At 43.1% G+C, this 120,158-nt stretch overlaps 1 protein-coding gene and 2 pseudogenes across 4 annotated transcripts; 2 read left to right on the top strand and 1 right to left on the bottom strand.

Annotated features, from left to right (window-relative positions):
- Positions 1-10,343: 10,343 nt before the first annotated feature.
- PTPN2 (protein tyrosine phosphatase non-receptor type 2) lies at positions 10,344-93,979 on the bottom strand. Of its 2 annotated transcripts, XM_081253236.1 has the most exons (10): positions 92,999-93,979; positions 62,990-63,080; positions 46,282-46,382; positions 40,018-40,116; positions 34,569-34,706; positions 27,405-27,614; positions 26,062-26,214; positions 20,911-21,092; positions 17,172-17,273; positions 10,344-10,711 (listed from the first exon to the last, which is right to left on the bottom strand). In XM_081253236.1, the coding sequence occupies exons 1-10, from the start codon at positions 93,158-93,160 to the stop codon at positions 10,690-10,692; spliced, it is 1,260 nt and encodes a 419-aa protein (XP_081109362.1). In that variant the 5' UTR covers positions 93,161-93,979; the 3' UTR covers positions 10,344-10,689. The 2 variants fall into 2 exon arrangements, with proteins under 2 accessions (XP_081109362.1, XP_081109361.1); XM_081253235.1 differs by lacking the exon at positions 10,344-10,711 and having other exon boundaries at positions 16,480-17,273.
- LOC308626919 (prefoldin subunit 4-like) lies at positions 17,360-18,487 on the top strand (annotated as a pseudogene). Its single transcript has one exon. The product of its transcript is annotated as a prefoldin subunit 4-like (transcript).
- LOC308627370 (protein SET-like) lies at positions 65,741-67,013 on the top strand (annotated as a pseudogene). Its single transcript has one exon. The product of its transcript is annotated as a protein SET-like (transcript).
- Positions 93,980-120,158: the final 26,179 nt, after the last annotated feature.

The following is a 120,158-nucleotide window of genomic DNA, read 5'->3' as shown; positions in this document are numbered from 1 at the left end:
CTGAAATCTTTTATGTTGATAACTTTTTTTTTTGGCTGCGTCGGGTCTTAGTTGTGGCACTTGGGGTCTTCGTTGAGGCATGTGGGCTCTTCATTGTGGCACATGAGCTTCTCTCTAGTTGTGGCGTGCAGGTTTCTTTTTTCTCTCTCTAGTTGTGGCGTGCGGGCTCCAGGGCTCGTGGGCTCAGTAGCTGTGGCGCACAGGCTTAGATGCTCCACAGCATGTGGGATCTTATTTCCCCGACCAGGGATAGAAACTGCGTCCCCTGCATTGGAAGGTGGATTCTCAACCACTGGACCACCAGGGAAGTCCTTATGTTGATAACTTTCAATGTCACTTTTACTGGATTTTATATCCTTGTCTCACATTTTCTTGACACGAGGATCTAAACATGTCTTCTGGCATGGAGTGCTGCTGGACGGCAAATAAAAAGAAAATATGTCCCTTGGGCAAGAAGAGCACGTGACTTACAAAGCAAAGAAAGTCAGGTTACCATCAAAGGCATTTCACTAGAACATGACAATTGTGGCAGCTTTGGGTTGATATTCTCAGGAGTACTCTCTCAATATGAAGTTTCAAGTATTTTTATTTCTGGAAACTTTTCTTGGTTACATGTTAGTGTTCTGTTCACTCTGCGTTTCTCAGGGACCTTGTTTGGCATTTTCAATATCGTCACTTTCTCTTGAATCATTTTTAAGTCTTCCTTTATTTCTTAATAATCTTTTCAGAATAGTTTTAAACGATTTACAAAAAAATTACAAAGAGTACAGAGAGTTCCCATATACCCCCCAGTTTCTCTTCCTAATAACATCTTACATTAGAATGGTAGATACAATTGTCACAATTAATGAACCAATATTAATACACTATTATTAGCTAAAGTTCATACTTTATTCATATTTCCTTAGTTTTCACCTAATGTCCTTTTTCTGCTGCAGGATCCTGTCCAGGACATATTACATTTAGTCACCCTCTCTCCTTGGGCTCCTCAGGGCTGTGACAGTTTCTCAGACTTTCCTTGTTTTTGATGACCTTGACAGTTTTGAGGAGGACTGGTTTGGTATCCCCTCAACTGGGATTTGTCTGATGTTTTTCTCCTGATTAGACTGGGGTTATGTGTTTTGGGGAGGAAGACCACAGAGGAAAAGTGCCCTTCTCATCATTTGGTGCTAAGAGTATACACAATCAACACGACTTATCTCTGCTGACGTTGACCTTGATCATCTGGCTGAAGGCCTAATGCATTTTTTTATCGCAATATAAGTAACACATTCTTTAGGTAACAGTAACGTTGATATTAGTGAATATTTAAGAGCTGGCAACTGCACTAAGCATTTTAAATGCCTTTACGCCTCTCAACAACCATGAAGTACAGATACTATTATTCCCATTTCACAGATGAATAATTAGGGAGAACATTCTCACAATACAAACACACATAATTGTGCTAAAAATACATAAAATTTACCATTTTCATCTGCACAATTGTGACATTAAGCACATTCACATTGTTATGCAGCCACTACTACCACCATCTCCAGAACTTTCCATCTTCCCAATATTATACATTTCTTACCCTTGTTGAGCATCACCAGTCTTTTGGTCTTTCAAAGGTTCAAATGGCTCCAGTTTATCAGGCCCACCTTGAACGTTCCTGTGGGTGGAGAGTAGCTCATGTTGGTGCTTCCAACTTGACTTCATCTTTACTTTTTTTTTGTAGCTTTACTGAGCTATAACTGACAAATAAAATTGTAAGATATTTAGGGCTTCCCTGGTGGCACAGTGGTTGAGAGTCCACCTGCCGATGCAGGGGACATGGGTTCGTGCCCCGGTCCGGGAAGATCCCACATGCCGTGGGGAGGCTGGGCCCGTGAGCCATGGCCCCTGGGCCTGCGCATCCGGAGCCTGTGCTCCGCAACGGGAGAGGCTACAACAGTGAGAGGCCTGCGTACCGCAAAAAAAAAAAAAAAGAAAAGAAAAAAGTAAGATATTTAAAGCGTATGTCGTGATTATCTGATGCGTGTCTATGTTGAGATCTTTACTTCTTTTTTTTTTTATTAGTTTCTGCTTTGTAACAAAGTGAATCAGTCATACATATACATCTGTTCCCACATCCCTTCCCTCATGAATCTCCCTCCCTCCCACCCTCCCCATCCCACCCCTCCAGGTGGTCACAAAGCACCGAGCTGATCTCCCTGTGCTCTGCGGCTGCTTCCCACTATCTATCTACCTTACATTTGGTAGTGTATATATGTCCATGCCTCTCTTTCGCTTTGTCACAGCTTACCCTTCCCCCTCCCCATATCCCCAAGTCCATTCTCAAGTAGGTCTGTGTCTTTATTCCCGTTTTACCCCTAGGTTCTTCATGACATTTAAAAAAAAATTCCATACGTATGTGTTAGCATACGGTATTTGTCTTTCTCTTTCTGACTTACTTCACTCTGTATGACAGACTCTAGGTCTATCCACGTCATTACAAATAGCTCAGTTTCGTTTCTTTTTATGGCTGAGTAATATTCCATTGTATATATGTGCCACATCTTCTTTATCCATTTATCTGATGATGGACACTTAGGTTGTTTCCAGCTCCGGGCTATTGTGAATAGAGCTGCAATGAACATTTTGGTACATGTCTCTTTTTTTTTTTTAATTAATTTATTTTTTTATTAGTTTCTGCTTTATAACAAAGTGAATCAGTCATACATATACATCTGTTCCCACATCCCTTCCCTCATGCATCTCCCTCCCTCCCACCCTCCCCATCCCACCCCTCCAGGCGGTCACAAAGCACCGAGCTGATCTCCCTGTGCTCTGCGGCTGCTTCCCACTAGCTATCTACCTTACGTTTGGTAGTGTATATATGTCCGTGCCTCTCTTTCGCTTTGTCACAGCTTACCCTTCCCCCTCCCCATATCCTCAAGTCCATTCTCAAGTAGGTCTGTGTCTTTATTCCCGTTTTGCCCCTAGGTTCTTCATGACATTTTTTTTTTAAATTCCGTATATATGTGTTAGCATAGAGTATTTGTCTTTCCCTTTCTGACTAACTTCACTCTGTATGACAGACTCTAGGTCTATCCACCTCATTACAAATAGCTCAGTTTCGTTTCTTTTTATGGCTGAGTAATATTCCATTGTATATATGTGCCACATCTTCTTTATCCATTCATCCGATGATGGACAATTAGGTTGTTTCCAGCTCCGGGCTATTGTGAATAGAGCTGCAATGAACGTTTTGGTACATGTCTCTTTTTGAATTATGGTTTTCTCAGGGTATATGCCTAGTAGTGGGATTGCTGGGTCATATGGTAGTTCTATTTTTAGTTTTTTAAGGAACCTCCATACTGTTCTCCATAGTGGCTGTACCAATTCACATTCCCACCAGCAGTGCAAGAGTGTTCCCTTTTCTCCACACCCTCTCCAGCATTTATTGTTTCTAGATTTCTGGATGATGGCCATTCTGACTGGTGTGAGATGATATCTCATTGTAGTTTTGATTTGCATTTCTCTAATGATTAATGATGTTGAGCATTCTTTCATGTGTTTGTTGGCAGTCTGTATATCTTCTTTGGAGAAATGCCTAGTTAAGTCTTCTGCCCATTTTTGGATTGGGTTGTTTGTTTTTTTGCTATTGAGCTGCATGAGCTGTTTATAAATTTTGGAGATTAATCCTTTGTCAGTTGCTTCATTTGCAAATATTTTCTCCCATTCTGAGGGTTGTCTTTTGGTCTTGTTTATGGTTTCCTTTGCTGTGCAAAAGCTTTGAAGTTTCATTAGGTCCCATTTGTTTATTTTTGTTTTTATTTCCATTTCTCTAGGAGGTGGGTCCAAAAGGATATTGCTGTGATTTATGTCATAGAGTGTTCTGCCTATGTTTTCCTCTAAGAGTTTGATAGTTTCTGGCCTTACATTTAGGTCTTTAATCCATTTTGAGCTTATTTTTGTGTATGGTGTTAGGGAATGATCTAATCTCATACTTTTACATGTCCCTGTCCAGTTTCCCCAGCACCACTTATTGAAGAGGCTGTCCTTTCTCCACTGTACATTCCTGCCTCCTTTATTAAAGATAAGTTGACCATATGTGCATGGGTTTATCTCTGGGCTTTCTATCCTGTTCCATTGATCTATATTTCTGTTTTTGTGCCAGTACCACACTGTCTTGATTACTGTAGCTTTGTAGTATAGTCTGAAGTCAGGGAGCCTGATTCCTCCAGCTCCATTTTTCTTTCTCAAGATTGCTTTGGCTATTTGGGGTCTTTTGTTTTTCCAAACAAATTTTGAAATTTTTTGTTCTAGTTCTGTGAAAAATGCCAGTGGTGGTTTGATAGGGATTGCATTGAATCTGTAGACTGCTTTGGGTAGTAGAGTCATTTTCACAATATTGATTCTTCCAATCCAGGAGCATGGTATATCTCTCCATCTATTTGTATCATCTTTAATTTCTTTCATCAGTGTCTTATAATTTTCTGCATACAGGTCTTTTGTCTCCTTAGGTAGGTTTATTCCTAGATATTTTATTCTTTTTGTTGCAATGGTAAATGGGAGTGTTTTCTTGATTTCATTTTCAGATTTTTCATCATTAGTGTACAGGAATGCCAGAGATTTCTGTGCATTAATTTTGTATCCTGCTACTTTACCAAATTCATTGATTAGCTCTAGTAGTTTTCTGGTAGCATCTTTAGGATTCTCTATGTATAGTATCATGTCATCTGCAAACAGTGACAGCTTTACTTCTTCTTTTCCAATTTGGATTCCTTTTATTTCCTTTTCTTCTCTGATTGCTGTGGCTAAAACTTCCAAAACTAGGTTGAATAAGAGTGGTGAGAGTGGGCAACCTTGTCTTGTTCCTGATCTTAGTGGAAATGGTTTCAGGTTTTCCACCATTGAGAATGATGTTTGCTGTGGGTTTGTCATATATGGCCTTTATTATGTTGAGGAAAGTTCCCTCTATGCCTACTTTCTGCAGGGTTTTTATCATAAATGGGTGTTGAATTTTGTCGAAAGCTTTCTCTGCATCTATTGAGATGATCATATGGTTTTTCTCCTTCAACTTGTTAATATGGTGTATCACATTGATTGATTTGTGTATTTTGAAGAATCCTTGCATTCCTGGAATAAACCCCACTTGGAGATCTTTACTTCTTTTGCTCTGAAACACGAGCATGCTGGACTTGGTGGCACCCTGGACGTCACCCATGCGTGCTGTGCTCGGCTGCCTGCTGTGATGTGGCACCACCACCGCTCCCCTCTGAAGCCGAGAACACATTTCCCAGGACCTTCTTCCTTGGGTAGTTCCGGTTTAGAGGCTGCAAAGGAGAGAAACACGCACCGAACTTTGTTGTTTCGGCTTCCTTCCTGTGCGCCAGACACTCAGAAGCACTGGGATGGAGGACGGAGGGGCCCCTCAACCACCCTGTGTCTCAGGCCACACACTGTCCTGGCTCTATCCGGGAGGAGTCAGCTCACTCCTTGGTTTCCCGATTCTCTGTCCCAAGTCTGATCCCAGTGGAGGGGTTTTCACATCCATCCTATTTGAGAGTAGCTGCAGCATTTCAGGTGGGCTAAGAATTGTCAGAAAGAGACCCATCCAAAGACTCACAGGTTACATTAAATTCCTGATTCAACTAAGATAAACTTTTATCAAAAGTAGGCGATCACACAGGACAGTGGCAGATATAGCTTATTTCAGAGGAGCTTCCCTTGGCCTCCAGAAACCTTGGAGTGACATGCCCCTGACTGTCAGAGACCACCGGGTAGGCTCTCACCAGATCTGGAAACTTGATCCTTGCTTTGATGCTGCCCTTTCCAAACGGGCTCACATCGGCATTCGGAAAGAACACAGGCTAGCAATCTACACACTGCGCTTTAACCCAACACCTTCAAACACTGGACTCTTCGTATCTTGAGCCAAACTTCTTGTAAGGCCACATCCTTATCCAAGTAGAGCAGCAGAGTGAGGACCCAGAGCTCCTGAACGATGTCTCTGCTTCTGCTTTCCCAAAGCCCGTTTCTTCACATCTAACGAGGTACCTTTTCACTTCCACCATAGTGCTTACCACTAGTTTTAACTGCATGTGTACTTGCTTATTTACATGTGTGCTGTTTGACTTTCCCACAAGACTGCAGCAGACCACAACCACGTTCCCCTCGTCACTGAATATGCAATGCCTAGTACAGCGCCTAGCACGTGTTCAATAAACATTCATCCAACAAATGAATGAACAAGGAATATTCCACTAATTCCAAATGTTTTGGCACAGTTGCAACTTTGGCACAGTTGCAATGGGTGCCCATTAAGGAAGACAGGGCGTCACACCTAAAGCACAAGCAACAAAATAAAAAATAAACAAGTGGGACATCAAACTAAAAAACTTCTGCACAGCAAAAAAAGCCATCAACAAAGTAAAAAGACAACCTACTGAATGGGAGGAAATATTTGCAAACCATATGTCTGTCTGATAAGGGGTTAATATCCAAAATAGAGAACTCATACAACAGCAAAAAACCAAATAACCCAGTTAAAAATATGGGCAAAGAACCTGTACAGATATTTTTCCAAAGAAGACATACAGATGGCCAAGAGGTACATGAAAAGATGCTCAATGTTGCTAGTCACTAGGGAAATGCAAATCAAAACCACGAGATATCACCTCACACCTGTCAGAATGGCTATTATCCAAAGGACAAGAAATAACATGTTGACAAGGAGGTGGAGAAAAGGGGACACTTGTGCACTGTTGGTGGGAATGTAAGTTGGTGTAGCTACTATGGGAAACAGCACAGAGATTCCTCAAAAAATTAAAAGTAGAACTACCATATGACCCAGCAATTCCACTTCTGGGTATTTATTTGAAGAAAATGAAAACTCTTAATTCAAAAAGATGTCTGCATCCCCATGTTTACAATAGCCAAGATACAGAAATAACCTAAGTGTCATCAATTGATAAATGGATAATGAAAATGTGGAATCCATACAATGGAATACTATTCACCCAAAAAAATGAACAAAATCTTGCCATTTGCAACAATATGGATGTATAGTGAGAGCATGATGCTGAGTGAAATAAATCAAAGAAAAAGAACATATACTGTGTGATTTCGCAAATATGTGGAATCTAAAATATCAAAACTCCAAATTCAGAGAAAAAGAGATTGGATTTGTAGATACCGGGGTGGGTGGGAGGGTGCAGTGGGTCGGGGGAGGGACCAGAGGAAGGTTGTCAAAAGGTGCAGACACCCAGTTCCAGTAAGTCCTAGGGATGTGATGTGATGTACAGCATGGTGATTGCAGCAAACACTGCCGTATGATACGCAGGAAAGTTAAGACAGCAGATCCTAAGAGTTCTCATCACAAGGGCAAATTTCCTCTTTTTATTGTATCTGTGTGAGACGATGGATGTTAACCATACTTACTGTGCTAGTCATTTCACAATATGGTTGACCCTTGAAAAACACAGGGCTTATTGGTGCCCACCCTCCAAGTAGCAGAAAATCCTTGTATAACTTAGTTGGCCCTCTGTATCCACAGTTTCACATCCAGGGATTCAACCAACCGTGAGTCATGTAGGACTGTAGTATTTACTACTGAAAAAATTCTGTGCCTAAGTGCACCTGCACAGTTCAAGGGTCAACCGTATAAGCAAATCAAACCATCGTGTTGTACAACTTAAATACAGTGATATATGTCAATTATTTCTCAATAAAACTGGGAAAAAATAGGTATATAAATGGACACACAGCAGCCAAAAAGATGAAATGGTGCAAACAGCATGCTGGGGGCTTTGGGGTTTAAAATGGAGGCAAATTTGTCTAAGGTGGCATCAGAGAATTTTAAGGAGCGTAAAACCAGATCTTTACTTTAAATCGCTTGTGAGGCAGAGTGGAATGGCAGGAAAGCCTGCTGCCATCACCCTCACATGCAATGAAGGTGTAAGCTAAAGCGAGGCAGTGGGAGAGATTTGGTGAGCTGACTGGATGTGGAGCCTAAGTGGAGGAACTGAGAATGAACTTCAGGTTTCTGGCACATGCTACCAAATAACCAGGTAAACACGGGAGGAAGATGAGATGGGGATGAGAGAGACCACACTCAGGTTTGGAGCTTAAGGAATTAATGCAATGACCATTCATGGATCTAGATGTATGGGTACAACTCAGCGGCGATGTCTGGCCAGAGTCGAAGAAGTTGTATGTAGTCAGCACAGAGGTATTAGATAAAGACTTGGGCAAAGATGAGATCCTCCAACGCTGAAATCAAAGGCCCAAAGATGAGACCTTGGGAATTCCAATATACGAGTCAGGCAAGAGAGAAACAGAGTGAAAAGGCAACCTACTGAATGGGAGAAAATATTTGTAAGCCATGTATCTGATAAAGGGTTAGTCTCCAAATATATAAGGAACTTCTACAACTCAACAGCAAAAAAACTAACCCAGTTAAAGAGTAAAGGACTTACTTAAATAGACATTTCTCCAAAGAGGACATATAGATGGCCAACAGGTATATGAAAAAATGTTCAACATCACTAATCATCAGGGAAATGCAAATGAAAACCACAATGAGATATCACCTTATAACTGTAAGGATGCTATTATCAAAAAAAAAAAAAAACAAGACAAGTGATGGGGAGGATAAGGTGAAACTGGAGCCCTCATGTACTGTTGGTGGCAGGCAAAATGGTACAGCTGCTGCGGAAAATAGTATGGAAGTTCCTCAAGAAATTAAAAATACAACCACCACATGATCCAGCAATCCAACTTCTGGGTATCTATCCAAAAGAACTGAAGTCAGGATCTTAAAGACATATTAGCACTCCCAAGTTCACTACAGCACTATTCACAATAGCCAACATGTGGAAACAACCTAAAGGTCCATTGACAGAGGAATGGATTAAAAAGTAGTATATACTTTGTCTATACTACTTTGTAGTATATACAGACAATGGAATACTGCTCAGCCTTAAAAAACACGCATGAGCCTTGAGAACATTATGCTAAGTGAAAACAAGCTTGTCAGTCACAGAAAGCCAAACACTGGATACTCCTCTTACATAAAAGTATCTAAAAGAGTCTAATTCGTAGAGTCAAAGAGTGGAATGGTGGTTGCCAGGGGCTGGTGGGAGGGGGAATGGGTAGATACTAATCAACAGGCATAAAGTTTCGGTTAAGCAAGATGAGAACAGTCTAATGTCTGCTGGACAGCACTGTAGCTACGGTCAACAGTACCATAAACGTGTCGTATACTTAAAAAGTTAAGAGGGTAGGTCTCGTGTGGTATTCTTACCACAATAAAAAAAAATTAAAATTAAAAAAAAAGAAAAGAGGAAGAGGAGGAGTCAGGCAGAAGGACTGAGAAAACCCAGAGAGAAGTCTTACTTGAGTCTACAGAGAAGCTTCAAAGGAGTTCATTCTGCTGTCGAGAAGTCATTCGAGGAGAGAATTGAAGAGTGTCAACTGCATTTGGTACAGCCTGAGCTAAGACAACCTTTAGGGGTCATTTTTGGAATGACGCAAGAGAAAGTCACAATCTTCGGGGACAGTATCGGGAAGTCAGGAAATAGAGGTAGCTGAGTGCAGAGAACGCTTTCAAGAAGCTTTTTTGACACACTGGAGGATTATCTCGCTGTACTTTGTGGTATAACAAACTTTCCATGCATTCTTTAGGAAAGATTTAATAGGGATTAATAACGTTTGCTTACTCCTAAAATAGACTAAAACCCCATGGACAAGGCAAAAAGGAAAAGGGGAGTCATTAAATTTGTGAAAGATGATATAGATTATTCAATGAACGGCGTTACAGAACATTCACAGTTGTCAAAACAAAAACAACAGTGAGTTGTCACACATTACGGTGATGCTCACATGACGCAGACGTGTCTCTGGATGAGTATCACCAGGACTGAGGACTGAGTGGGTTCAGAGCCCAAGCCCAGCACGTGGTCGGGAAATTAGACAGTCAAGAGGCCAAATGCCCCCTCAGGAAGGAACCTTTGGTCTCTTTACAACAGGAGGTGTTTGGGGAAAGCACAACCTCCAAGGAGAGAGTAACACTGTGATTTAAAAACTGCACTGAATTGCTGTACTTATCTAAAATTGATTTAATACCATTATCCATATTAATATTTTTCCAGGTAACAAAAGGGATATTATAACTTTTCTTTTGTTGCATTCACCTAACCTATATTGATAGGGTAACTAAATAAACATCTTAAAAAACCAAGGGGCCAATGTTTTGAACCAAGTTCAATTTAAATGTTAGTTGCTAGTTATAAAAACTTGAGAGCAAACCCTTAGGAAAACATTCATTATTTGAAGCAGAGCTGTCCTAAGATAATGCACACAGACCAACACAGTCTATTTAATAAAAATATTTAATGCTGCCAAAAAGTATAAAAATACAGTAGGAATGGCAGTACAATACAAAGTAGTCTTTCCTAATTTATTTCTTTTACATCTCTCTACATTTCACACACGCATTAAAAAACTTAACAATGCATCAAATGAAAGGGCTCTGCAAAGTCTTCTGCTGGTGGTGCTCTTCATTCCCTGGATGTAAGGTTTACTTTGTAAACAGACAAATGTGAGGCAATCTACAGGCTTATCAAGCCTCACTTAGTTTCCGGAGTGGGCTCCAGGTCTTGCTTTGCACAGCAATGGTTCAAAATTTATAGCTGCAGAATATTCTCAAGTCATGAATATTTAGGTGTCTGTCAATCTTGGCCTAAAACATAAAATAAGAAGTCATCTATTCAATTCATATTTACCAAACACACAGACATACACAGATACACACAAACATAAAAGGACTAACAATGAACTAAAAAGGCAACCAAAAAACATTCCAACACATCACACTCAATCACACTGAGTGCTTCGCTGTTACCTCGGTAAAACTGCTTACGTGCTTGATTTTCAAACAGAATTGGTGGTGTGAGGTAGACTCATGTTAAAGCACCATAACTCTCACTCTTTTACAAGAATTAATAACTATGAATTTTTTTAGGTCATCCTGTATTACTCAAGAAATGACCTCCATGTGAGCTATACTGACAGACAGACACTTAAAAAAAAAAATGTACCCATAACAGTTTAGCAAGATTATATGGTATGTGCTAGACTTACCAATACTTTGGAATTCAATGCAAAAGTCTAATCCAATTTGGACCTCCACTGTATCATACTGCTAAAATATTATGAATGTAATGTATGAACATAAAGTTGGCTTATATCTTTAACTCATGGACTGTTAGCAGCATGCTTTTTGTCCTGAAGGGTAATACTAATGATCACAGAAATACAGAACTGAAGTGACATGATTTAAGTATTAAAAGAAAACACAGACATAAAATAATTGATAGATTTATTGTACTTTAATACCAAAAAGTAAAGATAAATGAGAGTTTAAACAAGTGATAGAGAGATGAAATAACAACTAATTTAAGGGCAGGGGAGTTTTTAATGTTATTTCACAATATTTGCAAATGGCTGAACTTCTGAGGTGGTAACTGGTATTTCCCCTCAACTTCCCTTGCTCTGACAAAAAAAAAAAAAAACCAGATCTAAATACTTGTCATTATTGTGCCTCAACGTGTATAAATAGGAAATATAAACCACACCCACACATTTATCCAAAACATTTAGTCAAGATCCCCAATACTACGAGTTGGTTTCTTCCTGACTGCTGGCTCCTTGGTGTCTCATTTCCAGCACTGACAAAGAAATGTCCAGACACCAAGGAAGAATTCTTGTTAGGTGCCTGTGGTCACAGAAACTACCACAGGTGCTTCTTGCAGGGACCTGAGAAGCCTGAACCAAAGTGGCTGATGTGAGGAAAAGAGCTTCTGACTGACCCTGAGTGCTGCAAAATATGCATGTGTTTCCCACACCTTCAGAAGTCCCCTTGTTAAAACCAAGGAACTGATCCAGTCAGAGTGAATGAAATAATGGTTTGGTTTAGAGAGTGCTCTGATGTTCCAGTATTACTCTGGCTCAGTGGTAGTCCAAACTGTTCCACAAAATTTTTTGGAGGGGAAAACTTTGATTTGTTTCACTTAAAAAATAAAAAGAGGGTTATTTTGGATTTTAATGGGTAACAGTAGCTGTCTAATGCTTTTCCATTTAAATATTCCATAAAAACAGGTTGCGTGTGACATAATGGGAAAGCATGAGGCCTGGAGTTACTGGGATTCTACAGACTGGAGTTACTGGGATTCTACAGACTGGAGTTCAAATCTCAGCTCTCTCATGATCTAGATGTACAACCTTGGGCACGTTACTTATTCTTTGACTCAGTTTTCTCGTCTGAAAATCGGGAAACGGGATGCACCTCGGAGAGGTGTATCTACTGACTGGCAGAACCGGCAGGTGTTGCCTCCCCAGCAGTGTGTTAAAGACACACTCAGCAAGGATGAACTACCCCTTAGAACAACTAAAAGGTCTTGACAGGGGCTGGCTCCACACCGAAGTAGTTCCTGCCACCAGATACTCATCCTTGCTTTACTGAAAAGAGTCCCATACACTTCTCTGCGGTGAGCAAGGCACTCACTGCCTTACAGACAACATCAACTTACCCAGTGGGAAACTCCCGAATTCACCAAACTCAAAATAACTTCAGGTTTTTTATAGTAGTAATTTGAAATATCAACATCATCATATGTCTAAAAAATCTATGCCAAATTAGAGCAACAATAAAGAATTGATGCTTTTAAAAAATGGTCTCCATAAAGAAAAAAATTTCCATTCCATTCTCCTTATAGCTCCCCCAATATACCATGTGATGGAAAACCAGACAACAGTATTAAAGTAGACTCTGCAAGTAATATCCATCCTCCCTAAATCCTAAAATTCCCATATTCCACTCTAAATTATAAAACCCAAACAGAAAGAGTACCAATGATTGGATTTTTCATTCTCCCACTGGACTGCACAGAGACGGTCATAGCATTTGAGAATTCTCGTTGTCAGGTTGTTACTGATAAAGACAATCCCTCGACCCAACTAAAAGCCCCTCAGGCTGAGTCACTGCTTAGCCGGGGCAGTACTCTGCAACATGACATTACTCATCCACATTCAGCAGAACAAGAGGACACCTGGCATTTCTAACTTATCTGCTGTTGTAGGGGCTGTGGGTGCTGCTGTCCCAGAAACAGTGCTTTGAAGACAGATACAAGGAAAGATGGAATCAAATCTAAACCAATGAACTAGGGAAAAGATGAAAGACACAGGTCAACTCCAGAATAAATCATCCAGGGGACGACCAAGGCCTGTATTTTAAGTCAAAAAACCTTAATTTTATTATGTGAAAAAATACTGAATTTCTGTTTTTCAAAACTTTATTTATAAGATGACTATCATCTAGATAAGTCAACGCCAAATAAGGGTTTCCTGAAGTAAGAGAGACTTGAATAGCTGTGATGTAGAAATGGGAGCCCAGAACACGCCATCCCTGCCAGGCACTCAGCTCCAGCAGGGGATGGTCATTGGAGTCCTAACCTCAGCCACCCCGCCCTTGTCCACGCTTTCTACCCCACTAACAAACCCACAGGGACCTGCTGGAACCAGAAATAAGTCAGTGCTGACGGAAGGTGTGACTCTTAGACTCTTGCCTGGACATAGGGAGAATCGGATGATAGACATAATGGCATTAGGCTTACAATATACTGCATTTTAAAAGTCTCTGTAAGACTCGTGTCTGAAAGTAAAAATCAAGGCAGACTAGATTTTAAAATCTGTACAATAACCAGGCAGTCACTCTGGAAATGTACTCACTAAAAGAGAGTATACAACGGTCAATAAAATATTTCTAACATAATCAGGTTCTAGCCTGTGTCTGTTCACACAGAATCTAGTCAGAGATATTTTTCTAAGAGGAAACGACTTGCAGAAGTTGTCTTTCTTTGAGAATTTAATTCTAAAATACACTCTACATGAGAGTCTTCAATGATGGCAACAGGAGAGAAGGTAGAAAGGTCAAGTCTCAGGCTGACTCTGGCTCAGCAACACCACCACCTGCTGCACGGGCTTGTTGTGAGGTTACCAGGAGAACATGTGGGAAGCCCCAGCACCATGCCCGGCACCACGGAAATGACCTCTAAGTGGGAACAACCATCACTGTCAAGGACGTTGAAAGGAAAGACGGAACTGATACAGAAGCTGGAGGACTGCTCCATGCCAGAAACTACTTTTTAAACCAATATGTATTTTTTTTATTCAAACCATCAATTCTAGTTTATTTGAAACAAAGGGGACACGCACAAGTGTACATAAAATTAACTTAAGGTCACAATTCCTTCCTCTGATGCACCTATTAAAAAAAATCAACTTTTTAACTTCCTTTCTCTATTTTTGTTCATTTCTTGGCAGAAATACTAATACATAATAAAATGGACCAAACATATAGAAGAGGATAAGGACAGAGCAAATATATAAAACATCTAAACATGGAAGTGGTCTGTACATTACCAAAGTTCTCTATGCACTTTTACATCATTTCTATGCTACATATGGATAAACTAAATATGGAGAACTGTATTTGTATATATTCTACACATGCAAGCATAAATAAAAATCAGTAGTAGGGTGGCATAAAATGCTTGGTTGCACGTGGAAATGAGTACAGAGCCCATTGGTACAGCCAGAAAAGACGGTGCTGAATCAGGGGTGCTGTCAGTTTATCGGCAGGAGCAGATACAAACACAAATGAACTAGGTATTAATGCAGATAGTCTTTCTTAAAAATAATAAAGCTTCTGGCTTTTTTATTAAGAAAATACCAGCACCTCATCGAAGTCAAACCGTACAACTGATTTTCAGCATCTGTTCTAATTAGAAAACATCACGAAGACCTACAGACACAAGTTCTGGGAAGATGCACACCCACCGTGGTTGCCGACTCCTCTGCTGTTCCCTGAGGGCAGGACCCCGCCTGGCCTGCCCCTCTGACTAGACGCCTTCTTTAATAAAGGTCAGGCACTTGGCCATGCATTTTCAGTAACTAGTATAGGGCACCCACCAAAAACACAATCCCTGGTAAAAATTAACATGCTCTCCTCAGGGATGTGCTTGGAGGAGGAAAGATGACTAATGTTTGCAGCAGCAGAAGTTTATCAACAAGTGTCCGCTACACCAGATGTGATTTTAAAAATACATTATGGCAAACATCTCCAGAAGGACGGGAAGCAAAGAGCAAAGCTGAAGCACTGAGCCCCACGAAGCACATCCACCCTGCCCGGGGACAAGGGTATCATTATCAGCTTGTGTTTCCCATAAAGTCTTTGCCTTTTATTGAAAGCAAGGCGACCCACAGTTGGAACTGAATAGGTCTACCTGTATTTGACTTGCAGAGTAATAGACTGTATTTTAGCAAAGATAAACCACAGCAAATTGGAAAGAAAGGTTTTAAACCAATAATGACCTAAAATGTAAGGGTCATGGTGCCTGAACACAGGGGTGATGCAGGCAGACACAGCAACATCCTTCTTACCTCCTTCCATGTAAAGGTTACAGGACACAGTGGTGCTGAGCGGGGCATGGGCACATGTGACACAAACTGTCCTCCACACACAGCACCACCTGCGTCCTGCTCTCAAACTCTCAGCATAACTCAACCCACTTGAGAAGGCTATTCGAACCAACTCAAAAGTCTATCTATACCGATGGTTTTCAAACTGTTGTTTAAATGATCACTGCCCACTGAAAATAATTAAACCTCATGCAGCAATCGTACCTAGTATGTAAAGTGGATAAAGCAGAGACAGCCTACTTTATCTGCTGGAAGTGAAAGTTGGAGGTAAAGGTTGGCAGCTTGGGGTCCTTCCTACCACCTCCTGGTGACCCCTCAGAAATCCAACAAGCAAAGTTTGAAAACCACTGAAATAATGTGATTTCATTATTTCAGCCAATAAATTTATAACAACTATTTAAAGTTTAAGTAAAACAAGTTAAACACTGAAAGGAATGTTACGATCTGAAGAAAGCTAGCACTCCAATGAGCAATTAGATTCATTAAACAATATGCTCTAAAAATACCCATTAAGAAGTTAAAGGGACAGTGTAGGTTTGAACATCATTATACTATTTATTGAAGTAGAAAGAACTTAAAAAAGTTTTTACTGCAAAACTTCAGTCTAATAAACTGAAATCATGGATGATAAAATGCTGCTCGTTATTTTTATTTCCTAAATTATGGTTTACCCCAATTATAAATTAGGGTAATTACATTGAAATTTTCCTGAAAAAATAAACAGTATTAATAATGGGCTTTACAGAAACCAGTTTCTTTACAAAGTCTTGACCAACTGTTACCTGACTACGCCAGTAAGGAGAATTTTCCTTCAAAGATATTTTTAGAGAAAATTTTTGTTTCTTTTTCTTTTTAAAATTGGGAAAACTGTAAAACATAAAAGAAATGCAAATATATAGTAAAAATTGCTTATTCAGAGTTCTACCTGCTCATATCAAACTTTTCTTTAGGAAAATGTATCCAGTACAATTGAATCAACATACACTTTATTATTTTTTTTTGTGGTAACAGATTTTTTTTCAAATTGAGCTTTTAAAAAGTACATTTAACTACAAAAGTAAGATTAAATAGGTATTTATAAAATATATTTACCCTGCAATGGTTAAGAATATAAAATGTTGATGCCCATGTGAACAGTACATTATACATTACACGCATTACTTAAAGGTCATTTTCTTTCCAGTAATAATGTCCATAAAACCACAATATTTATTGCTTATATCAAGTGCAGGTTAAAATCCAGACAGCCTCCAAAAACGAATCCTCATGATAAAGGACTTCTCAGTCTGGTCAGGTGAAATATTACACTTAACATGTATGAATACAGTTGAAAATGTACCAGTTCTTAAGAAGCATTCAAGTCTTTATTTTAGGGAGCGGGTACAGTGTGGGCAGCGCCTTGGGGTGCTGAGGGGACTGCACACCCCAATTCTCTGTGGGTGTCTAGTCAACTGCACCGTCTGGTGTCTGAGGAGTTTGCTAACAGATGAACCCCTGTGATTCACGCAACACTGTCAGCTACCAGTGCTGAAGCTTGCGCGGCAAAATTAATTACTTATAGGGCATTTTGCTGAAAAAACAGTGTCCAGCCAACAAAGGCGCCAACCAAAATGACGGACACAAACCCCATCTTAGTGAGAATAGGTTGCCAATATAACCACCTTTTCCTTTTTCGTTCGGTCTCGTTCAGCCTCTGCTTCATCTGCTGCACCTTCTGAGCTGTGCTGGCTTTCCTGTCCTCCCGAAGGCGCTTGCGCAGAGCACTGTGAACACACAAGAGCACATCAGCAGGGCTGGGCTCAACCACCAGGCAGAGCACACACACCCTGCCCACTCCACCCCACTTCTCAACTCATTCAGATGCTGGAACAAAAAGGGGAAAAGCTTCAATACTCTAAATGGTTCAGAGGTGCACTCACGTAATTCAATGACAATTGCTGGTACAGTTTTATGTAAATGAATATTTTTAGTAGGACCTGAAAAGAAGCATGGTGTCAGTATTTTTTCTTTCTTTGCTAGCCAGCCAGCAGGAGTGGGAAGACAGAGGGTCCCCAGGCATCTGATCCCCTTCGGAGTTCATATTTGATTTTTCACAAAGGCCCCTATACTTAACATTTCCTTGAATATTCTGCTGTGTGAGTGCCTACTGCTGTCTGCCCATCCCTTTTCTAGCTCCCATTTTCCTATTCAATACAGAATTTTTGTTCCAAAGGAAGCTCTTTGACTCTGGGATCATGGTCCCAGAACAACACAAAGAATGACCGAAGGCAACATGAAAACTACTATTTTTTTCCCTTGAAAAAAGTCTCACAAGCCTAAGATGGCAGTCACCATGAAGAAGACAGCAGAAGATGTCAATGTTACTTTTGAAAATCAACAAAAGACATACAGATTTGCATGGAATACAAGCAGAATCAGAGCTGAAGGAAGAAACAGAAGTAAAAAAGAAACAACTCCCAAACTTAGAAGATGCTTGTTAGAACATCATGCTTGCAGACGAGGACTGCTTAATGACACCTCATCAGACTGGTGGTTTTCATTAGCCATTCTCAAGAAGAAACATGAGAAATGCTAGAAGAAGCAAAGAAAAACTTTCAAGAAGAAACTGACGCCTTACCATCCAGTGTGGAATCAATTCAGTGGGTGTTAGCAGATTTGAGAGTTCAGTTATATGAAAAATTTGGGAGCAACACAAACCCTGAAGCTGATGAAAGCTAAACATTTTATAACACCAAATGATATGGAAAGCAAAACTTAAAAAATTTTTTTCACTTATTTAATGGAAACTTGCCTATTTTCACATCCTGCTTATTTATGTTTTTAAAAGAAGACAGTATTCATCTATGTATTTTGCATAACAATTATATCAAGTGTAGGGGTTTTATGTCATGTTATTAAAATCAGTTAATAAAAAAAAAATCTCACAAAATCCATCTCCTCTTTTCACTTACTGCTTATATTACAGCAAAAGCCTAACCAGTTTCTATGCCTTCAGAGTAAATACTACACTCCAGTAATCATTCTGAAGCACAGCTCTGATGGTATGGCTTGACTAAAAATCTTGAATGCCTTTTCAGCGTCTACTACATTAAGAGGCAGCTTTTTTCCTGGCCCAAATGTTTAACCTGTATCTAATAGTGAAAAACAATCAGAAGAATCCAGATTGTGAGGCATCCTAAAAGGCAACTCATCTATAAGCTGCAATGTCCGCTGCAATGTCCAGCAACGGGGGAAAACTAAAGGTGGTGGATAGTCCCAGGTTAAAGGAGACTAAAGAACCACATCAACCAAATACAATGCATGATCCTGGATCAGATCTTGAATTACTTTTTAAAATAGCTATAGAGACTGGGATCATAAAAATGTTCCAAAATTACATTATGGCGATGGCCACAAAACTCTGTACATACACTCAATCCAGTAAACTGTACGCTCTAAATTTTGTGAATTCTATGGTATGTAAATTATATCTCAGTAATTTTCTGTAAAGCTTTAAGGTGGATTTTTTTTATAATTCGAGAACTCTGAATATGGACTACATATTAGATTATTTTATCAACGTTAAATTATGTGGGAATATTGGCACCTTCAGACATTGCTGGTAGGAAGGTGAAGTGATGCAACCACTTGGAAAACTGGCCAAAAAATGCTCAACACGGAGTGGCCACGTGTGGCCCAGCAACCCCACTCCTAGTTACACACCCAAGAGACAAGAGCACGTGTTCTCCTGCCATGTACAACCTCGTTCTTGCCCAAATGTTTTTTTTTTTTTGCTGTTCTCCAAGTTTGTTTCCTTCTAAACTAAGAAACCTCTTGTCTCTGGTTCTCTCACCCTCTAGAGCCCTTCTATTCTCATCCTACAGCATTTCATTTATAGTAAATAATTTATGTTGCTAGTCTGGGTTCTTGTTTTGTCCCTTAAGTGTATTAGCAACTTGGGGACTATATTTTGCTCATCTCCATATGCTTTGCAGTCTTCCTAATGTCTTTTTCACTTTAACTTATCACACACACAGGTATCTCTGGCTGTGTGAACTCTACATGAATATTTCCTACAATGACTTGCAAAAATTATTACTCAGAATTCACTCTCTAGACTGAAAATTCACTATAACAAGTATGTATGTACCTGCCAATAAAACAAATTACACTGCAGTCAAGATCAGGCAAAACATATATAAAATATATAAAAGGATACAGAGCTCCCAGTATTATTTCCTGACTTAAAACTAGTAAATCTAAGGTAGAAGAAGAAACAACTTTATGCTTTAACTTGTAGTCTAAACCACTGAAGCCACACATAAGGAGTAGCACTGCTAAGTCATAATAAACTCTTCAATATGATATATAGCAACTTACTATGTACTGTCATACACTACCTTTTATAAAATTTCAGGCAATTTTTATATTGGGGAAATACAGAACTGAAGCTATAATGTATAGGAGACCTTAACGATTTTCACAGCACATCCCAAGATCCCACTGTAACAAATATGACTACAGCATAAAATTTTCCACAAGAAAAAGCATATTTGACAAAAAGAAAAGAAAAAAAGTCTTCCAGAGATATTGAAGAGAGGGAGTAAAAGCGCTCATTCACTTTTCTGAGAGACTCACACCTCAGGACACCAGCTTCATAATGTGTGAGATATTTGGAGCCCAAGAAACGTAATTTTTCAAATTTAAAAACTTGAAGAGTTTACACATTCATATGGATTAAAAACTCAAAAAGTATAGGGCATTTTATGTGATTTTTTTTGGGTTTTTTTTGTGGTACACGGGCCTCTCACTGCTGTGGCCTCTCCCGTTGCGGAGCACAGGCTCGGGACGCACAGGCTCAGCGGCCATGGCTCACGGGCCCAGCCACTCTGCGGCATGTGGGATCCTCCCGGACCGGGGCACGAACCCGTGTCCCCTGCATCGGCAGGCGGACTCTCAACCACTGTGCTACCAGGGAAGCCCCTAGGTGAATTTTTTTGAAAAATATTTTTTTCTTCCAATAACAGAATTAAGTTGAAATATTCATTTAATTATTTCATTTCATAATGGTATTAAAAGCATATTACCAATTACATTGTAACAGCGTGAACACTATAACTGTACAAACGGCAGGTATTCATACTCTGTTTTCTGCATCATACTACACATTTTAGCATCTAATTATATCAACTCTTACACTCAGTAAGTATTGTGTTAAACCATTTTCCAACAGGTTTCCGTCTTTAAGTATCAGCTTCTTTGAGATCAATGATGTCATTATATACTACTTAAATGCCCTTAAGTAATAAATAAATGGTTACATTAACTCAATACACTAAAGGTCTATATTAGTTCCCATCCACAGAACTTATTAAAATAAAAGTCTCATCTTTTCAAGCATTGTTATTGCAGTAACCTTACCTCTCGCTGTTTTCCTCCAGAGTATCTTGCATTTTAGAGGACAGTCCTGTACACCTGTCACTTGTCAGTTTTTCTTCTTCTAGGCCTATTCTGTTCCCGTTGTATTTTTCAGTCATTATTTTGTTTGGTGAATGATCGAAAACAGGACATACATCTTCCTTAGAAAGTTCTTTCCACCGTTTCTAAGTAGGGAAATGAGAAACAAATGCAAACACTAAAGTTTTGACTTTCCTTAAATAAAATTTATGAAACTGAAATTCTATATTTAACTTAAGAAAACCCTGTGATGCTAACATATGAATGAAAAAGAAAAACGTGTTTTGTCATACCACTTCTAACTACGTCTATTTTAAGTTGAATATTTAATAATAATAAAGCATTTTTAATAAATCTATCTATCTTAGTTGCGTTGGGTCTTCATTGCTGCACGTGGGCTTTCTCTAGTTGCGGCGAGTGGGGGCTACTCTTCGTTGTGGTGCGTGGGCTTCTCATCACGGTCGTTTCTCTTGTTGTGGAGCACAGGCTCCAGGCACACGGGTTTCAGTAGTCGTGGCACGTGGGCTCAGTAGTTGTGACTCGTGGGCTCTAGAGCACAGGCTCAGTAGTTGTGGCACACAGGCTTAGCCGCTCTGCGGCATGTGGGATCCTCCCGGACCAGGGCTTGAACCTGTGTCCCCTGCATTGGCAGGAGGATTCTGAACCACTGCGCCACCAGGGAGGTCCCAATAATAAAGCATTTAATATTGATGCACATCAGTATGTAGTTGAATACAATAATCTTAATAAAATGTAGTGACTTTAACCTCACCAAAATACTGGTCCTAGTAAGAAGATCTTCGCCAAAGTCAGATTGTGCTGTCTCCTAATCCAGAGGCATGTGCCTCTGGAAGAGTGACCAAGATGGCCCTTGAAAGTGACCCAGTGTGCCCTGCTCATTGCCACTGTCCAGTTTAGCGGAGAACCAATGGTGAGACCTCCCAGCAGGTCCCTGCAGTGCCAGAGGCCTTCAAGTTGACTGTCCCCACCAGGTACACCAGCAGCCCAGGCAGCTGGCTGGACACTGGGTTGGGAAGACTCCTCAGCACGCCTGGACTTCAGATCAGGCAGGATTTAGACCAAGATGAAGAGACAGCCTATTTTCCTCCAATGAAACAGGACTGTCACCTGCCTTGGGACTTGTTGTGACTAATGAGATGACAGCTAACGAGTAGCAGAGTCAGAATTTGAACCCCTCACAAGGCTCTGCATCTTGGAAATAATCATCAGTGTCAGACACCAGATAGTTTAAGTATCCAACAAAAATGTTAACTGTCTCCAGAAAGCATGCTGGTCAATTCTTCACTGAGATCTAGTTACAGCAACTTGGCCTTATACTTGGACAAAACTCAACAATGTCAGTAAACGAGATGATGCCAAAAACCAAGTCTTACTGGACCACTTCCCAGAATATGCAACAAATCCAGAATCTGTCAACAAGAAGAGTCAGCAGGAGGGTGGGGGAGGAAGAGAGATTTAATGCTAGTGAATTTTAAGAAGAAAAAACAAAGGGCAATGTCATTTTGCCAGGTCTCTGGGCAGCAAACTCACTCAACTTTGCCTCCCCTGTGACACACCTGGCAAGCAGGCTCCAGGCTCACCTGCCTCAGTGGTGCTGCCAGTGCTGCCGACTGTGAGGCCAGGGACCCAGCACTACCCTCGGCTCCCATTTGGAGCAGACGGGGCTGCTCACCTCCCCCGACTGCACACTCAGCTGAACCGCACTCACGGAGCAATGCCCCCACACCATCTGCAACCCCACCCCCATTTCTCACTGAAGAAAGCCCCTCGAAGGAGTTGTAAAGTGATGTATTTAAACTCGAAACCCACTGTAATTTGTTCGAAGTATATATTTACTTATAACTTTATTAGTTGTGTATTTCATGTGATTATCATCACAAACACAGTTACTGGTTTCAGGTAACAGTCACTTTAGATGTGAATATTAACAGCTCTCCTTTGTCCTGGCAGGTTCTAAATCATTTTATATCCACATATGCCAGAAATCTTCACAGGAAAACTAACATGAAACTGTAGCCAATAATGAAAACACCACTCGTATCCCGTAAATCTACATTAAGACTGAGGTGAAGACAGAGGCTCCCTTTAGGAAAAAGAACCAGAGACGAAGCTTACACAGCATGGGTGCTTCTGGACAGATGGCGTCCCTCACCCCACTACCATCAACTCACACTCGAAAAGCTTCCTTCTTTCTTCTTACAAATATTAATTTTCCCCAAAAATCAGAGGCAAAGGGGAGGCGGCAGATGTATGGTGAGAAAGACAAGTCCATAAACTGCCTATCACATCCTTGTATGTCCTGTGAGACACTCTTTGGGACATGGGACAGAGTCATGCAGTTTGGGGTAGCCACATTAACAAAGTAACTCTAGATTTTTTTTTTTTTTTTTTTTTTTTTTTTTTTTTTTGCGGTATGCGGGCCTCTCACTGTTGTGGCCTCTCCCGCTGCGGAGCACAGGCTCCGGACGCACAGGCTCAGCGGCCATGGCTCACGGGTCCAGCCGCTCCGCGGCATGTGGGATCCTCCCAGACCGGGGCACGAACCCGTGTCCCCTGCATCAGCAGGCGGACTCTCAACCACTGCGCCACCAGGGAAGCCCTAGATTTTTGTAACAATAAAGTTTTATGATTTAAGATTTCAGGGAAATTTATTTCTCTGAGATTTCTGGTCTAAGCTAAGGTTCTAGTATAGCACTGTCCAATGAAATGTAATGCGAGCCACATATATAACTTTAAAAATGTCTAACAGCCACGTTTTAAAAAGAGATGAATTTTGACAAGATGTTTTATTTAATTCAACATTTAAAAAGTGTCATTTGAACATATAATCAATATTTTTCAAATTACTGAGATATTTTACACTTTTTCTCCCTATATTTGTACATCTTATACTTTAAGCAGAACTTGATTCAGACTGGCTACATCTCAACACTCAACAGAACATGTGGCTCCAGCATTAGACAGCAGGGTTCCAGAAGGAGAAAATATCTACATAAAATAAACAAGTCCATATGCATAAACACGCAGTCCTGGATGAATACACACAGGCCTCAATGGTTACATATTTGGGGGGTGAGTTAGCGAGGACTTCTACTTTGTAAATGATATACTTTCACATTCTCTGAATTCTTTTATACTCAAATGTACTAATCAATTATCTAAAATTTTAAAAATTTCACAGCACCATATAAATTTTTAAAGCCTTGCTAAGATCATTTCTGTGGAAACTGAGCCCTCTGGAAGGGTAACAGGCTTTCTGATCCTGAGCACTTGAAAAATAGAGACATTTCCAACATCCCATCTGGACGGAGGCAGAGGACGCCTGGGTCTGTCTGAATGAGGGATAAAGGTGCTGAGTCAGAGATCTGATGGCCACACCGCACCAGATAAACTGGGGTAGAAAAAGTTCTTCCGAGCCACAAACTGCACTGTCACGACAATAGGGACCACAAAAGCCCGTCCATAAAACTCATCTCTGTGGGGAAAACGAACTGCACAGGAAGCACATATATATTCTAAAACTAAAGGAACGAAACTTAGAAAAAAATTAAGGTGGAGCAAGGGATAGTATCCAAACGGCAGCACACGTTCCATAGAGTTACTCAGTCTGTAAGAAAAACCAGGAAATTAGCAAGGAAGCAACAGAAGTGTGTGGGGAAAACCTCTGCATGTAAACTGGCAGACACAGCCGAGATTAAAGAGAGACCTGTTCCTAATCCTGAACATCTGAGGTAACGTCGGAGGAGGGTCTCGTGCCTCATGGGCTTAATCTTCACATACCAAGCACTTTACAGACAGGCGTTTCTCTTCATTAAAAATTATTCTTTAGAGGGCTTCCCTGGTGGCGCAGTGGTTAAGAATCCACCTGCCAATGCAGGGGACACGGGTTCAAGCCCTGGTCAGGGAAGATCCCACATGCCACAGAGCAACTAAGCCCGTGAGCCACAACTACTGAGCCTGTGTGCCACAACTACTGAAGCCCGCGCACCTAGAGCCCGTGCTCCGCAACAGAGAAGCCACTGCAATGAAAAGCCCACGCACCGCATTGAAGAGTAGCCCCGGCTTGCCACAACTAGAGAAAGCCCACGCGCAGCAAAGAAGACTCAACGCAGTCAAAAATAAATAAATAAATAATCTAATTAATTTAAAAAAATTATTCTTTAATGTTAAAGATTTGGGGGGGAACCTTTTAAATAAAACTTAAAAGTTTTATTGATAAATACAATAGATTGTCTTGAATAGTTAAAATAACACCAATGATCGGAACAAAAAAGTTAGCTGACAAATAAAATTTCTTGAGAATATTTAAATGTCTGTGTAATCCATGCAACACTTAACTACTTATATCTCATTCCATTTTGACAGATGGTGTGATCTCAGTTACAAAGGAGGGCTTATTCAGAATATTCCTGCTTTGGCTAGTAATCACAGAAGCTGAAGAGGAAGCAAATGGTTCATGCAAGAGAAAAATAAAGAATTCCACCTGCTTATGTCCAATTCCATATGATCAGCTCAGACAAGAAACAGGTGTCTGTTGTTACTTCTGTTTCTATTTCACATGTTACATTAGTACATAAACAGATTTCTGATAATCAGTCTTTGAACTTAGCTTTTACAAATGTGGAATAAAAAGACCTTCATGAAAATACAGCCACCAACCAGAGAAAAATAACATTCTCCTGAAATTTCATTACCTTTGCTGCAAGTACTCAAGTTGCTTGCTCATTGTTATAAAAGATGAAATATCTATGATATAAACTAAGTGTTCTTGTATAACTCCACATCAGGTTTTTAATGGGGCAAAAGTAGCTAAATTTTCTGGTTATTTTAATGATGAAATGCTTAAACCCTCCTTTACAAGAAACCTTACTTTCTTTAATGAAATTGTGTCCCCACTCGGGCTTCTGAGTAACAGGAAGGATTTAACATGAGGCTGAGGTACACAGGAGGAGGGGGGCATACATTTTACAATCTTAGGGGCCAGCTGGATTCACCACATTAATGTAAACATGCTTTTTTGGAAGGGAGGGAGAAGACACGTGCTTAATCGGAGTGTAGCTATGTGATGCAAATCGTATTTGATACACAGTTTACCTGTATACTTGAATCTCCCTTTATAAACTTTGCTCCTTCTATTATAGTCATGTATGAAAATCTGAGTTGATCTGGTGTCTGAATCAGCCCCATTCGGTATTTTCTCATATTCAGTAACAGTTGTTTAATATTAATATTGTCTCCTTTTTCCATCTGCAAGCAAGGTAAACATTATTCAAGTCTTTTGTTGTTAAGAGTCCAGGAAAGAGAAGCAGTACAGGAAAACCGCTAAGAGCAAGTCAGCACAGGTTGCCCGTCTGCCCCGTCCAGGCAGCAGAGGGAGGACTCCTGGCCCTTCAGCTAACTCACAGCTGACTCCAACCAACAGGAATCTCATTCACTCTGGCTAGTTGTTGGTCGAAGGGAGGATTTATGGCCCATTCTGGCTTAATGTAAAGATAAATACATCGAGATTAGTGCCTTTCTTTTTTAAGAACGTCTTGGCAGGAGTAAATCTTCTCGTTCGGCGCCTTCACGTCTGTGTATGGCAGCCACCTGAGGGTGCTGGAGCAGAAAGGCGGAAACAGCCAGACCCACAAGGACACCGTGGGGCCGCTGCACCAGCTGGGGCTGGATCCATGCACCCCCACCCCAACCAGAAAAGAGAACAGCTGCTGAAGTTACATTTGGCAGGGAACAGGCAAACACACGATCCAGTTTTAGTATTTACCATTAGCAGAACAGATGCTTAGAGTTCTTAAACACGTCAAAGTTAACACAACAAGCCGCTTTTGACTGAAGTATAGGATATTAGACAGAGTGGTAAGTTAACACAGTAGACGTGCTAAGATACCCTCCCATCAACCTAAAGGGAGGAAATGCACAGGCCGGTACCCAGGCTGGGGCTGGGAAGGCTGGTGGAGAAAGAACACAGCCCTCAGGCACAACAGGAACCTCAGGGAATGATATTAAAACCCACACTCACCGAGGGCTTAGACAGTGTTCTAAATGCACTCATCCACTTAATTCTTATGACAGTCCTGGGAGGAGAATACTCTCACTCTCTGCAGTTTGTAAATAAGGAAACTAAGGCAAGAAGGAATTCAGTATTACCTACCAACTGATGTTTGAAAAATAAGAAGGGCGGGGGAGAGGACCTATCATTTAGGTAACAAAAGCTACCAGGAAAAGTCTCCTTCGAGAGCTCTAGAATTATCTTGGATGCAGCCCCACCAGTCACAGCAAGAGGCAGCTGAAATGATGTGAATGAGAGTTTTTGGTTTTTCTAAAAGAAGGCAGAAGTTCAAGTTTGAAAAACACAGTTCTGGGATCCTGACAGTCGAGCTTACTTCTGCCAGTGGAAACAATAAAAAGGCACAGAAGACTGAAATGAGGTCACTTACCAGAACAAGACAAGTGTCCACCAGAGAAAAGGTGCCTGACCGCCCGATGCCGGCACTACAGTGGATCACCGCAGGCCCGTGTTCAGGATTCAAGGAGCCAGACTCTCGCACTTTAAATAAGAAATTGAGAAATGAAGCTGGTGATTCAGGGACTCCGAAATCTGGCCAGGTAGTATAATGAAAGTGAGATATTGTTCTGGTTTCACCACTCTAAAAAGTGAAAATCAAGGGGGGAAATGTTAGTTCTGAGTTTTTTCTTTTAAAAGTCTACTGCAGAAAGATGTGTTTTGTGTAATGTACCATGATTTTTCATTTGGTTTTTGATAATCACATACACAAGTGTGGGAAGATTTTCTTGAGGAGAATTTGGAATATATTAATAATAACTAACACTTTTGTAACACTTATTATTTTGTAAGCATGTTCTAGGCTTTTTATGTATTAACTCAACCCATACAACAATCCTATTAAAACCCATTTTCCAGATGAGAAAACTGAGGTGAAGGGTTAAGTAATGCACCCAAGGTCACACATCAGAAAATGGCAGAGGCAGGATTAGAGCAGCACTTGGGTTCCCAACCACTGACCTGCACCATACATGCTGCCAGGATTTTCTTTAATTCATACATCATGATGAGTGGATTCTATTCTATTTTTAAAAATTTCTACCAGTTTAATTTTACATTCTTTAATGGTTTCTTAAGAATTTCAAAGTTTTAAAAAATATAATGTTCCCCATTATATGAGTTATCTTTTAGATTCTGCTATACAGGCACAGAGGAACAACTCAAGAATTAATTTAAAACAATCTTTACATTTTTAACTGAAATTGCTCTCCTAATTGCTGCTTTTCCCCATCGTAACAATTTCCAATCCTAGAACTGTTGACATGCCTTTGCTGATGTGCTAACATGGTTTACCAACATGCTAAGTGTTTCCTGTCTTGTAAAGCCTGCCTGGCACTCACCACCACTTCCTGGATATTCTCAACGACCTTTATTTCTGACTAACTCATTATGAAAACGTTCCTTGGCTTTTGCCAAAGGCCCTCTGCCCCCAGGAGCATTTCTCTGCCTTCTGCTCTTCATTCACAGAGGGAGCAGCGACCCGCTAACACATCTTTGCACAATTTTTCAGCTTTAATTACAGGATTATTTTGGAAGAAGGAGCCACGGAAGCAGCATAAAAAACCCTGATTTTTTTAATGGTTACTTTTACAGCATCTACCTTTCAATACAAATTTAGCTTTCTGTTTTTAAAAAATAATATTTCCCTTTTTTCAGTACAAATTAAGACTCCTAAGTCCCAGACTCAGTTACATGAGGTACAGCACTGATAAAATACAGTGCAGAAGTTAAAAAAATTTTTTTAATTATACGCATTTAGTGACTAATTTTTCTTGACATCCAGCTTTCATAATTCCAAGTACACTGTGATCCATAGGTTCTCAGTACACTGAAGGTACTAGAAGATTTCCTATTACTAATTAAAATGCTCATTGTGATTATTAAAATTCAAAACATTTCCTTTTAAATTCCAAATTAATTATGCTAAGTGAAAGCAACAGACTCTAAAGGCTGTATACTGTACGATTCCATTTACATGACAGGATGGAAAAGACAAAATTATAGAAATTGAAACCAGCCCAGTGGTAGCCAGGAGCTGGGAGTGGGGCCGGGCTGACTGTACACAGGCAGCATGAGAAACGTGCGCACGCGCGCGCGTGCATGTGTATCTAGGGTATGGTGACAGAACTGTTCTTTATCTTGACTGGGCAGGTGGTGACACGAATGCACTGTCAAAACTCAGACCTGTACATCAAAAAGATTGTATCTTACTGTATGTAAAAACAGTGTTTAAAACATTCCAAATTAAGGAGGCTAAACTGTAGCTTCCTTCTAGAAAACCGTAAATGGCAGCCATCTGATACCCACACAGGACTGGGGTCCGAAGTCCTTTCCTCCATCAGCCCAGGCACATGGTTAACTCAACCGCATCTTCCTTTAAATGGGGCCTCAGATTCCAGTGGGTGTCTTTAACCCTCTCCCCCCGACAGCTGCCCTGCTGCAGTCCTCAGCCACCATGCTGTGCTGACCATGCACAGAGGCCCAGCCCTGGTCCACATGGGCCTCAGCCAGGTCCAGGTGGACCTGCTGGAGGTCCCAGGCCTAGGAGAGGTGGTGCCAGGGCCCTGCTCCCAGGAGAGTGTTCCCTAAGGTGTGGCCTATACAGTGTAGGTTCAACTATGCATCACCTCGTGGCCCAAAACCTACAGTTACCCCACAATCCTGGGCAATGACTTGCTTTTTCTTTGCTTGTATGAGATTGGCTCAAGACTAGTGGCCTCTTTATTTCTTTCAAATTCAGGTCACGCTGTCTGGGATGCTCAAAGCCAGTTTCCAGAAATGCTCACCACTGTATAATACAGTCTTTCTCACTAATAGATTTTTGAAAATCCATCTTTTTCTTCCATGTAGGACCAGACTAAAGAACTTCTTAGAGGTTAATTTTGTGTTAATTCACTCCTACTGAAACAAGATTCAAAAAACTTAGCTCACAAAAATCACATAATTCCCAAAGGGGCACAGAAGTAATAGGATCCATATGTTTACTACTCTGGTATAAAAAAAAAATTTATATGGGGCTTCCCTGGTGGTGCAGTGGTTGAGAGTCTGCCTGCCGATGCAGGGGACACGGGTTCATGCCCCAGTCTGGGAAGATCCCACATGCCGTGGAGCGGCTGGGACCGTGAGCCATGGCCGCTGAGCCTGCACGTCCGGAGCCTGTGCTCCACAACGGGAGAGGCCACAACAGTGAGAGGCCCGCGTACCACACACACACACACACACAAAGTTTATATGAATGATTGGATACCTTTTCCCTCTTTTTCATGCTGGAAAAAAAGCGAGAATGGGGGGAAAGGGTTCCAAAGCATACAGAGCTAAAACAAAATTCACCTTTATTCTGAACAGTCTCTACATTTAGACTCTACAGTTTCTGACAAAATCCTAGTTTCAAACAGCGGACTCACCCTTCCCTCCTGCTCGGTCACCAAGCCCCTCAGTCCTGCTGTGACACCCAGTCAGCTCCGTCCCTTCTCACTGCCACCCCTCACACTCCACTCCAGCCGGTCTGCACACACCTGCCCAGTTTTCTCCATAAGGCACTACATCATGGACACCACCCTCTGCACAAAGATGTCAGCAGTTCACCGTTCTTCTTAGGGCAAAATCTCATTTACATTTTTTTAAAAGAATTTTAAATGTAACGTCTTTGAATCAGATGACAAGCTCATGGTCCATGGAGGCCAGGAAGCTGAACTATGAGCTGAGTAGGTACAAGAGCTGAGAGCCTGGGGGCAATTTAAGTGTGCGCTGTCTAGAGCCATTCAAATGCAAGTTAACTATAATTGTTATCAATATGAGTAAGACTATAAATGTTCTAATTATTACTTAAAAATCTATACAGTTCTACAGCCCCAGGCCCAATTTTCACACTTTAGGCACAGAAAGAAGGTAGCAAGATTGTTTCCAAGAATTTCACAAGCCCCAGTTCCATCACCTGTAAATGGGGTTTTAGAAAGTACTGATCTCACAAGGCTGCTGTGAAGGGTAAACAAGGCAACACCTGCACGTGGTGGCATGTGAAGAGACGCAGTGATCTCTGACACAATGACACACTCGCTGCTGCCTTTACCACGGCCCTTGATCCACTCCCATCAACTGTAACCTCTCCACATTTCCAACCTCCTCACCTGTGTTTCCGCTCCACCTGGAGAGAAGCAAGCTTGTCGACCCCGCCTCCCTCGAGGTCACTGCCCTAGTTCAGTCCCTCACCAGCTCCTGCAGGATCCCGCACTGGCTGTGTTAAATACGTGGTCACCATAACTCACTCTGGAAGATGACCGGAACCCCCAGTGGGGAGGGGAGGAGAGCACCAGGGCAGGGGGCAGGGCAACGCCTGAGGCATGGTCGGGAGAGGCAAGGCGGGGGCCGGCCAGGGACTCCTGTACCGGCCACAGAAGGGCTTCCCAGACCCTGGTGGAAGGACCAAGCCATGTTTCAAGACAAACACTCAGGTGTGGGGTGGTGAACAGGGTACTCGGTGCAACCGCAGAGGGGGTACACGGGCAACAGGTAAGGACCCTGCCCATGGGGAGCTGAAAACCTTGTTATGGTGTCAAAATGTACACATGCGCAAGTGCTGCACAAGCTGGGAAATGGTAAAATTTAAATTATGAAGAGAAGCGTAAGAAGATCCTAGCTGTTAGGAGTGAATGCATCATAGGTACATTAAGTGACAAAAGTGAGAAATGGGCACAAGCTGGACAGAAGAGCGCACAGGACATAAACAGGAGAGGAGGAGAGGAGGAGGCCCGGGTGGCATCTAACCCTGCTCTGGGCAAATCTACAGGGGCAGAGAAACAGAACTCAGCATGACAACAGCCTTCCTGGAACTTGATACACATAAAGCTGGCCAAGGACACTACTGAAAATGGTGAAGGCCAACTAAACAGAAAAGCCCGAAAGACAAGTTCTCCAGATGACCTGGGATTTTAAAAGCCCCTCAAAACTATCTTCATAGCTTAAGCCACAAGGCCCCTTTTAAAAGCAGACATGGAATCTCTTCACGTGGGGGCAAAAGTTCAAACTCTGAGCTCTCATCACGACGCTGGAAAGGGCTGCTGGTGCTTTACTGCCCACCAGACGTGAAGTCTCTATGGAGCAGGGCCTGACAGGAGGCAGCTCTGGCCCCAGATCTGTTAAGAGGCACAGCCAGACTCCTTTAGAAGCAACCTGGTCCTCTGAACCTCAGGAACCTCCACTCAGACCTGCAGGTGAGGCCGGCTGTCCCTCCCCTACTTCATCATCACCTTCTCTCCTGCAGCGCGTCCTCCGCTGCCCTGGCTCCTGCAGCCCTTCCCAACTCCAAGGGAGCCGCTGACAACAGGAGACCCCACACTCAGTCTGAGGCACTGTCAGAGCATTGATTCACTCGATCATTGTAACAACCCTACAAGGCAGGTGCATCATCATCCTCGTTTTGCAGATGAGAAAACGGAGGCACAGAGGTAAAATAATGGGACCAGTCACACAGCCAGGAGTGGTAGAGCTGGGATTTAAACTCAGGCCACATGGTTCCTGAGTCTAAATATTTAACCAAATGCAATTCTGTCTCTCCTACTGAAACGCTACTTTATTCTTCTAACACAACCAAATGCAATTCTGTCTTCCTACTGAAACGTTACTTTATTCTTCTAACACTCCTAGCTCTTACTAAAGATTGTAAAATAGAACATAAACTGTTGCTATTTAATTATGGTGTACTCTGAACCCAGGGCAGTAAGAAATCACACAATTGCCAGCAATTAAAGCGTAGTGGTTGGCCTGCTCCCAGGGTGGCCTCAACTTTAGAAACTTTAGAACCAAGGATTTTCCTTTACAACAAACAGCATCTTTTTCAAAAGACTTGGTCCCATCTCATTAGAAGTTAGGAGATCTGGATTTGAGTTCTGGTCTGTCACTTATTAACTGAGTAATCTATTTATGGAAAAAAATCCATTAACCCCATGGATTTTCAGGTTATTTTTTTTTAAGTATGAAAAACAGGGATATTAAGAATATTTACTCTGTCCACATTTTAGGAAGACTGTAGGACAAATGATACATATGTGAAAATACTTTGCAAAGTGATAAAGAAAATACAAAAGTTATTCTATCTTATTATTATTTGAGGTGTAATCAATGCTCAGGACAGAGAAAAACACCTATGCCCACCTCCTTCTAAATCAATTTTAATGCCAAAAGCAGACGAGGTACCTGGGATCAGTAAACACCATGAGAAGATGATTCCAAGACCCATGAGAACTTCATGGAAACGCAGCTCTGTTTCTGGAAATGAGCACTGGACAACCCAGGACCAAGTAGTAGCTGATGTATTTCAATGCAGCTTAAGATACATGCAAATGTATGTATGTTTGTATGTATGTTTGGAATCACTGGTGCAAAACAAATACAGTGAGGAGATTCATAAAGAAGCCTCCTACCTGGATGACCTAAGAGATCCCATAATAAGCTTAGCTATGAAAGTCATGGAACCTGGACCTGGCCCAAAGCACTCGGCACACATCTGTACTTATAGTATGTAATAAGAAACAGAGAGGTGTTTTAGGAGATCAACCATAAAAGGTACTTCTGCATATCTAAAAAGTGTATGTATCTCCCTTCGCTGCAAAGCTTATTTTTTTGGTTAATGATCACACGTTAATCACTCAATTCACTTAATAGTTAACTAAAACAGTATCTCGCTTTAGACTAGATACATTCCCGAAGCCATTTTTGGGCAAACAATCTCCTATTTTGTAGTTTTTCTAGTTTCTGAGAGCATCTCAGAATCACTCTTATTTCATATTTTCTAGTTATTCTAATTATGACCCAAAGATAGCAAAGAGGTAAGTGGGAAGAGGGGAGAAGTATCTCAATCTTCAGCCTGACAACAGCAGGCTCACAACCCACCCTGTACCTGTATCTCAACCAAGTACCAGGAACAAGTCTTATATTTCTGGAAAAAAATCCAAGTAAATGTTCTTGAGACCATATGGTAAATTTACTGCACCATTTTCACCAGTGCAATAAAGACAAATTTCTGTGTGACTAATCCCTTGAATTAACAACACTCTCAACAGTAGTAAGTATCAGAGCTGGCGTTTACAGGGTACCTGGTCTGTGTTAGTGCCTCTGCACACACACCCTCACCCGACCCCACAACGGCCCTGAGAGGGAGGCACCACCATCTCCATCCCACAGATGAGGACAGACTTCAGGAGGTCTGGGAGCAGGTACACTAAGTAGCAGAGCTGGATGTGAATCCAGGTTGGCCTGATTCTAAAGCCCTCTCTCTTAATCCCTGACTAATTTTAGTAAGTTATTCTGAATCCTCAAATATTTACCTGAACTTTAAAATTCTTAGTTTCTAGGGTTTCTTGAGAGTCCTCAGAGAGCTACCACATATAGGAACAAAATCTATAAGGAAAAGGTTATGGCTGTACACTATTATAGGTATTATTGAAATGAATGGGCTGCCCCAAACTTCATATCTAAGAACAAAGAATAATTCTTAAAATCATCATATAAAGTCCCATTGTTTGGGCCTGAAAAGTCTTACATTGATGTTTCCTAACTGCAGCAGATGGACTGTATAATAGGACTTCACGTCTTCCGACAGGAACTTCACACTGAAGCCTGTTTCCTTAAACAGCATCTCTCGGTCATCCTTTGTCGGCCAGTACTGTGCACATTTAACCTAAATTTAAGAATATGCATATGACTTTTTTTAGTTTATAGACATAATGAAACCATAAAAAGCTGGAAAGGAAAACAAACCACGCACATGCTATATATTTTTCAAGTACCCAATTCTAAGAACAGTCGTACTACGTTTGATGTTTAATGTATTTTAATAAGATCGACATCTTACAAAAGCAGGTTTGTAAAATGTTCCTCTAACTTATAAACTAAAAAAAACCCTATAAACAGATATCATGTTCATAAAATGAAAATCAATTTGTCATTTCTAAAGCAGGATAATGTATATTTTAACATCATACTGGCATTCACACTATTTTTCTATAAATATCAAACTCTTACAAGAATCTTATCTTCAAACAGTATTGAAAAGGCTTTATTTTACAAGTATTTTCCATAAATACCCGTTAATCTGCTACTAAATACTACTACATATCTAGAAATAACACTGCATACCTACTTACTAAAATTAAGTCGGGGAAAGAATTAAAAGATAAGCTCCCGGGCTTCCCTGGTGGCGCAGTGGTTGAGAGTCCGCCTGCCGATGCAGGGGACACGGGTTCGTGCCCCGGTTCGGGAAGATCCCACATGCTGTGGAGCGGCTGGGCCCGTGAGCCATGGCCGCTGAGCCTGGCGTCCGGAGCCTGTGCTCCACGAGGGGAGAGGCCACAACAGTGAGAGGCCCACATACAGCCAAAAAAAAAAAAAAAAAAAAAAAAAAGATAAGCTCCCTTTACCTAGAGTTGTTACATTTTGGAAGAACTATTGACATGGAATTTGTATTTGTGACAATAAAAACATCTTCCCAAAAGCCAAATTATGAGGCCAGCAGGCTGAGGTAAGGTGAGCTAGAGTCATTTCATTAGGAGAAAACACCAGAAAAACATCCTTGTAAAATATGGTCATTTCTCCTTTTCCAAATCACAAATAGCTACAAATAACAAACAATAAAAATGCTTCCAAAACAAATGAATACTATGAGCTGACACTTCTTCAAAAGGTCAGCTTAAAGACATTTAAAAAATGACACAAGAAGTGAAAGAGCATAAATTAGAATTCGAACAACTCAGAAATGCGGTGACAGAAAAGAAAAAAGATTCAGAAATAACAGAACACATTTCATCAACAAAGACTAATTAATTAAACTAGGGAAAAGAGATGTGACTAAACACAACAGATGATGCCTTAAGAGAAAAGGGAGGACATTTTTTTTTTTTTTTTTTTTTTTTTTGCGGTACACAGGCCTCTCACTGTTGTGGCCTCTCCCCTTGCGGAGCACAGGCTCCGGACGCGCAGGCTCAGCGGCCATGGCTCACGGGCCCAGCCGCTCCGCGGCATGTGGTATCCTCCCTGACCGGGGCACGAACCCGTGTCCCCTGCATCGGCAGGAGGACTCTTAACCACTGCGCCACCAGGGAAGCCCGGGAGGACATTTTTAAAACAAAAAGAAATGAAGAGAGAGACAAACAGGATTAGAGAAAATGTGACAAATATAAAAAATAAGCAAAGAAAATCTAACACATGTATAATAGAAGGACCCAAGAAAAGAACACCAAAGCAAGCAAGGGAACAGAATAAATGTCAACAAGTATAATTCAATAAATTTTTCTTTAAAGAAAGAAAAAATGTCTGAAATCACATACTGAAAGAGCACTCTATGCCCCTGGACAAACTGACCCAGAATGACCAACACAGAAATGTTTTGGTAAAATTATTGGGATATGAAGGAAAAAAATCCTTTGGGTAACCTAGGTAAAAAGAATAAGTGACTAATAAAGGAAATAGAGATGTCCATTTGACTTTGACAGTAATTTGTAATGCCAGAAGAAAATGGAGTAATACATTTAAGTTGTTCAAAGAAAAGCAGGGCTTCCCTGGTGGCGCAGTGGTTGGGAGTCCGCCTGCCGGTGCAGGGGACGCGGGTTCGTGCCCCGGTCCGGGGGGATCCCACGTGCCGCGGAGCGGCTGGTCCCGTGAGCTATGGCCTCTGGGCCTGCGCGTCTGGAGCCTGTGCTCCGCAACGGGAGAGGCCGCAGCAGTGAGGGGCCTGCGTACCGCAAAAAAAAAAAAAAAAAAAAAAAAAAAAAAAAAAAAAAAAAGAAAAGCAAATATGAGCCAAAGATTTTATATTCTGCCAAACTGACTGTTAAGCACTGAGTCAGCAGATGAACTGTCATTGGCACGTAAGACATCAGGGACTATGGTGCCCATGAGTCCTTCCTCAGGATCCTCTGGAGTATAAGCTACAGACAGAATGACTGGAGAGACACCTCAACATATACAGACTTACACAAAAAGAGCATAAGGGACAGAGTATAATGTGCTATAAACTCTGACAATGTACATAAAGTACAACTTAAAAAAAAACAGAGAATGGGAAAAACAAAACATTTAAAACTTTTTTTCAGTAGTTATTTTGGTGATGGAGTTGATTTTGTTATTATGAGTATTTTCTGTGTGCAATATCAGACAAAGTAAAAGAGTCACTATAAGATATTTGACATCACTAGTGTCTTTGAGAACCAGAATTCATGGTATGGAAAACACTGTAACAGATAAAGGATAGAAAGGGTTGAGCCAACCCCTATAGGCCTAAATTTGAATCAGAAATATCAGTATGAACACTAGCGCTATGTTATCTTAACACACAAACATATTTTTCCTTAGCTCTGTTCACTGAAAAGACCAACCCAGTGGCAACAAACATCCCTATTTTTGTTGTGACCCTGAAATACCACTGCCCACTGAAAGAAATTAAGGCCCCTTAAAGAAATGGCTGATTCTTAACACCAGAGTTTAAGATGAGCCCGCAATATGGAGTCATTCCAGACAGCAAGTAGCGATGAAGACTCTTGGGTCTGTGTAAAAGAACTCAGGGCCCAACCTGAAGAGCTTCCTGCTGGCCAGTGAAGGGACAATCTGACTACAAATAAGGATAATAACTGCCATGGAGTGAAATGAATCAAGGATGTTTGAATCCATGACTTCACAGTACCTGATGCCCTCCCGCCCTGCCCCCACACCAAGAAAACCTAAGTGGTCACATGTTGAGGACACTAGGGAATCAACTTCTTTTGAAAACTGCTTTTCCTATTTAAAAGTGGCCAAGGGGCTTCCCCAGTGGCACGGTGGCTGGGAGTCCGCCTGCCAACGCAGGGGACGCGGGTTCGAGCCCTGGTTCGAGAGGATCCCACATGCCATGGAGCAACTAGGCCTGTGCGCCACAGCTGCTGAGCCTGCGCTCTGGAGCCTGCAAGCTACAACTACTGAGCCCATGTGCCACAACTGCTGAAGCCCGCGTGCCTGGAGCCCGTGCTCTGCAGTGAGAAGCCTGCACACCGCAAAGAAGCATAGCCCCCACTCACTGCAACTAAAGCCTGCACACAGCAATGAAGACCCAACGCATCCATAAATAAATAAATAAACAAACAAATAAAATTTTTTTTAAAAATAAAAAAAAAATAAAAGTGGCCAAGTAACAAGAGTGGGAGGTTTGGGCCTCCCTGGTGGCGCAGTGGTTGAGAGTCCGCCTGCCGATGCAGGGGATACGGGTTCGTGCCCCGGTCTGGGAGGATCCCATATGCCGCGGAGCGGCTGGGCCCGTGAGCCATGGCCGCTGGGCCTGCGCATCCGGAGCCTGTGCTCCGCAACGGGAGAGGCCGCAGCAGTGAGAGGCCCGCATACCGCAAAAAAAAAAAAAAAAAAAAAAGAGTGGGAGGTTTTTTTTTTAATAGAAGTATTCCAACAAGAGCTCCTGGAATATCACTATTTTATATCCCCTAATTAATTAAGGAGCTAAACACCGACCAGCAACAGCTGCCACCATCATTACGCTGACAAACATTATGCCCCCACCTACAAGGTGACCTTCCCCTAGACAATTAAACCTGACTCTAGATGCAACCACCGTAAATATGATTTCTGATTTCTGGTGGCAGTCTTATCTTTTTTTTTTTTTTTTTTTTGCGGTACGTGCGCCTCTCACTGTTGTGGCCTCTCCCGTTGCGGAGCACAGGCTCCGGACGCGCAGGCTCAGCGGCCATGGCTCATGGGCCTAGCAGCTCCACGGCATGTGGGATCTTCCTGGACAGAGGCACAAACCCGTGTCCCCCTGCATCGGCAGGCGGACTCTCAACCACTGCCCACCAGGGAAGCCCTGTCTTATCTTTTTATTATACTAATTATACTGCAGAATGAGGGATGAAACTTATAATCCTCTAGTTGGCAACGCTGCTCAACATGTCCCAACTGATAGAGCCCCCATCACTTGAAGCATGAAAACCACTGTAAACAACTATGCTGACACTGCTGGACACTCTGGTATGTTAACACCACTTCAGATATAAAACAGACTAGAAAAACCTTCACCACCACTGAAAACTGGCAACTATTAATTTAGAAAAAAGGAAGAGGGACTTCCCTGGTGGTGCAGTGGATAGGAATCCACCCACCAATGCAGGGGACACGGGTTCGAACCCTGGTCCGGGAAGATCCCGCATGCTGCGGAGTAACTAGGCCCATGCGCCACAACTACTAAGCCTGCGTTCTAGAGCCCACGTGCCACAACTACTGAGCCCGCAGGGCTAGAGCCCATGCTCCACAACAAGAGAAGCCCCCACTCGACTAGAGAAAGCTCGTGCACAGCAACGAAGACTCAACGCAGCCAAAAATAAATTAAATCTTTTTTTTTTTTTTTTTTTTAAAAGGAAGAATCAGGAACCTGAAGAAGCAGAGCAGTCTAAGACCTCAGGGCTGAAAGAGACCTAACAGATAATACTTTCCAATTTGCATGTTTGACAGAAGAGGACCCTAAAGCCACAGAAGCTGAAAGACTTACCCAGCGTCACACCACTAATTAGCACTGGGTTTAGACTGCACTTCAAATGTCAATAAATTTATACATTTCTATACTTACTGCCTTGTGACCTAAGAGCCAACAGTAATTTATAAAGGTTTTAGAAACCTGTCACTTTAATCTTTTATAAAATTTTCAGGATTTTGATAATAATAAGTTGTAAAGATTGTGATAAAGCCTACGGATTCCAAAGATCTAAATACCACTACTAGCCAATACTGGCTCCATTATACTTATATTTTGGAGGGTAGTGGTCCGCAATTGTTATTTAAATATTTAAGGTAAAAAAGGAGAAGGATACATTAGCTCTTCTGGTCAGAATCACCCTGACCACTAGTCTTTAGCAATTAAAGGCCAAAACTAATGAATGAATATCCCAAAAGAAATAAGAAAATATTTATAAGTTAACAATCACAGGCAGTACACTAAGTTGTAAATATCAAGTATTACTCACCGATTCTTTCTCCACAATTCGGTTTAGCATGACAACTGCTTTGGTCTTTTGCTGCCAAATCATGAGCCAGAAATGACAACCTGTATTAGGAAGTGGACCCTGTAAGAACAGAGAAGGAAAAGTAGGTAAGAGAAAGGGGACAGAGTAAAGCTCCGAGGAAACTCCTTCAGGGAAGCTTCTCTTCTGAGAACAGTGTAACGGATCATAAAGAGTAAATCGAGACTTTAAATCCACTTGAACTAAAAACAGGTCTGTGCTAGTTAGGATTACTGATTATCAATGATCAAAAGTGACTTTTATTTACTTAGGCAGAAAAGGAAAATTTTTAGGCTCTCAGGTGACTTTCAGAGTTGAGAGCTGGAGAACCAGGCTTGGGTAGGAACAAACGTCAAGACAAGATTTTGTCCAAGAGGAGTGGGCTTGGGACAGTACTCCCAACTTGTCACTAACATCACCTGCTTTGCTGGTACTGCCATCCTAAGGTGGCTGTATTACTCACGCACAACCTGTAAGCAAACCAGGGTCAAAATCGCAGATGCCAAGATCTACAGGTTGTATTCTAGCTGCAAAGGAGGCAGGCAAAGGCGATTTCTGTCCCCCTCCGGTCTCTGCCGCAGAAAGAGAGGCCCTGCCTTCCATGATGAGGGCAGCCCTGCAAAGGAGGAAGTCTGTGCCAGCACTGGCTTGCAACCAACCCAAGTTAGCTACAAAGAGAATTCCAGAAAAAGCGGAAATTGCAAAGCACCTGAACCACTATGAAACTGTTAATCTACAAAACCAGAGAATGTGTAACCTCAAGAGCAGAGTTAAAAGGGGTAACAGTGCATATCACAATACTGCCATGGGGGAAAAAAAATCAAATAATATTATGAATTTCCAATTACCTTCACATTTTGATTAATGCGTACCACAGGGCAGAATAAAGGGCAAAGAAGAGATGAGAAGGCCATGCCCAAACTTTAACTACTTTAAGTGAGTAAAGATTAACATGAACGAGGTTTGACTGTACCTCCAGTAACTCAACAAGCATTCACCTCGCAGGACGCTGGGAGGCCAGGTCTGACTAAAGCTTCAGCTCCACATGGAAAACAAGGCAATTCAAGTGGTGCTACACTGAAAGCAGCTTTAGGGCAGTTGTATCCCTGGTGTATAGTGGGTGTTAGGTAAATATTATTTGAACTAATAAACTCTAAGCTCTAAGTTATACAAATGCTAGAAAGGGATTGGGAATCCTGAGGAGCTGCACCCTCGGGTTTGAGGGACTGTTCCCCTCCTTCGGTGCATGTTATCCAATGCTTGAGTTACTTCCAAAACCAAACAGTGTGAAGATAAAAACAGCAATGAGAAGAGCCCCAGTAAAATGAATGCCGTTTCTTTCGTCTAAAAAAATGGACAGATCAGTTCACCAATGAAGTCGCTCCTTAGCGTGTTCACACACACACACGCGCATGCGCACACAGAGAGAGAGACACACACACACACACACACACACACACACATACACATTCTGTTAGTAGTTCTGAAATGGGAGAGGGTTTCTCAGCCCTTCCACTTACCAGCAATACTACCTATTTTTCTTGTGCAAAATGGAGATCTATACCAAGGGACTGATATATACAGGACTGATTTTTAATTTTTATAAAACTCAGAGGGAAAAGATGACAAAAGTAATAAGCAACAAAGGACAATGAGAACAACTGCAGTTTTAATAAACACTTAGCATCTCTGGTTTTCTCTATCCTTTGAAATATTTTCTGTGCGTCTTCTCTGTTCCAATGTACTAGATACAAAGGAAAAAGCAGTCTCAGATGTCAAAGAGCTTACGACAGAGGCAAGGAACGGAAACACATCGAGCACCACAAGAGTAAGGGGTAAACCATCAGGTTTGCAGGAGTAGGAAGGATACTGGCGCAGAGCCTTAAAAATGAGGAGGGCACTGACATGGGGGAAGGAAAGGTAGGGAATCAGGATCCATTTCCAGCATAAGGCAAGGCATGTGCAAGTTTAGGGGACATCTGGGAAAAGACAGCTAGATTGCTGAGGGCAACATGGAGGTACACGGTAGGAAACTGCACCTGCAGAGTGGGAGGGTCTTGAATGCAAGAAATAGTCACCAAACTCTTCTTTAAGGAGTAAAGGGATATGACCAGATTCGTATGTCACAAAAAATAATTCTGGTGGAATTGTTAAAGATGGATTAGGGAGGACGGACTGGTGGTGGCAAGGAAAGAAGTCAAGAAGCTACCACTTTGGTGCAGATAAAATTCAAGAGAGCTCTGAAGAAGGGCAGGGCAGCAGAACAAAGGAAAGTATTAGACACATGAGGAGGATAGCTTTAATCCATATGAGAGAAATAGGAAGGGGGCTGGCATGGTTTAAAAAAAAAGAAAAAAAGAAATAGTTCGACATAGAAAATGCAGAATTTGTGACATCAATTGGTCACGTGGGTAAAAACACCCATATGGACGTTGAAAAATATAAGCCAGGGGGTGGAGGCAGGGGTGGGACTCAGGAAATAAGAAAAAGCTGAAGACGGGCTTCTGAGTCCCATTTAGAATGAGTGGGGAGGGACTCTGTCAGGACACAAAGACGCTGTCCAACATGGACAGGAGGTTTAAATGAGATCACTAGGGTATGAGTCAGGCATTTTCTTTTTCGTGATGAGATTTATAATGTTTTATAAAAGGGTTATTACTATCATTACTACTACTAATAAAAAGCAGTAACAAATGCCACAATAAATACTCCATGGAGTACTCACCATAGTACCAGGCACTATATAAGTTTTTATCAGCATTGTTCTATAGATAATAGAGATATATATCGATAACATAGGTACACACTTGACTCTTGAACAACACGGGTTTGAACTGCGGGGGTCCACATATAGGCAGATTTTTTTCAATAAATATACAGCTGGCCCTCTTATCCATGGGTTCCGCATCTGCAGAATCAACCAACCTCAGATGGCAAACCTAATACATGATCCATGATTGGTGGAATCTGTATATGTGGAATCTCAAGGACAGAGAAGGACAACTATGCACTTGAGCACCCATGGGTTCTGGCATCTGCAAAGGATCCTAGAAGCAAACCCCCACAGATACCAAGGGACAACAGTACAGGCTTGGGGAATAAATAATGTGTCCAAGGTCACACAGTAGTTTCAAGGCAGCAGATCTGAATAATTAAGAGCAGAACCACGCAATCTATGGAGACCGTGTAGCTTCACATCCTGGCCTTATCCCACTTGTTGTATGACCTTGGTAAAGTTATTTGAAGTTCCTTTGTCTTTTTAGGTGATTCCTCATGTTAACATAAGGATAACAATAGTATTTACCACAGAGGGTTATCCTGAGGCTTAAATTATACAAAACAAAAAATATAGAACAGTGTTAAAAACTGCTAGCTGTTACTATTTACAATAGCCAAGACATGGAAGACATCTAAGTGTCCATCTATAGATGAACGGATAAAGAAGATGTGGTACATATATACAATGGAATACTGCTCAGCCATAAAAAATAATGAAATAATGCTATTTGCAGCAACATGGATGGACCTACAGATTATCATTCTAAGTAATTCAGACAAAGACAAATACTATATGATATCACCTACATGTGGAATCTAAAATATGATACAAAAGAAATTAGTAACAAAACAGAAACAGACTCACAGAAAACATACTTACGGTTACCAAAGGGGAAAGGGGAGAAGGGATAAATTAGGAGTTTGGGATTCACAAATACACACTACCATCTATAAAATAACAGGATTTACTGTGTAGCTCAGGGAACTATATTCAGTAACTTGTAATAACCTACAACAGCAAAGAATCTGAAAAAGAACAGATATAGATGTATGTGTCTGTATATAACTGAATCACTTTTTGTACACCTGAAACTAACATACTACGGTAAATCAACTATAGTTCAATAAAATAATAAATAAAAGATTGCTAGCTCGGGGACTTCCCTGGTGGCACAGTAATTAAGAATCCGCCTGCCAATGCAGGGAACACGGGTTCGAGCCCTGGTCCGGGAAGATTCCACATGCTGTGAAGCAACTAAGCTCGTGCACCACAACTACTGAGCCTGCGCTCTAGAGCCCGTGAGCCACAACTACTGAGCCCATGTGCCAAAACTACTGAAGCCCGCGCGCCTAGAGCCCATGCTCAGCAACAAGAGAAGACACCACAATGAGAAGCCTGCTCACTGCAACAAAGAGTAGCCCCTGCTCCCTGCAACTAGAGAAAGCCCATGTGCAGCAACAAAGACCCAACACAGCCAAAAATAAATAAATAAATAAATATAAATTAATTAATTAAAAAAAGACTGCTAGCTGCTAGCTGTTAATTTTACTTCCCACTAGGATGTGAAGTTCATAATGGCAGTTTTATGAATGGCTGTTTTATTCAAACAATGCTGCCACAAAGTAGGTACTCAAAGCTTTGCTGGATGAATGAACATCCAATGAAGCAGCCAGACTGGGATTCAAATACAGATACCATGAGTCCAGAGTCTACCCTCTTTCTTAAGATACAAAGGTTCAAAATGTGGTCCCAGGGAGTTGAAGTGATGAGTGTAAACTGCACGGGGGAAAAAACCTAAGTCAGAATCTTGAGAAACAAGTGCATTTTTAGAGACTAAAGATGAGAAAGAGGAATGGATAAAAAAGACTTGGAAAAAAAGAGAGAAAGAAAGGGTGTGATAAGGAATCTAGGGTAATTATTCTTTTCTGTTTTTTATCATTATGGTTTTTTCAAATAGAAAGTAAATTTTTTTAACTCTAAAAATGAGTTCATTAAAAACATGAATGTGCATAATACTTCAAATATTACAGAAAATGGCAAATTAAAGTCTTTTTTCCTAATTCCCAGAAATAATCAGTAAGAACAGCAGGTGTATAATTTATTTAGCCAGCCCTTGCAGACTGTTTCAGTTCTACTATTTCTGGCCCTATGCTATTAAAATGAAGTTGTAACAAACACCCTCACATGTATCTTTATGTCTTTACGTATTAGACCCCTGAGTATTATAAACTTTTAAATCTCTGCTGATCTGACAGGAGAGAAGTGGTAACCGATTGCTGGTTTAAATTTATATTCCCTAATTACTAGAAAAGTTGAGCATCTCTTCATATGTATATTGTCTATCTTTATTTCTTTTCTTTGAACTGTGAATTTATGTTCTTTGCCAGTTTTTTTCATGGATTGTTTCTTTTTTTTCTTTTTGATTTACAGGAGCTGCTTTACTTCAAGTAAAAAAGAGTAATTAATTCTTGTTTCCTGTGAATTAGAGATAGTCTAACAGTTCATAGTTACATTAATTTGAATATCTTCTTACCATTTTGAAAGGTTTTCACTTTCAGTAACAGGTTATTCTGATCTGAAATGGGTTCTTTAAAAATCTCAAACATTATAAATATGCAGCTTATCTTTTTTAAAATTTAAGTACAGTTGATTTACAATACTGTGTTAGTTACAGGTGTACAGCAAAGTGATTCAGTTACATACATATATTTTTTCAGATTACGCTCCATTATAGGTGACTGCAAGATACTGAATAATACAGCTTATCTTTTGAATATTTAAAAATCATTAACTGAGGGAAATGAGAGCACTGTTAATTAAATCTATTATTTGATAAACAAAGGGTAGCTGGTGTGTATAAATCAAAATCATTTCTGCTATCTCAGAGTGGAAGAAAAGTGCTGCTGGAACATGGGTGTGGCCGGTGTGCTGAGAAGCGATCAGGCAGGAGGCCAAAGGGGCAGCAGGCTCTTGGGCCTCCCTGTTGGTTGTCTGGGCACCTGGCTCACACCCTCACCTGTCCTGACATCCAAGGCCTGTCCACACTCTGAAAATACACGCCAGGGCGGGGCAGAGAAGAGCTTTCAAAGGGCCTCTCGTTCTGATTCAAGTGATGTAAAGAGAAGCAGAAGGTAACAAAGCATCAGCAAACCAAGGCTTTGTACCAAATATTCAATATAAAGCAAGGAGGACAACTGGCCAGAAAAGAACCGGCCTAGCCAAATTTCATGAACAACTTTCTTTCAGAGAACGTGTAACACTGAAGATTACTTTTATCTGAAATATACACAGCTGCAAAACATTATAACACCATTCATTACATAACAACAGAAAAAACTGAAAGAGAATTTCATCTCCAAAAGAAGTCAGGACACACTTTTCGCTGTGTTTTAAAGAAGACCAATCACAAGAATGGCGGTCAGGCATCGGCTGCACATCACACCACTTGCCTGTGTTAAGATGTAACTCCTCTGCGCCTCTTCTATGTCAACTAAGCTGGCATTAATATAATCATTTTCAGCATTTTGCAGTTTAACACGACTGTGATCATCTGAAACAGAGCATGACAAATCATACCGTCATTTCAAGTTTGCATTTCTTTTTTATTTTAATATTAATTTTCTGGATATTTATAAAACGAGAGAAGAGACAAAGAAAAATAAATTGGCACCCCAGTAGAGTCAAATCCCAAATTACTCCCCTTTTTACTATTTTTTAAAAAGATTATTTATTATTTTTGGCTGCGTCAGGTCTTAGCTGCGGCACACGGGATCTTTGTCGAGGCAGGCAGGATCTTTCATTGCGGTGCACAGGCTTCTCTCTAGTTGTGGCATGCAGGCTCCAGGGCACATGGGCTCTGTAGTTTGCGGCACACAGGCTCTCTAGTTTTCGCACGTGAGCTCAGTAGTTGTGGTGCATGGGCTTAGTTGCCCTGCAGCATGTAGGATCTTAGTTCCTTGACCAGGGATCGAACCTGCGTGCCCTGCATTGTAAAGCGGATTCTTTACCACTGGACCCCCAGGGAAGTCCCCCAAGTTATTCCCTTTTTTAAAAGGAAGTACAAAGATGAAATCCTTTTGTTTGTTACTGTGTGTTAGAAGGAAGTGCTTCTGTTAGTGGTAGTTTAGCTGTTGTTTAACTAGAAAAATTGACCAAAGAGTAAAACATAGTAAAAGAAATAAAGCATCTATCTTCCTAAAAGTGAAAGGATGGTTAAGATTCTTTATGCCTAAGAACTAATAAGTCTACCTACAAAAAACAATGGCCTTGGGCTTCCCTGGTGGCACAGTGGTCGCGAGTCCACCTGCCGATGCAGGGGACATGGGTTCGTGCCCTGGTCCGGGAAGATCCCACATGCCGCGGAGCGGCTGGGCCCGTGAGCCATGGCCGCTGAGCCTGCGCGTCCGGAGCCCGTGCTCCGCAGCGGAAGAGGCCACAACAGTGAGAGGCCCACGTACTGCAAAAAAAAAAAAAAAAACAACAATGGCCTCAAATAAATAAGATCAGATCCCCACAGTAACTACATTTCATTTTCTTCATTCAACAGATGTGCATACAACTATATATAAATAATTTTTAGCACTTAATTATATAATTAGATCAAGTGCTAAACTATATTTAACACACTTGGAATATTCCAATTCTTTTTTACATTTTTTTTTCTTTTTTTTTTTTTGCGGTACGCGGGACTCTCACCGCTGTGGCCCCTCCCGCTGCGGAGCACGGGCTCCCGACGCGCAGGCTCAGCGGCCATGGCTCACGGGCCCAGTCGCTCCGCGGCATGTGGGATCTTCCCAGACCGGGGCACGAACCCGTGTCCCCTGCATCGGCAGGCGGACTCTCAACCACTGCGCCACCAGGGAAGCCCCAAATCTTTTTTTTTTTGGTGGTACTTGGGCCTCTCACTGTTGTGGCCTCTCCCGTCGCGGAGCACAGGCTCCGGACACGCAGGCTCAGCGGCCACGGCTCACGGGCCCAGCCGCTCCGCGGCATGTGGGATCTTCCTGGACCGGGGCACGAACCCGTGTCCCCTGCATCGGCAGGCGGACTCTCAACCACTGTGCCACCAGGGAAAGCCTCCAATTCTTTAAAAGACAACTAAAGACACTTCATTACTTAGATTGTGTTATAACAGTTTAGATACACTCGTTTTTAAAAGTGGAAATCTCACAGATTTAGAATTGATGCTAATTTAAATACGTGGAGCACAAAACTTTACCTATATCATTTTGGAGAGAAGGGAAGAGAAACAAGACACTGCGAGAGGAAGCACACGTATAATAACAGAACTAGTGTTAACTCAGAATTCTAAATATATGACAGGCAGAGGCATATGACTGAATTATAACCTACATGCATGTTTGATGTCTAACTAGAGAAAACGTTCTATTGTAAACTGCTCCCCTCAAGGCAATACCAAACAACCATTCTCTCTCCCACTTTTAAACTATAAAAACTGTTCACATTACCTCCATGTGAAAGAAAATGTTAAATGGCTTTAGTTCCACACATCAATTTATGTGAGATGTTTCTGCTGGACTGAACCCAAGACCTCTGTAAATATTACACGTCATGTGCAAACAGGAAAAGCGAAGGTCTTGTTATAGTAAATCACTTATACTAGTGTTCTCGGAAAGATGATGTCAACAGTCACTTTTTTTTTTTAACAGTCATTTTTTTTAACAGTTTGATCACTCTTTAACTGTTATGTGAGAGAGTAAAAAAGTCAGCTATATAATTAACAAAATAAAGACCATACACCTCCTACATAACACGTATCAGAAGAATAATGAATGCTTTTAAAATGCTACACAATCCCTAAAATTCAAGTTCTGCCAAAATATAATACCAAAGGAACATATTTCCTCATGCTGTAATCACAGAAAGAACAGAAACCCCGGAGACTAATCATATCTATTGCACAAGTGAAAAAAGCAATTTGGCAAAAGCAGCAAGAATCCATAGGCACTGGGAAGGTTCCCCTACAGGGCGCTGGGAATTCAGTTATCCGGCAAGTCATCCAGACCCTTCCATAAGCCTGGAAAGACCACAGGGGTGTTTTAAAGGTATCTGACACCCTGCCTTCAGGACTTTGAACTGGGTTCACTGTTATTTTCTCTCCAGTGTTAACATCTACACCTGGTGTCACTCCAGCTCATTAAAAACATGAATCACACACCCCCAGATCCGTTCCCTGGAGCCTGAGTACTGACCAGTAGGGGAGCAAGGCATTACCTGAAAGGCACCTCCCAAAAGGAAGGTAATCCTTGGGAAAAGTCTAGCTATTTAGAACTGGCTACAAATGTTGGCTGAACCTATGTTTTCTCCTCAGGACTGATTTTTTTAAACTTTCAGCTACATCTAACATCATTTTAATTGTTCTGTTCCATTAAGAAGATTAATAAAAAATGCAAAGCATGTAACTTTTTGATTCAGAAGAGAATCTGTGTACAGAAAAAAACGTAAGAGTTTCTTGTGTTAAATAAAATACATAACTTTAACACTATCTACCAAGTAAGTATAAACATTTCAGGAAGTGAAACTATCAAAGCCTTTTTATGAGGAATTGTGACTTGATGATTTATATTCTCTGGCAATGATAACAAAGAGAGACAAAGCCTCTTTTCCCACCAAGAACCACTTACTGTCTGGTCTGAAATATCTGTGAGGGTGACATGGGTCCCCTTAACACTTGAGGTCAAGTGTCTCCTCTCCCTGCCCGTCACGACTGGTCAGCCCCAAACCTGTGAACGGTTCACTCCAAATCAAACTTCTGACTTCTGAGTTAGAAGAAAACCCACGAAGTTACATGCTTTCTCCTCTCCCCAAAGTAGTTGATCCTGCCTAAGAATCTCTGAAATGAGACTACCAGATCAGAGTCCCACAGCCTCAGGGCCATCAGCACTTTATCATCATTCTAAGTGTATGGTTATCCCCCACTTCCTTATCTTTTAAAGGATCCAGCAAAGGGAGAAAATGAAGATGATTCAAACTGTATTGCAGGAGAGGCCACAAAAGCAACCAAACCACACCTCACAGGAAATCTGATTTCTCAACATCTAATAACACCACCAGCAGGACGATCAAGAATGCATACTTTTCTCCACAGCGGCATCATCGGGGAGAGGGAAGAAATGCACACCCCGTGGACTGCGGCAATGAGCTGGATTAGGCAAACTTCCAACCACGAGTCCCCGCACCTCCCACCCGCAAACAGCCTGTTTTCTGAGAAATGGCTTCATCTGTCAAGAAATGACTGGCTCTAGTTGTGGCCTGAGCTGACAACACAGATTAGCTTCCTCTTTCAATACTGTCACAATGAGCTTTTTTCCCCCACCCCACCCCCCGTTACATGTTTTTTCATTATCGTAAAGACATCTCCTTGTGGAAAGTCTTCCAGGTCAAACAAGAAGGGCTCACATTTATGCCGAGGCAGAGATTAAGAACAATGAACAGAAACTGGGCAGAAGACTGACTATCAGCACAGCTTTAACAGACTTCCCGCTTCAGGCTCCTTTCTCAATGGGGGACAGTAAGCGTTCGGCACTGATTTCCACACCATGTGGCACTTCCCAGTCAAGAATGTAAGCATCTGACAGATGTGTCAACTCTCTTCAATCCTACAAGTAGATACTGGAGGCACAAATAACATGAATTTTCTCTCATAAATCAAGCAATGAGCCAAAAGCAAAGCTAGAGCTAAACCCCCATCAGCATCGGTGTGGCCATGTTAGTGGAGAAGAAACAAGCCATCGTGCAGAGGGTCAGCATCTCAGCTGTCTCCTCAGCAAAGTAAAACCATACGAGCTGAACAGTTCCTTTTCTGACGACATAACCAACCACAATGGCTGTGCACGACTTTTCACTCCTGGGATGTGTCAGGTGCTCGCTGCTCTCCACCCTCACCCCTCACACCCTGAGTCGTGTTGTGCGCGTTTTGCTGACACTCGGGCCAGTCAAGTCATCAGCCTCGATCGCACCCTAGAGGAGCAGCAGCAGAGGCCCAGAGACGCCCCAGATCCTCCCCAGCATTGCCGCCCACCCTGCTCTTTGCCTCAGGGATGACTTCCGCCTCCATCTCTGCACACACACCTCACCTCTGAAGGCCTGGCCCAGGACTTCCCTTCTCTGATGGAAGCCCCCCTCCTGCACATCCCGCCCACCAGACGATGTGCTCTTTAAATTGACCACCTTCCACACCTGGTCAACACATACATGCCAGGAGCCAGGCAACCAGGACAGAGAGATAAGACATTATTTGTTTCAAGCTTTTTAAAAGAAAAAAAACCCTATCGGGAAATAAGTCCTAGTGCCATACTGTGCTGCACTGAGTATAGTGGGAGCAGGCCAGGGTAAGAGGAGGGGAGGGGGCTTCCAGCAGGAGGAGCAGCAGGAAGAGGAGCACAGGGGCCGCCGAGAAGGACTGGGAGGAGGAGAGGCCCTGGCAACTCCGCACGAGCACCTGAACTTCGAGGAAAGAACGAACAGCGGACAGAGGACGGGCTGGAACGAGGAGGACGGCCTGACACTCGGGCAGTCCCATCCATCGGGGCCTGTGGCACAGCCGCATGGACTGGCCACCAGTGACACTGTGTGGAGCACACAGAGGGCTCGGCCTCCTCCAAATAAGGGGCCAGCTGCCTGCACATGTCCACCTCTCTCAATCCATCATGATTCCAAGTTCCTAAACTTGACAGGACAGTGTTAACTGGTTAAATTCTGCCTCCGCACATCCCCAAACTGAAAAGGGCCCCTTGAATCCACCCCAGAGTCTCTGAGATGGAAAGAAGACTGAGAGGTGTCCTTACAAAACAGGTAAAAGTTACCAGTGTCGCTTGAACACGGACACCTTTCCTCTTCGACAGGATCTATAAAACAAGACATGGGACTTCCCTGGTGGCGCAGTGGTTAAGAATCTGCCTGCCAACGCAGGGGACAAGAGTTCAAGCCCTGGTCTGGAAAGATCCCACATGCCGCGGAGCAACTAAGCCAGTGCACCACAACTACTGAGCCTGTGCACTAGAGCCCGCAAGCCACAACTACTGAGCCCATGCTCTAGAGCCCGCGAGCCACAACTACTGAAGGCCGTGCACCTAGAGCCTGTGCTCTGCAATAAGAGAAGCCACCACAATGAGAAGCCCACGCACCACAACAAAGAGTAGCCCCTGATCGCCGCAACTAGAGAAAGCCCACTTGCAGCAACAAAGACCCAATGCAGCCAAAAATAAATAAATAAATTAATTAATTAAAAATAAGACACACCACGCTTTGGTCTCACACAATCAGTGAGCAGCTCACCACTTTCCTTGAAGCTCAGATCTCTCCTTCTAGGAGAAAGGAAGGGAGAGGGGGTTGGGCGACAAATGGTATTTCCCTTTCATCCACAAACCCAGGCCCCTGGAACCCATCCACACTCCTGGGGAGCTTACCTTCTCGCAAAGGGAGACAGCAATAAGCAAAATAATTAAGTATTTTTATTACATGTTATACAGTAATAAACCCTATGGGAAAAAAGAGCAGAGTAAAGGGCAGCTGTGCTGGGAAGGGAGGCAGGTTGCAATTCTAAACAGGTGGTCAGCCTGGGGCTCACTGTGACAGTGACAGTGAAGCAAAGACTTAGAGGAGGTCAGCCACATGAATATTTGGGTCAAGAGTGTGCCACGCACAGAGAAGAGTGAAGGCTTTGTGATAGGTACATGCCTCACGTCTGGGGATGGCAACTGCAGCACAAGCCCCGTGAACAAAGGGAAGAGAAGCGCCTGAAACTTAGGTTCAGAGTTGAGAGATCCTGTACTGATTCATTAGTCTCAACTCCTAAATCCAACTATCAGAGAATAGGGGCTTCTACTTCTGTTTTCTCGTAGCACCTACGAGCACGGTGTCATAACAATTTAGGCTAGCAAGTGGTCAAGCATTGCTTATACAATGAATTCCAGAAAATGTTCATATTCAAACTGTTAAGCTGTGGTAGAATTTTTTTAGAATGACATGTCACCATAAAAACACTCTAGGGCTCCCCTGGTGGCGCAGTGGTTGAGAGTCCGCCTGCCGATGCAGGGGACAGGGGTTCGTGCCCCAGTCCGGAAAGATCCCACATGCCGCGGAGCGGCTGGGCCCGTAAGCCATGGCCGCTGAGCCTGCGCGTCTGGAGCCTGTGCTCCACAACGGGAGAGGCCACAACAGTGAGAGGCCCGCGTACAGACAAAAAAAAAAAAAAAAAAAACACTCTAAACGTCAGCAGGAGATGAAACTACAACTGACCTGAGTAAAGTAATTCAGCAAAAAACAAGAGCTCAGAAAGCTTCAGGACATTTTAATAGAGGCAACTGGAATCATGTGGCCAGATGAGACAGAACAGTGAGGGAGGCGAAGGGGCATGGGTGTGGCCCCGGAGTCTGCTCTGGCTCCATTGGCCCCCATGGCCAAAGAAGCCCCTATGACCTGCACAGAGCAGGGCGGGCCCCGGAGGTGCGGGCCCAGGACCCAAAACCCAGCACTGGTCTCCTGGGCCTCTTTCTCATCCGTTAAGAGGAAACGGCCAGATTACACTTGTCCTTCTCCACTATTTCTACTGACTGACCCTCATTTATACCCTAAACGTGTCAAGTATAGAACTCCTCAAAAAGTCTTATTTTATCTTAAAAATTTACAGAAACTTAAAAATTCTACTTTGCTATTGTATCTGTATTTTAATATATCAACCACTCCTTCCCCCAATGCCCGTTCTGAGTATAATGGATGGTCCTGGAGGATGTGCCCGGCTTCCTCACTGACTTAAGGGCTCTCCCTGAAGCCCTGGCACAGCTCCAACACCAGAGCTGTCCACGTGACGTGGTGGCTACAGGTGGGGCCTGCCGTGACGAGGCTCCAGCCCGCTCAGCGCCCAGGCCTCAGCCATCGGCGTGGCCAGGGACCCTGACAAGTTCACCATATCCCACCCCCACCTCGCACAGTGCCCTACCCAGGACCCGATTCAGGAAGGTTGTGAAATCCAGAAACCTGGAAAGGCACTGGAATAACCCTCAGACCTGATCCCCGTCTCCTGTTTTGCAGGCATCACTCGTGTGGAGCGGTTTTATGGCGTGTGCAAACTCATGCACCCGCCGCCACAAGCTCCTCTGTGCCCCCTTCAGAGTCTCTCTTCCCCAACCCCGTCCTGACCCAGTGATCTACCCTCCCCCGTAACGGCGGCACCATTCCCAGAACGCTGTATAAATGGAATCATGCAGGAGGTAACCTTGAGACTGGACTCTGCTCAGTGGGAGTCCTCTGGGGCCCACCCAAGCTGCTGCAGGGCACGGGGAGCTTCCCACGGCAGGAACAAAAGAACCACGGTGTGTTGACCACTTACCCACTGATGGACACTTGGGTCGTTTCCAATTTGGACCTCTTACAAACAAAGCTGCTCTGAACACCCACTTTCACATTTCTGTGTGGACATAAGGTTGCAATTCTCGGAGATAAATGTCCAGTAGTATGGCGGCTGCGTCATATAAGGAAATCAAGAAGCTACTACACCACGTTCCAGAGCGGCCGCACCGTCCACCGTCCTTGGTCCTCCCAGCCGCGTAGGAGATCCAGCTTCTCCACGTCCTTGGAATCCGCGGCCCTGTCATTTCAGCTCCTCTAGTACGTGTCTCACAATCACTCACCACCATGGTTTTAATTTGCTTTTCCCTAATGGTTAGTGATGTTTTTCGTGTGCTTATGTGCCATCTACTTTCATCATCTTCTGCCCATTTCTGAACTGGACTGTTTGGGATTTTTACTGCTATATTTTCAAAGTTCTGTATCTACTCTAGATATGAGTTCTTTGTGGTTTATAAATATTTTCTCCCACTCTGTCCTCGTCTCTCTATCCTACTTCCATCCTACTAACGGGGTCTTTCACAAAGCAAAAGTCTTAAATTTTGGTTTAGTCCAAATTGTTGATTTTTTTTCTTTTATGGATTGTGCTTTTGATATCACGTTAAGAACTCTTCACCAAAAACCAAAAACGGAGATAGAACCAAAGGTCAAAATCCTAACAGTTAACGAGAAAACTTTTAAGTAAAAGAGCTGTCTACACAATGGATTTTGAGAATAAGTGCATTTAGTCTTTATTTTTATTTTTTAATGATCTTTTAAAATTTAATTAATTAATTAATTAGTTTATTTATTTATGGCTGCGTTGGGTCTTCATTGCTAAGCGAGGACCTTCTCTAGTTGCGGTAAGCCGGGGCTATTCTTCCTTGCAGTGCATGGGCTTCTCATTGCAGTGGCTTCTCTTGTTGTAGAGCACGGGCTCTAGGCACGCAGGCTCCAGGAGTTGTGGCACGTGGGCTCCAATAGTTGTGGCACGCGGGCTCAGTAGTTGTGGCGCACGAACTTAGCTGCTCTGTGGCATGTGGGATCTTCCCGAACCAGGGCTCGAACCCATGTCCCCTGCACTGGCAGGCACCAGGGAAGTCCCAGTCTTTATTTTTAAACTTTAGATGTGATGAGGAAGAATGTTAGCAAATATTTACAGAACAGTTAACATAACATTTAAGTTATATCTATACTTATTCTGATTACTATTATACAATAGTTTTTATCTAAGTGTGCTTAGCAAGAAAGATGACAAGCACATTCTTGTCATGTATAAAAATCTGTTTTCATAAATTGAAAGTCTATTGTCTCATAATTCTGAGACTATCAAAATGTTTATTAATTACCTGATTTGTCTGTGAATTTTCTGGATTATCTATGAAGAAAAAAACCATATAATTCGTAACTGTAGTGGTTTTGAAACATGCCCACAGTTCTTTGTGACAACTCTCTCCTCTTGAATCTGGATGACGTGGTACCTCGCCCTAATGAACAGAATGTGGTGCAGGTGATGTGTGACTTCAAAGGAGAGGTGACACAGGCAGTGCAGCTCCCGGCTAGACTCCAAGGATGCTCACTCCTGCAACTCAGGGGCTACTGATGAGGAAGTCCAGGTCACGTGGAGATGCCATGTGCAGGTGTTGCAGCTGACGGTTTACCACTGGGTGAGGTTCCAGGCGACCCAGCCCAGCCACCACCTGAGCTATGCTGCCAGGGAGATGGTGAGCAAGACCCGCCTGCATCCAGTCAACCTCCCGATTCCAGACGTGGCGAGTGACTGTTAGGGTCTGAGCGGGTTAGTTAGACAGCAGCAGTTCCCAATCCTTTTGCCTTCGTTTCTTATTCTTCTCTTACTGCAGTGTCTGAGACCCAAAGTACAATGTCAAGTGGAAGTGGTACTTGTGGGCACCCTTGTCTTCTCCTCAAGTTTTAAGAATGTAACACATTATCATTAAGAGTAATATAACTGTAGGTGTCCTCTCATGTTAGTTACAGAAGTTTCCTTCTGTTTCTAGTTTGATACGTTGTTTTTAATCAGGAGCAAGAACTGACTTTAAATAATCTTTTTGCATCTATTGAGATATCCATATGGCTTTTTCTCCTTTGCCTTGTTACTAAGGTTAATTACATTTATAAGACTGTCTAATTCTAAGCCATCCTTACATTGCTAAAATAAACTTAATACAGACACTGCTGTATTCAGTTTTCTAACCTTTCTTTAGGATTTTTACATCTACATTCATGAGGTAGACACGCCTGTAACTTTTATTCCTCTCACTAAACTTTTCTGATTTGGACATCCAAATTATCTAATAGCATCACAAAAGGAATTGAGGAGTATTCTCTTTTTCTGTTCTCAGGGAGAGTTTTTATTATTATTAAGACATGCCTGTTGGGACTTCCCTGATGGTGCAGTGGTTAAGAATCTGCCTGCCAGTGCTGGGGACACGGGTTCGAGCCCTAGTCCAGGAAGATCCCACATGCTGCGGAGCAACTAAGCCCGTGCACCACAACTACTGAAGCCTGCGCGCCTAAGAGCCTGTGCTCTGCAACAAGAGAAGCCACTGCAATGAGAAGCCCGTGCACCACAATGAAGAGCAGCCCCCGCTTGCCGCAATGCAACTTAGAGAAAGCCCCGCGCAGCAACGAAGACCCAATGCAGTCAAAATTAATAAAATAAATAAATAGATTTATGAAAAAGACACACCTGTTAAAGCATCTAGTCCCAGTGTTTTCTTAGTGGAAATGTTTTTTTAATTTATTTAATTTATTTAGCTGTCACAGGTCGACTTAGACTCTACTTCTCCTTTAATCTGTGTTGGTAAATTCTATTTTTCCAGGAGTCTGTTCCATTTCTTCTAACTGATCACATTTATTGCCATAATTGTTTGCAGTACTCTAGCTTTTTAATTCCTTTTACATCTGTATTGATGTTCCCCTTTTTTCTCCTAATACTGTTTATACGCACCTGTCTCTGTCTTTCTGGGGTTTCTGTTTCGTTTTTAAATATTTACTGTATGTATGTATGTATGTATGTATGTGTTTATTTATTTATTTATTTAGCTGCGCTGGGTCTTAGTTGTGGCATGCATGATCTTTGTTGCAGAATGTGGGATTTTTTAGTTGAGGCATGCGGAATCTTTTTAGTTGAGGCATGCGGGATCTAGTTCTCTGACCAGGGATTGAACCCGGGCCCCCTGCATTGGGAGCATGGAGTCTTAGTCACTGGACCACCAGGGAAGTCCCTGTCTCTCTGGTTTCTATGTTTGTTTTATTTTTCTTGTTCAATCTTGCCAGTTTATTAGTCTTATCAAGGAACTAATAATTTGGTTTTGTTTGGTCCTTTGATTTCTATTCTTCTTTTATTTTTGTATTATTTCCTTTCTGCTTTTGGGGGGGGTTATTCTGTTACTTTTACTCTAAATTAGATTAGACACTTAGCACTTTAATTTTCAGCCTTTTGTTTTAATACAAACATTTAAGACAGTGTATTTTTTTTGCAGTACTCTTTTTGCTGCTTTATGAAAGTTCTGATAAGTAGAATTTTACCTATTTGTTCACTTTTAAGTTTCCATTATGATTTCTTCTTAACCCATGAATCATTTAGAAATCTTTAAATCTCCAAATTTATAGGAATTTTTATCTTTTTATTAATAATCTATAATTTAATTGCATTACAGTCAAAGAACATGGCCTGTAAGACAGTAATTCTTAAACTGTTTTAAGAGTTACTTTCACAGCCTAGTCAATTACAAATATTCCATGTAAGTCCTAGAAGAATGTGAATTCTCTAATTGTTGGAGAATAGGTTCTATATATAACGTTTTATATATTTATCTTATTAAATAAAGCTTAACTGTGTGGTCCAAATCTTCTACTTCTTTACTAATATTTTGCCTTAAGAAGTCTGTGAACGGGCTTCCCTGGTGGCGCCGTGGTTAAGAAACCACCTGCCAACGTAGGGGACTCAGTTTCGAGCCCTGGTCCAGGAAGATCCCACATGCTGCGGAGAAACTAAGCCCGTGCACCCCAACTACTGAACCTGCCTTCTAGAGCCCGCGAGCCACAACTACTGAGCCCACGCACCACAACTACTGAAGCCCGCGCGCCTAGAGCCTGTGCTCCGCAACAAGAGAAGCCACCACAATGAGAAGCCTGCGCACTGCAACGAAGAGTAGCCCCTGCTCGCCGCATCTAGAGAAAGCCCACGCACAGCAACAAAGACACAACACAGCCAAAAATAAAAATAAATTAAATAAATGAAAAAAAGTCTGTGAATATAGAATTGTCAATTTCTTTCTGTAATTCTATTCATTTTTGCCTTAAATACCTTGAGACTATTTTATTAGGTGAATACAGATGTCACAGCTGATACTGCCATGTGCATTCAGAGTAGCTCTGCCATTTGCTGAGATCTTTTTTTAGGAGGTGGGGAGCACAGAAAGCCTGGATGTCTTCCTTACTTCCTCCCCACCTAGCAATTTATTTAAAAAGTGTGTTTATTGAGAATCTTCTTGTTTTGCAGCAGTAAGAAACTATGGACTATCTAACCTGCCACATTACTGAAATCAGAAGTCCACGTGTTACTTTAAACACTGATGGATGAACCTTGAGGACATTATGCTATGTGAAGTAAGCCAATCACAAAAGAAACACTATATGATTCCATTTCTATGAGGCACCCGAAGTGATCAGACTCTGAGAAAGAGGAAGTAGAATGGTGACTGCCAGGAGCTGGGGGAGGGGGTAGGGTTTCAGTCACACAAGATGACAAGAGCTGTCATACAACAATTGTGCATACAGCCAACAACACCGTGATGGACACCTAAAAACTGTTAAAAGGGTAAATTTATGGTATGTTTTTACCACAAAAAACAAAACAAAACAAAAAACTACTCTTTCACCTCCTTTTAGATCAAATAGTAAACTGGGATCTCTACGTGCAAAGCAAATATAGTAACGAATATTTCAAAATCTGGCAGCTGTCTCTAACAGTACAAATACAATTCTCAAAGTGATGACTACAACCTTTCTTTTCTCAACCAACCACCTTCTGGCCAATCTCTTCTACAATTACCTCATGGTTAAGTGAGACAAATAAGGCATCTTTTCAGTCATGGCAATTATACAAAGACTGTAGACTTCTTAAAATTCTTTCTATTTCAAAATAACCCTCTTTGGGACCTGCCTGGCTATCCAGAGGGTAAGACTCCGAGCTCCCAATGCAGGGGGCCCGGGTTCAATCCCTGGTCAGGGAACTAGATCCTGCATGCATGCCACAGCTAAGAAGCCCCCACACCACAACGAAGATCCCGTGAACGGCAACTAAGACCCGGCACAGCCAAAATAAATAAATAAATAAATATTAGAGGGAAAAAAAACAACCCACAAAATACCCCTCTTTGAATATGTACCTCATATTCATACCTCCAAATGTAGTTTCAAGCTGGGCATATAAGAATCATGTAAGGAGTCTGTTTAAAAATACATTTCCAGACTTGATGAATCAAAATCTAGAAAGATCTGTGATTCTGAATTAAAAACAAACAAAAAACAATTCCTTTTGATTGCTTGCAAACATGTCATTGTCTGCTTTGCGCTCAGTATTATCTATGTTTATTTCCTGTATGGATGTTTAGAAATTCTTTTTTTTTTTTTTTTTTTTTTGCGGTACGCGGGCCTCTCACTGTTGTGGCCTCTCCCGTTGTGGAGCACAGGCTCCGGACACGCAGGCCCAGCGGCCATGGCTCACGGGCCCAGCCGCTCCGCGGCATGTGGGATCTTCCCGGACCGGGGCACGAACCCGTGTCCCCTGCATCGGCAGGCGGACTCAACCACTGCGCCACCAGGGAAGCCCTAGAAATTCTTTATATGAAAAATAATTACTGGTTTAAAATAGACTATTTTAATAAAGTAAAAAAAAAAAAATTATCTTAAAAGCCGCCCCTAACTCCTTAAGCAGAGCTGAGTGCCTCTTCTCGGCTCCACCAGCACTGCGCCATCTCCTGACACACAAAGCACAGCAGGTACGTACACACACACCCTCCCCGCCCCCCACTGCATGTATGTTGTTGGCAGGCAGGGCGTGTGGACTCATGGTCCTCTCAGGCACAGCACAATGGCGGACATGCAGCTGGTTTTCAATACACGTTTTCTGAACCAAGCCAACAACTGTACGGGACTCTATGGAAATGATGTAACGACTCTCAATCAAGAAAGGTATACCAGCATCACCTCAGGAACTTTGAAAAAATACCTATTCCCAGGTCCACCTGGATTTAGTGGGAGTCATCAGCTCCATGACCTCCTCTCCTGTGTGAGGATAACACCCCTGGGAAGTGGTTGTTTAGATGGTATTTGGGGGAAGAGGACTTTGAGTGAAGTCGGTCAAAGAGAGAGGAAGCCTATTCCAAATGGGAATGACATTTGAAAACTGTTAAAAAACAGGGCATGTTGGTGCCAAGTGAGTCACCAAAACAAACAATTTGTAGGAAAATGGCTACAAAAGGCCTTGTATGGTAATGCTAAAGCACTTTAACTTTTCATAAAACTAAGGAGCACTACTGAAGACAGGAGTGGAGGACAGACTTGCATCACACAGAGATTGCTCTGGATACCGTGTGGGGGTTGGACTGAGGTGGGAAAAGAATAGAGACTAGTTAAGAGGCTGCTGTAATAACCCAGGCCTGAACCAGCCAGTATGAACAGAGAACAGATTTGAAATATACTGTGGAATTGGAAATGGAATTATAATTATTTAGTCACCAACCAGATGTGGGAGCTGAATGAGGGAAGAAAGGTCTGAGTTTCTAGCTGCAGCAAGTGTGCGGCTAGTGGTAGCCCTTATGAACATGGGGATAAAGCAGAAAGAACAGATTAGGGCTGGGACTGAGGGACTGTGGGGAAGGAATTCTGAGCCTGAGGTGGCTACAGCCACCTGTAGCCACCTTGATGGCTACATCAAGACAGAGAAGTGCGTAAGTGGGTCTGTAGCCGAGAATAGAGACGTAGGCTGCAGATGAGATCTGGGGTCAGAAGCAGAGAGATGGCAACTGAACTCACAGAAAATGAGGCCATTCACACAAGTGGAAGAGGGGGAGACAGAGGCAGAGACAGAGCCCTGAAGACAAAGACAACTGAGGAAGAGAAGTTCCGAAAAGGTGTGATCAGCCAGAGAAGGAACAGCAAAATCAAGAAAAATATGGACTTAGGGAAGGAAGGCACGGTTGACAACGTCGAAAGTCACAGAGGGATAAGAAAAGACACCGATGGAAAGTCCCTCATTGCATTAGAAAACTAGAAAGCGCACAGTACTTTAGAATAAAAGTTTCAGTGGGGAGGCTGGGGTAGAACCATGGCTGAAGAATGCATGGGTGATGAGAGTGGAGAGACAGACAGGGTGGTGCACGCTTCTAGGATCCTGTGTGTGTGTGTGTGTGTGCACATGCCTGTGTCTGTGTAGGTAACAAAGCGATAGCTGGAGTGCAATATGGGGGTTGAGGTTGGAAAAGACTGGAGCACATCTGAATAATAAGGGAAGAGAGTTACTAGAAAGAGGTTGAAGCTATGAAGAAGAGAGGTGATGGTGGAGCGTGAGGCCCATGAGGAGGCACCTGGCATCGAACACAAATGCAGCACACTAGCAGCCCTATAGAGGATGCCTACACTCACCCACTGAAACCAAACATGGGAATCCTCTGAGCAGTAAGGCAGCCTAATTCAATATCTGGAGGTGGGATCAATCAGAACAAAAATAAAATCACTTGATGAACACATTTTTTTTTTTTTTTTTTTGCGGTATGCGGGCCTCTCACTGCTGTGGCCTCTCCCGTTGCGGAGCACAGGCTCCGGATGCGCAGGCTTGGCGGCCATGGCTCACAGGCCCAGCCGCTGCGCGGCATGTGGGATCTTCCCGCACCGGGGCACGAACCCATGTCACCTGCATCGGCAGGCGGACTCTCAACCACTGCGCCACCAGGGAAGCCCGATGAACACATTTTTAAAGCCCTGGTGTTACAACTGTTCACAAAACCCTGTGTGTGTGTATGTGTGTGTGCATGTGTGCACACGCACCCGTGTGTGCACATACATGCACATGCACGGCAGAATCTAAGTCCAACCACAGCGAACTGTTACATAAAGATTGACCTGCCCAAAGCCACTGTGGAAGCCACTAAAAGACTGTGTTCAGGACAGGAAACGTCTACAACATGCGGCCACACGGGAGAAAAGCTGCAGGTCAGTGCATGCAGGATTCCAGCTGAATTTAAAAGAATGTACATACACATTTACACAGACAAATACCAAAAGAATATAAACCCAATAGTATTTGCTTGTTTTTAAATGATGAGAGTTTTTCCTTTACACATTTCTATGTTTTAAAACTTTTAAAACTTTTTAAGTAGTAGTGAATACACACTACTTTTGTAATTTGGGGGAAAAAACATATTACACCAATAAATATTTTAAGTAATACTTATAAAAGCTATGGAATAATATGAAAAGTAGATATATGTGACTACACATACACATATATGATTACAATTATGTTGAAAAGAGAAAAGTCATGTGTAAGAAAAAAGGTTGGTAAGAAACACATCAATTAATGGTGGCTGTGTTGGAGGAGGAAATAATTATGGGCAATTTTCCTTCCTTCTACTATTTTATGCCTTGAAAATTTTCTTTAAAGAACATATATTACGTTAGTATAAAAAGAAAATCACCATACTTACCAACCCCGACCCCAACCTTTTCCACCATGTCCTGCCTCCTATGACACACAAACCCACACCCCCCACAAGTACTTACATGGGCTTACATCTCTGTATCTGTTTCGATTTCTGTTTTCTGGAAACTTGGCCACTCTATGAGGATAGTCATGGGACTCACTGCGAATTTCCTTAAAATAACAAAAATATATTTTAACATTTCTCTTAAATTTTATATAGCAAAACAGATACTTTCCCAGCCAGTATAAAATAACTTTCGGGCTTCCCTGGTGGCGTAGTGGTTGAGAGTCCGCCTGCCGATGCAAGGGACACAGGTTCATGCCCTGGTCCGGGAGGATCCCGCATGCCATGGAGCAGCTGGGCCCGTGAGCCGTGGCCGCTGAGCCTGCGCGTCCGGAGCCTGTGCTCCACAGCGGGAGAGGCCACAGCAGTGAGAGGCCCGCATACCGCAAAATAAAAATAAATAAATAAATAAATAGATAGATAAATAAATAAATAAATAAATAAAACTTTCACTGAGCACTTAGTATAGATCAAGTACTATGCAAAGCACATCATCGACGTGATCTCATTCAATTCTCATAACACCAGTGGAAAAGATTATCTTCCCCATTTTGTATGTCAGGGGTGACAGGCTTTCAGGGGTTAAATGATCTACCAAAGGTCCCAGAGCTAGTGAGCGTGAGACCCCAGGACTGAACCAAGGTCCTTCAAGCAGAAGGCTCTGCTCTCATACACATTCACTGCCCTGCCATGTTCAACACCTACAGCAACGTTAACAGTTCATGTGACAACTGATGCAAAGGAGGAATCTAAGGTTACCACATCATACTCAAATTTCCAACTAAACTCTTTGAATATTATCTACCTATATTTCAGAGCTTCTATCTTAAAATTTTAATCTATTTCTTTATCTTCATGCTATATAACTGTTACTTTATTCTGAGCCCAGGTGTTCTCAAATTTTATTTCTAGAGCTACAAATGCTCATTTTAGGACCCTTATGGTTCTTGGTATTCCACTACAGAAGAAATTCTATGCCAGTATGCCTTCACTAGGCACTCAGCTACTTGGTATATCCATCATGACCAGCTTTTTCTCCCAAATGGAACATTATTCTAAGAATTCAGGTAAAACAGAAATATACCAAAAAAAAACCCAAAGAGTATGCATTAACAGCAAAAATTAATCTGGGCTTTTGCTCACACTACCATGTCTGGAGAAACAGTATTTTAAAAGTTAGGCATCAAGACTTCCCTGGTGGCGCAGTGGTTAAGAATCCATCTGCCAATGCAGGGGACACAGGTTCAAGCCCTGGTCCAGGAAGATCCCACATGCCGCGGAGCAATGAAACCTGTGTGCCACAACTACTGAGCCTGCGCTCTAGAGCCCACGAGCCACAATTACTGAGCCCACGTGCTACAACTACTGAAGCCTGTGTGCCTAGAGCCCATGCTCTGCAACAAGAGAAGCCACCGCAATGAGAAGTCTGTGCACCACAATGAAGAGTAGCCCCTGCTCACTGCAACTAGAGAAAGCCCGCACACGGCAACGAAGAGCCAACTCAGCCAAAAATAAAATAAAAAATAAATAAATAAATAAATAAATAAATAAATAAACAAATAAATAAATCCATTAAAAAAAAAAGTTAGGCACCAGGTAATTTTATAAATTAAGCATAAATAAGTTATTCAGGTAATTTTCCTACTGTCCTGCCTGCCACCACCCAACAGCCCTAGGACAGGTAACTTTCTAGCTCATATTTTTACCCAATGGGCCTTCCAATACCCAAGAGTAGGGAACAGAGACTACCTCTTGGCACAAGAAATCACAGCCTCTTTGTGCAAAGAGCATGGGGGTTCAACATATGTTAGTGCAGTCCTTTTGGAAAATGCAATCTGCCACACACACAGGAACAGAAACACACACATACACGTTACAGTTGTTGCTACTGACTTTTTTTTTTTTTTTTTTTTTGCAGTACACAGGCCTCACTGTTGTGGCTTCTCCTGCTGCAGAGCACAGGCTCTGGACACGCAGGCCCAGCGGCCATGGTTCACAGGCCCAGCCGCTCCGCAGCATATGGGATCCTCCTGGACCAGGGCACGAACCCGCGTCCCCTGCATCGGCAGGCGGACTCTCAACCACTGCGCCACCAGGGAAGCCCGCTACTGACTTTTTAATGCTACTCTCACACCCAGCAATCTTGCTAAGCTCTCTAACATTTGGTAGCTGGTTCTGAATCTCTCAATAGCAGGAAACAGTGATAATTCTGTCTCCCTTATACTTTATATTTCTCATTCATACCTCTTATTTATTTTTCTTATCTAATTGCATTGGCTAAGACCGCTTATTCAATGTCAAATAGAAATATTTTTTCCCTAATTTTGAAAGAACTGCTTCTAAGGTTTAACCACTAAATGTAATATTTGCTTTAGGTTTCTGGTGGATACCTTTTTCAGGTTAAGAAGGTTCCCCTCGGGAGGTGGAGGAGGAGGTGGCTTGGGGAGATTGAGCAGCGAGCTGGAGTACGGAGCGTGAGTGAGGGAGCAGAACCGCCTGCCCGCCCGCCGCTGCCTCCCCTCTGTAAGCAGGAGCCCGGGCTGGGGCCCGGCACACAGCCCCAGCCCCTCCCTCGTCGTCAGGCTGCAAGGGCAGCGTGCGCGAGCCAGGAGGAGGGAAAGCGAGCAAGCAAGCGCCAGAAGGAGGCGGCAGGACCGAGGGAGCGCCCACACGTGTGGCGTGAGGTGAAGCCGCTGCCCGCCCCCTTTGCCTTCCTTTCTCTCCCCCTCCCCGATTCCCCCCCCACCCCCGACCGTGGAGCAGCACCATGTCGGTGCCGGCAGCTAAAGTCAGTAAAAAGGAGCTCAACTCCAAACACAACAGGGCCGACGAGACCTCAGAAAAAGAACAGCAAGAAGCAACTGAACATATTGATGAAGTACAAAATGAAATAGACAAACTTAAGGAACAAGCCAGTGAGGAGATTTTGAAAGTAGAACAGAAATATAACAAACTCCGCCAACCATTTTTTCAGAGAGGTTGGAATTGATCGCCAAAATCCCAAATTTTTGGGTAACATTTGTTAACCATCCACAAGTGTCTGCACTGTTTGGGGAGGAGGATGAAGAGGCGCTGCATTATTTGACAAGAGTCGAAGTGACAGAATTTGAAGATATTAAATCAGGTTACAGAATAGATTTTTATTTTGATGAAAACCCTTACTTTGAAAATAAAGTTCTCTCCAAAGAATTTCATCTGAATGAGAGTGGTGATCCATCTTCAAAGTCCACTGAAATCAAATGGAAATCCGGAAAGGATTTGACAAAACGTTCAAGTCAAACTCAGAATAAAGCCAGCAGGAAGAGACAGCATGAGGAACCAGAAAGCTTCTTCACCTGGTTTACTGATCATTCTGATGCAGGTGCAGATGAGTTAGGAGAGGTCATCAAAGATGATATTTGGCCAAATCCATTACAGTACTACTTGGTTCCGGACATGGATGATGAGGAAGGGGAAGGAGAAGAAGATGATGATGAAGAGGAAGAAGAATTGGAAGATACTGATGAAGAAGGGGATGAGGATGAAGGTGAAGAAGATGAAGATGAAGATGAAGATGAGGGGGAGGAAGGAGAGGAAGGTGAAGCAGAAGATGACTAATGGAACACTGATGGATTCCAACCTTCCTTTTTTAATTTTCTCCAGTACCTGGGAACAAGTTGCAGTCTTTTTTTTTTTTTTTTTTTCCCTCCTCCTCCTGTGTTCAGTTGCCCTGTTTTTGAGGTCTCTTTTCTCCTTTATACCATGACTCACAACTTATTTTGGGGGGAAATACCTTGAGCAGAATTCAGTGGGAAAAGAATCTCTACCGCTTTCTGTTCCAAATTCATTTTTATCCCTTCCTGTCTCAACAAAAACTTTATGGAGTCAACACCACCATGCTCTGTGGGAAAAAAGAAAAACCTTCTGCTCCCTTAGCTCTGCTGGAAGCTGGAGGGTGCTAGGCCCCTGTGCAGTAGTGCATAGAATTCTAGCTTTTTTCCTCTTTTCTCTGTATATTGGGCTCAGAGATTACACTGTGTCTCTATGTGAACATGGACAGTTAACATTTACCAACATGTATCTGTCTACTTTCTCTTGTTTAAAAAAAGAAAAAAAAACTTAAAAAAAATGGGGTTATAGAAGGTCAGCAAAGGGTGGGTTTGAGATGTTTGGGTGGGTTAAGTGGGCATTTTGACAACATGCTTTCTCCTTTGGCATGTTTAATTGTGATTTTAACGGACATCCTTGCAGTTTAAGATGACACGTTTAAAATAAAATTCTCTCCTAATGATGACTTGAGCCCTGCCACTCGATGGGAGAATCAGCAGAACCTGTAGGATCTTATTTGCAATTGACATTCTCTATTATAATTTTGTTCCTGCTTGTTTTTACATTTTTCTTTTTGTTTCACTGGAAAGGAAAGAGGATGCTCAGTTTTAAACGTTGAAAGTGTACAAGTTGCTTTGTTACAATAAAACTAAATGTGTACACAAAGGATTTGATGCTTTTCTCTCAGAACAGATATACTTAATATGACTTTCCAAGTTTGACTTGTATAATGTTACTGTCAAACTTTGTCACCTTAACTTCGTATTTTTTGATATGCACTTTGCAAGATGACCTCAGGGCTATGTTGATTGAGTAAAGGGATTTGAATCAATGTATTAATGTCTCCATAGCTGGGAACCCATCATGGGTACAATTTGACATCAGTTTCTGAAATTCTTCATATCATTTAGGATACCAGATTGCTGAAATCTCAATTCTGAATATGCTGTACCCTTGATTTGTATCTCAAATTGGCATTTCAAAATATGGGCTTTTATTTACCTGGATATAATAGTGCCTGCCACGACCATCAGACAGACCTGGTGCTCTACTGCCAAGTTAATACACAGGACAATTGTTGGCGTGTCTTCGCTGGCACTGTAAAATGTGGCCGAAAAGACAGGCTTTCAGAGTAAGAAGTCCGTATTGGTGGTGAGAAACTCAGGTTAGGAGTACTTTTGTCTCAAAGTTCCAGCTCTTTTAGCATATAGCTCTCAAATGAGACCTGTCTGTGTGAATCTGGGGGAGATGATGCAGTCTGCTCTGTCTGCTAAATGCCATTGTGCATAAGTCACATTTTGAGAAGCTACCTAATGCATAAGCTTTTTAATGCTGTAAAATATAGTAGCTAAAATTAAATGCCACTTAGCTTTTTCAGAGATGAATTAATGGACCGCCTGGTCAAATTCAAAGCTTTTTGATGTATAAAAACTTTATAAATGGAACTATTCCATCAATAGGCAAAGTGTAACGAAAACATGTCTAGATTGATAGTATGTAATTTCTGCACAAGTCTCCGTAGCAAATACATCACTGTATACTGGTCAGGAATCTTGCTCCAATAAAGGAACATAAAGATTAAAAAAAAAAAAAAAAAAAAGAAGATTCCCCTCAGTAATTTCTAGTTTACTAAATGTTTCTTTCATCATGCATGGGTGTTGAATTTTACTCAATGTTTACCCTGCATTCATAGATATTTAACTTTTCTCCTTTAATCTGGTAATGTATTGAATTACAATAATAGATTTTCATTTAGATATGCATTTAAGGTTCCTCCATGTCTTTTCACGGCTTGATAGCTCATTTCTTTTTAGTGTTGAATGATATTCTATTGTTTGGGTGTACCACCATTATTTTAAGATGTATGCATCTACATTTTTAAGTTGAATTGACCTCTAATTTTCTCGTCCCATATAATTTATTCAGTTTTAGTATCAAAGCTCTACTAGCCTCATACAATAAGTTGGACAGAAATATTACCTTTTAGCTTCAAATACTTTTCCATGAAAGCATATCATAACAAATTACTGTGACTGGATGAAAAAAGAAATAAAGCTTCATTTCCACTGATTAATTATAGAAGTTTTTAAGTGTCAAATAATAAGTTTTATATGTAAAGTTAAACACATTCAGGTCTTGGCTTTTATCTGTATAATCTCAAACACGTCAGAGTTGAAACACTACAGAGTACAAGTAATTTTATATTCCAAGTTAATAACTGATATAAAAGAAAAACATTAATTTAAAACAATACTAAAACATGCATGTTGAGAGATCTTCTGCATCAAATGCAAAGAAAATAATTGACAAGAATAAGAAATTCTAAGAACATCAGGCAGGTGAGGAGAGTGAAGAAGTGCTCCAACACTTTGCTGCAGAGAGTATACTGCTGTAATGTTTCTGTGAGAACAATTTGATAAGGTTATAAGTTTGAGCCACCAATTTTGCCTCCAGGAATTTATATCGCATACAGCCATATACCTGTGTGTACCAGGATGTTCACTGTACGTAACAGTGGAAAACTGGCAGCAACCTCAGTGCCCTGCGGGAGTAAAGTAGAGGTGAGGGGAAGCGGGGGGACAGGAGGGAACCAGGAAAGGGACACAAGTGATGTAAACACTTGCGTGGTATGGTCTCAAGGACACACTGTGAAAAAGGTATGAAAGACGTTGAGTAGCTCCCACCTCCATCCACTCAAACATAACTATGCCTGAGAACACAATGAATAATTCTAGGAGTCAAAATACTAGTAACTTGTGGGGCAGAAGACTGGGGGACCAAACATCTAGGGGAGGGTAGAAATTTATATAACTAAAAATTTGCTTTAATTATAAAATATTTCAAACAAAAAATATAGATAATAGGACACCCCATGTTCCCACCAGTGAGATTAAACATCTGTTACCACTTATGCCATATTTGTTTCAAATCTCTTCTCTTAGAAAAGGTATAAAGTACATCAGACACAGCTTTTCTCTACCCTGCTCCTCTCTCCTTTCCAAAGTAACCTTCTGTCATTCTAACTGCTTTTTATTGGAAACCTTTTGTGTCATTTAAATTTTAAACCATACATTCACATATTCTTTAGTTTATATACTACTTAAAAATAAACTAGCTAAAATAGTAATAAATACTAGCGTAATATCAGTCTTAATGCTAATAAGTAGTTTTAAAATCACATCAAAAGGTTGTTGCAACACACAGATTGTGAGAAAACAGTTGCAAATCATATATCTGATAAGGGATTAATATCCAGAATATGTTTTTTAAAAAAACTCCTACAACTAAAATATAAAACAATTTTTAAAAGGGCATTACACAAGCTCTTCTTCAGTACTCCTGTTATGCTTATACACCCATTTCCCACAGTTAAGTCCATCTGTTGGTTGCTGTTTCCAGTTTTTAGCCTAAAAAACATTTTTTTATGTACAATATAACTAATCATTACTGATATTGCAAAAAAAAGAATAGGGCAGGGCCCCAAGTATTGGGGTAGGGAAAAGATCTTAATTTACAACACCATAAAACAGATACATTTTCTTGGTTACTTTTTTTTAAAAGAGAGAATTCTTACAGAGTTCATTTTCTCAAATTTCTAATGTTATCATTATTGTTTGTTCTCCTTTACCTTTCTTTAATTTCAGTGCATTTAGGAAGAACGCCAGTACTTTAGAAAGTGGCTCCAGAGGTACGTACTAGTTGCCTATTCCAACATCGATTCTTTCTTACTAAAGGTTTCTGAATGTATTTTCTGACTTACAAAGAGCCCAACTAAGAGCCTGTATTTCCCAGCCTCTCGTACAACTAAGAATAGTCATGGGACACAGTTTTGGCCAATCAATGGGAATAAGCAGAAATCACTAGTTTGGGATGCAGGAGAGCTTTGATCAAAAGGGCTGGCTCAGTTGAATACAGGCTCTGATGTGGGGGGCGAGGGGTGGGAAAAGGCAGGAGCTGTCTGGTGACCCCAAGGTAAAAGCACATCCTGAGGAAGGCCAAGCAGAAATAGAGTAGACTGGGTCATCTGTGACTTGATGGAGCCACAGTAACAGCTCTGGACTCCTATCTCCAGAATTCTCACCACACGAGAAATGGAAGTCCCTGTTTGTTGCTGCCTGATTTTCTTTCCAAGCAGCTAAATGCAGGTCTCTAATACACACAGTAGAGCCAAATCTCAACAATAACTAGACCTGACACTGATGAGGCGTTTTCAGGACCACCCAAGACACAAAAATAAACAATTTTATAAGCACTTTATGTAAGCAATAAAATACAAGCTGTTTCTCAAAATGGGGATGGGAAAGGCAAGCGTTGAACTATTCCCTAGGTCTATCATATTTGGCAAAATAAGCCTCTACTGATGTTCTGAGGCTGAAATGTTCCCCTCCTATAGCAGAGAGAACCCATAAAAATACACAAAGGATGTCTCTGTTAGCAGTAAAACCTGTCAACCTCAGCAGTGCTGACATTTGGGCTAGATAACTAACCCTGTTGCGGGCCCTCTTGTGCCTGGCAGGACGTTTTAACAGCAGCGCCCGGTCTCTACTTGTTAGATTGGCAGTAGCAGCTCCTCTCCCAGATGTGACCACCAAAATTCTCTTCTGACATGTCCCGGACAGCAAAATCTACCACCAATACACTCCACCAACACCCAGCTGAGAACCACTGTTCTAATCTAGTGCCCACTCCCACCTTTAATTAAAGCTAAATTTAAATGGGGAAGATCTTTGTTTTAAAAAATAATTTAACCAAAATAAAAATTTTAATCCTATTGATTTTTATATGATTTTTGCTCAAAAAAGCTAGGAATAATTGACTCACTACTTATTTCTTTCTTAGTGGCAATGATCCAAAATGTAGCTAACTCATGCACAAGTGTCTTTCATGGAGTTATTTATGACGTTGAAAGGCTAGAAATAACCTAAATGATCAATGTCAGGGAAAAGACTGGTTGTACAAATCATGGTGCATCCAAATGAATACTGTGCAGCCATTTAAAAGAAAGGCACTCATGCCAGTGGTCGCCTAAACTCATACAGTCTCCTGGAATGGTAATATATGACATAAACAAAGGCATTAACAAACCAATAAATGGAACTGAGTTGCTATTTGGGAGAACAATTCATTCAGCTCCTCAGCTGTATTTGAAATTTACATACATGTGTGAGCTGACTATATTAAGATTGCCCAACACCTCCTTTTCCTAAGGATCTGGAAAGGAACTCATGCAAATCTGACTTGTTCTTCCCTAAAGATAACTTCTCTTGCTTTTTCTTTACCCTGAATACTTAGAAAACTCATCAGAACGCATCCCGGTTTTTATGCTTTTCAAATATATTCCTGGTGGAGACTCTGACCTTGAGACTCAAGGTGTCCCTCAGCTCAGAGATGTTCTTCCACTATTACTTCAGTTATTGCTTCATCTGTCTCCTCTGCTCTCTCTTCCAGGAACTCCAATCACAGATTTGAGACCTTCCTGTGTTTTAAAAGCTCTCTTACTATTTCATTTAAAATACCTTTTTCCTAAATTCTGCAAGGTTTTTTTCCAATCTAACTTGGTATTGTGCACTATGTATTCTGCTAGTGAGTCCTGAATTTTTTAACAGTCACATTCTATAAGTTCAAGAACTCTTTCCTGTTCTCAGCTTATTTTATTTTTACAATCTGCACTTGTCATATTGGGAATCTGAATTCCACTTTTCTCTCTTTTTTTATACTATTTGGCATACTCTAAATGATACAGTCTCATTTTCTTCAAGTGCTGCGTTTTTCGTATGTCTAGCATTTGTTTGTTCATCTTTACAGAAAGGATCAGCCCTTACCCAAGGTTTTGTGGACGCTCATACTGTTTACTATCAAAATCCTCTGAGTCTCAAATATGTGGGTGGGACCCTTCTCTAATGTCAAATAATGATGTGAATTTTTTCTTATTACTCTGTTTTGGGCATTTCAGTGATCAATAAGAACAACAAAAAAGCTTCTACTGCATGGAATTAAAGACCTAGAAAATTATATCCTTTTCTCATTTTCTATTACTTTTCTTGCTGCCAATTTTTGCTACTATTTGCACAATTGTCTCTAACAACTTTCTCTTTAAAATCAGACCTCAGACTTTTCCGTGGAACTATCAAGGAGCCAGTCTAATAAGTGGCATAAGAAAAGCACGCTCACATTTAAAGTAAACACAGGAAGAGAATTTATTTTTGCCTGAGGCATAACAGTGCATGAACAGACCTGAAGGATGAGCAAGCAGATGTCAGGTCAACAAGCTGGGAAAGATGGGTCCAAGCAGAAAAAGAGCTGTGCAAAGTCAGAAAGATGTGAATGTATGTAACAAATGAATGAAAGAATGATTAACTGATGTCTTGCAAGAAGTATAAGCAACACAAGACTTGTGGAACATGAGAGACGGAAATGCAAGACATGAGGATGAACAGGCGGAGAGAAATCAGATTATGCAGGCATTTGTTCATGATTCACTCACCCAACACACATACAGGGATTCTGCAAATTATGAAAATGGTGTTGCAAATGGAGAGGCAGGGGGAAGGAAAGATGGATTATTCTACAAACAGTATGATAAAAGCAAGCAGTTACTTAGGAAAAAAAATTAATTGATCAGGAACAAGACAAGGATTCCCACTTTCACCACTTCTATTCAACATAGTACTGGAAGTTCTACCTGAGCAATTAGGCAAAAAAAAACAGTAGGCATCCAAGTTGGAAAGAAAGTTGTTAAACTATCTCTATTTACAAATGATGTGATCTCATGTGTAGAAAACCCTAAAGAATCCACAAAATGACTGTTACAGCTAATAAAGAAATTCAGCAAAGTTGCAAAACACAAAATCAACACACAAAAATCAGTTGTGTTTCTATACACTAGCAATGAACAATTAAAAAAAATGAAATTAAGAAAGCAATCCCGGGCTTCCCTGGTGGCGCAGTGGTTGAGAGTCCGCCTGCCGATGCAGGGGACACGGGTTCGTGCCCCGGTCTGGGAAGATCCCACATGCCGCAGAGCGGCTGGGCCCGTGAGCCATGGCTGCTGAGCCTGCGCATCCGGAGCCTGTGCTCTGCAAGGGGAGAGGCCACGACAGTGAGAGGCCCGCCTACCGCAAAAAAAAAAAAAAAAAAAGAAAGCAATCCCATTTACAATAGACTCAAGAATACTTAAAAATAAACTTAACAGGGACTTCCCTGGTGGCGCAGTGGTTAAGAATCTGCCTGCCAGTTTAGGGGACACAGGTTCCTGGGAAGATCCCACATGCCACAGAGCAACTAAGCCTGTGCGTCACAACTACTAAGCCTGTGCTCTACAGTCCACAAGCCACAGCTACTAAAGCCCACGTGCCTAGAGCCTGTGCTCCACAACAAGAGAAGCCACCACAGTCAGAAGCCTGTGCACAGCAATGAAGAGCAGCCCCCGCTCACTGCAACTAGAGAAAGCCCGCGCGCAGCAATGAAGACCTGATGCAGCAATCAATCAATCAATCAATCAATAAAAAATAAAAAAAAATAAACTGAACCAAAAAGGTGAAAGACTTGTACTCTAAAACCTATAAAACGTGGCTGAAAGAAATTAAAGACAACCTAAATAAATAGAAAGATAGGGCTTCCCTGGTGGCGCAGTGGTTGAGAGTCCGCCTGCCGATGCAGGGGACGCGGGTTTGTGCCCCGGTCTGGGAGGATCCCACATGCCGCGGAGCGGCTTGGCCCGTGAGCCATGGCCGTTGAGCCTGCGTGTCCAGAGCCTGTGCTCCGCAATGGGAGAGGCCACAACAGTGAGAGGCCCACATACCGCAAAAAAAAAAAAAAAAAAAAAAAAGAAAGATATCTCATGTTCGTGGATTGGAAGACTTAATATCAAGATGACAGAGCTACCCAAAGTGTTATACTGATTCAATGTAATCCCTATCAAAAATCCCAATGCCAATTTTACAGTAATGGAAAAACTCATCCCAAAATTCATATGAAAAGTCAAGGGACCCTGAAAAGCCAAACAATATTGAAAAAGAATAACAAAGTTGGAGGAATCACACTTCCCAATTACAAAACTTACAGAGCTAGAGTAATCAAACGCATGTGGTATGGCATAAAGATAGACAGAGATCGATGGAATACAACAGAGTTCAGAAATAAACCCTCAGAGGGACTTCCCTGGTGGCGCAGTGGCTGAGACTCCATGCTCCCAATACAGGGGGCCCAGGTTCGATCCCTGGTCAGGAAACCAGATCCCACAGGCATGTCGCAACCAAGAGTTTGCATGCCACAACAAAGGAACCAGCGAGCCGCAATTAAAGAGCCTGTGAGCCACAACTAAGGAACCCGCCTGCCACAACTAAGACTGGGTGCAACCAAATAAATAAATAAATATTTTTTTAAAAAAAGAAAGAAACCCTCAGATCTATGGTCAACTGATTTTCAACAAGGGGGCCAAGACCATCCATTGTGGAAAGGACAGTCTTTTCAACAAATGGTGCTAGGAAAATGAGACATCCACATGCAAAATAATCATGTTGCACTATTACCATATACCTTCCACAAAAATTAACTAAAAATGGATCAAAGACTTAAATGTAAGAGCTAAAACTATAAAAAAGTCTTAGAAGAAAACATAGGGATTGAAAATCTTCATGATCTTGAATTTGGCAATGGTTTCTTAAATTATGATACCAAAAGCACAGGCAACAAAAGAAAAATAGATGAATTGGACTTCATCCAAATTAAAGACTTATGTGCATAAAATGACACTATCTAAAGAGTGAAAAGAAAACTCACAGATTGGGAGAAAGTATTTATATACCATGTATCTGACGAGATATTAATAACCAGGATATCTAAAGAACTGCTACAATTCAACAACAAAAGGACAATTAAAAAATAGGCAAAGACACTTGGGACTTCCCTGGTGGTCCAGTGGTTAAGATTCCAGACTCCCAATGCAGGGGGCCTGGATTCAATCCCTGGTCAGAATCTGCATGCCACAACTAAGAGCCCGCATGCTGCAACTAAGACCTGGCACAGCCAAAGAAATAAATATTTTTTTTAAAAAGATAGGTAAAGACACTTATTAGAATGGCCAAAATCTAAAACACTGACAACACCAAATGATAACAAGGATGTAGAGCAACGGTTAACTCTCATTCTCTGCTGGTGGGAATACAAAATGGTTCAGCCATTCTGGAAGACAGTTTGGTGCTTTCTTACAAAACTGCACATACAATCCAGCAATCATGCTCCTTGGTGTTTACCCAAAGGAGCTGAAAACTTATGTCCACATAAAAATCTACACATGGATGTTTATATCAGCTTTATTCGTAATTGTCAAAACTTGGAAGCAACAAATGTGTCCTTCAAGGGTTGAATGGATAAATAAATTGTGACACATCCAGACAATGGAATATTAATCAGTGTGAAAAAGAAATGAGCTATCAAGCCATGAAAAAAACATGGAAGAACTTTAAATGCATATTACTAAGTAAAAGAAGCCAATCTGAAAAGGCTACATACTGTATGACTCCAACTATATAACATTCTGGAAAAAAAAAAAAGATGGAAACAGTAAAAGATCAGTGGTTGTCAGGGGTTGGAGGGATACAAGGTGGAGCACAGAGGATGTGTAAAAATACTCTGTATTATGCCATAGTGATGGATACATATCATATAATACATCAGTCCAAACCCACTGAATATACAACACCAAGAGCGAACCTTAATGTAAACTATGGATTTTGGTGATTATTATCTGTCAGTGTAGGTTCATGGGTTGAAACAAATGTGTCACTCTGGGTGTGGGGGGGGATGTTGATAATAGTGTGAGGTCAGGGGGTATATAAGAAATCTACCTCTCAATTCTGCTGTGAACCTGAAACCACTCAAGAAAAGTAATGTCTTAATTAAACGCAAACCAAAAAAAAGCAAAGGACTTGAATAGTCATTTCTCCAAAGATTCAGAACTGGTCAATAGCACATGAAAAAGATGCTCAACATTCTTAGTCATTAGGGAAATGCAAATCTAAACCACAGTGACATACCTACTACGCAGGACCATAATTTGTTTTTGTTTTTGTTTTTGTTTTTGCGGTACATGGGCCTCTCACTGTTGTGGCCTCTCCCGTTGCAGAGCACAGGCTCCGGACGCACAGGCTCAGTGGCCATGGCTCACGGGTCCAGCCGCTCCGCGGCATGTGGGATCTTCCCGGACCAGGGCACGAACCCGTGTCTCCTGCATCGGCAGGTGGACTTGCAACCACTGCGCCACCAGGGAAGCCCGACCATAATTTTTAAAATGGTAAATAACAAGTGTTAGGATGTGAGGAAAGCAGAAACTTTAAACATTGCTGGCGGTAATGTAAAATGTTGCAGCCCCTGTGGAAAACAGTTTAGCAGTTCCTCCAATGCTAAACACAGAACTACCATATTATCCAGCAATTCCACTTCTAGGTCCAAACCAAAAGAATTAAAACCAGGGACTCCAATGAACACTTGCACAGCAATGTTCATAACAGCATTATTCACAATAGCCAAAAGGTGGAAACAATCCAAACATTCATTACCAGAGAAACAAAATGTGGCATACCCATTCAAAAAAAGTATTAGTCACCCATAAAAAAGGAATAAGGTTGTTACAGACGACAACATGGTTCAACGTTAAAAACATTATGTTAGGTGAAATTATCCAGACACAAAGGAACAAATATTTTATGTTTCCACTTGTATGAAGTACCTAGAAGAGGCAAATTCATAGAGCTAGAAAGAAAAGCACAGGTTACCAGGAGCTGGGGGAGGAGGGACTAGGGAGTTATTGCTTAATGGGTACAGAGTTTCTGTTTGGGGTGCTGAAGGGGTTTGGGAAATGGTGGTGATGGTTGCATAACACTGTAAATGGAATAAATGACACTGCAGAGAGGGCAGACAGCAGAAGCAGGAAGAACTACAATTCTGCAGCCTGTGGAATGAAAACCACATTCACAGAAAGAAAGAAAGACAAAATGAAAAGGTAGAAAACTATGTACCAGATGAAGGAACAAGATAAAACCCCAGAAAAACAACTAAATGAAGTGGAGATGGGCAACCTTCCAGAAAAAGAATTCAGAATAATGATAATGAAGATGATACAGGACCTCAGAAAAACAATACAGGCAAAGATCAAGAAAATGCAAGAAATGTTTAACAAAAACCTAGAAGAATTAAAGAACAAACACCTAGAAGACTTAAATAACAAACGAAAAGAGATGAACAATACAATAACTGAAATGAAAAATAAACTAGAAGGAATCAATAGCAGAATAATTGAGGCAGAAGAACAGATAAGTGACCTGGAAGACAGAATGGTGGAATTCACTGCTGTGGGACAAAGAAAAAAGAATGAAAAGAAATGAAGACAGCCTAGGACAACATTAAACACACCAACATTTGCATTATAGGGCGTCCCAGAAGAAGAGAGATAGAAAGAACCCAAGGAAATATTTGAAGGGATTATAGTCAAAAACTTCCCTAACATGGGAAAGGAAATAGCCACCCAAGTCCAGGAAGTGCAGAGAGTCCCAGGCAGGATAAACCTAGTGAGAAACATACCGAGACACACAGTAATCAAATTGACAACAATTAAAGACAAAGAAAAAATTTTAAAAGCAACAAGGGATAAATGACAAATAACATACAAGGGAACTCCCATAAGGTTAACAGCTGATTTCTCAGCAGAAACTCTACGTGCCAGAAGGGAGTGGCATGATATACTGAAAGTGATGAAACGGAAGAACCTACAACCAAGATTACTCTACCTGGCAAGGACCTCATTCAGATTCGATTGAGAAATCAAAAGCTTTACAGACAAGCAGAAGCTAAGAGAATTCAGCACCATCAAACCAGCTCTACAACAAATGCTAAAGGAACTTCTCTAAGTGGAAAATACAAGACAAGAAAAGGACCTACAAAAACAAACCCAAAACAATTAAGAAAATGGTAACAGAAACATACGTATTGATAATAACCTTGAATGTGAATGGATTAAATGCTCCAACCCAAAGACACAGGCTCGCTGAATGGAAGCAAAAACAAGACCCACATACATGTTGTCTACAAGAGACCCACTTCAGACCCAGAGACACATACAGACTGAAAGTAAGGGGATGGAAAAAGATATTCCATGAAAATGGAAATCAAAAGAAAGCTGGAGTACCAATACCCATATGAGATAAAACAGACTTTACAGAATGTTACAAGAAATAAGAAAGGACACTACATAATGATCAAGGGATCAATCCAAGAAGAAGAGATAACAATTATAAATATATACGCACCCAACACAGAAGCACCTCTATACATAAAGCAAATGCTAAGAGCTACAAAAGAAAAAATTGACAGTAACATAATAATAGAGGGGGACTTTAACATCTCACTTACACCAATGGACAGATCATCCAGACAGAAAATTAAGGAAACAAAACCTTTAAATGACACTGTAGACCAGAGAGATTTAATTGATATTTATAGGACTTTCCATCTGAAAACAGCAGATTACACTTTCTTCTCAAGTGCACACAGAATCTATTCTCCTGGATCTATTCTCCAGGATAGATCACAACTTGGGTCACAAATCAAGCCTCAGTAAATTTAAGAAAATTGAAATCATATAGAGCATCTTTTCCAAACACAGCGCTATGAGATTACAAATCAATTACAGGTAAAAAAATGTAAAAAACACAAACACATGGAAGCTAAACAATACATTACTAAGTAACCAAGAGATCACTGAAGAAGTCAAAGAGGAAATCAAAGAATACCTAGAGACAAATGACAACGAAAACATGATGATCCAAAACCTATGGGATGCAGCAAAAGCAGTTCTAAGAGGGAAGTTTATAGCAATACAAGCCTACCTCAAGAGACAAGAAAAATCTCAAATAAACAATGTAAACTTACACCTAAAGAAACTAGAGAAAGAAGAACAAGCAAAACCCAAAGTTAGTAAAAGAAAGAAATCATAAAGATCAGAGCAGAAATAAATGAAATAGAAACAAAGAAAACAATAGCAAAGATCAATAAAACTAAAAGCTGGTTCTTCGAGAAGATAAACAAAATTGATAAACCATTAGCCAGACTCATCAAGAAAAAGAGGGCGAGGACTCAAATCAATAAAATTAGATATGAAAAAGGAGAAGTTACAACAGACACCGCAGAAATACAAAGCATCCTAAAAGACTACTACAAGCAACTCTATGCCAATAAAATGGACAACCTGGAAGAAATGGACAAATCCTTAGAAAGGTATAAACTTCCAAGACTGAACCAGGAAGAAATAGAAAATATGAACAGACAGATCACAAGTAATGAAATTGTAACTGTGATTAAAAATCTTCCAACAAACAAAAGTCCAGGACCAGGTGGCTTCACAGGTGAATTCTATCAAACATTTAGGGAACAGCTAACACCTGTTCTTCTCAATTCTTCCAAAAAATTGCAGAGGAAGGAACACTCCCAAACTCATTCTATGAGGCCACCATCACCCTGATACCAAAACCAGACAAAGATACTACAAAAAAAAAGAAAATTACAGACCAATATCACTGATGAACATAGGTGCAAAAATCCTCAACAAAATACTAGCCATCAGAATCCAACAACACATTAAAAGGATCATACACCATGATCAAGTGGGATTCATCCCAGGGATGCAAGGATTCTTCAATATGCAAATCAATCAATGTGATACACCATATTAACAAATTGAAGAATAAGAACCATATGATCATCTCAATAGATGCAGAAAAAGCTTTTGACAAAATTCAACACCCATCTGTGATAAAAACTCTCCAGAAAATGGGCATAGAGGGAACCTATCTCAACATAATAAAGGCCATATACGACAAACCCAAAGCAAACATCATTCTCAATGGTGAAAAACTGAAAGCATTTCCTCTAAGATCAGGAACAAGACAAGGATGTCCACTCTCGCCACTATTACTCAACATAGTTTTGGAAGTCCTAGCCACCGCAATCAGAGCAGAAAAAGAAATAAAAGGGATACAAATTGGAAAAAAAGTAAAACAGTCACTGTTTGCAGATGACATACTATACATAGATAACCCTAAAGATGCCAACAGAAAACTACTAGACCTAATCAATGAATTTGGTAAAGTTGCAAGATACAAAATTAATTCACAGAAATCTCTTGCATTCCTATACACTAAAAACAAAAGACGAGAAAGGGAAATTAAGGGAACAATCCCATTCACCATTGCAACAAAAAGAATAAAATACCTAGGAATAAACCTACCTAAGGAGGTAAAAGACCTGTACTCAGAAAGCTATAAGACACTGATGAAAGAAATCAAAGATGACACAAACAGATGGGAGAGATATACCATGCTCTTGGATTGTAAGAATCAATACTGTGAAAAGGACTATACTATCCAGAGCAGTCTACAGATTCAACACAATCCCTATCAAATTACCAATGTCATTTTCTACAGAACGAGAACAAAAAGTCTTAAAATTTGTATGGGGACACAAAAGACCCCGAATAGCCAAAGCAGTCTCCAAGGGAAAAAAAGGAGCTGGAGGAATCAGACTCCCTGACTTCAGACAATACTACAAAGCTACAGTAGTCAAGACAATATGGTACTGGGACAAAAACAGAAATATAGAACAATGGAACAGGATAGAAAGCCCAGAGATAAACCCACGCACCTATGGTCAACCAATCTATGACAAAGGATGCAAGGATATACAATGGAGAAAAGATAGTGTCTTCAATAAGTGGTGCTGGGAAAACTGGACAGCTACAGGTAAAAGAATGAAATTAGAACACTACCTAACTCTATACAGAAAAACAAACGCAAAACGGATTAAAGACCTAAGTGTAAGACTGGGCACTATAAAACTCTCAGAGGAAAACACAGGAAGAACACTCTTTGACATAAATCACAACAAGATGTTTTTTGACCCACCTCCTAGAGTAATGAAAATAAAAACAAAAATAAACAAATGAAACCTAAAGAAATTTAAAAGCTTTTGCACAGCAAAGGAAACTATCAACAAGACAAAAAGACAACCCTCAGAATGGGAGAAAATATTTGCAAACGAATCAATGGACAAAGGATTAATCTCCAAAATATATAAACAGCTCATGCAGCTCAATATGAAAAAAAAAACAACCCAATTAAAAAATGGACAGAAGACCTAAACAGACATCTCTCCAAAGAAGACATATAGATGGCCAAGAGGCACATGAAAAGCTGCTCAACATCTCTAATTATTAGAGAAATGCAAATCAAAACTACAATGGGGTATCACCTCACACCAGTCAGAATGGCCATCATCAAAAAATCTACAAACAACAAAGGCTGGAGAGGGTGTGGAGAAAAGGGAACCCTCTTGCACTATTGGTGTGAATGTAAATTGATACAGCTACTGTGGAGAACAGTATGGAAGTTCCTTAAAAAACTAAAAATAGAATTACCATATGACCCAGCAATCCCACTACTGGGCATATACCCAGAGAAAACCATAATTCAAAAAGATACATGCACTCCAATGTTCATTGCGGCACTATTTACAATACCCAGGTCATGGAAGCAACCTAAATGCCCATCGACAGATGAATGGATAAAGAAGATGTGGTACAGCAGAATATTACTCAGTCATAAAAAGGAACGAAATTGGGTCATTTGTAGAGACGTCATATAGAGTGAAGTAGGTCAGAAAGAGAAAAACAAATATCGTATATTAACGCAAATATGTGGAATTTAGAAAAATGGTACAGATGAACCAGTTTGAAAGGGAAAAACAGAGACACAGATGTAGAGAACAAACCTATGGACACCATGGGGGAAAGCAGGGTAGGGATGGTGGTGGTGGTGGTGGTGGTGGTGGTGGTGGTGGGATGAACTGGGAGATTGGGATTGATGCATATACACTAATATGTATAAAATAAATAATAACCTGCTGTATGAAATAAATAAATAAATAAAATTTTAAAAGTCATTACATTGTATAATTTAAAATGGTTGAAATGGCAAACTGTTACTCATTTTTTACCACAAAAGCAATTTAATTGGGTGTCTACCTCATTCCTCATATCAAAATCAAGCCCTGGTTGAGCAACGATTTAAGCAGAAATAAAACCATAAAACTGTTGAAAAACACTGGAGAAAATTTTTTGTAATCATAGAGAAGCTCTGAGCCATGGCGCAAAAACTTAGAAAAGGTTGATAAATCTGCTTTCATAAATATTTAAAATTTCTACATGAAAAACTATCATAAACAAGGTCAAAAGATAATCCATAAATTGAAAAAGTATTTATAATATATGACAAACGCTTAACTTCCTTAATATGTAAAGAGCTCTTACATATCAGAAGGAGAAAGGAAATACAAATGACTCTTAAAAATAAAAACTGTTAAACTTCATTCACAGTAAGAGAATTGCAAAATATAACAAGAGTAAGACCATTTTCCACCTATCAGACAAAGATTAAAAAACTAGGTAAAGGTGTAGGGAAACAGGCACATTCTTATACTATTTATTGATGGACAAGTACAACTTCTTTGGAAGGTTATTCACTGCAGCATTGCTTACCATAGCTAAAGACTAGAAATAACCCTTATGTCCATTATAGATGAGTGCTTAAATAATGAATACCGTTCAACTGTTAAAATGAACACATGAAATCTAAAGGGAAGGATTTTCAAAATATAAGTGAAAAAAGCAAGGTGCAAAACAGTATGCTGTTTGTTTCACAGGGGTTGGATAGAGAGAGAGGGAGTGAGAAGGGAGAGAGGAGAGTGATCACCTACAGGGAAGGAATGAGGGAGCATGGGGGCAGTGACTTACTTTTCCACTACACACCCTTCTGTACTGTTCTCATTTTTGCCATGTTCATGTAATCCTAACCAAATTATTTACTTATTTATGTATTAAACCACAAGTTCTGGGAGTTCTCTGGTGGTGCAGTGGTTAAGAATCCACCTGCCAATGCTGGGGACACGGGTTCGAGCCCTGGTCCAGGAAGATCCTACATGCTGCAGAGCGACTAAGCCCGTGCACCACAACTACTGAGCCTGCGCTCTAGAGCCCGTGAGCCACAACTACTGAGCCCACGTGCCACAACTACTGAAGCCTGCGCACCTAGAGCCCGTGCTCTGCAACAAGAGAAGCCACCGCAATGAGAAGCCCACTCACCGCAACGAAGAGTAGCCCCCGCTCGCTGCAACTAGAAAAAGCCTGAGCACAGCAAGACCCAATGCAGCCAAAAATTAATTAATTAATTAATTAATTAATTAAAACAAAACAAAACACACAAGCTCTAAAATTCAGTCCTGGATTCCTATCTGTATCTACTGCTTAACTGCACTATAAATTTGCAAAAGTTGAATCTCTGTTTTCTCATTTGTAGCCACCTACAAATGAGTTACATAGCATTTGCCTGATACAAAGTAGGAGTTTAGTCAAGATATGCTATTTTATTCTTTTTTTAAAAAAATAAATTTATTTATTTATTTTTGGCTGCGTTGGGTCTTCATTGCTGCACACGGGCCCCCTCTAGTTGTGGCGAGCGGGGGCCACTCTTTGTTGCGGTGAGCAGGCTTCTCATTGAGGTGGCCTCTCTTTGTTGCAGAGCACGGGCCCTAGAATGCGCGGGCTTCAGTAGCTGTGGCACGCGGGCTCAGTGGTTGTGGCTCGCAGGCTCTAGAGCACAGGCTCAGTAATTGTGGCGCACGGGCTTAGTCGCTCCGCGGCATGTGGGATCTTCCAGGTCCAGGGCTCGAACCCATGTCCCCTGCATTGGCAAGCGGATTCCCAACCACTGCACCACCAGGGAAGTTCCTATTTTATTCTTATTAAAGTCTTTTCCTCACAGAGGAGGGCCTCTCAAAAAGAAGTGTGATACATAGCAGAAATTATTCCACCAGGAATCTTATCTCCCCAACCAGCGACGGGCATAATACGAAGAACCATAACCAACTGAACAAACACCCTGACACATGCAACATATTTAGCTTCCTACTTCACTGTGTCCATCCACAGGATCTTTATACAGAGTATATGCACAAAGATTTGACTAATAAAACAAAGTGAACACTTAACCATCATATAATTCAGGATTCACTTAGGGACCTTAAGTATAAAGAAAGAAATTTCAGTATTTCTCCCATAAGTAGAAACTATCAATTTGGGATTACCTTTAAGTCCTACTTTTTTCTTATAAAATTAATATCTCTTTTCCAATTTCCTAAATTCTTATTTGCTGTTCCATCACAACAGCTCAAGGTAGAATATTCTAAAGTACAACAAGGATATAACGTTTTCTGTGTACTATATAGAACAAAGCTATGTACCAAACACTAAAGTATTATTTAATATTATATCATAATAAAGTGTTATAACTATCTCACCCTGACAATGTTACAGTAATAGAGATTTTAAAAAATAAAAACTTAAGATTTGTAATGTGAACCTATGTTTTCACTGGTTGAGGCGTAAATCAGTTCCTGCTGTCGTGGAGGACCACCTGGATGGTCTAAGGTCCCAGCCTTGACTAGGAAGAGTGGGCCACCCCTGGGAACCTTACCCTAGGCTGCCTCAAGAATTCCTGGAAGCACTACTAAGTAACCTGTCAGAGGAAATGATAGCTTTCAGAGTATAAGGTTGTTTGAATACAGTGAAAGAAGAAACAAAATAATTCAGTATGAGATTTTCTTTAGAGGAAGGAAGGCAGTTTAACACAAAGTTATCAGTGATCAGTGACATGACCCAAACGAACTAGGTGATAGAACAAAGAGCATATTAAATCAGAGTCCTGGGTTGTGAAAGGAATAGGAGCACATAAAAACAAACAAACCTCCCAAACTGAAAAAGATACCAGAAATCCACAGATACAAGTTTCCTGGAGGTCATCAACCTCAACAGTCCTTAGGGATCTATGATACCCTTGAAATCACATGCCAAATGTGGGGGAATTGTATGTATGTGGCCATGTCTCATTTTCACAGGTTTCATCCTAAAGGTGTCTACGATCTTTAAAAGCAAGGATTTCACTGTTAAGTCAAAACAGCTTCCTGAAACATTATTACTACTGTACCATAAATAGAACATTAAATTAGCACTACAGTAAATATATTTAAAATAGCACTACACTTACTTCAGACAACAGCCCAGCAAGGTACAACAGCATTCCAACTAAGAATGTAACAGAAGAGTTTACTATTCCACTCAGAACAGCAGAGTCAGAACTTATGCTTTAACACTTAGCCTGCTGAACTGTATCTGTTCCTTAGTTATCAACTGCTATGTTTTAAGTTTATATGCTAAATTGACTTAGTATACGGTTAGTCACTATTATCCAAAGTAACGAAGGGTATTATCCACAGTTCTAAATTACTAGTTGGTTTAAATATTCTCTGCCCCTAACAGTTTACCAATAAGAAATCATTTTAATGGCACCACCAACAGGGAACAGAGCACGGAGAATCTAGATAAGAATTTCCAGGGGAAACAAATCATATGAATGCTTATCTGAGAAAGTGAATTAACACTTAGGTTAATTTTAATTCTGCTCTCCTAGATCTTATCTGTCCATATCTCTGGTTTACTCTTTGGAAGAGTGAACAGAGTAAGAAAACAAAGCAATCAGACAGGGTGTCCGGAACCGCAGGAGACTGCAAGAGCTGTGATAGTTCTCCAGCTGGGAACAGGGAATTCTTGTGGATACTAATGATCTGGGAGAAGCCAAAAAGGGCTATTGGAGATTCTGGTTAAAATAAAAAAACTGAACAAGAGGCAAGCTAGAAAGAGTAGGGGACAACACAGCTATCTGAATTTCCATGATTATAGGTATCAGTAACCTACAGAACCTGTCAAAGGCAAAACAGTTTTATTTCTAGTTCTATATTCTTCACTGGAGAATCATTCCCCCAGTTGCTTTTCCTTAAAGCAGTGGTTCTTACCTTCTGAGGAATCACAGAGCTCCATTTAAGAATCTGACCAAAGTTGTACTTCCCTGGTGGCGCAGTGGTTAAGAATCCGCCTGCCAATGCAGGGGACACGGGTTCGAGCCCTGGTCCAGGAAGATCCCACATGCTGCGGAACAACTTAAGCCCATGCGCCCCAACTACTGAACCTGTACTCTAGGGCCTACGAGCCACAACTACTAAGCCAGCATGCCACAACTACTGAAGCCCACGCACCTAGAGCCCGTGCTCTGCATCAAGAGAAGCCATCGCAATGAGAAGCCCACGCACCGCAATGAAGAGTAGCCCCCACTCGCCACAACTAGAGAAAGCCCGTGTGCAGCAGTGAAGACCCAATGCAGCCAAAAATAAATTTTTTAAAAAAGAAAGAATCTGACCAAAGCTATGGAATCCCCCAGAAACTACATCCCCCAGGGCATTCAAACAAGTTAGCACAGTTTCAGGGGACTTGAAAATCCCTTTCCAATCTGTCTGATCCATGGATCCCAGATGCTGTTTTAAAGGCCTCCAGTCCCAAAATGACCCGCCCTATTATAATACATTCTACTCTCTTCTTGCCGTCAAAAATGTAAATGATTCTCTCAGTACCATTAATCTCAATTAGATCATAAGAAGAAAGCAACATAGGCTGTCATGCTGGTCAAGCAGGACAGTGCTGCAGTGAAAATCACAAGGACGGGATTTAGGCCCCCGCTGTATCACTAATGGATATGGTGACCTTACAGAAGTCACAACCTCGTGCTGGGCGGTGTCTCCTCAGCTGTGAGTGAGGGGCTGGAATAAACCAAGGTGCTGACATCTTACAAAGGGAGCAGTACTCTTGTTTAGAGAATACTAACTGAGCATCTAACACACTACAGGCCTACAGGCAGATGGTGGGGAAACAAAGGAAAATGAGGCAGCCCTCAAGGAGCCAGAAAGACAAGTAGACAGTTATGAAGCAATGTGACTGGACTTCCCTGGTGGCGCAGTGGTTAAGAACCTGCCTGCCAACAGGGAACATGGGTTTGAGCACTGGTCCGGAAAGACCCCACATGCCGCGGAGCAACTAAGCCCGCCCGCCACAGCTACTGAAGCCCGTGCCTAGAGACTGTGCTCCACAACAAGAGAAGCCACCGCAATGAGAAGCCCACACACCTCAATGAAGAGTAGCCCCCACTCACCACAACTAGAGAAAACCCGCAGGCAGCAACAAAGACCCAACGTAGCCAAAAATAAATAAATAAATAAATGTATTTAAAAAATAAAAATAAAACAATGTGACTCATACTCTAATAAAAGAATATAGAGGGTTCAGGAATCAGAGAAGGATCATACAACTAAAGTCTAGTCTTGGAGACACTTCCCAGAAAATAAGGTAGGCACAGAGTATGTCCAACACGTGCAAAGACTCCAAGGTGTGAGAAAGCAGGTGATTCTCAAGGAAATTCAAGGAGTTTAATATGGCAAGCACTGAGAACTTAAATTAAAGGCTGGCAGGAGAACATGCAACAGACACTGCAAGGGAAGTGTTTTACAATAAGATAGCTTTGATTTATCCTCCACACTGGCTGCTCACTGTGAGTACTAGAAGAATAGAGTTCATTTGATATTTAACTTCTAAAAATTAGTTGAATCACAAATGGTAAAAACTGCTCTTACTCTGACAATATTTGAACTACGAATTTCTAATAAAGAAAAATGACCAGTCAGTTAAGAGTTCCACGAAGTCTGATTAATCAACCAAATTCCTTCTGAGCTACCACTTACTAGAAACATTATTCCATGACTTAGCTTTTGCCATTTCCCTACAGTTTTACTCTCTTACCCGAAAGGCTCACAGTACTCCATTCCTTTCCTATGCCCTTCTAATGCCCCAGCCTGATTCAGACAGCAATCATCAGTGACAAAGGAAAAGCAAAAAGCAATCATGAACATTTCTCAAAAAGCCAGAATTAACCTCAGACTACATTAATGTATTAGTCTGTCGCTCAGACAAATTAGACTTTTCCAGCAATCTCACTTCTGCCAACCATGCCCGTTCAAGACAAGTCTTCTGCCATGTGCTCCTGATCCCATCAGCTCCTGCTTCCTGAGGTTTCTGGCTCCAATAATCTTCCCTTCTCTTTCTTCAACCTCCAATCTCTTTAGGCTTCCCCCCTCCCCAATTATGTGAACACATCAAGTCACCCATCTGTGGTAGGAAGTCATGTTCAGCAAACACATATCAAGTGCCCACTAGGTGCCTGAATCTGTACAAGGCACTGGCACAGCCTTCAGGAAGGCTAATGAGGCCAAGAAAAGATAAACTAAGAGTCAGCTCCAACCCAGTCATTCATTCCCAGAAACCTCCCATTTCAAAAGTTATGTTATAAAAGCAACTGTTAAAAGGGGGTAAAAAGAGTAAGGGGCCAGGGCTTCCTTGGTGGCGCAGTGGTTAAGAATCTGCCTGCCAATGCAAGGGACAGGGGTTTGAGCCCTGGCCTGGGAAGATCCCACATGCCACGGAGCAAGTAAGCCCGTGTGCTGCAACTGCTGAGCCTGCGCTCTAGAGCCCGTGAGCCACAACTACTGAGCGCGTGTGCCACAACTACTGAAGCCCACGTGTCTAGAGCCCATGCTCCGCAACAAGAGAAGCCACGACAATGAGAAGCCTGCACACTGCAACGAAGAGTAGCCCCCGGTCACCACAACTAGAGAAAGCCCGTGCACAACAACAAAGACCCAATGCGGCCAAAAATAAAAACAAATAAATAAGAAAAAAATTTTTAAAAGGGTAAGGGGCCAGAGTATCAGTCTCAAAATAATACATTCCCTTTTCCTACAAGACTTTGAATAATAAGGTATAAAGCAAAAGTCTTCACACCACTAAGCAAGTCTAGCTCTTAGTTATATTTAGCTTTTTTGCTCAGGAGCAAAACCTTTCTTTTCCTAGTCAAATTTGTATTGCCAAAAAAAGCATAACTCTTCTCAAACGTTATCATCAATATACCCACTGCTGTGATCTACAAAGAAGAAAGCCCACTATAACACTTTTTCCTACTCAAACGATAGTGGTTTGCTTAACAGAAACTGTGGTCTCAAAGTCCTGTGCTGCTGTATCATATCCAATGCCCTGCCTTGAAAGGGGAGGCCATGGGACACTAGGGGTACATACCAGGGGATCCCACCCTGCAAGGGAAGGCAGGGAAGCTCCTCCCACCGCCTCACCCTGAGGAAGTGAGACTCCAGGAATGAGGAGGAGGTAGTTAAGCAAAGGGGGAAAGAAAAAGGGAAAGAAAAGTTGTGCTCAGGCAAAGAGAACTATATCTACAAAGGCCTTAAGGGAAGGACAGACAGCACATTTCAAGGAACAGAAGAACCCAATGACAAAGAGGGAAGAAAGTCATATGGGGAGGCAGGACCTGTGGTCTTGTGAGCCGTGGCAGGGGTTTGAAGTCTACATGGTGAGCAATGGGAAACCACTGAAGGTTTAAAGTAGGGAAGTCACATACTCATGCTTCATTTCAGCCACAATTCCCCACTCCATCCCACATGTGACTTCTGTATTCCACTCAACTTGCTCTTTTCAAGGAATCTGTTGCTCTTTTAGCCATTAATTTAATGGGCACTTTCGGTTTTGACCTTGGTGCCCCTGCAGCACGTGCCTGCTGAGCATCAGCTCCCTCCACACCCACCACCAATTTTCCCCCCACTTCTATGGCTATTCCTCTCTAGCCTTTCTTTTTGCAAGCTCCTTTTTCTCTACCTATGCCCTTAAACATCGTTATCTGTCAAGACTCTGACCTTGGCTTTCAGCATTTCCAAACCCTCTCTGTTTTCCCTAAGTGATCTCACCTGCATCTAGGACCTCAAATACCACCTGCATGCTCATGATGTCCAAAATCATTTACAGCTCAGACCTCTCCTGAACTCCAAATTTATATATTAGACTATTCCCATTTTGATGTCTTACAGGAAGCAAATTGAACAGTTTCAAAACCAAACAAATCTATTCCCTTAGCATTTCAAATCTGTAACTCCCCTTCATTCTTCCTGCCACTGCCTGAGTTCAAGAGCTCAACATCTCTCCTCAGGTTGATTCCCAAAGACCCCCCTCCCTGTACCAGCTGCCCACAGTTAGCCACACCCAACCCACAGCTAGAATGGTCTTGCTAAAAAGTAAAGAGGATATGATTGTGGTACTTCCAAGCATCAAATTCCACAGTGGGTCCTATCAACTAGCTCACAGTCCTCAGACTGATCTACAAAGGCCCACGGGCTCCATCTGAATCTCTGGCCTTGTCCCCCTGGCACCTCAACATCACACCGCACTCTGCACCAGGCTCAGCTGTTGGCAATTCTCTTGGCCTTCTATGCTCTGTGTCTCTGCACACATTTCTTCCTCCTCTGAACACTAATTCTCTCCCTCCCTCATTCTCCTCCCCTGGCCGACGTGTCCTTCAAGACTCAGGCAAGGCCATACCTCCTCCAGGAAGCTGTGCCAGGACTCCCAGATGCATCCTGTGGGGGATGCACAGCACCCTGTGCTTAACACAAGCTTCTGCATTCTTACTCTCATGTTTTCATCTGCTTCCCTAGTTACCACTCCCCACTTGGCTGGATCCTGGAGAGCAGGGACTCCGTCTAACATTGGCACATGATAAGGTGTTACAAGTGAGTAAATGAAAATATGGAATTGTGATGAGGCCTTCAAGAGACCAAGTCCCAGAAGGTGAGTGCCTCAGGAGCAGGAACCTGGTCAGTGGCTCTCTGCTGAATCCCCAAGGCTCAGGGCAGGGTGCACAGCGCAGTCTGTAGAATGGCTGAGTGGATGTTTAGAGTCAAAGGAAAACACTCAGAGTCAAAACTCTTTCTGGACTTGCTTTCCATTGTTCCTGGTTTGTGACCAACTTTAAACAAAACACCAGTGTATACTGCTTGATTTGTACTGACCAAACAAATGCTCTTGTTCTTCCACGAGGAAAAAAAATAAATAATAAGAGCTTTGACGAACCCACTAAAGGATTCTTAGGCAGAAGCCCATGGAAGGATTTCCTGAACTCTATGAAACTGAATGCAACTTTCAGTGAATATAAATGTATTTTTCTGGTGAGATGGATTACACTTTTCACTGAATATTCATGGATATTAATGATAACAAAAAAAGTCAAACTACTTAATCAAAATGTCAAGCTGAATTAAGCTGTAGCATGCACCGTCTCGTCTCAAACCTGTATTTTGATAAACCACTCGCAACCTGGGGACAGCAGCCTCTCCTAAAACAAATGTAACTGGAGAAGACGCAGCTGGCAGGCTCTCACATAGAGCTTCCTACGAGAATTTGCATTTAAAACTTACTATAATTGGGAAAGTCCTTACCAGCATTCTCTGAAGTTAGTACCCTATTCTAACACACTCTGACCCACGTGAATCAGGGTATTTATTACACGTCCTGCTAATGTGCTCAAGAAGAAAACGTTACATTACGAACATAATGACAAGAGGAACTGTCATCTAATTAAACGGGAAGGGGAAAAGCCCGGGAGCATCTAGGTTTACAGGAAAGCCCTTTTTTTTTTGTCGTTTTACTGTACACAGAGCGACCTGACAGCGGGAGCAGCATTTAGCTCACAACCACTCACTGCAATCCTGGAAATAACATGCAATAATTAGCAGTAGGAAGCAGACAACTAAGTCACTTTAAAAGAGATAAAATGAAGTTCTGCTCGATCGAAAGGCTCCGTGGTTGACCCAGGAGACCGTCCCAGGGCGCGTCTCCACGAGGCGACCAAAAATCACGCCGGGCGCCCGCGTTCGGGGAGCTGCCTCACGACGCCCGGAGACCCGAGCCCCTCAGGCCGGGCGCGGACGACCCCTCGGCGCCTACCCTGACTCACCGAGCTCCTTCCAGAAAGCTCTGAGGGAGCGACGGCGTGCCGGGGACGCTCGGGCCGCGGCTGTCCGGCCGCCCCACCTCGGCTCGGCGACCCTACCCGGCCCCCCGACCCCCTGACCCTCCAGCCGCCCCCCGTACCGTCGCGTCCACGCCCACGCCCGCCCCCCCGGCACCGCCCCCGGAGCCCACTGCGCCTGCGCGCACGCGGCCGCCCCAACCCCGAGCGCCCGAGCGCCGAGGCCCGGGCGGCGCACGCGCGCCCTGAGGTGGCCCGCGCGCCGCCACTTCCGCCCCAGCGGGAGGCGGCGACTCCCGGTGGGCGCCGGCTTGCTCAAGCCAGGTCCTCGGAGGGAGCGGCGGCGGCTGCGCGAGCCCGCCACTCACCAGGTACAGCTGCTGCCAGCGATTCTGAGCGTCCAACTCATCAAACTCCCGCTCGATGGCGGCCGACATGGCGGCAGCCGCGAGCTGGCGCGAAGGAGCCTGCGCCGGCGGAGAGGTTCGGGCCCCACACGATCCGGGCAGCGCGCAGCCGCTGCCGCGCATGCGTGCTCCACTCCCGCCACGCCCCCACGCCGCCCCGGCCGCAGGGAAAGTACCTGGTTCGTGACGTCAGCGCGCCGGCTGCCCCGCGCGGGGCGGGGCGGCGGGGGAGGCGTGGTCCAGGCGGTGCCCAGGTGGAGGGGGCGGGGCTTGGCGGCGCCAGAGTCAGGGCTCCGGGGAGAGCAGCCGGTTTAGTGCCTTGGGGTTTGATTTTTATTTTGAACGTCCTCTAGGTCAGTTTAGCGGCCTGTGCCCCACTTTCTCCTCTCAGAAAATGTAAACCAGGTCTGATGCCCGCTCTTAGGCGCCCGCGGGTTTTGTGCCAAGTAAACCGCTGCAGCAAAAGGAGAAGCAACCTCTCCTGGAGGTTGGAGACAACAGCTTGTTAAGTAAACGTTACACAACTTAAAAGTTATTACCTGTAAAAAGAGCAAATCGTCTGTTACCAAACAAACGTGCTGGTTATGGAAATTATCTCGCTTCACATAGGGAAACTCATGTGCTTAGGACACCTTATCATCTTCAGTAAGAAATGTGAAGGGTTAGAAAAACGTTAGTGTGCTGTCCAACACTGAAATTTAAATTTTACTTAAAATTAAATGAAATGACAAAGATTCTCTCCTTGACCAAACTCTACTCAGGATCCTCTGAGCTCTTTTTCAGCTAAGTCTCAACTTTTGGGCTGCCCTGTTTCTCTCTGCATTGTCGAATTTTAGCAAGAATCCTGGTAAGTCAGTTAACCAGAATCCCTCATTCTCAGTATCCGGTTACTCTTAATTTTTTTTTTCTTTTTTTTTTGGCCACACCTCACAGCATGCAGAACTTCCCTGGACCAGGAATCGAACCTGCACGCCCTGCAGTGGAAGCACGGAGTCTTAACCCCTGGACCACCAGGGAAGTCCCTGATCACTCTTGATGTTTAACCAGGTTCCGCATCTTCTGCCGTCCCCCTGGGTGACATCTGATATCCGTGGCCTGCCTTCAGCTAGAATCCTATTAGGCTTACCCAGAACCCCCCTGTGCTTCTTCTATTAAAAACAAGACTACAGGCCCAAATTGAAGTCGCTTGGGAAGCCCCGTGTCACCAAACCTAAACTTGATGGTAGTTTCAGCTCTCCCAGAAATGGAACTTAAAGGAATAAATCAAGAATCACTAATTACCACTGGTTAGGTGATCTGCCTGATAGACCCCTGCCCTCGACCCTGCAGTAACCAGTTCACTTCTCTGCCTGGGATAACTCCCTTGTTCCAACTCCCTACTGCATGTAAGTCTTTCGTTTTGTGTAGCTTCTTGGGGCTCCTGTCCATCTGCCCAATAGATGAATCGTTTAATAAAGCCAATAAGATCTTTAAATTTTACACAGTTGAATTTCGTTTTTTAACACCTCTTAGTAATTTTCCATCCACTGACCCCCCCCCTTTCCCCCAGCTTGGCTATAAATTCCCACTTCCCATTCTGAATTTGAAGTTGAGCCCAATCTCTCCCCCACTACAAGACCTATTGCCATTGTCCCTATACCTGTCACAGTAGTCACCCCACACACCTTGAATAAAGTCTTCCTTACCTCATCATCTTCTACAAGTGTCAGGAATAATTTTTTTCTTCAACAGAAATTGAGAATTCAGTTCCTCAGTTTAATTAGCCACATTTCAAATGCTCAATAGCCACATGAGCTAGTGGCTAAAGTATTGCAGAGCATACAAATCCTCGAAGTTCTGTGAAACAGAGCTACATGAGAGGTTTAAAATACTTGGGGAAAAAAGGGTCCTTACACACATAAAATAATGAAAACACTGATCAGAAAAACCCAGTAAGCTGTGGAAGCAAGAAGAAACTGTAATAAAGAAAATTAAGCAGCCAATCAGCCTTTCTACTTACAGAGTGTAATTGAGGAATATATAAGATCTCCCTCCAGAAGTGCCCCACAATCTAATTGTCCTGGTTTCTGAAGTTCTGTCCTTGAAACTGATTATTTAGATTAAAGGCATGGTATCTCCTGGGATACCCCATGATTCTTAGCATCAATCACCTCATCAAATCTTGATCTCAAAGCAACAGTTCTTGTCACCAGATGCACACCATCCTTCAGGAACTCACTTGTCAACCCCCAGTTGGGGGAGCAGCGCTGGCCCTCTAACGGTTTGTCCTAGTTTGCTGCGAGCAGCTAGGATTCTAAGGCAGTGGTTCTCACCCCAGCAGCATCTGCATTGACTGCAAGCCATGAAATGAACAGAGATGAACTACATTCGCCACGTGGCACCATCTACCTCATTCCATGGGGGAGATGGGTTGCCCTGGACCCTCCAGTCTCCCTAGAGAGGCTCAGCATGGCCTCCAGCGGTTGGTGCTCCTGATGGTGTCTTTCAGTTGTGAGACACATGGGAGGGGCAGAGAGCAGAGGAGGAAATGAACGGAGAGAGAAGCACGGTGGTGGGAGAATTACTGCTTCGGAGACAATTAGGAGGTATTTTTATGACCACAGGAAATTTGAGAAGGAGCAATGTCTACAGAGGATTTCTGGGATGTTTCTGGGGTATATCCTGTGAAAACTCCTGGAACAAGACTTGAAGAAAACTGATAAGAAAGATCTAAAGTATTCTTCAAAGCTTGTGTAGTTGGATTTTTGTTTCTTTTGAATGAAAGTTCATGCAGACAGGAGTCCAGGAGCCTGGCTTGTATAGTCAAGTGGCATGAGGGTCCATAGACGTTAAATAATGTTGTAGCAACCGAGTAAAGCTTCTCAAACTCAACTTACTCAAATCTGGATTCAAGACCTTATTGTTGAGACCTGCTTCTTTTTCTGCATTCTCTCTCCCATCACCCATTTACCCAAGCCACGTACCTGGACGATATCCTCACCGTCTCCCCATCCTTTCTCTTCTGTGTCTAACAGGTCACTTGGTTCTGTTGATTCTTCCTTCCAAGGACTCTCTCTCTCTCTGCTCCACTCTGTCCCCCCTGCTGCTCCCTTAGTTGAGGTTTCATCATCTTCCTGCCTTGTCTCCTGTCCCATCTAACTGTATGATATTCCATTTGGGAATCCCAAGTCCAGCATAGTGCCTGGAGTACAGTAGATGAAAAACAAATGTGACTGAATGGATCTCTGTTGGACATTTAGATTGTTTCCAATTTTCGTGCCATATAAAAATGCTGCAATATCCTTTTTGGATATAACTCCTCCCTCCTTTTTAAGGATTATTTCCTTTGGATAAATACCAGAAGTGGAATTATTGGGCAAAAAGTTATCACTGTTATCTCCACTTAGATTTTCCCAGAAGCAAGCCCTGAGAAGGAGATTTGAGTGCAAGTATGTTATGTGGGAGGTGATGCCAGGAAACCCTGGTGAAAGAGTGTGGAAGGGAGGCAGGGACAGGAAGGAAGGAAGCTGTAAAGGGTTTGTTAACAACCCGTTACCGCTGTAGGCAACTGGACCTGGTTCCCCTGGAGAGCTCCAAGAGGAAGTCCAGAACTACTGCTGAGCTATCCAAACCGAAAGACAAGGAAGCTGGGGTGTTACCACCAACTCCCCACTTGTCATGGTTTGAAGAAAGCTTCTAGAGGCTCTTGGTGCTCTGGCACTCCAGCTTGCCCTGGTGTAAGCTGAGCGTGTTCCTGCTATGGATGTGTGTCTACTTCTCCCCCTGATTCACATGTTGAAATGGAGGTGGGACCTTTGGGAGGCAATTTCATCACAACGGTGGAGCCTCATTAAAAGAAACCTCAGCGAGTTCTGTTGCTCCTTTACTGCCACACAGGGGGACATGGCGAGAAGACAAAAGACAGCCATCTATGAGCCAGGAAGCTGGCTCTCATTAGACACTACATCTGCTGGCATTTGATCTTGGACTTCCCAGCCTCCAGAACTGTGAGAAATAAATGCTTGAGCCAGCACATCTATGGGATTTTGATTATAGCAACCCAAATGGACAGTTCCCATGGCCAGAACATCTTTAAGCAGAAAATAGCCTCTAAGAGTACAGGTGGCTGTTGAGGGGATATGGGCAGGGCACTTAGAGAATCTACTAAAGATATTTTTGTAGCTTTTGAAATGCAATACTAAATTGCTTTATGAAGGATGAAAACCAATGTATACTACAGGTAGACATCTAAAACTATACGAGTTTACCCACATCCCTAGTAACATTAGCAATTATCATTATTCTTAAGAAACAGCATATTTGAATGCACTGCATTTTTTTCCTTTTGCTTTTTGTTTACCTACAGCTGCTCCCCACTTCCTATTATTTTATGCTTGTGTGTAAATTGGGCTGCAATTTACACTTAAATTATAACTAAGTTAATAAAAAACACAAAGGAATTGTTGTTGCAAAAATCTTTTTCTGCCAGGTGGAACAGAGGCTCTACACAGTTTTAATTAATATTTTTTTATTAAAAATTGTTTATGAAGTATGTTTTTGCTATGGAAAACACATTCAAATCCCCAGATCTTAATCAGGTACACTCAACGTCATAGCAGTATGAATTCTGTCTTTGAGCACCTCTCCCTTCTTGACCTGGGGTTTCTCTGATGCTGACGCATGGCACACCCTAAAGAACCCACTATTCCCGCAAACATGCCTAACTCAGAAGCTCAGGGAAGTTAGCACGGGTGGAGTAACCCTTGACCAATGACGATTTCTTCTTTCACCCCCAGGCACACGGTCCTGAGATACATTTCTTAAAGTTTCTTGTGGGACCCCAGTGGGGATGAGCACCATTTTTCCCTAGTGGTGGCCAACATGATAAGGCATCCTCCCGTCAGTGTTGTCTCCTTACCTGTTCCACACCTCCATCCTATACCATTGCCCCCTAGAAGCACTTTCCCAGATTCCTGCACACGAACCTTTGTCTCAGACTCTGCTTTCAGGGATTCCAGCTAAGATAGTCTCAGAAGTGGTCCTAGAAACAGACTTTCTGGATGGGATTTTGGAGCCGTGGCACACAGCAATCAGGAACACATTGCTGGAGGTGAGTGGCTGGCGGTAACATCACAGTTGCTAAGCATCTCACCTGTGGTGCTTGGGATGAGGTGCAGGTGGGAGGAAGAAACATGGGGCTGCATGGTGGCTCTAGCACCTAAATGGATAAAGATACTGGAGGTGGCTGGACTTTGTCAAATGCTTTGGAAGACTTGAACAAAGTCAAAGACAGGTTTTGATCGCAATCTGTCAACTCGAGTCAAGTCGTGGAGGCAGCGGAGCCCCTATGGCCATGTTCAAGGAGACAGCTCCTTAATCCCAAGAGTGTGCTGGATGAAAATCAGGCACCAAACCTGTTGTAATGAAAACAGAGATGCAAAGGGGAATAAATGCATGGCCATAAAAGTTCTCATCATCAAAATCAGAGACACAAGAAATATTTGGGTGGATGACCCTGAGAATCTTGCAACTCCAGATCTTTTGGACCCTCCAGGCACACCCCCCATTCTGGCTAGATTCGCCTGAAGAGGTGTCCCAAAATGGTGCTTCTGCTTCTCCAGATTTACCCTGCACCATGTGTTGCCTCTTGACTGATAATCAGGATCCACTCTCAGTGCAGCTTGAGTTGGGAAAAACAGTTCATACTTCAGGAAGAAAGCTTATACAATCAAAAGAATTGAAAGGCCTGGCTCACATGCACCAATAGAAAGGAGAAGAAAATGGGCAATTGTAAATTTTAAGGTGTTGAATGGAGAAGGAGGGAAATATGAGGATGGGTAGAGGACAATTTATTGATACAGGAACATTTTGGTGATTTCGGAGTCCTTGTGATGACACCTGCATCCACTCCTAAATCACTGCTAGAATAGCTTCTCAAAGTGCAGACAGGATGATGATCCACAGTGAATGAGGTGAAGTTTGAACTTCCTTGGCAGAGTGCTAGAAAAGCTCAGGAAGCTTGGATGTTAGAATGGCTCCACTCTGTGGGAGCAGAGACCCCACCGCCTGGCTGTGTTCCTTGGGAGACTTGAGAGGAGTTCCCTTCCTAAGCACAAGGAGTGCACTGGTGAGGGAGGCACGGTTATCTCTGAGAGGCTGGCGGGACTCGTCCTTTGTGGGCCAGAGCTGACCAGTGGAATGTGCTGCCGACGGGGCTGACAGGGTCCTGGAATAGCAGTGGAGGGAGAGATGCACCAGATGAAATGGCCAGAGTAAAAGTTCCTGGACCTGTGAAGTTGTGCCCTGGTGACCTATAGATCCAGGGGGTGAGAGACAGCAGCTGGCCAACTAGGGTCCAAGTGTTGGAAAGCTGAAGTTTGAAATTAGGCACAGCAATAGAAAATCACAATCTCTCATTCACTGTCCAAAGCCAAATCAAATCACAGACCTGAAAGCACAATGATTGAAGGGAAGGCTGCCAAGGCTTCCCCTTGATGAAGGACACTGCAACACCACTACAATGGTAAAAATGATAAACATGACCCACCCCTTCCCCAAAGGAACCTACAGCCACATGTCAAGATAATGGTGCCCAAGCAAATGGGTAGAGAATCTGGGTTGAACTGAAATACTGTTATGTTCCTGCAGTTAGAGTTGGGCTTATGAAGGCAGGTGATGATTGGAGTTCCGGTCCAAGAACACCCTGCAGCGGGTCCACTGGGTCCACTGGGGACCTGCCTGGGGTTATTTCCCAGTTCCACATGTATAGTTGGGATGATACATAGTAGTTTGCAGAATCCTTACAAGGATTTCCTGACATGTAGAATAAGAGCCATGGGGAGAAGTCACTGAAACTGCCCCCAACCCATCAAGATAAAAGTTAGGAGCAATCCTAAGAGGAATTGCTGAGAGTAACAACAACGAAGGGACGTCGAGATAGAGGATGGTGGTCTTCATCAAAAGCCAGAAGGATCGTGGAAGGTAAGGGTGGATGAGTGTAAACTGAACTAAGTAGTAACCCAATCATAGGTGCCTGGCCCAACGTAGTGCTAACTGAGCAGTCAGTGGTTTCCAGCACTTATTACATGGCTGTTCTCCTTAATATCCATCAATAAAGGGGGTCAGAAGCGAGCTCTCACTATCTTTCCCAGGACTTTGACTTCCTGTCATAGTGTGGTCCTCTGGGATCGCAATCTTCTCGGCATCTGCGCTGGTTCACTATTTGAGCTGCTCATCCCAAGTGAATCTACTTTTGATCCTCTTTGTGGATCCTCCTCATTGGCATAGATGGCTGACTTCGGAAAATACATATATGTGTTTTCTTGAGGCCCCACTTGAAATTAAGACTTCTGTATCACTTTTTAAATTGGTAATATTTTATTTTTAAAACTTATATTAAGTAAAATATGACATGATGTTCATATTTGTTCATTCCAGGTGGTAGCTACATGGATATTTGTCTTATTATTGTGTTGTTTTTTTATTTTTGGTATCTTTTTTAATGTGGTAAAATACAACACAAAATTTACCTTTTTAATGTGTATAATTCAGTGATGTAAAGTACATTCACCATGTCTGTCACCACCACCATTTGTAGACTTTTTCATCACCCTGGATGAAATCCCCATACCTTAAATTATTTTTATAAATAAACAAATTATAAAGGTTAATAAATAATTTTTAAATTTTTATTTATTTTTATGTTTTTTTATTGAAGTATAGTTGGATTGCAATGCTGTGTCAATTACTGCTGTACAGCAAAGTGATTCAGTTATACATTCTTTTTCATTTCTTTTCTGTTATGGTTTATCACAGGATATTGAATATAGTTCCCTGTGCTATACAGTAGGACCTTGTTGTTAAATAATTTTTTAAAATATTTATTTATTTATTTAGGCTGCCTGGTCTTAGTTGCGGCACAGGGGATCTTTGTTTCGACATGTGGCATGCGGGATCTAGCTCCCCAACCAGGGATCAAACTGGCCCCCTGCATTGGGAGCGGGGAGTCTTAACCACTGGACCACCAGGGAAGTCCCCTTAAATAATTTTTAAGAACGGAAACCGGAGCAGAGTTTTTCTTGGAGGATGTCAACCGTAGGCTCAGCAGGGAGTGGGGTGGGGCATACAGGCCGCAGTGTGGTACTCAGAGGCCTTCACCATCTGAGTCATGCTGAGACCAGAGCCCCGTGAGCTCTGTCGTCCCATCACCTGCTGCTCCCTCACCTTCAGGTCTCCTCGTTTCTCTGGGAAGTCGGTCCTGTGCTTTCAGAGTGAGCGGTACGTCCCTCCTGTGCTGTGAGCGGCCCCAGCGATGCCTCCTGGCACCTGTTACAATTTCCTGCTTGTCTCGCCTCTCAGGTGGCAGCTCCTCGGGGACGCAGCTGCAGGACTCCATTCTCCCGCTGCCACCAGCACTGGCCCAGCTCTGAGAACGCTCCTCCTTCCCTCGTTCCCATGCAATCGCAGGGACGCAGCCCTGAGTGGGCATCTCTGCGGGCAGATGGCAGGGTGGATGCTTGCGGATGCCAGAAGGAAACTTTCACACGACTGCCTACTGGAAATCATGTTGCCTTATGCTGAGTCTCATGAAAAGAAAGTAAATTCCCTTAATTTAAATTTAGAAATACAACAGCTGACCTTCAGGCTTCAGTTTAATTTTCATAGTTCCGTTGAAATGTCTCACTACAGTTTGTTGAATCAATCCTCTACTGTTGGGCATTTAGGTTGTTTCCAACTCTTCACTATTATAAATAACAGTAAAATAATGTGTGTTGCCACAATTCCCTCTAGAGACGCCATCCTAATTCCCTTCCTCTGTGTGACCAAGTCCCGGGAGCCTGGAAATACGAATTGGCTGTGAAAATCCGGGATGTGCGGTGCCCTAGACAAATGGATACAACTTGTCTTAAAACAAATGTATGCACAGCTCATTTTAAGAATATATTACAGGGGTCTTCCCTGGTGGTCCAGTGGTAAAGAATCTGCCTTCCAATGCAGGGGATGCGGGTTCCATCCCTGGACAACGAACTAAGATCTCACATGCTGCAGGGCAACTTAGCCCACGGGCCACAACTACTGAGCTCTTCACCTCAACTAGAGCCCACATGCTGCAAACTACAGAGACCATGTGCCACAGCTAGAGAGAAGCCAGCCGGCGCATAACGAAAGATCCCGCTTGCGGCAACTAAGACCAATACAGCCATAAATAAATAAATAAATGATAAATAAATCTTTTCCAAAAAAAGAATATATTACAAAATTCATAGGTCTGTGTGACGTAAATGGATTTATTGATAAAGATTTAAAATAGCAGCCAGAGAAGAGACACATCCACACCTGTTTGCTGTCCATCAGGGCCTGTGAAGTTTCTCTGTGGTGTCCTGGCTTCCATTTGAGAGAAAGCAGCCACGTGGTGGCTGCTTGCAGTGCGTGGCCCTGGCACCTGTCAGTGTTGTCCAGTGGGGACCGTCCTGCCGCTGCGCACCATCGCCTCAGGGGCTGCAGCATGGGGTCCGTGCGCAGGGGTCTGTGCCCTGGCTTCTGTAGGGCCCCTGTGCTCCGCCGCCGTTCCCCCCGCCGCGGTTACCCAGAGTGAACAGGAGGATGCAGGCAAAAGTTCGTTTTCTGGGGGTGAAGTTACTGTTTGGAATCTTACGGCACAAAGTAGAACAACCGCCCAACCATGTCTTTTCTTGTCCTCTTTAAGCTATAATCACCACACCCTTAGAATGTGATCCCCTTCAGGGTCGACTCCACCCTGGCTTCCCCACCTATCACCAGCTGGGGGGGCTTGGTGTCGATAAGGAGAGGTTCATCCCGAAGGACTTGAGACTGACCAGGTAAAGCAAGACATCATCACAGTGATCGGAGGCAAGAGGCCATCAGTGGAGGTCCTGCCTGGGTTGGAGAGCAGAGGTCACGCAGGCCCCCAGAGGTAGGTGTGTTGTGGCCACTTTGGGTGTCAGCCCTCTGCCCTCAGGGGCTGTGGCCAAAGCAGCATCCAACCCAGATAGGCCACGTGGAGCCGCACACATGGACCCAAGTGATGGAGAGTCGCCCAAACCTGTGTGTTAGCACCGCTGTGGACCCCATCTCTCGAGCCTCTCTGGGAAAGAAGCATTGTACCAGCAAGGGGTTATGGCCCCCTTGCCGCACCCCCACCCCCGAATTACCCCACCGACAGAGTCCTGGGTCCCTCCCTCCTCCCCTCTACCACCGCCAGCTCATTGGGACTAGGACAGAGAGTCCATGTGTGCCCTGAAGGAGAGGGCTGGGCTGTGAGATTCTGAGCGACCTGGCCTGGGACTAGTGTGCCCACCGAGGTGGCCCCGCCTCAGGGAGAGGCAGAAGATGTTGAGAAATGCAGGACGCAGGGAGCTTCTGGCTTCAGATCCCCCATCTAAAGGCAGAGCCCAGACTACCACCCACAGCAGTAACTGAATGATGGCTTTTGCAGTATATTCACTGAGAGGGAGGATTATTTTTATTGCCACTGTCAGTGGTGAGTCTAATACCAGCCAAGCAAATGTGGAAAGTCTCATGCCCTCCAGTCAGGGGCACCCCCGTGCTCTGTTTAGCCAGATTGTTGGAAAATGTACAGGAATAGCTTATAAAGGAAGGGAGGCAAGTATGGGGACACATAGTTCTTATCAACTAAAGATAACTTCTCATGCTGATTTTTTAGTATTCCTCTTCCAGCTACAAGTCTGCTTCATAGGCTATTGGATCCCTTACTCTCTTTAGCTAGGCTTCCAGACTAACTTTTGTTAAAGTGTCATTGCAAGGAAGGCTAATGTTTTCACAGAGCCTGCCAAAATAGATAGGAACGACTTTAAAAAAAAAAAAAAAAAAAAAAAAACAGTTCCAGGAAACAAGTAATAACCTTTTTAAAACAAAGATTCGGAATCTGGATTTGTGAAAAATGCTGTTATCAACGCTCCTTTTAATATTCCGGGGATTATTTTAAAGCAAAAGTAAGGGTTTAATTAACAAAAATATGTGGCTTAAAAGACTGTGGGAGTTTTTGGAATTTTTTTAAACTAATTTTTAATCTTTTATGGGCTGGTAAGAATTTTCCTTGTATTGTGAGAGTGAATGATAATTGTTTCTTCATTGCATAGATTTTAAACTTGGTGAAACTTTTAGTCTTTAACCATCCTGCATTCTCTAGGATGTCATATTAGCTTTCAAATGAAAAATTTACAAAACTAGTTCTGCCTTTTTGATTCTCTTCCAGGGAAGAAAGAAAAGAAGAAAGGGAGGGAGGGAGACAGGAAGGAGAGGAAAGAAGTGGGGGGAAAGAGAGGGAGAGAGAGAGAGAGAAAAGGAAAGAAGGAAGGGAGGGAGGGAGAAAGAGAGAGAGAGAGAAGATAGAAACTTCTGGGTTCACAGTTAATGGGCCATCCATCTAATGACATCCATTTGTGTCTGTGTTTGAAGGTCATTACCAGCAGACAGTCCCTTCCCCCTGAATTCTCAGTAGTGCCCCCTTGCAAAGCCAGCCTGTTGTATTTATCTCTGGTCTACATGACTAGGTTGTTTGGGGGCAGGAGTTGATTAGAATCGTTTTGGAAAACTGACTTCTCTCATTCAGATATAGCTTTTCCGGAGCAGAGTATTTTCAGAACACTTACTGGCAGCATAACATAGATGATATCACAGAAGTAATTCCCGCACTGCTGAGCTGCTCAATTCCCCAGTTAAACACTGCTCTGATGTCACCAGCCTTCCGCCAGGAGGACTGCCAAAGTCATGTACACTTAAAAAGCCTTCTCACCACCCCAGGAAAGCTGCTATTCGCTAATATTAATTGCAAATAGCAAGTAATTCTTTTTTTAAAAAATAAATTAATTTTCTTATATTTGGCTGCATTGGGTCTTCGTTGCTGTGCATGGGCTTTCTCTAGTTGTGGTGAGCGGGGGGCTATTCTTTGTTGCGCTGTGAGGGCTTCTCATTGTGGTGGCTTCTCTTATTCCAGAGCAGGGGCTCTAGGCACACAGGCTTCAGTAATTGTGGCACGTGAGCTCAGTAGCTGTGGCTCCCAGGCTCAGTAGTTGGGGCGCACGGACTAAGTTGCTCCGCGGCATGTGGGATCTTCCCAGACCAGGGCTCGAACCCGTGTCCCCTGCATTGGCAGGCGGATTCTTAACCACTGTGCCACCAGGGAAGTCAATAATTCTTTTACCTAATCAATACTTTGTGTATTTTAAGCATACAGATTTAGACATACTTAATTTGTTGTAGAGATTTGCAAATTTTAACCAAAAATTAAAAATTTCAAGTGACAGAGTCTGATCCTCACAGTACACCAGCATCACAGAGTCAGGGATATGAAAAGATGTGAAGTTGCGGTTTCTGCATGTTTGCTACACCTTTGTCCCAGGCAATAGGTGGTGTAAAAATACAGAATAACCAAGAACATTGGCATGGTGCAGGAATGCATAGTCCCTGCTCACAGAAAGACGTCTACAAAAGATGTCTAATCCTCTTGTGTTCCTGGTCCCAAGTTTGGACACCTGCAGGATGTAAAATGGCGTTTGCATGATGACCTCTCTGCCCTTTGTAGCTCTGTTATTCTAGGAACCCATCGATGTACCAATGCGGAGAATTCCTGCTTCTGCGCAGGAGGGAGGTGAGCAGCCAGGGACAGCCTCACGCCCTCACAGTCCGGCTCCTGTCCTGCTGTCACCCCTCAGAGATGGGTGAGGCCGCAGGGGCTCTGTGGTCACCGGGTTGAAGAGGACTGGCTCCGGCTCAGTTAACTCAGTTAACCAACCCCAACAAGTGTCATAGTCACATCCCCACAAATCACAAAGCAGAGGGCACAATGGCTGGAATCCCAAAGAGGTCCCCCAGGGATGCTGAGGGCCCAGGACTCGTAATAGCAGGAAGCTAAGTTGCCCGAGCCTGTGTGTGTCAGGCTGGCCCCCGCCCTGGCCCCAGCCCTGGCCCCAGCTCAGATCACACTGCCCACCAGGGGAGCCAGGCCACCAGCTCACCTAAGCCAGCCATGGGACTTTGCAGCCAGAGACCAAGCCAGTCATACAGAGGGAGACCCTACAGCTCTAAGACCCTGGGGAGCTGCAACCAGTTGAAGGCAGAAGCCCAGCGCATCACGGAGGAATCTGGTCTGGAGAGAGGAGGGTCCATACAGAGCCGTGGCAAGTGAAGACCTCGTGGCCCCAGAAACACAGAGAGAGGCGGCCTCTCGGATGGCTTTGAATCCCCAGTGTGGCCCAGATGCATTCTTTCCAGTCCTTAGTCATCAGGGACTTAGGGCACTTACACGGTCTGGTTACACCCGCTTAGAGAGACCAAAAGTTTCCTGAGACACCACTAAACATTCAGCTAGTTTTTGAAGGCTGCAACATGTTTCATTTTATGAATTAAACCAAGCATGGTTTATTTTTAAATCCCCCATTGTTTCCAATATTTTGCATTAGAAGCATCCTTGTAGTTGAATCTCTGAATACATCCACATTTTTTTTCTAGAGCTGAATTCCAAGAAGTGTAATTGCTGGACTGTGTGGATATTTTAATGTGTATTGCGTATTGCCTTCAACCAACTTGTATTTGGACGAGCAGTGTATGGCAGCCCCGTTTAAATCTATCCCCCCAAAACTTACTGTTTTTTGTCATTCTTATTTTTTTTGTCCGTGCCAATATGTTAGGTTGAAAATGAGTCCTTCATTTAAAATTCTCATTTTATTGATTGAACTTTTTCTCAGATATTCATGGGCACTAATATTTGTGTGTGTGCCTGTGTACATGCATATGCACGTCCCTTGAGTTCATGACCTTTGCTTCTTTTCCGTTGCTGTGATCAACATTTTCTTATTGATCTGTAAGAGATTTTCAAGTTAACCCATTATCTGTCACCATGGCTTAAATTTTTTCTGGTTTATTGTTTGATTTTAAAATTTTGTTTGTGCTTTTTTTTTTTTTTTTTTTTTTTTTGCGGTACACGGGCCTCTCACTGTTGTGGCCTCTCCCATTGCGGAGCACAGGCTCCAGACGCGCAGGCTCAGCGGCCATGGCTCACGGGCCCAGCCGCTCCGCGGCATGTGGGATCTTCCCGGACCAGGGCACGAACCCGTGTCCCCTGCATCGGCAGGCGGACTCTCAACCACTGCGCCACCATGGAAGCCCTGGAAGAATACATTTTAAAAAACATAATTCTGGTTATTTCTGGAGAGAAGAAACAGAAGAAGGGAGAAAGGGCTAAAGGGACATTTATCTTTCCCTTTGTTTTTTGAATTTTAAAATCATGACCATTTAATACTTTTATATAATAAAAAGAGTAAACAATCTCATTTCCACATGACTTCCTTTGTGTTTATATAGCTTTTTGTCTGTGTTGCTATTTAGAGTAAATTATTTATACAAAGGTTAAACAAAATCAAAGGACAAACATGTCTGGTATTCAATTTTAAATGATATTTATATGATGTATATGTCCTCCATAACCCCAACCCTTCACTGAACTTTGTCAGTGACTTAGATACTTTGTGTGCATTTATTTTAGGGAACTTAATCAACACAGCAAAGGAACCCAGGTGTAACGGAGGTTGAGGATTCATGGTAGCCGAATTTGGAAACAAGGTGACTTGGAGGAATGTCAAGCCCCAAAGAACAGTGTAGGACTTTTGAGGGGGGGCCCAGGGTAGCTGTGTCAGCCGTCCTATAGGGATCTTGGTTTGAGCCATATTTCATTTACCTTTGAAAGAAAGGCTGACCCACTGAGACTTATGTTGCAAGTTAAAGACCACAGGCTGTGAACCACGGCTTCTGGGAGCACAGAGGAGAGAGTGGCTGTCACCTGTGTCCATGTAGCTGGGAAACTTCACAAAGGACAGGATACTTAGGCTGCACTGTGAAGTGAATAGGAAAATTTGCTAGGAGGAGGGGTGGCAGAGGAGCACTTTAGGAATAGGACAAACTATCCTCCTGGCAGCCTTGTAGTTAGCCAGTGACCAGTTCTGTCTGTCGAGGAAAAATTCATCAATAGTCAATCTAAGAAAGAAATGGAGAAATTTATTCAGCTAACCTGAGGATTATAACCTGGGAGACAGTCCTTCAGAAAGCTCTGAGGACTGTTCTGCCCGTTAGAAGTCAAAGCACAGTTATACACGTTTTTGAGGCAAAGGGTTATACAACAAATGACGTATTGACAATTTACCTAGTCCAGTTCTGCACATACGAAGTGAGTAGTGAGTCACTGTGATCCCTTAAAGCATTAGGAAGGAATGTTATCTCCTAAGGAGGTCTGGTTAATGCAGGTGCACAACACACACTAAAGAGGAGGAAGGAGGCACAAACAGGCAGAGAAAATTTTTATGTTTAAATTTTTCTTGTCTTGCCGTAAAATATGTATTTTACTTTATCACGTTCAATGGGTCATGAAAGAAAGTGATGCGTGTCAGTTGCAGATTGAGGCAATGAGGTGTCCTTCCAGCCCTCGAGCTCTCCCTGAGCCTCCCTGAGACAGCCTGGGAGCTGCAGGAGGTGAGTGGACTGGCGCCCCGAGTCCCTACGTGGACAGGAGCTGTCCCAGGGAGCACTGGCCTGAGGACCACTGAGGAAGCAAGAAGCGTATCCTGATCAATTGACACATGCCATCTTCTTGGTAACACGCAGCTGCCGTGTGTGCACCAAACTGTTCCTATGGCCTCAGCTTTGCTACAGTTTCTGTTGCCTCCAAAACTCCAGGTCCCGCCTATTTTCCAGGTTGGATCGTCTAGCCTCCTGTTGGTTCTGTGAGCCCCAATATCTCTCCATAAGTGTTGCTTATGTTTAAGGTGGCAACCAAGAAACCCGATGGATATACACTAAAAACCAAATTAACTTTATACCAAATGCCATTTACAGTAAACAGTACAGTATTTCAGTTCCAGCATAATTATAAAGGTACAGCTTTTGAATCAGTTTGCTCATTTTCTGATATACCAAATCCCACTTCAGCCCATAAGTGGTTTAATAAAATGAGATCCTACCACTTGACATGGAACGCAGCACAGGAATTTGGACGGCTTCTGGGAGATCATGAATTTCCCACATGAACAAGTCTGGGCGCAGCAAGTAGGTCAGCCGAGCAGGACACAAAGAAACTGCAGAAACACAGGGGTCGAGGCGAGTGAACAGGAGCTCTCTACTGCAGGGCTCAGGACAGCATGGGGAGGAGGGAGAGCCCCGACTGTACTGAGGGGAGAACAGGTACAGCAGGAACATGACGCATTACAAAATGTTGTTGTCTAAATAACCTGTACTGAATCTTCAAAGAACCCTCTGAGGAGGGGTATTACCCCATTTTGAAAATGCGGAAACCAAGCCTCAATCAAAGGAATCCATTTTTGCCTGGAAGGCCCAGAAGGCAGAGCCTGGGGCAAAGGGTCAAGTGCTCCATTTTTCAGGGGTGCAGCTGCAGGGAGCAGAGGTCAAGGCCAAGGAACCAAACTGGAAGGAAGAAGAGCTGGCTGGAGACAGCAGTTTGGAGACAGCGGCTTAGAGTCAGCACTGCTGAGTGCAGGCGACCATCCCTGGGACAGTCCTGCAAGTGGCTGAATAACTGGACCTCAGAACAGCCGCCAGCTCCAGCATCCTGGTCAGAAGATCACCTCACGGGGAGTTAACGCCCACATAGCCCATGGGCACTGAGGGTGAGTCCACTCATCCCATGCCTCTTTGTCAACTGAGAGCCTGGGCAGGAGGCCAGAGGGACAGACGGAAGCCAAGTGCCGTGAGACGGCACCTGCCTGAGGTCAGTGGGAAGCAGAGACAAGCACTTGGAGAAGACCAGAGGTGTGTCTGGCGGCTATTGGGCTGGGCTTGGAATTTGTTCCAGGCTTTCTGTTACAGCGAGTGAGTGAGCAGAGGTAAGTGAAGGTGGGACTTAAGTTACATCTCAGGTTGTAGACAGTCCAAGACCCTAGGGGCTTATTTGGTTTATGAGAAGTATATGGAGCTAATTTCCATTTGTTTACGATTTGAAAAAATACATTTGCTCCTGCCAATGTATTAATCATTCATTCCAGGTGGACAAACCATGATCTAGGTATAGTGAGTAATGAAATACCTTGGCAGTCAGTGCTTCTTGTTTCCCAGAGATGGGAAAATTGTTTCTAGGTGAGAGTTCGTTATTCCAAATCTCTCATCTGGAAGTAAACTTCTGTGGATATAAAATTTCCCATCTCACCCCTGTCTTCCAGCCATAGTATAAATAAGGCTCCCGCATTTAAAAACACTGTGCATGTGATGTGAGAAACGGAATCAATATGATGATGGATGAATCACAAACATTTATGTAGACTGAGGTTTGTTTTTGAATTGGATTTCATTGTTACTGCAGATTATTCAACGGATACTGAGTTATTACTAGCAAGTTCTATTAGTTGCCTGGAAAGTATTTGTCACCAGGTGGTGCAGCCCTGACCAACGGGAATAGATGCAGAAGAACCATGACGTCGTCCTCCAGCATCTGCAGAGGAAATGTCCATCTGCTAATTCACTGAGAAGGTCTGCGCTCAACAAGGACTTTATAAATAGCAATGTCAGCATATCCATTCATCACATACAGTGGCTAATATGTGTTTTTCATGCAGCTTTCTAAGAATTAGCATTTACTCAGATAGAAAACCGTCATTTACTCTTGTTGAAGCTCTCATCTATAATCATAAAAATCAATAATTTCATTTGAATTTGCTTGCTTTTCTTACCATCATATAAATCATTATTAAATGAAACCAAATGATAAGCTTTTCCTCTCTAAGTGGAAGTGCACATGCAGTTTATTTTAAAACATTTTGCAAAGCAACATCACTTTCCGAAGACAATAATTGCCTGGCAAGTTATTCTCTGATGGCCCAGTGTTATTCTTGTCACATTCAGAAGCTTCTTGATGCAGGAAAGCCTCAGGGGACAGAATAAGCAACATCCTTGCTGCTCTAAAGATGGGGCAAAGGGAAAGAGGCCCAGACTCCTTACTCTCTCCAAACTGAGGGGTTCAATGAGCTCAGGTCCTGGCTCTCTGAGCACATGTGTGGCACAGACACAGAAACAAGAGGCTGATGGCAGCAGAAGCCCAGGTACAGGTACGGCTCTGCCTGCAAAGCCTGCGCTGAGCTTGACCCTCCCTGGTCCCCCTTGGGAGCTGCTTGTACTTCTGCATCCCCAGGCCCAGAGGAGGCATGAGAAATGTGGAAGGGCCAGGACAGACGCCCATCCGCAGGCTTAATGGGGGCTTCCCAGCTAACCGTCTGCCCTGCTCGAACTCCCGCCCTCCTCTGGCCCCTTGATGTTTCCAGGTACAAAGGAGTAGGCAGAACATTCCAGGAGATGTGGCCTTGGGAAGGAGATGTGGGAGCTGTGTTCTGATCTGGACCAAACCAGAGTAGGAGTGTTATCGAACCCGAGTCCATGTGCCTGATGCACTGAACATTGGAGCTTGGAACAGAGAAAGGTTTATTGCAGGGCCAAGCAGGGAGAATGGGCAGCTTGTGCGCAAAAGGCCTGAACTCCCTGATGGTTTCTGGGGAAGAGTTGTTTGGTTTTTTTTTTTAAATAAATTTATTTATTTATTTGTTTGTTTGTTTATTTATTTATTTTTGGCTGCTTTGGGTCTTCGTTGCTACTCGTGGGCTTTCTCTAGTTGCGGCGAGCAGGGGCTACTTTTCATTGTAGAGGGGGCTACTCTTTGTTGCGGTGTGTGGGCTTCTCATTGTAGTGGCTTCCCTTGTTGCGGAGCACAGGTTCTAGGCACACGGGCTCAGTAGTTGTGGCACGCGGGCTTCAGTAGTTGTGGCTCGCAGGCTCTAGAGCACAGGCTCAGTAGTTGTGGTGCACAGGCTTAGTTGCTCCGTGGCATGTGGGATCTTCCCGGACCAGGACTCGAACCCGTGGCGATTCTTAACCACTGTGCCAAGAGGGAAGTCCCCGGGGAAGAGTTTTTATAGGCAAAATCCAGGGGGAGGTCTGCAGGGTGTGTGGCCTTCCTCTGATTGGTTGATTGGGAGGTATTGAGTGATGTTCCAGGAACTCAATCATCAGCCTTCTGGTTCTAACCAGTCTGGGGTCCACATGCCTGTGCTTGGCTTGAAGTGACCATCCTCCACCTGGGTGGGGGCCTTAGTTGCTATAGAAAGTCTCAGAGATCTATATCAGATGGTTACATGCATCCCTTGAGGGGGACCCAGGACCCTGCCCCTTCCTGCTCGCTGTCTGTGAGTGCTCCTCCTTTGTTTCTGCCTCCCCTCACTTCCCTAATTAGTAACTGAATCTTCCCCTTGGAACTCAGGGAAGGTCTAGGAGGCTGAAGCCTTTTTCCCACAAGTGAGAAACAGAGGACTTGGAAAGGCTTTTGTACCAGGGAGGCCCCACAGGGTCCTCTCAGTGTCAACCACCCCCCCATTTTTTTTTTTAAGAATATGTTTGGGGTAGGAGTTTATTAATTAATTTATTTATTTTTGCTGTGTTGGGTCTTCGTTTCTGTGCGAGGGCTTTCTCTCGTTGTGGCAAGCGGGGGCCACTCTTCATCGCAGTGCACGGGCCTCTCACTATCACGGCCTCTCTTGTTGTGGAGCACAGGCTCCAGACGCACAGGCTCAGTAGCTGTGGCTCACGGTCCCAGTTGCTCCGTGGCATGTGGGATCCTCCCAGACCAGGGCTCGAACCCGTGTCCCCTGCATTAGCAGGCAGATTCTCAACCACTGCACCACCAGGGAAGCCCTCAACCCCCCTTTTGAAACTCCTCAGTCTTGAGGGGAACAGGTGTTGGAATCATAAATTCAGCAGAGGAACTCAGTTTTAGGGAGACTGGGTTTCAGGAGGAGCCTCACGGAAAACGGCAGGAAAAAGGTGAAATGCCAAGAAAGGGGAATAAAAAAGGGACAGGGACACACACAGGCACCTGCTGGTGGGATGGCCATCAGGGACTCCTTGGATCCGGCCTAGGTCCTGCCAGGTAGTGGGACAGTGGCCGGGCAGGAAGAGCACTGGGTTTCCAGGGACCATCAGGAGCGTTCGGAGGGCATAGGCCCCTCAGGACGTCCAAACGGTCTCCCTGTGCCTGACATGCCCTCTTCTATGAGCAAGTTTTAGTGGCAGCTGCATGTCCCGGGAGGATTCAGGAGTCCTGGGACCCGCATGTCCAGCCATGGGTACAGAGGACGGAGGCCACGTTATTTCCTCCTCTGTGTCACCTTCTTGGTGTGGAAAAGTCTCTGTGTCCTTTGCTTTTAGAGAAAACTATGCCTTTTTACTTTGTTTGCATATTTTTATTAATTCCTGCCTGTTTTGACACCAACATACATCCTCACACATTCGCAGGAAGATTCCAGAACGAGAATGGTAACCTGCATCCACTTCTGGCCACACGTCACATCTTCTCTACCATTTCCCACTTCCTCCCAGACAGAGCTCCTGTGAGGAGTGAGGCCCTCTCCTGCCCCCTCTTCAGGTAGAACTCTTGGCAAAGTTTAGGGTGACACATTTGTGGCACAAGGAGCTTTTCATCGCCTGGATGTGTCCTCTTGCTGTATTCCCCTAGTTCATCCCAGAAAAGGAGGAGTACAGCTAAGGTAAAACTATAGTGGTTTTGTGATTAGTGAGGCTCCCCCTTGGATGATGGTCCTGGCTGGAAGTCAACCTCCATGAGACTGCTCAGAGGGCAGCAGCATGGGACGATGGCTTCTGGACATGCTGACCCCTTGAACGGAGGGTGGTGTCATGCCTGCCAATCAAATATGGTCCGGGGGTCAGTGTCACCATCACCTGCGAGTTTATCAGAAATAAAGAACCTGGTCCCACCCAGGCCGCCTGAACCAGAATCTGCAGTTCTCAGACCTCTAGGCGACGCACCTTAGAGTTTGAGAAACCCTGGTGAAGGGGGCAAGGCCCTGGGCTTGGAACTGGAAAACCCGAGCTCTGGTGCCAGGTCTGAGTTTTATCAGCTGCGTGACCTCCGAGTCCAGCTCCTTGTGTGCAGCTGCAGACAGCATGCCATTCCTTTCCATCCCTTCCACAAGAGTATCGCAGTCAGTTAACCTAACATAAAAACAAAAGAGCATTCTCTAAAGTGTGCACACTGACTAAAGCTGCTTCGTCTGTGTGTCAAGGCTCACGCAGTGCGGGGTAGACACGAGCCTTGGTCGTGAGAGTGACCTGGTTCAGCGCTACGAATCGTTGACATGCACAGTGCCACCTTCAGTCTTGGAATTTTGCATTTAGAAAAAACCTTCAAAGCCAGACTCTGTGTGACTGTCAGCCGCTGCCTCCTCCTTTCCCATCCACGGTCAATTGAAGAATCTGATGCACAGGTGTTTGGAAACCAAATACGCAGTGGAGACGTTATTTTCAAGGATTTCCTTATGTATCTAAAGTGTTATAACCGTCCTCTCCTCCCACACCAGGCTTTCACACAGGGTGAATATTGGTGACCTGGAAATTTTGCCTAAGATAGAAGATTCTGCGTAAATATGAGAAATTCTGATCTGAAGCCCTGACACTGTCCTGAGAGCCAGTTAGCACCAAGGGTTCTGCATTCGATGGCCTTTAATTATTGCCACACTCTTCCTAGTGCTATTATTAACTCCATTGTAGGGGTGAGAAGAGGAGGTACAGAGCTATTAATTGACTGGTAGAGTAATTAAACACGGAGGCCGACAGACTGGATGGCTGCGATGCCTTGGCAGCCCGCATGAGCAAACCCACACCAAAGCCAGAGTCAGGGCATTGAATCCCAGAGGATGAAGCATCAGGACAACCACAGACAGCTCCACTCTCCCAAATAGAGCCCCTGCGTAAGCTGCAGCCAAGCAAATAATTCCCTCGCTTTGTTTCTGTGTCTTCTCTGTAAAAACCTGACCTTGCTCCCGCTGTGGAGGACTCCTAACCACATTCCAACTCATGCACCCAAATAAACTCTTGAAATGTTTAATGTGCCTCATTTTATCATTTAACAGGATTCGCCGAAGTTCACGAGGCAGGCTGGGGTCGAAGCCAAGTCAACACCAGGCCTTCTGACTCCAAGCCCTGCCCCATGGATCCTGATCTCGTCCTCCAGAAAACAAAGGAAACAAGCACCAAGTGAGTGGTCTCAACCTTGGCATCACCTGGGCACCGCAGGGAGATTAAAAAGTAATAATGTCACATAGACCTGGGGGGGAGGGGTGTAAATATCCCCAGGTCATTTGTCTGAAAAGAGCCTTGCATCCAGAATATATAAGGACTTCTCACAAATGAAGAACAAAAAGACAAACAATCCAGTGTTTAAAAATAGACAAAAGACTTGAACAGATGCTTCACAAAAGTAGACTCTTGAATAGCCAATAAGCACATGAAAAGGGGCTCAACACCATCAGCAACAAAAGGACTAAAAACCAAAGGACAGTGAGTGTCCTTTCACACCCACTGGGGTGGGGTGGGGGTGGGGGCTAACAGCAGAGTGATAGCACCAAACGTTGAGCAAGGATGTGGAGCAACCTGGTGCATCACTGCTGGGTGTGTAAGTAGCCCAGTCACATTGGACAATGTTAGCAGATTCACATAAAGTCACAAACCCATCTAATCTTCAATGTAGCAATTCTACCCCGACATACTTAATGGAGAGAAATGAATGACTAGGTTCCCAAAAGAGACTTTTCCAAGAATGCTCAAAGCAGCCTTGTTCCAGTAATCCAGTGTGACTGAAAAACCACCCCCAAAGCCAGCAGCGTATAACCACCATTGCTCCTGCTCATGGATTCGATGGTCAGGAGTTGAGAGGGACACAGCTCCCCCACCCCCCACCACCCACAGCCAGGCCTGGCAGAACCACCCACGTGGCTCCTCGCTCTCTCCTGGCCCTGGGGTAGGGCTGGCTGAAGTCTGGGCTCAGCCATTGTCCACGGTAGCCTTTCGGGCAGGGTGGGCCCAGCATAGCCAGACTGCTTCCATGGCAGTCTGGGCTCAGAGGCAAGTGTTCCCCGAGAAACATCCCAGCTTTGAAAAGCTGTGTGGCCTCTCATTTATAGCCTCAGAAGTAACGTAATGTCTGTGATAGTCTGCTCAGACCACCAGAACAAAATACTGTAGGCTGGATGGCTTAAACAACAGACATTTATTTTCTCACAGTTCTGAAGGCTGGAAAGTCCAAGATCAAAGATTGATGTTCGATGAGGGCTCTCTTCCTGGCTTGCAGATGGCCACCTTCTCACCATGTCCTCACGAGGCCTTTCTTTTGTACACAGAGAGAGAGAACTCTGGTCTCTCTTCCTCTTTTTATAAGAATACCAGACCTATCAGATCAGGGTCCCTCCTCACGACCTCATTTAACCTTAATTACTTCCTATAGGCCCTGTCTCCAAATACAGCCACATGGAGGGGGGGTTAGGGCTTCAACATATGAATTTGGGAACACAACTCAGTCTAGAACAATCTCACTTCCACTGTCTTTATTAGTCAAAGCAGCTCCAGCAGGAGTGGATGTGAGGACCATTTTGTGACCATCCTTTAAAATCACTATGTAATTGTTCATAATAACCCCAAACCATAAACAACCCAAAAATCCATCAACATCAACATCAAAATGGATAAATTGCAAATATTCATATAATCAAATACTATTTAGCAATAAAAAGGAATGTACAACCACATAGATGAATCTCAAAAACACTGTTTTGAAAAAAAGAAGCCACACCACCAAAAAATACACACTGTGTGATTCCACTTATATGAAGTCCAAGAACAGGCAAAACTCACTATGGTGATAAAAGTCAGAAAGTGGTTGCCTCGGCGTGGAGGGTGGTCAGAATTCACTGCAGAGGGGTGATCTCACTTTCTGTTGTGATGGGAATTTTCTGTACCTTGTCTTGGGTGGTGGATACATGGGTGTGTACAACTGTGAAAATGCTTTGAGCTGAACACTTAAGATATGGACATTTTGTTGTCATGTGGACTATTTCTCTATTTAAAGAAAAAAGTGATGCTGCTGCTGCCTGGGTGCTGGTACTGCCAGAGATTGTGGCTCAGTTAATCTGGGGCTTCAAAAGTTCCCCATGTGATTCCAGCATAAAGCAAAGATGGTGGCATCTGCACCAGGCCCAAGTCTGTCCTTGAGGGGAGGGAAAGGCTTGTGTAATTCCCTTCGATAGAACTCAGTGCTTGCTCTGTGTGTTTCCTATGGCTGCTGTAGCAAATTACCACAAATTTTGTAGCTTAAAACAACCCAAACTTATCCTCTTACAGTTCTGGGGGCCAGTAGTTCAAAATGAGTCTTAAGGGGCTAAAACCAAAGGCTTGCCTTCTGGAGGGTCCAGGAGAGCATCTGCTTCCAGAGGCGCCCACATTCCCTGGCTCACAGTCACTTCACTCTAGACTCTGCCTCTCATCACATCACCTTTTCCTTTGACGTTGACCCTCCTGCATCCCCTTTAGAAGGACTATATTGATTTCATCAGGCCCTCCTGGATAATCCAGGGTAATCTCCCCATCTCAAGACCCTTAACTTAATCACATCTGCCCAGTTCCTTTACCATGTAAGGCAACCTCTTCACAGGCCCTGGGGATTAGGACACAGACCTGAGGGGCCTTTAACCGGCTACTCAAAATGCAGTTTTTCAGATGTCGGAGGGAGACCTGACCCCTCGCCTGGAATCTTGGAATGCAAAGGGCTCAGGAATTTTCCACAGCCATCTCCAACGATTCTGAAAAGTGACCTGCAAAAGACTTCCCCATCTCCCTAGGCTCCTCAGCACTGTGCATCAGCGTCCCAAATAACCAGCTGGGCAGTGATTGCATGAACAGAAAACTCCATTTTCTTTCTCAGGTCCCAGGACAACAAGCCCCATGATGACATGAGAACTCGAAGACAGGAGCAGCCCTGCGTTCCAAGGGGAGAGAAGTTACAACGTTACTCGAGAGAGGGAGAGAGTTAGAGAGAGACGGGGGACACAGAAGAAGCTCAGCCCAGCCTCTCCCTCAGCCTGAGGACTGAGTGGAGACCAGCTGCTTCTTAGAGTAGCGTGTCCCGGGACCTGTTGTGAGGTGCACCCCCCCACACCCCGCTCTCTTTCCTCCTCACTCTCACCCTCTCCCTCTCTCATTTTGTTTCCTAAATTCCTGACAAGGAACATCACAGGGTATCCTTCCTTCACATCCCAGTTGAGGACTCCGAGGCCGCCGGGTCCCGTCCACACTGGCTCCATCCTCCGGTCACCCCTCCACCTCCCACCTGGCCATGCCCAGCCACACCAACCTCCTTTCGCCCAAATTCCCCAGACCCGTCTGTTCTGCTTGATCCCCGTCAAATGACAAACATCCTAAGGGTCAGATGTGTCTGCTGGCAGAGGGCTGGGCCCCTGGAGCCCAGCCATGGACACCAGTTAGGAAACTACTGGTCTGGGCCCTCTCTGAGGTCCATTCCACCAGTAAAAGTCCATTATCCTGTAATTTTACTCCTACTGTGTCCTTTTAATATGTAATACAAATTAGAGTGGGAAGAACAGCTCCTGGGGGTGTGCTTTCCTTACACCCAGCAACGCAGCCACCCTAGTCCTGAAGCACAGAGCTTTCTTGGCAGTTCAGTCCAAGCTGCCCTCTGAACCCTGTGCAGGAAGGAGGCTGGGTCCTTCATCCCAGCCCCAAATGCTGTTGCTTCTACACCAAGAGGGAGGCTCAAATGGCAAGGGTTTCCCTCTGAAACCTGGCCGGTGTTCTGGAAACAGGCTCTGTTCTCACCGTGCCTTAGCTGGGCCCTCCAGGCTCATCTCCCTCTGCCCTGCTCAGCACGGCTGTTGCTCTGCTCTCCTTCTGCCCCAACCGAAAGGAAAGCTCGCCCTGGGCTCTCTGCCCCTGGATTAGCTGGGCTCCCCTTTCCCAGGGTCAGGGGCTAGAGAAGCAGAGGACGCACACCTGCAGGACCGCTTTCTCCCTAAGGTGCTGCAGAGAGATGGAGGGAGGAGGCCACCTCTCAGATGCTCAGGAGGGGACACATAGAAGGCCACACCCAGCCAGCCTCTTTCCCCAGATGGCAGCCTTTGGCCCCGAGGACTGAGGATGTCATGCTCGGAAGCCACCTGTGAGTCCTGAGGTGCCCCTCTTTCTCCTTCACCCAGCCTCCCATGGGAGGCGCCGTCTGTCACCCCCACGCCCCTCCTGTCAGAGCTGATTTTCCATGGGTCTTACTTTTCTGTGTGTCTTGCAAGCAAGGCACTGGCTTCCCTTTGTTTTCCTTTATTTTTTTGAGAACATTTGTACAGCGAGCAGCCTTTCTTCAGAGAAAAGGCAGTGTGCCCACACCCTTGGAAGGCAGAGAATAAGCAGACTCCCTGCTCATCATCAGATATCCAGGGTCCCCGGGCTCAGAGATTCTTCTGAATCGGGACTCCCGGTGCTCCTTTGACCCCTGGCCGGGTGGTGTTGGGGCTCCAGGAGGTGGTGCAGGAGGATGCAGGTGCTCTCACTGCTGTTATTGTTGTGGGTGATAACAGGTTCCTCCCGGCAGGAGACCCAGGGCCACCGAACCCAAGAGCCTGCAGGACCCTTCCCAGTCGTGGCCCCCTCCCTGGGGCTGGACTCAGGGCAGCTGTGCCCCGGCTTCTGAGTCCTGAGCTCTTCAAGTGTATTGAGTCAATGAGCACTGAATTTAGAAACGGAAAGATTTCATTTCCAATTTGGTTATATGCTGTCTGCTCTATTAAAAACCATGGAACATTTCAGACGTTGCCAACAGCTAGGAATCTGCACAGTTGCCATGCTCTTCAAAGTTCTGCATGAGGTGTTTTAGTGCCACCTACAGGTCACTGTCTCAGGAGGCACTGCAGACGGACAGGTGGTGTACCCCACAGCCCACTCAATGCAGTGGGGGACCATGCAGAGCAGCGGTGAAGCTCAGCAACGTAATGCAGAGAGAAAGAAGCTAGATGAAAAAAGTACATATTGTACAATTTACAAAACTACAAAACCAGGTGGAACTAATTGTATTAGAGTTTTGCAGAGAAATAGAACCAATAGAATATATATTATTTAAATCCCTTTTATATAAAATAATATATAATAATTTATATAAAATAAGTCCCTATACGTAGAGAACACCAATATATATTTATATATAATTTATATTTAAAGGGATTTATTTAAAGGAATCAGCTCACGTGACTGTGGGAGCTGGCAA

Source organism: Mesoplodon bidens, assembly GCF_964165515.1.
Source record: "Mesoplodon bidens genome assembly, chromosome: 13".
Lineage (NCBI taxonomy): Eukaryota > Metazoa > Chordata > Mammalia > Artiodactyla > Ziphiidae > Mesoplodon > Mesoplodon bidens.
Note: the sequence above shows the minus strand (reverse complement) of the source record. Positions and strands in the feature narration are given on the sequence as shown.

Excerpts from the sequence above, each read along its gene's own strand:
- PTPN2 (XM_081253235.1), bottom strand. The coding sequence starts at position 93,160 with ATGCGCGGCAGCGGCTGCGCGCTGCCCGGATCGTGTGGGGCCCGAACC. Across the intron at positions 63,081-92,998 it reads GCTGGCAGCAGCTGTACCTG|GAAATTCGCAGTGAGTCCCA; the intron begins GTGAGTGGCGGG and ends TGTTATTTTAAG. Across the intron at positions 21,093-26,061 it reads AGGGAGATTCAAGTATACAG|AAACGGTGGAAAGAACTTTC; the intron begins GTAAACTGTGTA and ends TTCCCTACTTAG.